This window comes from Bos indicus x Bos taurus, chromosome 13, assembly GCF_003369695.1.
Source record: "Bos indicus x Bos taurus breed Angus x Brahman F1 hybrid chromosome 13, Bos_hybrid_MaternalHap_v2.0, whole genome shotgun sequence".
Taxonomy (NCBI): Eukaryota; Metazoa; Chordata; class Mammalia; order Artiodactyla; family Bovidae; genus Bos; species Bos indicus x Bos taurus.
In genome coordinates, this window is record NC_040088.1 from 1630762 (window position 1) to 1774940 (window position 144179).

The window sequence follows — 144179 nt, forward strand, 5'->3', positions numbered from 1 at the left end:
TGATGTACTCTGCATATAATTTAAATAAGCAGGGTGACAATATACAGCCTTGACGTACTCCTCTTCCTATTTGGAACCAGTCTGTTGTTCCATGTCCAGTTCTAACTGTTGCTTCCTGACCTGCATACAGGTTTCTCAAGAGGCAGATCAGGTGGTCTGGTATTCCCATCTCTTTCAGAATTTCCCACAGCGTATTGTGATCCACAGAGTCAAAGGCTTTGGCATAGTCAATAAAACAGAAATAGATGTTTTTCTGGAACTCTCTTGCTTTTTCCATGATCCAGCGGATGTTGGCAATTTGATCTCTGGCTCCTCTGCCTTTTCTAAAACCAGCTTGGACATCTGGAAGTTCACGGTTCACATATTGCTGAAGCCTGGCTTGGAGAATTTTAAGCATTGCTTTACTAGCATGTGAGATGAGTGCAATTGTGTGGTAGTTTGAGCAATCTTTGGCACTGCCTTTCTTTGGGATTGGAATGAAAACTGACCTTTTCCAGTCCTGGGACCACTGCTGAGTTTTCCAAATTTGCTGGCATATTGAGTGCAGAACTTTCACAGCGTCATCATTCAGGATTTGAAATAGCTCAACTGGAATGCCATCACCTCCACTAGCTTTGTTAGTAGTGATGCTCCCTAAGGCCCACTTGATTTCACATTCCAGGATGTCTGGCTCTACGTGAGTGATCACACCATTGTGATTATCTGGTTCATGAAGATTTTTTTGTACAGTTCTTCTGTGTATTCTTGCCACCTCTTCTTAATATCTTCTGTTTCTGTTGGGTCCCTACCATTTCTGTCCTTTATTGAGCCCATGTTTGCATGAAATGTTCCTTTGGTATCTCTAATTTTCTTGAAGAGATCGCTAGTCTTTCCCATCCTATTGTTTTCCTGTATTTCTTTGCATTGATTGCTGAGGAAGTCTTTCTTATCTCTCCTTGCTATTCTTTGGAATTCTGCATTCAGATGGGTATATCTTTCCTGTTCTCCCTTGCGTTTCGCTTCCCTTCTTTCCACAGCTATTTGTAAGGCCTCCTCAGACAGCCATTTTGCTTTTTTGCATTTCTTTTTCTTGGGGCTGGCCTTGCTCCCTGTCTCCTGTACAATGTCACGAACCTCCATCCATAGTTCATCAGGCACTCTGTCTATCAGATCTAGTCCCTTAAATCTTTTTCTCACTTTCACTGTATAGTCATAAAGGATTTGATTTAGGTCATACCTGAATGGTCTAGTGGTTTTCTCCACTTTCTTCAATTTGGCCTTGGAGTACAGAATGAAGCAGGGCAAAGGCTAATAGATTTTAATTTTAACAACTGATAAAAAGAGAGACAAGTGTTTCCTTGGTGGCTCAGTGATAAAGAATCCACCTGCCAATGCAATGGACATACGTTCAATCCCTGGTCCAGGAAGATCCCACGTGCCGTGGCTCACCTAACTCATGCACCGCAACTCCTGAGCCTGCGCCCTGGAGCCCATGAGTGACAACTACTGAAGCCTGCATACCCTGCGGCCCCTGCTCCACAGCAAGAGAAAGCCCGGCAGCGAGAGGCCCGCGCACCTCAGGGAGAAAGAAGCCCCCACTCCCTCAGCGAGAAAGAGGCCCCTATACCTCAGCTAGAGAGAAGCCCTGCTCTCTGAGCTAGAGAGAAGTTCACGTGCAGCAACAAAGACCCAGCACAGCCATAAATAAATACACAGATATATCTTTAAAAAGAGAGAGATAAATATGAAAACGCTGCTGGCATCTGCAACCAGGTCATTCCAGATATGCTAATGTTCCTGGATCCTTGGTTCTGGGTCAGCCCAAGTCTGGTGTACAAGTTTCCTTTTAATTCTGTGAGTCTTCCAACTCAATGGCTCCACACTGTTCTAGTAAATTCCCTGTGGTTTACATTTGCCATATTTGGTTGCTGGCAATTGTAAAACTCCCACACAGATTGGCTCTAGCACAAATATATAAATTTAATTGCTTCCTGCTCACTAATCCAGTAGAGCTTATTTTTGGCATTAGGGGAACTTTGTTTCCAACACTCACGTTCAAATTAAATATTTTCAGTTCCTCCACAGCTTTCCTTTTACCTGAAGTCTCCCACCTAAAATTCTGGAGATTTATTATCACTAGCTACAGTAATATACACGAGTCAAAACCAGGTTATAGTCAAGCCCTGTGACCCACAGTACATATAGTCTTCCCTTTCCTTTTATTTATTTATTGTTTTGGCCGTGGTCTATAATATGTATTTTTTCCTTTTAACTTTATTTATTTATTTTTTGGTCGCACCCCATGGTATATGAGATCTTAGTTTCCTGATCAGGGATCAAACCCATGCCCCCTGTATTGGAAGTGCAGAATCTTAACCACCAGACCACCAGGGAAGTCCCCGTAGACTCTGTTCTTTTATAGTAAGAATATCTCTGTTCTTATATAGTAACATTGTATAGGAGGTGGTGATCAAAACCATCCCCAAGGAAAAGAAATGCAAAAAAGCAAAATGGTTATCTGAGGAGGCCTTACAAGTAATTGAGGAAAGAAGAGGAGTGAAAGGCAAAGGAGAAAAAGAAAGATACATCCATCTGAATGCAGAGTTCCAAAGAATAGAAGGGGAGATAAGAAAGCCTTCCATCTGAATGCAGAATTCCAAAGAATAGAAGGGGAGATGAGAAAGCCTTCCATCTGAATGCAGAATTCCAAAGAATAGAAGGGGAGATGAGAAAGCCTTCCATCTGAATGCAGAATTCCAAAGAATAGAAGGGGAGATAAGAAAGCCTTCCTATGTGATCTATGCAAAGAAACAGAGGAAAACAATAGAATGGGAAAGATTAGAGATCTCTTCAAGAAAACTAGAGATACCAAGGGAACGTTTCATGCAAAGATGGGCTCAACAAAGGACAGAAATGGTATGGACCTAACGGAAGCAGAAGATATTAAGAAGAGGTGGCAAGAATACACAGAAAAACTACACAAAAAAGATGTTAATGACGCAGATAATCACGATGGTGTGATCACTCACCTGGAGCCAGACAACGAGGAATGCGAAGTCAAGTGGGCCTTAGGAAGCATCAAAGCTAGTGGGTGTGTGGGATTCCAACTGAGCTATTTCAAGTTCTAAAAGATGATGCTGTGAAAGTGCTGCATTCAATATGCCAGCAAATTTGGAAAATTCAGCAGTGGCCACAGAACTGGGAAGGTTAACTTTCATTCCAATCCCAAAGAAAGGCACTGCTAAAGAACATTCAAACTACCACACAATTGCACTCATCTCACACACTAGCAAAGTAATACTCAAAATTCTCCAAGCTAGACTTCAATAGTACGTGAACTGAGAGCTTCCAGATGTTCAAGCTGAATTTAGAAAAGGCAGAAGGAACCAGAGATCAAATTGCCAACATCTGCTGGATCATAGAAAAGGCAAGAGAATTCTAGAAAAACATTAATTCTGCTTCATTGACTACACCAAAGCCTTTGAATGTGTGGATCACAAACTGTGGAAAATTCTGAAAGAGATGGGAATACCAGACCACCTTACCTGCCTCTTGAGAAATCTGTATGCAGGTCAAGAAGCAATAGAACCGGACATGGAACAACAAACTGGTTCCAAATTGGGAAAGGAGTACATCAAGGCTGTGTATTGTCACCCTGCTTGTTTAACTTCTATGCAGAGTACATCATGAGAAATGCTGGGCTGGATGAAGCACAAGGTGGAATCAAGATTTCCAGGAGAAAAGCCATAACCTCAAATATACAGATGACACCACTCTTGTGGCAGAAAGCAAAGAGGAACTAAAGAGCTTCTTGATCACAGTGAAAGAGGAAGGTGAAAAAGCTGGCTTAAAACTCAACATTCAGAAAACAAAGATCATGGCATCCAGTCCCATCACTTCATGGCAAATAGATGGGGAAACAATGAAAACAGTGACAAACTTTATTTTCTTGGGCTCCAAAATCACTGCAGATAGTGATTGCAGCCATGAAATTAAAAGATGCTTGCTCCTTGGAAGAAAAGTTATGACCAACCTAGACAGCATATTAAAAAACAGACATCACTTTGCTGACAAAGCTGCATATAGTTAAAGCTATTTGAAGCTGAAACTCCAATACTTTGGCCACGTGATGCAAAGAACTAACTCATTGGAAAAGACCCTGATGCTGGGAAAAGTTGAAGGTGGGAGGAGAAGGGGATGACAGAGGATGAGATGGTTGGATGGCATCACTGACTCAATGGACATGAGTTTGGGTAAACTCTGGGAGTTGGTGATGGACAGGGAGGCCTGGCGTGCTGCAGTCCATGGGGTCACAAAGAGTCAGACACAACTGAGTTACTGATCTGAACCGACTGTCTTTATAACAATGGTTCTTTTCTTTGGGGTAGTCAAATATATTCTGTGTTGTATAAGAAATAACAGTTTCTTATTTCTACAACGAAAAGTCTAAAGAAAAATACTGGTGTTGCTAGAATTGAGCAGTACTCAACACGTGGTTGCTTTTTGAGTGACTAGGTATCATTTCAAACAAGGATGTTTGAAGGGATATTAAGATCAATGAGATCAGCCTTTTACTTTCAGGTGGACAGAGAGTGGGGGAGTTGCTGATTTGCTTGTCCAGGGACACCCAAAGCCAATTCCACATCTCGCATGACCTCTTGAACTTTATGTTCAGACGTATATGGACACTACACATCATTTAAAAGCTTAGACACTCTATTCCTTCAAATTCATAATGGGCATAACAACATCCATCTCTTTTACGGCACAAAGGTTTAGTAGAGCCAATCCCACAATGAATGCTAAATAAATAGTACCATTATCATGCCACAGTTAAAATTTTGATCCTTCCAATATTTGATACCCCAGCTAAGAGTCCTTCATGCCACTGCTGAACTTTTTCAAAGTGAGAACTTATTATTTCATTATTGATGTTTTAATTAAAGAATTCTTCTTAGGGATGTTGGCAGCTCTTGGAAATATGGAAAGATTGCATGCCAAGGAAAATCAAAGCCAACTTGGCAATTTCAAAATAGTACAACGAGTTGAGTTACTTTAAAAGATGGTATTTGAAGACACAAATATGACAGGCTACTGATGAAATTTAAAAGTAGGTAGAGGGATTTCCCTGGTGATCCAGGGGTTAAGAGTCTGCCTTGTAATGCAGGGGACTCAGGTTCAATCCCTGGTCAGGGAACTAAGATTCCGAATGCCAAGGAGCAACTGAGCCTGCGTGCCACAACTCGAGAATCCACGCATCGCAACTAAGACCTGACAACCAAATAAATAAATAAAAATTTTTAAAAGGAAAGAAACCACTTTCCCACCAAAAAGAAGGTAGCTGTGGAAGGTATACATTTTTCAGGTTGTAGGATGAAACAAACATCTTCTGCTTTGTATGACATACATAAACTAGCTCAGACATCATTTGAGTACATCTATGGACTGAATCTGGCCCAGCACCTGTCATTGTCAATAAAATTTTATTGGAGCACAGTCGTGCCCATCTCCTTTGTGGGGTCTGTGGTTGCTTTCCCACTACAATGGCAGAGAAGGGTAGTTGGAACAGAGATTATGCAACCTCCAAAATACTTCCTAGCTGCCCCTTTCCTGGAAAAGTCTGACCATCTTTGAACTAGATGATTTGAGCCTCCTCTTACTGGTTTAGTGAAATTCCAATAGCTGCAAAATCCCATTTCTGTGAAATATTTCCAGGAGGTCTGACTTAAATGCTTGCCTTTTCCCTTCTGCCTTCTACACAGCAAGTACAGAAGTTCTCTCTCACCTGCAATTAATCTGTTTTCTGACATATTTATCATATACTGACAGTCCCACATGCCTGTTGAAATATCCCATAATGATAGCTGGCGAAAAAGAAGTAGATTTGCAAAAAGAAATAAGTAGAGAATGTGTTTGGTTTCGGGATGCTTCTCTAGTAGAAAATGTTGGTCAAAGTCATCATACACATGTAATACAAAATTCTGAGAGTGGAAAGAGCTGGTCTCAGGAGAACTGGGTGAATCAGATAAGCCAAGCTCATGTCTGTCTCAGGCTGTGTGTGTTTCAAGAGAGCTATGGCCGCTTCAGAGTAGTTGCAAGCACAGAACACTCACTAACGCAATTACTGGGATGCTAATCACAAGGCTATGACAGTTGGAAAGTCTTTTCTGCTTCCATGTTCAACTACTGGACTGGAAGAGAACAGACCTTGAAGGGCACCAGTATTTAGAGAAGAGTTTTAACAAGAGGAGTACTGCCCAGAATGACAGAGGGAATGGTCCATGACAGAGTGGGGAAAGGGGACAGCTTCGGGCCCATACACTGAAAATCAACCTGCAAACATCCAGCTGGCTGAATGACCAGCCTGCGACAAGCTCAACTGTAAATCGCAAAATAATTCTTGTAGCAAATACAGCAGCTCTTTTGACATAGAACCTAGAGTCGGGGGACCAGTGTTCACCCAGCCTGTGGGGGTGAGTTCAGAGTGGGGTGGGGGTTCTCAGGTCTCCTATGGACAGTCCATCCTAAAGGAAATCAACCCTGAACATACATTGGAAGGACTGATGCTGAAGCTGAAACTCCAATACTTTGGCCACCTGAGGCAAACAGCTGACTCATTGGAAAAGACCCTGATGCTGGGAAAGATTGAAGGTGGAAGGAGAAGGGTATGACAGAGGATGAGATGGTTGGATGGCATCACCGACTCAATGTACATGAATTTGAGCAAGCTCCAGGAGACAGTGAAGGACAGGGAAATCCGGTGCGCTGCAGTCCATGGGGTCGCAAAGAGTCAGACATAACTGAGTGACTGAACAATAACATTAAAATTAAAAAGCAAAACAAAATAACTGCGTTCCTGGTGAATTTTCACAGATTAGTAAGAAAAGATGAAAATTCTAATAGAAAACAAGCAATTCATAGAAGAAAACACATGTCCAAGAAAACACAGAGAAATGCAAATGAAAACAAGAAATCATTTTTGCCTAGAGTGATCAAAGTATTTTAAAATTGTTGATAAAAGTCTTAAAAAAGCAATTTTTTTTTTTGGCCCTAAAAGCACTGTATTTGTGGTGTCAAACTGTATGTACCCTTCTGCAACTTTTTTCTCTCCGTTAATGATTTACATGAGTTGACCCTGAGTGTGCGTAATGACACAGGTAGCTCTTGCGGCGTCTTCGCTGCTACATCATATTCCCTTACCCGTGCATGTGTGCTCAGCCGCTTCAGCCGTGTCCAGCTCTTTGTGACCCCCTGGACTGTAGCCCGCCAGGCTTCTCTGTCCATGGGATTCTCCAGGCAAGAACACTGGAGTGGGTTGCCACGCCCTGCTCCAGGGGAGCTTCCCAACCCAGGGATCAAACTCGCGTGTCCTGCATCTCCTGCATTGCAAGTGGATTCTTTTCTTTATTTTCTGCTGAGACACTGGGGAAGCCCACATTCCCTCACACGCTTACCTGAGTTCATTTGTCCTCCTTCTGGCGGACATTACTTTGGGCCCATTTTTCTCTTCTAAAACATGCAACTTTAAAGGAAAATACTAAGAGGTGGTTTAAGAGATGTTTGACACAAATTGCCATGAACGTTAATGACAGAAACACATTTTGGCAGATGAGGACTACTTCCAGGGCAGGACAGCCAAGGCCACTCATTCTCACTGTGTGTGAGACCCCAGTGAAGCCCTGGGACCCCACGTGAGCCATTCTGCAGGTGAGGCTGACCATGAGCACTGAGTTTCTAAAGCTTAGCTACTGCACCCACTGGCTCTGCTTGAAGTTCTACTGTGCACCTTCCCTGAGATGCATTCCTTGGCAGACCACCCTGGAGAGCTTCTTACAGGCCTCCCTCGGTCCAGCCCCGTTTGGCTAAAACACCAGTTTCATCCCACTTCCGGTGGAGGGCCTGTAAGGCCATGCCCACGTCTGTTAGAGTGTGGGCGAATGATTAAGCTCCCTGGCTTCACAGCTCTCCGCAGACAAATGGCCAGCCTAGCTTCAAGGATGTGAGTCAAGGGCTGTTTTGCAGAAGCCCTGAGAGGCTGTTAAGCAGCCACATGAGGCTGCAACATGTTACAGGGTCCTTGAGTGCCTACAGTCAGCCACTGTGGCCTTCACTGCTTTGCATGCCCCCGGATGAATACAGCCCTTTGTAAACCCCTTTGATGAGCTGATAAGGCTCAGAGGATGCTCCTCAACAAGGCAAACAGAACTCACACACAAGCCTCCCCTGTTTCCAAGCCTCCCCGAAGTCCGTGGTCCTCCAGCTAAAGCTGGCTATGCTAGGGGCATGAGAAATGAATCCAGACTGCACACTGCACTCTAAGGAAACAACCCGAACATAACAACTAATTTATTCCAGGAATCAGTGGCTATTTCTTACACTTACTGAGTCTGTACAACAATCTTACAAGTTAGATCTCCGGGGGTCTTCCCTGGTGATCCAGAGGTTAAGAAACCTCCTTGCAATGCCAGGGGCCTGGGGTTTGCTCCCTGGTGGGGAACTAAGATCCCACGTGCCGCAGAGAATCTAGCCTGCTCACCACCACCACGGAGCCTGTGCAGCACAACTAGAGAATGCGCGTGCCACTGCAGAGGCCCCGTGTGAACGCCCAAGACCTGACACAGCCAAATCAATGACTGTTTTCAAAAATGCCCATTTTACAGGTGGGAGGACTGAGGTCAGGCACCTTAAATAACCGACCCAAGGTGCCACGACTACTAGGGAGCAGAACAAGGCGATCATGCTGCTCTGACTCAAAGCTCAGCATTAAAAAAATACTAAGATCCTGGCATCTGTTTTTGTTTTTGGTTTTTTTTTTTTTTTTTTTTGCCATCACTTCATGGCAAATAGATGGGGAAAAAGTAGAAGCAAGGACAGATTTTTTTGTCTTGGGCTCCAAAATCACTGTGGATGTTGACTGCAGCCATGAAATTAAAAATCGTTTGCTCCTTGGAAGGAAAGCTATGACCAGCCTAGACAGCATATTAAAAAGCAGAGATATCTCTTTGCCGACCAAAGTCCATATAGTCAAAACTGCAGTTTTTCGAGGAGTCACATACGGATGTGGGAGTTGGACCATAAAGAAGGCTGAGCACCAAAGAATTGATGCTTTTGAACTGTGGTGTTGGAGAAGACTCTTGAGAGTCCCTTGGACTGCAAGGAGATCCAACCAGTCAATTCTAAAGGAAATCAACCCTGAATATTCATTGGAAGGACTGATGCTGAAGCTGAGGCTCCAAAACTTTGGCCACCTGATGTGAAGGGCTGACTTATTGGGAAAGACCCTGATGCTGGGAAAGATTGAAGGCAGGAGGAGAAAGGGATGACAGAGGATGAGATGGTAGGATGGCATCACCATCTCAATGTACACAAATTTGAGCAAACTCTGGAAGATAGTGAAGGACAGGGAAGCCTGGCGTGCTGCGGTCCATGGGGTCGCAAAGAGTTGGATATGACTAATTGACTGAAGAACAACTCCAGTGCCTGGTTCCTGACACTTAACACTCAGCCACCATAATAGTTTTTGACAAAATGCTAACCAGTGAATGCCACCATCCTGGGATTGGCAAACGATGGCCAAATCTGGGTTTCTAGCTAATACAGCTCAGAGGGTAAGTATGCATATTTTTTACATTTTGAATGGTTGGAGGAAAAAATCAAAAGAAAAATGTGACACATGTAAATTATATAAAACTGAAATTTCAGTAACTGTCAATAAAGCTTTATTGGAACGCATGCCCATTCATTTACTCATTGTCCATCGCTGCTTTTGCAAGGCCGCAGCAGACTGCAGAACTTTTGATAGAGAGCATCTGGGCAGCGACTCGTCAGATATTTACTCTCTGGCTCTTACAAAGTGTGCCGACTCCTGCTCTCATCCGAGCTGTGGGGGACAGTAAGCCTCCGTGGACTGCTTATAACAAACAGAACGTTGTGAAATAAAATGTCAGAAATGATGAAAAAACAACAGGGGTTGGGGGGTGGGGGAGGAGAGAGTGGGACAAACTGGAAGAGGAGCACTGCTATAAAGACACCGCGGTGTGAAACAGGGAGCCAGTGGGGAGCTGTGAGTAACACGAGCTCAGCTCCTGCTCCGGGATGACCTAGAGCGGTGGGAGGGGAGGGCGGGAGAGACTCAAGAGGAGGCGTCTGTGTGTACACAGCTGACTCACACTGTTGTACAGCGGAAGCTAACCCAGCATTGTAACGCAATGACAGTCCAATAAATGATTAATAAATACAAATAAAAGACCCCATGTTCTCTCCTTTTTAGACTCCAACATCGTAACAGCTTTTGATGCCTTTGGTTTGAGGCAGAGCTGGAGTTGTCATTTTCTCACTTTTGGCTTAAAAATATCCCTCGCTTCTGTTCAAAGCCAAGACAGACAGCAAGGCTGCTCTTCCCGGCTCCTCCTCTCCGAGGTCTGCCGGCGAGTAGACGCGATGTTCACGTATCGCTGCTGAATCTCAGTCCAGCCAAGCGATTAGGAAGGGAAAACTTAATGAGCAGATAGGGTCATGAGACACTGACTCATTCCAGCTACAGCAGCCGAAACGATGAATGCAGCTGCTGAGCGTGGTATTGATCATTTCCTATTTGCGAGCATAAAAATAGATCTTAAAGACGGATCTTCAGTCCAGAATTGCAGTTTTCCTTTTTTTCATCTTGTGTTTCCACGGGAAGAATTGCTTAACAAATAATAAAGGCTTAATCTATTAAGACAGCTATCCCTTTGAGAGACTGAGATAAAAGTTAACACATTCCTCCCTACACTCTGTACTTCTGGTCTTTTGTTAACATCATGCCTATTAACAAACTTGCCAGAGTGTGTCTCATTGCCCAGGACTTGGCCCAGTGAATTAACTACTGATAAGTCAAGCAGATTGGAGCTAGGGTTCTAATGAATACGAGTTGGTGGGTGATCTTTTCCAGATAAGTATCCTTTCTGCTGAATTTGCCTTACTTCAGTAACCATTACTCTCTTTTCTTCCTGTTTTATTTTAGGTCCCTCTGAACAGTTTTGTTTTAAAAATGTTTGTTTTTTTTAAACCTGCATTTAAAAAAATGCATTCCCACATGTGTATGTATAGCTGAGTCCCTTCACTGCTGACCGGAAACAATCACAGCATTGTTTATTAATTGACTATAACCTGATACAAAATAAAAAGATAAATAAATAAAATAAAACAAACAAAAATGTATCATCAGGTGTATATATATGTATATGTATATAAATTTATTGCTGTGAATGGAATCTTATATGGCATCATATTTTCTAACTGATGATCTTTTTTTTAGCATGTGGAAAAGCAAAACAATATGTTACTTTGCTTAATAAAGTTATCAATATATTAGTTCTATAAAAAAGATGTGACATTTATGGAAGATTAAAATGGGACTACTGAGGTGACAACATTCAGAATACTATGATCATGGCATCTGGTCCCATCACGTGATGGCAAATACATGGGGAAACAATGGAAACAGTGACAGACTTTATTTTCTTGGGCTCCAAAATCACTGCAGATGATGACTGCAGCCATGAAATTAAAAGACCCTTGCTCCTTGGAAGAAAAGCTATTACCAACCTAGACAGCATATTAAAAAGCAGAGACATTACTTTGCCAACAAAGGTCCATCTAGTCAAGGCTATGGTTTTCCCAGTAGTCATGTATGGATGTGAGAGTTGGACCATAAAGAAAGCTGAGCGCCAAAGAATTGATGCTTTTGAACTGTGGTGTTGGAGAAGACTCTTGAGAACCCCTTGGACTGCAAGGAGATCCAGCCAGTCCATCCTAAAGGAGATCAGTCCTGGGTGTTCATTGGAAGGACTGATGTTGAAGCTGAAACTTCAGTACTTTGGCCACCTCATGCGAAGAGTTAACTCATTGGAAAAGACCCTGATGCTGGGAAAGATTGAAGGCAGGAGGAGAAGGGGATGACAGAGGATGAGACGGTTGGATGGCATCACTGACTCAATGGACACAAGTTTGAGTAAACTCCGGGAGTTGGTGATGGACAAGGAGGCCTGGCGTGCTACAGTCCACGGGGTCGCAAAGAGTCAGAAAGGACTGAGTAACTGAACTGAACTGAGGTGACATCATTTAAATGGTGACATAGGTCATTTCTGACTTCAGTCCCTCTCCTAAGAAGACCAACTAGAACGCTTCATAGACAGGACAACTTTGTGGAAATTCCAGATCCCCGGGAGGAGGTTTAGGTACCTGTTGGACCAAGAGACAGACAAGAGCCCAAACAGGGGCATTCGCCCCCACGTCCCCGCCCCAGGCTGGCATAGTATCGCGCCCCCTAGAGGGCCCCCCGGAGCTACACCCTCTCCGGTAGGAGGAGCGAGACCAACGCGGACTTCCGGCAACCCCGCGGCTGCAGGCCATCTCCCGGGGGGGCCTTCTATGGCCTGCCCTCGCAGGGACCCTGCTTGATCCTGCAGCACAGCCACAGCCCTATCCAACAAGGGAGCTGGGCCAGCAATGCCGCCTACTGGGGAAAGCCTCCTCGAGCCCCGCCCAATCGCAGTTCACAGCCGGAGCCCCTTTTCACTGAAAGCCCAGCAAACTTGCCCAGCAGATCACCGCCAGCCTCTCACCGAGCTGTGAAGCCCAGCTTGTAGTCTTCCTAAGTCTGCAGCCCAGCTGTGAGCCCCTGATCGCAGGCACGGCTGGGCCTGTGCAACCACGGACTCTGTTTCCTGCCTAAGCCTGGAGCCGAGTCCGCAGCACCGTCCAGGTGGGAATAGCCGGAGAGGCCATCCAACCAGCAGAAAACGCGGAGCTAGCTGCTTTGGCTTTTCCAAGTTCTTTGTATTTCCATATAAATTTCCTAATCAAACCATCAATTTCTACCCCCAAAAAAAAAATCTGCTTGGATTTTGATTGGGATTGCATTTACTTCATAGATAAATTTTGGAGAACGTTCCATGAATGTGGCATACCTAGTTCTTATTTAGATGCTCTTCAAGTTTCTCTTGGAGAAGGCGATGGCACCCCACTCCAGTACTCTTGCCTGGAAAATCCCATGGACGGAGGAGCCTGGTAGGCTTGCAGTCCATGGGGTCTAGGAGTCGGACATGACTGAGCGACTTCACTTTCACTTTCCACTTTCTTGCATTGGAGAAGGAAATGGCAACCCACTCCAGTGTTCTTGCCTGGAGAATCCCAGGGACAGCGGAGCCTGGTGGGCTGCTGTCTATGGGGTTGCACAGAGTCGGACACGACTGAAGCGACTTAGCAGTAGCAGCAAGTTTCTCTTAGCACTGCTTTGTGTACAAGTCTTGCATACCTTCCGGACACGAAGGTTACCTATTGTATGATTCTCAATAGAAAGTTCTAGAACAAGCAAGACTCATCTATGGTGATGGGAGTCAGACAGCGGATGCTCTTGGCAGATAAAAGTGGAAGGGGGTGACTGACTGGCAAGGGACACAGAGAAACTTTTGGGGGTGATAGAAATAGTCCCTATTTTTATAAATTGATAGGTTTGTGGGTTATATGAATGTATGTATTGAACTTCACACTTAAAGATCTGTGCATTTTATAATATAGTCCATTAAAATATAACACATGTAGTTGCATCAATGTAACATATTACTTCCTAGGAGTTGGCTACTATTGTTAATTATGGTGCAGTAGCTTGCTAATAAACACATATATATTAATAGATACATAGGATATCTATCATATGCATTATTTATAATATTCATATACTACATTGACAAACTTAAACAGTGTATTAAAAAGAAGAGACATCACTTTGCTGACAAAGGTCTATATAATCAAAGCTGTTTTTCCCAGTAGTCATGTATGAACATGAGAGCTGGACCCTTAAAGAAGGCTAAGCACCGAAAAATTGATGCTTTTGAATTGTGATGCTGGAGAAGACGCTTGAGAGTCCCTTGACAAAAAGGAGATCAGACTAGTCCATCTTAAAGGAAATCAACTCTGAATACCCATCGGGAGGACTGATGCTGAAGCTCCAATACTTTGGCCACCTGATGCAAAGAGCCAATTCATTGGAAAAGACCCTAATGCTGGGAAAGGTTGAAGACAAAAGGAGAAGGGAACAAGAGAGGATGAGATGGTTAGATAGCATCATTGACTCAATGGATGTATGCGAATTTGAGCAAACTCCAGGAGATAGCAGAGGACAGAGGAGCCTAGCGTGCTACAGTCTATGGGGTCTCAAAGAGTTGGACACAACTTAGCAACCGAACAACAAGAAATATACTATGTTAAGTTAATCTCCTTTAGCCCTTTAAAATGGAGAAGGCAATGGCAACCCACTCCAGTACTCTCACCTGGAAAATGCCATGGACGGAGGAGCCTGGTGGGCTGCAATCCATGGAGTCACTGAGAGTCATACATGACTGAGTGACTTCACTTTCACTTTTCACTTTCATGCATTGGAGAGGGAAATGGCAACCCACTCCAGTGTTCTTGCCTGGAGAATCCCAGGAACAGGGGAGCCTGGTAGGCTGCCATCTATGGGGTTGCACAGAGTCAGGCACACTGAATTGACTTAGCAGCAGCAGCAGCCCTTTAAATACATGAATTGTTTCTTTATGTTACTAACATTGCCTAAGTTCACCTGCAGCCTGCATAGTTTTGATCAGTTTTATAAACACTGAGGAAGTAGCTAGTATCATATAAAAGACATATCAATTGAAATGCAATCCATGCAATACAGTTTTGCATAAGATCAACAGAATTCTGTTGATCTAGCCCTGAACTGAATGTTCTTTCTGTGAAATCTTATCGATTAATTTAATGGCAGAAACATGTTATTCCGTATTTTAGCATCAGTGTGGCCCAGGTTTTAGTAGTGGCTTGGATGCTGAAGTCAGATGGAAGCCCCAGAGGAAGGAGCCCTGTCGTCAGTTAAAGATGCTTCCACGGCACCTGCTCAGGGCTGGGGCCCGCAGTGTGCCTGAAGGGAGCAGTTGCCATCCTGCAGTTCAATAGTTAAAACTGATGAACTAACTCAAATACACGTGCAAAATACTAAACATATATATATTCAACAGAATGTAGTCTATCTTTGATGATAGAAAAGAAATGCAAAAATGCTGTAAGACAACAGGCTCATCATTATGAAAATCCGCTGTTGATGCAGGGAGAAGGCAGTTCTGACTCCATGTTGGAGCTGTTTCTTTGACTTGCTTTTCGTTGCTTCTGTTATTACAGCCATACAGAGCGGCCTGTCTCAGAGGCTTGCCCGTCTGCCCGACGGTAAGTGCCTTCGCTTAGCTTACAGGGAGATAATCTGACCCCGCCCACGTGTGCTGTGCTTGTGTGCTGAGTTGCTCAGTTGTGTCTCTTTTGTGACCCCATGGATTTACCAGGTTTCTCTGTCCATGGGATTCTCCAGGCAAGAATATTGGAGTGGGCTGCTATGCCTTCCTCCAGGGGATTTTCCCGACCCAAGGATTGAACCCAAGTTTCTTATGTCTCCTGCATTGGCAGGTGGGTTCTTTACTATTTGGGCCACCTGAGTAACAAGGCTAACTAAAAATTTTTTATTTGGTTGATTCTGGGTAAACAAACATTTACTGTATATCAAATGGCTGTGTGTTTAAATAAAAGTACCTTTAATGGAGAACATATATACAGAGGGAAACATCACCCCTATTTTAGACAGCATCTCATGCTCTTTGATGAGATTTCAGTAGCATGAGGCAAGACTTTCACAAGACAATAGCTATTCTCACAGTCGAACTGAATCCCTGGATATCACTCTAAGCCTTAATGAGCATGACTTTATCTGCCGGGAACAGCAGGATAATAGCTTTCTTGCTCCCTGCATTTGCAGCAGTTTGAATTCCAGATGTTGGGGGCTGCTCAGCAGGATTTTGGCAGCTCCACATACTTTTTAACAGATAGTTTTGCTTTCACTGCCTGGGAAAAAAAATGAGTTGGCAAATTTGTAATGCCATCTTTCCAAAAGCAATAAGAAAGAAAAAATGACCTGCATATTTACTAAGCTGTTGGTTACAATTTCCATCATCTTTGCTGTTTTCGGGACCATGCATCACTGGGGAGAGGAGGCAGGAGGGGGGCTGAGTCCACAAAGCCCCAACGAAAACCTTGCCTTTGGCTTCCTGACTTCGAGCCAGCAGATGCAGAACGGCACTACTGTATGGCTCCTCAGAGAGGAATCGGGGCTCAGCTGTTTACCTGGAGGAGCCACACGTCTACTGTAATAAAGACACATGCCCGCTTTCTCAGAGCGCTATTTCCGTTTTCTTTTCAGAAACTCATCCTCATACACACAGGGCCTTAGTGCGTTCATAAGCCCCACCTCCTCACTCTCTGTTGCTCCCTGGCTCACTATTTGGGAATAAAATTACAGATAGAAAATCTTCTTTTCTTTCTAGTGCAGCTTTGTGCAGCATTAAGAAGCTGCTGGGGGAAAAGTGATCAAGTGTTGCTGTGCCTAACGTCCCTGGATGTGAAGGAGCAAACAGTGGACCTTCTCCACGGGGCGATGGGGGAGGAAACACACAAACTGGCAAGATGAGCCAGCTGACCACAGACTTGGTTCTGACACCGATGCAAAGACAGTCACAGGTTCAATTCGGGCTCGGGGACCAAGAGACCGCGGGGTAACAGCCAGCTCTCACGCCAGCTGCACGGCCGAACGCGCAGTTTCTTCGTCCGTGAATTAGGAATATGCTGTGTCTACTTCAAAGGATTTTCACAAGGATTAAAGATCACACCCAGGGAGCGCTCCCACAGTGCCTGGCCCGGAGTAAAGTGAGTAAATGTTATCCACTATTTCCAGGAATTAAGTGACTTCTCCTGTCAGGACTTCCTTGTGTGTGTGTGTGTGTGTGTGTGTGTGTGTGTGTGTGCACGTGTGTGTTCGCATGTGAATATACACAAACGTCAATATTCTTTTCCAAATGTGTCTTGAAGACGTCTAGGGACCTTGTTAAACTTCTTGATAACTAGCAAGGTTTAGGGTATGGTGCATGGAGATGCGAAACTCCCAAGAGGAAGGGGTAATTCAGATCGAGAGAATTTGGGACAAATCCGCAGTGAAGGTGATGCTACAAGTGCCCGTTATTAATAATAATACATAAAACAGTCATGAAGGTTTACTGCTGTGGCAGACGCTGAGCTCGGTGCTTTACAGGAATTATCCTGTTTGGTCTTCTGAGAATTTACCCATTAACCTCAATGGAAGGGTGAGGGAAAGGGAACACCATCACTCTAAGTGGTGGAGCCAAGGCTTAACAGAGTCCCTGGCTCAGAGGCTGGATCATAGACACTCGGGTACACAGTCTCCCCTGGCCTCCCTGGTGGCTCAGCGGGTAAAGAATCCACCTGCAATGCAGGAGGCCTGGGTTTAATCCCTGGGTTGGGAAGATCCCCTGGAGAAGGGAGTGGCTACCTACTCCACTATTCTGGCCTGGAGAATTCCATAGACAGGAGCCTGGCAGACCACAGACCATGGAGTTGCAGAGTCGGACACAACTGAGTGACTCACTTAAGGCAGCCTGACTTGGATGGGTAAAGACCGGATTTCATTGTTCAAATGCACATTCTCGTTCACATTTTCTGCCTCAGAAACCGGGATGCATCTTACACACAACAGCTTGCCTTAGACTTCTTGGCAGCATTTTTTTCTTTCCTGGTGGCACAAATAATGGTGCATCATAGATATCAAAGGCATTTCAGATTTGATGAAATGGAAAGATATTTTAATAGGAAGCTAGGGAAGTGAGACACCCCAGACAGAGGGCCTGGTACATGTGGAAGGACAGAGGCGGCTTCCCTGGTGGTCCGGTGGTCAAGAGTCTGCCTGCCAGAGCAGGTCCGGTGGAACACAGGCCAGTCCCTGGTCTGGGCAGATTCCACAGGCTGCAACTGCTGGGGCGCGCACGGCAGAGCCGGCATCTGCGACAACGGAAGCCGCGGCCCTCAGCCAGAGAGGAGCCTGCCCGCCGCACCAGAGAAGGCCTGCGAGCAGCAGTGAAGGCCCCGCTCAGCCGGAAGCAGTAACTAAAGCAAAGCAGTTCAGAGGCGTGACTCGACCTGCCACTCTCCAGGAGCAGGGGTGGTTTAGGGAACTGGGGGATGACGGTAAGAGCTGAGCTACATGGGGCTTCCTGCCCAGAGCTGGTGCTTTCCCGGAGGGAACTGTGGAATACATGAGGCATGAGGCCATTCCTCAGAGGGCACGGCCTTCAGGTAATGCAGGTTCCGTAAGCATTGAGTGAGGACGGAGGCGGCCGGCAATGCACAGGACAGTCCTGCCCAAGGAGGAACTGTCTGACCTTCGGCCCTTTTTTTTTTTGGCCTAACTTTCAAATAGCATTTACAAGTGAACCTAAAATTAATCTGCATAGGAACACAATGTATTTTTGTAGAATTCCAATATTTAGTGACTTTCCCAAATATAAAACTACTGTGTCAATCAAGACAAGCCTGCACTCTGTTTTGTTGGAAATTTACTAAATTTTCCTCTTTTGCAAAATCCTATCTACCCCCAGTAATCATTCAGATCGTGGTACCTCAGTTACTGTCCCTCCATCTGAGTCGGCCTGTACTGGAAGCTGCCAAGTCCACGCTGCTTCCCTCTGCGACAAACGTCAGGAGATTCCACTGTGACCTCCAGGGTCACCAAGCTCAAGCATTTATATTTTAAAAGGCATGTTATTTTCATCAAGATTTATTTTACTTTTATTTCTCTCTCATTATAGTTACAGCATTGTGTTTATCTTGCATGTATAGTTATGTTACTGACAAATTTCACTTCATGCTACGTAAGAGGATTTTACAAACATTTACTGTGAGAAGGTGGGAAGGAGCGTGGGTCTGCATGGTTGAGATCAAGGTCTGGACATCTGACAAAGATTCAGATCTGAGAGGTGATGAGAAGAAATCAAAGAAATTTCGACAGATTTTGGAAATCTTGAAAAAAAACACAATTTAGGAATAAAATAGAATCACAATAAGTTAATCATCCTAAAATACATACTGCTAAAATCTTTGTCCCTCTATTCCTACCTACATATGTTTTCTTTTTTTTAAAAAAGCCGGGATTCTATGGTTTGGGGAATTATTTTCCTGTATATGATTCATGTCATTCAGTTCAGTTCAGTTCAGTTGCTCAGTCGTGTCCGACTCTTTGCAACCCTATAAACCGCAGCACACCAGGCCTCCCTGTCCATCACCAACTCCTGGAGTCCACCCAAACCCATGTCCATTGTGTCAGTGATGCCATCCAACCATCTCATTCTCTGTCATCACCTTCTCCTCCTGCCCCCAATCTTTCCCAGCATCAGGGTCTTTTCCAACGAGTCAGCTCTTTGCATCAGGTGGCCAAAATATTGGAGTTTCAGCTTCAACATCAGTCCTTCCAATGAACACCCAGGACTGATCTCCTTTAGGATGGACTGGTTGGATCTCCTTGCAGTCCAAGGGGCTCTCAAGAGTCTTCTCCAACACCACAGTTCAAAAGCATCAATTCTTTGGCGCTCAGCTTTCTTTATAGTCCAACTCTCACATCCATATATGACCACCGGAAAAACCATAGCCTTGACTAGACGAACCTTTGTTGGCAAAGTAACGTCTCTACTTTTTAATATGCTGTCTAGGTTGGTCATAACTTTCCTTCCAAGGAGTAAGCGTCTTTTAATTTCATGGCTGCAATCACCATCTGCAGTGATTCTGGAGCCCAGAAAAATAAAGTCAGCCACTGTTTCCACTGTTTCCCCATCTATTTGCCATGAAGTGATGGGACCAGATGCCATGATCTTCGTTTTCTGAATATTGAGCTTTAAGCCAACTTTTTCACTCTCCTCTTTCACTTTCATCAAGAGGCTCTTTAGTTCTTCTTCACTTTCTGCCATAAGGGTGGTGTCATCTGCATATCTGAGGTTATTGCTATTTCTCCTGGCAATCTTGATTCCAGCTTGTGCTTCTTCCAGCCCAGCGTTTCTCATGATGTACTCTGCATACAAGTTAAGTAATCAGGGTGACAATATACAGCCTTTACGTACTCCTTTTCCTATTTGGAACCAGTCTGTTGTTCCATGTCCAGTTCTAACTGTTGCTTCCTGACCTGCATACAGGTTTCTCAAGAGGCAGGTCACGTGGTCTGGTATTCCCATCTCTTTCAGAATTTTCCAGAGTTTGTTGTGATCCACACAGTCAAAGGCTTTGGCATAGTCAATAAAGCAGATATTCATGTTATTAGTTACTCTTTAAAAATCCCTATTTTAGTGACTGCATAACATCTCATCAAAAAGAATTCCATCTATTGACATTTATTTTTGGATGCATTCAGAAGAGCTGGTTAATCTCCCATACATTCTGTAAATTGTATATGAAAAGGGCTTTAGAATTTGCCAGATTTATCTTCGTATAAAACAGATGAGAAAGTGGAGCAGAGAGAACAAGTCACAGAACGACCCGCTGCACAACAAGAACGAGGACTCTGGCCCCTTTATTCTCAGACGAATACGTTCTTTGTAGTGTCTGAAGCTGTCTCTCCACGTGCCCCCGTTTAATGGTCTGACCCCTGGCTGGCGGTGCCACGCTGTATTAATCACTTGTTCTAACTGCTGACGTGGCTTTCCACCCGAATAAAAGCTGGACCTTCTCAGGGTGTGCCGCTCAAAGGCAAGGCTTGCCGCTCTGGGAGCAGAGCACATAAACAAGCGACCCTCACCCTCTGCACCCAGCCAGCCACAGCAGGAATGCCTCACGGTAGACTGAAGTATTCTATGATTCCAAGAAAGCTTTATTACCAGACACATGGAGGGTGGATGAATTTAATGCCAGATCATTCTGAGCTATAAAAAAGAAGATAACAGCTTGACTTCAGACATGATATGTAAACATATGGCTCTGCAAATTACCGTCGGCTTACGTGTTCAGTGTAATGAATCCCAACGTGCACATGCATTACGCAGGTTCAAAGCCAGCAGTAGGGTGTGTGCTTACAGTCTACTCAACAGGAGCAAATGAGGACCTGGTCTGGAAATGGTCGAAGGGGGCTCTCGGTGAGGGATAAATACACAATCCTAGTCAAATGTTTGTAATTGATTTGCAGGGGGAAAGAGGCAGGAAGTAAGGCCAAAGGAGAAGGGCAATCAGTGTTATCCCAGGCAGAGGTGAGAATGACGTTCCCAGGGCTTCCCAGGGAGTCCAGTGGTTAAGAATCCACCTTCCAACGCAGGGGGCTTGATCCCCAGTCGGGAAACTAGATCCCGCAGGCCACAGCTAAGAGCTTGCACACCCCAACTAAAAACCCCGAACACCACCGTGAAGGATTAGAGCACAAAGAACGGATGCTTCTGAACCGTGGTGCTGGAGAAGACTCCTGAGAGTCCCTTGGGCTGCGAGGAGATCCAACCAGTCCATCCTAAAGGAATTCAACACTGAACATTCATTGGAAGGACTGATGCTGAAGCTGAAGCTCCAATACTTTGGACACCTGATGGGAAGAGCTGACTCATTGGAAAAGACCCTGATGCTGGGAAAGATTGAAGGCAGGAGGAGAAGGGGTGACAGAGGATGCGATGGTTGGATGGCATCACCGACACAATGGACATGAGTTTGAGGAAGCTCCAGGAGGTGGTGATGGACAGGGAGGCCTGGTGTGCTGCGGTCCATGGGGTCACAAAGAGTTGGGCACGACTGAGCGACTGAACTGAGCTGAACTGAACTGAAGCCACAGCGAAGAGGCCATGTGCTCCTAAAACGTGGTGCAGCGAAATAAATAATGTTTTTTTTAAGATATAAATCAACTCTTATATAAAGTCATAGGAAGTCTTGATGAAAAAAATAGTCACATCTCAACAGAAAAGCTGAGTTTATTTTTCAATTTATATTTTGTTCTGTAAGAAGTTAAATGCATTATGTACAATCTGAGGAGCTGAATCCAGTCACTGCATCTCCCCAAACACATCATTCGCCTTGGTGATCTTGTATGTGCTCATTCAAAGTCTCTTTGAAATGCAACTTGAAGGATAAGTGACTTTTCTTTGACTGTTTCATTAAATGCCTTCCCCCTCTAGGAATTCAAAAGCCAATCCAAAGATGCAGGTCTGTGAGATACTTTACTTAATTATTGATGGGTGCAGTTGAGGCCAGGATCTAACAAGTTAGCTCAGCTCTGCTGAGGGAGGAAATAGCTCACTGAAATGCAAAACAGAACCTTCTCTACATGTGGCTTGGCCTTCAGCATCCCTGGGGTGATCTCAACTATAGTGAAAAATGTTGTATTTAGAGATGCTCATGATTAGGGCACTTCCCCTCTGGCTCAGCAGGTAAAGAATCCACCTGCCAAGGCAGGAGACACAGGAGAGGAGGGCTCAATCCCTGGGTCAGAAAGATTCCCTAGAGGAGGAGATGGCAACCCACTCCAGTACTCTTGCCTGAAAAACCCTATGGACAGAGGAGCCTGTCAGGCTTCAGTCCAGAGGGTTGGAAAGAGTCAGACTCAACTGCCCACGAGCAGGAGCCTGTCAGAATAGGGTTAGGGTGGAGCTGCTGACTGAGAAATGGGTCAGGCTTGCATCGGTGAGGACCAAACGGTGGAGTTAAAGATGATGCCAGTTTCAGTTTAGGAAGAAGAGATTTAATAATCATGTAATCACACGAATGAGAGTTTGGCATCTAAGTAAGAGAAACGTCATGTTGAAAAGAAACAGTCTGTGAATATGGAATCTGATCCAGAACAGAAGTGGAGGGTACAGTGGTGTCAGGAAAGATTTCCTCAAGGAAGTGATGCTTGAGCCGAGATGCTTGAGCGATGCTGAAGGGCCAGGAGGGGAGAGCGTTCTGATGTGTGTTGCACAGCGTGTGCTTGTTGCATAGTTTCTACCTGACAGTTTGTGCCTCTTACTCCCCTACCCCTGTCTTGCTCTCCTCCCCTCTGTCTCCCCGCTGGTAACCGCTAATTTGTTCTCTATGAGTCTGCTTTTTTTTTTTTTAATATTTACTAGTTTGTTGCATTTTTTAGATTCCTCATATAAGTGATATCATACAGTATATCTTTCTCCATCTGACTTATTTCACCAAAAACAATGCTCTCCAAGGCCATGCACGCTGTTGCAAATGACAAAATTTCTTTCTTTTTTTTTTTTTTTTTATGGCTGAGGAAGTAGTATTCCAGGTGCCTGGCAGGCTACAGTCCCTGGGGTTGCAAAGAGTCGAACATGACTGAGCGACTAAGGACAGCACAGCACAAGTAGTATCCCAGTGTGTGGGTGCATGTGTGCACGTGCGTGTGTGCCTGTATGTGTGTGTGTGTGCACGTGCATGTGTGCATGTGTGTGTGCGTATGTGTGTGTGTGCGCCCATGTGCTGCTCAGTGTGTCCACCTCTTCGTGACCCCACGGACTGCAGCCCGCCAGGCTTCTCTGTCCATGGGATTTCCCAGGCAAGAAGAGTGGAGTGGGTTGCCATTTCCTCCTCCAGGGGATCTTCCCGAACCAGGGATGGAACCCTTATCTGCTGTGTCTCCTTGAGCCGGTAAAGAGCGTATACATGTGTGCGCCCTAGCTTCTGTGTCCCTTCATCAGCTGATGGACACTCAGGCTGTCTCTGTATCTTGGAAACTGTGAATGATGCTCTGTGGACACTGGGGTGCGTGCACCTGTTTGAATTAGTGTTTGGGGATTTGGGGGGGATATATCCCCAGGAGTGGCGCTGCTGGGTATAGAACAGTAGTTCTATTTTTAGTTTTTTGAGAAATTCCCATACTGTTCTCTATTGTGGCCATAGCAATTTACATGCTTTTAAATTCATGCTTTTAAATGGGATGGTTTTTAAGGTCTTAGTGAGAAGCCATTATCTGAGTAACAGCCTGAAGCAATGAAGGAGAAGAGCCATGTAGATATTTGGAGGGAAAAAGACACTTTTGAGGAGAAGATGGAAGATGGGACGTCCTCGGATGGCATCTGTGGGGAAGATGAGCTCTGGACATCTTGGATGGCTGCTGAAAAGGCTGACGGGCAGACAGTTCACATCTGTGTGTGTGCTGGCCGTGGGATGTAGAGGTTACAGGGCTGGCCAGAGATGACGTGGCCTTAGGAGAGGCAGTATAGTCCAGGGGTTATTGGCAGGGGCTCAGGAAACAGACTCAAGTCTGAGCTGCGACTCTGCCACGCGTGTGCAGGTCACACCAACCCCCAGCCTTGGTTTGCTTGTCTGTAACATGGAGGCAGTATGACGGACCTCACAGTCATTGGCAAGATTAAGGAGATGATGTGGGAAAGGCCAGTGCAGACGCTGCCCAAAGCCCGCTCACATCATCCCGGCTACTCTGCAGGCCAGCAAAGCCTGCAGCATCCACACCTACAGCTGACTGCCTTCTCTTGGCCTGGTGGGCGTCTCCTGCCTGGGCACGTGCTTGGCACGCACATGAGAAGGAGCCAGACTGGGGAAGATCTCCCCAGAAATGACCCTGAAACAAAGCCACCGCTTCCTGGCCTCTTGGGGGACAGCCCTGGCTTGTTATGCATACTCCCCGGCCCCCGCCCCAGGTCGCAAAGGAATTGGGCCCCAGTGGCCCATAGGGGCACCTGCCCTTCAATGCACAGGTTACACCCCCTCCTGCCTTCCTGCTCCAGTCCCCGGCGTCTTGCAGAGCTTCCGGGAAGAGCTTCAAACCCCTGCCTCCTTCAGGAGGGAACATAACTGTGCCTGTGCAGAGAGCCCGCTGCAGTGAGCACTCAAGAAAGGAGGGTGTTTACAGCTACAGTGATAGAGGGCCCGGAGTTGGGGGCGCCGCACTCAGAATCCTGAGGTCAGGGAAAGAGGAGCCCCATTCAGGGCAGGTTCTAGAATTTAGAGACCATCCAGGTGCTTTATCAGGGAACTCCGCCTACACCGGGCTTGAGCCAACAGAAATGATCTAACACTGGGGATGGAAACTGATCTGAGAAGGAGGACGGGAAGCCACCAGAAAGACAGAATCTATAAGGATCATTGGGAAGACAAATTCAGTACCAAAGACAGTCTTCATCATTTAACTCCTCTATGAAGAAAACCAGCTACCAACCCTCTCACCTCCATATCCCCAGGGAACTGGCTCCAGGACCCACCACAGAGCCTAAAACCCACAGGTACTCAAGTTCCTTAAATAAAATGCCTTAGGAGAATTGCCCTCCAAGTTCAACCATACGGAACCTACGGGCTCAACCAGCCAAGGATCAGAAACAGATTCGCTAGCTAGGTGAATGTGCGTGCACCATTCGCGATGCAGTGAGCCGACCGTCAATTTCACAGCGTGGAGCAGCCTTATCAGCGAGAAAGGGAGCTTATCTCTTACTCTGCGCATGTCTTTTATTTCTCTCTTCAAAAGCAATGGCCTTTGGTTGTGTTTTTAATATCATCGTGTTTGCATTTAATTCCAAATCAAAGCTGACAGAAGGCTTCCGATTCGTTGAAACTGCATTCCTGCATTCACCTGGCTTTCTCCCGGCCCCTTCTTGATTCTGGACTTTGTATTGAAAATTGGGAGAACTGTTACAAACACGAATGATCTATAACTGAGTGACTGCAGTCTGAAAACCGAATTTACCGCAGAGCTATAAAAATGGTGCTATTAGGGCAGGCTGTCGAGAAATGATTAATAAGCGGAACCGGCCATCATTTCTTTCCATGTTCCTGCTGCGGTCGGCCATCAATCTGAAATTGCCACCTACCCCCACCACACGTCACCCCCGCGCTTCTCCATAGGGAGCGAGATGTCTTCTTCACAAAGAAGAAAATGGATGAGATTAAGCTTTGGGCTTAGATTTTTGCCTTCCTATACAGGTGATTCTGTGTGTGTGTGTGTGTGTGTGGTGGTCCATGGACGAGCACGGGGCCGTTTCTGGGCAGTTCAGTGATGTAACATTTCATCAGTGCACTGATGCGGCAAATGATTCATATTTCTGTTCCACTGGACCGTGAATTGAAAAATGCCCATAAAAGCTGAGCCTGGGGTCACAAACATTTTTAAATTCACTGTGAGTTAAGGGGAAAAATCAGTCTATCTAGATATGTATGCAACTTCCATTAAGAACTTTATTAGTAAGGACTTATATTAAAAACTTAACCCAAATACAAAGTAAGAAAAGCAAGGACTGCTCTCTCATCCTCCTCACATTCTTAAGTTTTGCAGTGTGACTGCTGCTCTCTTAGGAGTTATGGCTAAAGAACTATCACCATCACGCTGTTTTGATGTCTCAGAAGCATAATCCCCACAGCAGGCACTGTAAGGAGGAATAAATTGGTGAGGATGGGTATGCCCCAAAAGAAATATCAAACTTACAATATTTCTAATCCAAAGTTAAGAAAATTCATAAAGAAAAAAAGTCTAAGGTAAATCCATTTCCTTATTAAAATACGTTAAAATAATAGCAACAATTACTTAGGAGAATTAGGTTCCATGTTGTTTCTACCACTGTGAAATTTGACTTTTAAAAATGTTGGGTATTTGAATGGCGTCTCAGTCATGCAGAGAGGAGTGATTAGGTGACCCAGCATATTCACTGAAAAGAGTCACATCTCAATCAACTCTGCCAACGGAGTGGGAAGAGTCAGCTGAGTCTCAGCTCTGGCCTGACAAGCACACGTTGGACTGAAGTTCAAGAAGGCAGGATGTGGACATCCTGGTGGTGCAGTGGTTGAGACTCCACACCCCGTGCAGGGGCCCAGGTTCGATCCCCGTCAGGGAACTAAGTCCCGCCTGTCCCAACTAAGTCCTGGCACAGCCAAATCAATAAATTTTTTTTTTTTAAAGAGGATGCAAAGAGCACGGTGATCTCACTGCGGTGAGAAGGTGAAGACTGAGGCTCAGGAAGGCGGAGCCTGCTGGAGGATACACAGTGGAGCTCCAGGAAAGAGACAGCTATGGAGAAAGAGCTCCAGACGCGCACGGAGGGCCCCTGCATCCGCTCAGAATGATAAGCCACGTAGGCGTAGAGAAAAACCCCACAAGGCTGAGCAAAGAATGACCGGGAGCTGTAAGATGAGCAGTGCGACAAACCAGTCCAGAGGCCCCAGCACCGCTGCTCGTTCTGGGGCTACTGCCTCCATGGGCTTCCCAGGTGGCGCAGCGGTGAACAGCCCACCCGCCAGTGAAGGAGATGCAAGAGACGCAGGTTCTGTCCCTGGGTCTGGAAGACCCCTTGGAGGAGGAAATGGCAACCCACTCCAGTATTCCTGTCTGGGAAATCCCATGGACAGAGGAGCCTGCTGGGCTACAGTCCTTGGGGTCGCAAAGATTCAGACATGACTGACCAACTAAGTGCACACACACACACACACACACACTGCCTCCAGCATGGGAACAGGCCTGGGTCAGACCCATAGCAGATGAGAGATGACATTGAGGAGAGTCCAACTATTCTGGTCAATGCCATCTGGACCAGCCAACTAAGCCCTATACAACTGAGTCCATCTAACCATCAGAGCCACTGACTTGTTCTGTAGATGACACAGCAATAAGTTCAGCTGAAATCAACCAAATTCTACAAGGATCAAAATTACCCATCCGATCCATAGCCTCATTCATCTCAGTTCAGTTCATTCAGTTGTGTTCAACTCTTTGTGACCCCATGGACTGCAGCATGCCAGGCTTCCCTGTACATCACCAACTCCCGGAGTTTACTCAAACTTGTGTCCATTGAGTTGGTGATGCCATCCAACCTTCTCATCCTCTGTCGTCCCCTTCTCCTCTTGTCTTCAATCTTTCCCACCATCAGGGTCTTTTCCAATGAGTCAGCTCTTTGCATCAGTTGGCCAAAGTGATGGAGTTTCAGCTTCAGCATCAGTCCTTCCAATGAATATTCAGGACTGATTTCCTTTAGGATGGACTGGTTGGATCTCCTTGCAGTCCAAGGGACTCTCAAGAGTCTTCTCCAACACCACAGTTCAAAACCATCAATTCTTCAGCACTCAGCTTTCTTTATAGTCCAACTCTCACATCCATACATGACTACCGGAAAAACCATAGCTTTGACTAGACGGACCTTTGTTGGCAAAGTAATGTCTCTGCTTTTTAATATGCTGTCTAGGTTGGTCATAACTTTTCTTCCAAGCAGCAAGAGTCTTTTAATTTCATGGCTGCAGTCACCATCTGTAGTGATTTTAGAGCCCCCCAATATAAAGTCTCTCACTATTTCCATTGTTTCCCCATCTATTTGCCGTGAAGTGATCGGACTGGATGCCATGATCTTAGTTTTCTGAATGTTGAGCTTTAAGCCAACTTTTTCACTCCCCTCTTTCACTTTCATCAAGAGGCTCTTTAGTTTTTCTTCACTTTCTGCCATAAGAGTGGTGTCATCTGCATATCTGAGGTTATTGATATTTCTCCCAGAAATCTTGATTCCAGCTTGTGCTTCCTCCAGCCCAGCGTTTCTCATGATGTACTCTGCATATAAGATAAATAAGCAGGATGATGATATACAGCCTTGACGTACTCCTTTCCCGATTTGGAGCCAGTCTGTTGTTCCATGTCCAGTTCTAACTGTTGCTTCTTGACCTGCATACACATTTCTCAGGAAGCAGGTCAGGTGGTCTAGTATTCCCATCTCTTGAAGAATTTTCCACAGTTTGTTGTGATCCACACAGTCAAAGGCTTTGGTGTAGTTAATAAAGCAGAAGTAGATGTTTTTCTGAAACTCTCTTGCTTTTTTGATGATCCAATGGATGTTGGCAATTTGATCTCTGGTTCCTCTAGCCTCATAGTCAATAACAAACACTCACTGAGTCACTGTGTTTGGGGGAGGAGAGTTGTTACACAACAGCTAACTAAGAAGCTCATATAACTGATATTTAACGAATTCTAATCACATGATTTTAATATGACATATTTACTTAAATCTTAAAAAATTTCTTAACTACCCAAAAGTAATGAGGGGGGATATGACTATTAGGGTGAATCTTTCCAATTATTTTCTTTGCTATGACCTTTAATAACATTAACAAATGATGCTGGAAAATTACCTTGTGTTTTTCTCCTTCCTGGCTATTTGCATAACATTATAAGCAATCTTCCCTCTCTGTGCCTGGGGAGTGGGATGACTGACATGGTATAAACGCTTTAAAATCTTCCAAGCTTGGGCCTGAAGACTTGGCATCCTGCATCACAAGCAACACTTTCTTAGACCAAGAGGTTTTCTTTCTGAATATCAACTCTGAGAAATGCTTTCTTACTTGGGTGGCGTTACTACGACAACAGTCCCACATGGCTCTTTAGCTCAAGTTCATTCTTTTAATTAGCAGGCTGAGATTCCTCCTCCTCCCCAACCTCTTCCCTGAAGAAAATTCCCAAACATCCCTGGCTCTTCTTTTTCCTTTGGGTGTCTGAATGATGCCACAAGGAATTTGCTAATTAGAATATCTTAGTGTTTGGTGATGGCTTTTGTAATGTTGAAAAAGCTTTTGTAGAGTAGGTTTTTCCTAAGAGATATTTTTCCCCAAAAGGGATAATCCTGTGGTGTATATCTGTACAACTCTCATTTCTTCAAAGAGGGAATTAGGAGTAGGTCTCTGAGAGGGAGTCAGGTATTCATGTCGGATGGGGTTAAGAATATGGAATAACACTGAACTGGAATGCTTCCTTGATTCTGCGTGACCTTTGGTAACTCATCTAACGCTTTTCTGAGAACCTTCAGGTATTAGCGTTATTGTTGTTAGCCGCTAAGTCATGTCCGACTCTTGGTGACCCCATGAACTGTATGTAGTCCGCCCGGCTCTATCCATGGGATTTCCAGGAAAGAATATTGGAATGGGTTGCCACTTCCTCTTCCAGGGGATCTTCCTGACCCAGGGATCGAACCTGGATCTCCTGTATTGGCAGGTGGATTCTTTACCAATGAGCCATCTGAGAAGCCTATTCCAGTATGTCACCAGATAGAATGATGATGAATTATGATGAGCTCTGACGAGACCAAGATGAACAAGGTCCCCTCTTCATGCAGCTTAAGCTGTAAAGTTAGATCGCGATACGGTCCAGGAAGATGGTATAGAGATTTCCTTTTTCTGGCCTCTGGCATGGCTGTAATCTCACCGTATCCGCCTGGATTGCTGACCCTGTCCACGACGCCAGTACTCTGCTGCCCACACCGTCCGCTGAACCCGTGGGAGGCAAGGCACGACCTAAGTAAGAGGCTAGAAGAAAACTCGAAGCGTCCTAGGAACTGCAGACACATTTATTCCCTCCTGCCTGGCAAGCAGCCATAGCAGCAGATACAACATAACACAGCCCCCCAGCGATTTTCCAGGTGAAGCTTATGTAACAACAGCAGCCTGAGTCCGCGCGAGTACCTTGGGTGCGCATGCGCAGTGCTCTAAGCGTGCTCAGCTGTTACGTAATCATTATTTACAAAATGTGGGGCGACAGCGAGAGACGCCCTGGGGCGAAAGAGCCTGACCACGCCATCTTGGCTAATTTGCTCCTTCCCTACACCATCTTTCTGCATTATGTGAGGTTTAGTGAGGAAATGCAGGTAAATGTCATCTGGGATTGCCTTCAGCGATGAGTAGAGAGCCTGAATTGAAGTCTATGGTTCTTATGTAACAAGAAGAATGGAACTAGATGGCTACTGGTCTTATTCCAGTGACTCTACATGAGAAAGTCTCTTGGCTTTTCCCTCAGACTCAAAACGCAGCTGCTGTGGTTCCAGCTATTACCACCGTAGTCACAGCAAGAAGTGAGGAATGGCCAGACTAAGCTACCAGTTTTATTAATAACGCAGCAGCAGTTCCAGAACCCATCCAAATGACCTCAGATACGACCGCCGGCATCGCACGGTCACAGCTGGGTGGAGGGGAAGCTGTACCGTGGTTAGGCAGATTCCCAAAGACGAGCGGGTGGAGATCGGTGCTGGATCCATCAGTCCTGAGTGCTGACCGCAAACACCCAACTCGAGTATGGAGTAGAGTGAGGACTCAGCACCGAGTAGTTATCTGTCTTTTTGTGTTCTGAAGTTCTAGACACAAAAAGTTTCTCTAGATGAAGTGGGCTGATGTAGACAGCCAGGAAATTGAATTTGCTTTGATCCAATCAATTTAGAGTCAACCAGCAGTTCCCTGGGACTGAGAATAACTGTTCAGAGAATTTTAAATAAAAAGGCAACTATATCCAAGTGTCATTGGAAAATGTAATTTATAAAAGAAGGAGCAGGACTTCCCTGGTTGCACAGCGGGTGAGAATCCGCCTGCCAATGGAGGGGACATGGGTTCAGTCCTGGGTCCAGAAAGAGTCCACATACTGAGGTGCAACTGAGCCCACGTACCCCAACTACTGAGCCCCTCCTCTGGAGCCCAAGAGCCACACCTAATAAATCCTGTGAGCCCCCGAGCCCGTGCTCCACGACAAGGGAAAGCACCACCATGAGAAGCCCAGGCTCCACACCCAGAGGGTAGCCCGCTCTCCAAAACTGGAGACGGCAACCAGACCCAGTGCAGCCAAAAATAAGTGTCACAAATAAATAAAAGAGCAGTACTCTAGAGAAAGAATTGTTGTTCAGTCTCTAAGTCGTGTCCACCTCTTTGCAACCCCATGGACTGCAGCACACCGGGCTTCTCTGTCCTTCACTATCTCCCTGAGTTTGCTCAAACTCAAATCCATTGAGTCGGTGATGCCATCCAACCATCTCATTCTCTGCGGCCCCCTTCTCCTCTTGCCCTCAATCTTTCCCAGCATCAGGGCCTTTTCCAAAGATTGAGCTCTTTGCAAAGAAGCCAAAGTATTGGAGCTTCAGTTTCAATATCAGTCCTTCCAATGAACATTCAGGACTGATTTCCTTCAGGATTGACTGGTTTGGTCTCTTTGTAGTCCAAGGGACTCTCAAGAGCTTTCTCCAACACCTCAGCTCAAAAGAATAAATTCTTCAAGCCTTCTTTCTGGTCTAGCTCTCACATCCATACATGACTACTGGAAAAACCACAGCTTTGACTCTACGGACCTTTGTTGGCAAAGTGATGCCTCTACTTTTTAACATGCTGTCTAGGTTGGTCATAGTTTTTCTTCCAAGGAGCAGGTGTCTTTTAATTTTGTGGCACAGTTGCCATCCGTGTTGATTTTGGAACCCAAGAAAATGAAACCTGCCACTGTTTCCCCTTCTGTCTGCCATGAAGTGATGGGACCGGATCCCATGATCTTAGTTTTCTGAATGTTAAGTTTTCAGTCGGCTTTTTTGCACTCTCCTCTTTCACCGTCATTAAGAGGTTCTTCAGTTCCTGTTTACTTTCTGCTGTTAAAGTGGTGTCATTTACATATCTGAGGTTGTTGCTATTTCTCTCAGGAATCTTGATTCCAGTTTGTGATTCATTCAGTCTGGATAGAAGAAATAATAGTTTACAAACTGCAGACTGAGGAACTCTCAGGAAACCTTTAGAATACACTGGAATGCTGAGAATGATCCCACGAGATCTTTTAAATTTCATGCTTTCAGTTAAATAATAACAAAACTCCCTCCAAATTAACATCAGGGCATTCTGGATTACGTGGATGATTTCTGCGTTAGTCAAGTGAGATTAAGCTATGTTTCTATAACAAAAACCTTCTAAACCTCAGTGATGAAGACAATCAGAGGCTACTTCTCACTGCAGGGCCACGGGTGGGCTGAGTGATGGAGGCTGCTTCAGACGGACGGAAATAGCAAAACGTGTCCGCAGTGACTGCAGCTGGAACGAGCGCACGGGATTCTGTTCGTTGGTTCTTACTGCGTCTGCTCGCTTTTCCTTGACCAAGTCACGCCCATCCCTACACTTAGCTTCATGCAGAGGGGAACATGCAATCTTCCTGTATGTTTCAGAAAGGGGGCATAAACTCAGAGTGCAGCAGTAACATCTGTACTCAGCAGCGTACATCTGAGGATTGCCAGTCCTTCTCAGTATGAAATTATGTGTGTATGATTGAGTTGAGGTTGTTCATACCACTATAATTTAATCTCTCCTTTTACAAAGAGAAGACTAGAAGTGAACTTGGCAGGTAAACAATTCACTCATAACAATAGATGGTATAAAAAGCCATAGTCCATCAAACAAATGAGCCGCTCAAATAGATTAAAAATGGTGGGAGAATGGGGTAATTACCTGGCATGAACTATTATAAACACACTTGGCCTGGTTGTTGTTTCGTCGCTAAGTCATGCCCAACTCTTTGTGACCCCATGGACTGTAGCCAATAAGACTCCATAAGATTTCCCAGGCAAGAACACTGGAATGGGTTGCCATTTCCTTCTCCAGGGGATCTTCCCAGCACAGGGATCGAACCCAAGTCTCCTGCCTTGGCAGGTGGGTTCTTTAGCAATTAAACTTAGGAAAACCTTGGTTCTAGCTGTTATCACATTTTCACTTTGCCAGCAGAAATTTGGATTCGGCAAACATAATGACATCTATTATGTTGATGTCTTCCAGTTCAGTTTTATTGGTTTTAGAGTTTCATTTGAAATTAATTTGTAAATCTGTTGTGGTTTTATAGTTGTATATGAGAAATAAAAGTAAGAAGACTGTCATAGTTTGGCTTGTTTATTAAATAACATTATAACAGAAGCAATTTAAGCCAACACAGGGGTTCTGCAAGAATGTTTTTCCTTCAAATGGTTCCTGAACTTTATAAAAGTTGGAGACATATGGTGCAAATTGTTTGAAAATTGCTCAAAATCACCCAACCAAAATCTCCTGGATTATAGTGAAATCCCTAACTGGTTGTACAATATAAGGTCACAGGCGGTGTAGTGTATACCAAGCTCTGAGGTTAAAACCTGTGTTTAAATGCTGGCAACACCATTTATGAACTATAGAAACTGTGGGAAATTTTACACCTCGTCTGAGCACAAATTGTCTCACTCCTAAAAACGAAGTATCAGCATAGTAACTTCCTCAGGTTGGGGCAAAGTTTAGGAGAGATGACACACATAACCGTTGCCACACTGTGAGTGTTGTGTCAGCGGCCACAGGTTTTATGATTATTGTTGTTGTTGCTATTGTTACGAGTCTCAGGGAGAGATAAAGCCTCTCAATGAGCTTTTCCTCAAATGAACCGAAACAGCAGAATCCCAAACCCTCAGCCCCCAGAAACACATCACCTGGTTTTACCCAAATAGATGAATTTGGCCTGAAGTGAATTGGGAACCTGGCGGTTTTTTGAGGCCCTTAATTAAAGGAGTGAATCATGTCAGATAATTAACATGCAACCTTCATAAGCAATAATCATTACAGGAGTGGAAATATTAGCCCCGGGAGTTACATGGAAAGCATAACAACCACTTAGATGTTTCTGAACGTTGGTTCTCAAGTCAGATCTTCACGACGCTGTGCACAGTACATTACTGAGCAAAGCTGTGGTCGCTGAGGTTCCCTGACGGTTCAGCGGTAAAGAATCCGTCTGCAGCGCAGCGGACTCCAGACCCCCGGAGGAGGGCGTGGCAGCCCACTCCAGCATTCTCGCCCAGGAAATCCCGAGGACGGAGGAGCCGGGCGGGCTATAGTGTCTGGGGTTGCAAAAGAGTCAGACACGAATTAGCAACTAAACAAAAGAAATAGTATCAGTAGTTGAAGACTTTGATTTCACTGCTATCTTCACATTTAACTTTGTCTGCTTTTCCCTTACGGGGGTTTTCTGGAGCAAGGAAAACGCTACAAAGCAAAAACCAATTTCGAAGGACTGAATCATGAGCGTGGCTTCTGGTTGGTGGTGGTGGTTTTGTTAAAAACTGATTTCCAAGGACTGAATCATGAGCGTGGCTTCTGGTTGGTGGTGGTGGTTTTGAGTTTGCTGGAAACATTCTTCTTTTCTGTATATCTACCTTACAGAGCCACTAAAAGACATATTTCCACTTGGGTATATAAATATTTATAATCCAATATGCAGAACATGGCAATAATAAAATGTAAGCACATTTTTAAAACATCGATGACTTTAATTTGGTGTTGGCAATTAGAATTTCCAAAACACAGAGGCTATGAATATATGAGTACCTAAATTGATCTCCAATGAACCATCTTTCATAAACATATGCATCTTTTACACTCTGTAAACACCAAAGGCCTTGAAAAGCAATTGCTCAACAAATAATTTTTTAATGCCACTTTCTTACTGCAACAGCCCAAAGCCATAAGGTAAATTGTCAACTAATGAATTTCTTCCGCAGGTTAGAATTTGAAACGAAACATCCCAGGAATTTTGCTCATGACATTGAAATTCAAAGAGTGTTATGCATAAGGACAGGCTTCAAAAAGTAATTGGTAATAAATGGAGCAAATGTCTCGCATTATTCCCAACCTAATTTTCAAATTTGATCTTCTGAATGTAAAACTCAAGGCAAAACAATAACCAATCATGCAGCTAATTGCTGTGAAATACAAAGGCATCTTCCCACCAATTTATTTTGTAATATAGTTTGGTTTTATTTACCTCTGATGCACTCAAAACATTACGATTTGTTTATCTTTATGAAAATTAACAGTAAACAGAGTCTTAATTTGGGAAATGGGAACCGGAGAGTAAGACTTCTTGGGATTATTTACAAAATGATTTGTCTTTCTGTCTTCCTTTTCCAAGCAGGAAATAAAATGCTTGTTCACAGGCTGAAAAAAGGTAGTGACCTCTAAGGTAAGGAGATCTGTTCTTTCCAATTGAGACAGGTAGTCAAGTTTCAATCACAATTGATCTTTAAGAAAAAGGGCAAGATGGATTTAACTTAGGTTTCATATTTCCCTCAAAACTGATGAAAGTTTACCAGCTAGATGTTCTAACTATATTGTGTCTAAATATTTCTGTTTTGCTTGGTCACATTCAAACTCCACATTTCTTTTTCTTTTAATTGGAGGTTTTTTTTTTTTGTTTTATAATTAACCTGGAAAAATCCATTGCTAACACTGAAACACTCATTTCTGCCAGGCTTCCTAAATGCAGACAAGAAAAAAATTTTTGTCAATTTTTCCATCCAAAGTCATTTTTAAGTAGCAAATTCTTAATGAGCTCTGTTGAGAGACTGCCAGTCAAGTCACTCCTTAGCATTTCCCAGTTATCAAGGCCATGTTCGTGTCCAGAGGCACACGGGATTTTAAAAGGTTATAAATCTACCAATCAAGAACATGCTTCTATAAACTCACTCATTTCTACCCAAATGTTGGAAAGTCAGCTTTTAACCAGGATCACTTACATTGTCAGGTAACAGTGGGTTTGTCATTGCAATTACCCCGTTATACGAGATTGTGTGCTGGTTGGAGGTGGTACTCCTCAACAGTTCATGAACTCTTCAGAGAAAGGCTCTTCTTTATGAATCTTGGTCCCCTGGCTCCTCACCAGCATCTGGCATAGAATGGGTAGCAAATTGATTTATTGAATGAATGAGTCAGGAGGCATTTAGGGAATACCTGTTAGGTGTTAGGCATCATCCTAGGTGCTGGAGCTATGGTGGGCAATGCACTTGGAGGAGGAAATGGCAGCCCATTCCAGTATTCTGCCTGGACAATCCCACGGACACAGGAGCCTGGCGAGCTACAGTCCCTGGGGTCACAAAGAGTCACTGAGCACGCACGCAACATGTCAGAGCCGCAGTTCTCAAAGAAATCTCCAGGTCAGCAACAGCAGCACCAGGGAACTTCTTCACATGCTGCTTCTTGGGCCTCATGCCAAAGTGCCTGAATCAGAAATGCTGGGCATGGTGGAGGCTTTAAAAATGTCTCCAGCTGATGGTGACACATGCCCAGGTGCAAGGGCCAGGGTAGCTCCTTTAGAGGGACTTATACAGATGTGTGTGTGTGTGTGTGTGTGTGCACTAAGCCACTTCAGTCGTGTCCAACTCTGCGACCCTATGGATGTAGCCCACCAGTCTCCTCTGTTCATTAGATCCTCCAGGCAAGAATACTGAGTGGGTTGCTGTGCCCTCCTCCAGGGGATCTTCCTGGCACAGGGATCGAACCTGCACCTCTTACGTCTCCTGAATCGCTAGGCAGGCTCTTTACCATTGGCCCCACCTGGGAAGACTGACGATCTCTTTGCTGCTGCTGCCACTGCGTCACTTCAGTCGTGTCCGACTCTGTGTGACCCCAGAGATGGCAGCCCACAAGGCTCCCCCGTCCCTGGGATTCTCCAGGCAAGAACGCTGGAGTGGGTTGCCATTGCCTTCTCCAATGCATGAAAGTGAAAAGTGAAAGTGAAGTCATTCAGTCGTGTCCGACTCTTTGCGACCCCATGGACTGCAGTGTACCAGGCTCCTCTGTCCATGGGATTTTCCAGGCAAGAGTACTGGAGTGGGGTGCCATTGCCTTCTCCAACGATCTCTCTAGTGGATGGTACTTCAGGTGAGAACTGTTTTTTCTATTTTTTTGGCCTGCACCACAGTTTATGGGATCTTAATTCTCCTACCAAGAATCTTCACACTTGTCAACCCTGAAATGGAAATGTGGAGTCCTAACCACTGGCAGCCAGGGAATTACTAAGAGCTAGATTTACAGAAGACTCTTGAGAGTCCCTTGGACTTCAAGGAGGTCCAACCAGTCCATTCTAAAGGAGATCAGTCCTGGGTGTTCTTTGGAAGGACTGATGCTAAAGGTGAAACTCCAATACTTTGGCCACCTCATGTGAAGAGTTGACTCATTGGAAAAGACTCTGATGCTGGGAGGGATTGGGGGCAGGAGGAGAAGGGGATGACAGAGGATGAGATGGCTGGATGGCCATCAACTCGATGGACATGAGTTTGGGTGAACTCCGGGAGTTGGTGATGGACAGGGAGGCCTGGCGTGCTGCAATTTATGGGGTCGCAAAGAGTCAGACACGACTGAGTGACTGAACTGAACTGAACTGAACTGAGATTTACAGAAAAGAAAAGAGCCAGCCATAGAAAGATCATGAGGGCAAGCATTCCAGGCAGAGAAACCTCGTAGTGCAAATACTAAGATAAGAAGTTTGTTGAGTCCAAGGAAAAGGGGAAAAAAATTGAAAAGGTCAGTGTGGTTGAATTAAGAAAAATAACAGCTGGAGTAGAACACTGGATCTGAGAGATGAGGAGGAAAATCTCTTCTCTGGCTTCACAGGCCATGGTGGGGACTTCGAATTTTATTCTCAAAGGGATAAGAGGCCAGAAAGTGTTTTGAGTAGGGGAATGGCATAGGCTGAAAATATTGGACAAAAAACGTAATACAGGAAATGTATATGAAATGTATGCATCATATGTATACTTGCTCCCTGGAAGGAAAGCCGTGGCAAACCTAGACAACATACTAAAAAGCAGAGACATCACTTTGCCGACAAAGGTCTGCATAGACAAAGCTATGGTTTTTCCAGTGGTCATGTATGGATGTGAGAGTTGGACCATAAAGAAAGCTGAGCACCAAAGAATTGATGCTTTTGAACTGTGGTGCTGGAGAAGACTCTTGAGAGTCCCTTGGACTGCAAGGAGATCCAACCAGTCCATCCTAAAGGAAATCAGTCCTGAATATGCATTGGAAGGACTGATGCTGAAGCTGAAGCTCCAAAATTTTGGCCACTTGATGCAGAGAGCCAACTCATTGGAAAAGACCCTGATGCTGGGAAAGATTGAAGGCAAAAGAAGGGGCCACAGCAGGGGATGAGATGGCTAGATAGCATCACCAACTCAATGGACATGAATTTGAGCAAATTCCAGGAGACAGTGGAGGACAGAGGAACATGGCAAGCAAGTCTGAGGTCAGGAAGAGTTGAACATGACTTAATGACTAAGCAACAACGTGTGTGTGTGTGTGTGTGTGTGTGTGTGTGTGTGTGTGTGTGTGCAGTGCCCCTTGTGGTAAAGAACCTGCCTGCCCATGCAGGAGACGCAGGAGACACAGGTTCAATCCCTGGGTCCAAAAGATCCCCTGGAGGAGGAAATGGCAACCCACTCCAGTGTTCTGGCCTGGGAAAGCCCATGCACAGAGGAGTCTGCTGGGCTACAGTCCATGGGGTCCTAAAGAGTCACACACACCTGCACATATATTGCATGTATAAAGCATGCAGATGGCAAAACAGCTTTTCAATGTTCATATATACACTATATACATTGTATACATAATTTACAGATACATTCTTAAGCATGTTTTGCCCAAGTAAGTATTTTGTTTTTCCAAGGAAAAAAATTGATTTGTTAGCTTGAGATAACCAGGTTGGAAATGATTTCAAGGTACAATGTTCCCTGCCATGAGCAGTTAACCTGCTCTGGAGTAAGGGATTTTCAGTGAAAATTCTTCCTGGGTCAGGTGTTTACTCCTTAGCTGTTGCAGACTTTCATAAACACTGCCTGCCAAAATGCTTTTACCCAAACTGACAGCGGAATGTAAAGTTGTCAGCGGATAAGAAGGAAAGAATGAGGCCAAGCTGGGGAAGAATGAAAATGAGGAATTTTTCGGCTGCCCCCACGTGAAGCTGTCTGGTCGCCATAACAAGTGCTGGCTCTTGGCTTTCGGGTGGGCAGGTAGATGGGGACACAGGGATGGGCAGAGTCCATTAACGAAACAGAACAACCCCTGACTGACAAATGTCAAAACCACCAGTTCATCACCACTGCAGTAGGGAGACTTCTAAAAATCCAGCTAAACCAGTAGGCCTGGCCTTCTGTGAGCGTCAAAGCAGTTACATGTGCATCTTAGCTGTTCACCAGACGCAGATTCATAGCATTCAATGCCCCAACGGCCTGATGCCATCTGTAATCATTTGTCTTTAAAGTAATCGTTCTTCTGGAAAAACATGGCATCTCTCACACTACAGAAGACAGAAGCGCGGACAATCTATGAATCTAGATATTCTAAATTTATTCTGAGAGTTCTGTTAATGAAGAATTTACATACAAATGCTAACTGGGTGAATTAATAATTCTTCTCATGTGGCAAGATTACTAAATAGTAATTTAGTGACTATTACTAAAATAGTTCACTCCTGAGCATACTGGCCCGTTTCTTTGCTGTTCTACCAGAAGTGGGTTTGAGAAACGATTGATCTGTGTCTCTTGTCTAGGTCTGCTATCCATTAAAGATAGATTCCTGCTTACATTGTTTTTCCCTCCACACATTTGCATGTAAATGAGAGCTCTCTTTTGGTAGTAGGAAATGTCTTTCTTTTTATTCTAATTTACTGGCCCGTTAATAGGTTTCTGCATATTTGTTTTCTGATTCAAAGCTCCACTCATTAAAAATAAAATCCTTTGACTGTTATTTGGTTAGAGATAACTTGAGCGAAATTTGTAGAAACAGGTTTTGAAGTTTTTAAAAGATCATTTACTTTGATTGGAAGAAACACATGGGAGAATTTCAGAGCATCCTAGCTTTTTTTAAGTAAAAATTCAAGAGTGAAAATCAACGCTCACCTAGTGGCATGCAAGGGATTCAGTTATCGCTGTCATCTACTTTTTCGTGAGGACTCCACCAACTCCCTTAGTATTTCATAATGTCTCATAAAGTAATCCTAGAAAGAGTTCAGGCATTAAGACCCATCCATTTGTCAATCCTTATTTGATAATGAATTACCTTAGATATGCAGGTGATGCCACTCTCATGGCAGAAATTGAAGAGGAACCAAAGAGCCTCTTGATGAGGATGAGAGAGGAGAGTGAAAAAGCAGGCTTAGAACTCAGCATTCAAAAAACTAAGATCATGACATCTGGTCCCATTACTTCATAGCAAATAGTTGGGGAAACAGTGGAAACAGTGACAGATTTTATTTTCTGGGGCTCCAAAATCGCGGTGGATGGTGACTGCAGCCATGAAATTAAAAGATGCTTTCTCCTTGGAAGAAAAGCTATGATACACCCAGACAGCATATTAAAAAGCACAGACATCACTTTCCCGACAGAAGTCCATATAGTCAGAGCTACGGTTTCCCAGTAGTCATGTATGGACATGAGACCATAAAGAAGGCTGAGTACCGAAGAATTGATGCATTTGAACTGTGGTGTTGGAGAAGACTCTTGAGAGCCCCTTGGACAGCAAGGAGATCCAACCAGTCCATCCTAAAGGAAATCAGTCCTGAATATTCATTGGACAGACTGATGCTGAAGTTGAAGTTCCAATGTTTTGGCCACGTGATTTGAAAAGCTGACTCATTGGAAAAGACCCTGAAGCTGGGAAAGATTGAAGGCAGGAGGAGAAGGGGGAGACACAGGATGAGATGGTTGGATGGCATCACTGACTCAGTGGACATGAGTTTGAGCAAACTCCAGAGATGGTGAAGGACAGAGAAGCCTGGTGTGCTGCAGTCCATGGGGGTCACAAAAGTCGGACATGACTTAGCGACTGAACAACAACAAATGATTTTTTGATTACCTACCACAGCAAAATAACAACAATAATCCCTGACTCTGAGTTATTTATAATCAATTTAGGAGGATGAACATTTCATGCAAAGATGGGCTCGATAAAGGACAGAAATGGTATGGACCTAACAGAAGCAGAAGATATTAAGAAGAGGTGGCAAGAATACACAGAAGAACTGTACAAAAAAATCTTCACGACCCAGATAATCACAATGGTATGATCACTCACCTAGAGCCAGACATCCTGGAATGTGAAGTCAAGTGGGCCTTAGAAAACATCATTACAAACAAAGCTAGTAGAGGTGATGGCATTCCAGTTGAGCTATTCCAAATCCTGAAAGATGATGCTGTGAAAGTGCTGCACTCAATATGCCAGCAAATTTGGAAAACTCAGCAGTGGCCACAGGACTGGAAAAGGTCAGTTTTCATTCCAATCCCAAAGAAAGGCAATGCCAAAGAATGCTCAAACTACCGCACAATTGTACTCATCTCACACGCTAGTAAAGTAATGCTCAAAATTCTCCAAGCCAGGCTTCAGCAATACGTGAACCATGAACTTCCTGATGTTCAAGCTGGTTTTAGAAAAGGCAGAGGAACCAGAGATCAAATTGCCAACATCTGCCGGATCATGGAAAAAGCAAGAGAGTTCCAGAAAAACATCTATTTCTGCTTTATTGACTATGCCAAAGCCTTTGACTGTGTGGATCACAATAAACTCTGGAAAATTCTTCAAGAGATGGGAATACCAGACCACCTGACCTGCCTCTTGAGAAACCTATATGCAGGTCAGGAAGCAACAGTTAGAACTGGACATGGAACAACAGACTGGTTCCAAATAGGAAAAGGCTGTACATTGTCAGCCTGCTTATTTAACTTGTATGCAGAGTACATCATGAGAAACGCTGGGCTGGAAGAAGCACAAGCTGGAATCAAGATTGCCTGGAGAAATATCAATAACCTCAGATATGCAGATGACACCACCCTTATGGCAGAAAGTGAAGAGGAACTAAAAAGCCTCTTGATGAAAGTGAAAGTGGAGAGTGAAAAAGTTGGCTTAAAGCTCAACTTTCAGAAAACTAAGATCATGGCATCCGGTCCCATCACTTCATAACAAATAGATGGGGAAACAGTGGAAACAGTGTCAGACTTTATTTTTCTGGGCTCCAAAATCACTGCAGATGGTGATTGAAGCCATGAAATTAAAAGATGCTTACTCCTTGGAAGGAAAGTTATGACCAACCTAGATAGCATATTCAAAAGCAAAGACATTACTTTGCCAACAAAGGTCCATCTAGTCAAGGCTATGGTTTTTCCAGTGGTCATGTATGGATGTGAGAGTTGGACTGTGAAGAAAGCTGAGCGCCGAAGAATTGGTGCTTTTGAACTGTGGTGCTGGAGAAGACTCTTGAGAGTCCCTTGGACTGCAAGGAGATCCAACCAGTCCATTTTAAAGATCAGTCCTGGGATTTCTTTGGAAAGAATGATGCTAAAGCTGAAACTCCAGTACTTTGGCTACCTCATGGGAAGAGTTGACTCATTGGAAAAGACTCTGATGCTGGGAGGAATTGGGGGCAGGAGGAGAAGGGGACGACAGAGGATGAGATGGGTGGATGGCATCACTGACTCGATGGACGTGAGTCTCAGTGAACTCCTGGAGTTGGTGATGGACAGGGAGGCCTGGTGTGCTGCGATTCATGGAGTTGCAAAGACTCAGACACGACTGAGCAACTGAACTGACTGACTAGGAGGATGAGGTAATTACTGAAAAGATAATGAACCCCACCAGGGAGCCTGGGCTAAATATCCAGTAAGCAAGATCTCTGGATGTTTCTGATTTTCTGAGCACAAGTGTCCACTGGAATTAACTGGAGAGCTTTTAGAAATACAGATTCCCAAGCAATGCCCAGTGACTCCCTTCTCTGAACCCACTAAATCAGACTCTAGGGGAAAACCCTGGGAAACATGTTTTTAAAAAACTACGAGCTCATCATGAGACATCCAGACCTGCCCCCATCCATGGGCCACTGCTCTGGAACTTCTAAGGAGGAAGAATGTCACCTCCATGAGAAACAGTCAAGCAGGTCTCTATAGCTGAGGCAGGATCAAGGAGGGCCCTGGGAAATACAGTAAGGCAAAGTTCAGTGAGGGAGACAGTCCAGGGGATTGTGCCCTGCCTGAGAAAGGCCAGGATGGCCGTGGGCACAAGATCGGCAGAACCTGGCAGTGTGGCAGCCCTCAGTTGTCTCGGGCTGTGATGGAAGGGGCAAGCCAGCACGGGACTGAATATTGCCTGGAGCTTATGAACCCTTCAAGGGCAGATAGTGTGTGAGAGGCTAGAAAATATCTTAAAAATACTAAACTCTGTTTCTCTACCCTACTGGAATTTTCATTTTATACCCTGACTCTCCTCCAAATGTAATTACTACATCACTGGTTGCCAAGCCCAACTCACGTTAAATAAGCAATCCACGCACTTCTCTCAGTTAGAACATTTGAGCCATGTTTTAATACACGTATAATTACTTATAATGTATTACATACATGTGACACTACTATATTATACACGGATGTTCTATTACCTGGATTAAAAATAGAACTTGGAAATGGTTTGATAAAGGCTGAAGTAGCAAATATCTTACTAGCTGTAAATTAAATTTCATAGAGTCGTGACAACATGCCTTTTTTGTTCCAACAAAAAAATATTATTAATCCTTTGTAGGAAACAATATGACCGAATAGGCTTTATTATATTTTAAATGCAAGTTCAACTAGTGAGTCACAAGCTTGGGGAAATAAATGATGAGTAAAAGCACTGCTTTCTAACGCATTAGAGTAGAAAATGTTTCTTTAGATTAGAAAAAGAGAGAAGTTGAAGTAGAATCAGGGACTTCCCAGGTGGCTCAGTGGGTAAACAATCCGCCTGCAACACAAGAGATGCAGGCTTGATCCCTGGGTCGGGAAGATCCCCTGGAGGAGGGCACGGCAACCCACTCCAGTATTCTTGCCTGGAGAATCCCATGGACAGAGGAGCCTGGTGGGCTACAGTCCATGGGGTCGCAAAGGGTCGGACACGACTGAAGCGACCGAGCATCCCCACACACAAAGTGGAATCAACAAGAGACGGGACTTCCGGGTCCCTGAGCGAACGCTCCATACCCTGCTGGACAGGTGGGTTTATGTGACCCTGGACAAAACATGATTTTCACCTCAGGTGTAGACTTCAGAACAAACAGCCCAGTGAGATGTAAATCTCAGATGTAAATACATCTCAATACCTGAACATTTAAGAAAATTCATGAAACCTTTTAAAAAGATGAGCTGGAATTTAATGCTTAATCCTTTCCTATACGCCACACCAAATTTCAGGATTTGCAAAGTATGCATTTCAAGAGGTGGTCAAAACATACTTGTTAAATGGTCACCAATGAAACCATGCCTAATTTGAGTCATTTAGCCCCTCTGACAGTCCAGTAGTCAGAAAATCTGTGTCATGGAAAATCCGTAATAAAAATAATCTGTGCACAGAGGATGAAGCATTGAACAAAAAGGACTACCAGTTTACACTGGCTTGGGTTTTATTGTTTTAATTTACAATATAAATGGAAGGTCATCTGTGTTAGACTGAGGTCTTTGGACATTTTTGCTACGAAATAAAAATGGTTACTCTAGTTCAGTCCATGAAACGTATGAACACGTGATGCACCTTCAGTAACTTTGACTTAAAAAAAACCACCTCGGAAGTGCTCTTCACCTCGCAACGTGATGATTTCTTTTTACCAATCTGGCCTATGTAGCTCAGTGTGACTGTCTGTGGACGTGTCTGAATCACGTCCTGTCCCTTGCGGGGTCAGCTACTCAAATGCAGGAGGATGTGGTTACAAAACTGAAAACATCCAACCCAAGAAAAACGAGAGGATGGATATAGACATGAACTCCTTTGGACAAACGTGTTCTGTGTCGACAGGTAAGTTGTGAGACAGACACTTTTTAGATACCTTGCCTCTTGGTTAGAAGATAATTGGAACGACCTAGTTGCAAAGATGTTTTGTAATTGTTGCTACCGAGAAGCTTCTACAAGGTCCAATAATACCCTCTTAAAGCACATCAGAGAGAGAAGAGAAACGCCATCTGGCCTGTTTTCCAGAACAGGTGGTCGTCACAGTAGATGTTAATTCTAACACTCATTTCTTTTGAAATGAGGTGGGGGCTGTATTCAGTGGTTCCTAAAGACGCGCTTAAACTCCAGCACTTGACTCAAAAAAATGTCCTTTTCTGTTGCTGCTAAAGTTTGTTGTTTAAACACAGTAATGACTTTACTGTTTTTCTAACACAAAGTACTTCATAATGCTCATTTAAAAAAAAAAATCAGATAACAAAGCAAAGTAGAAAGAAGTGAGTAAAAATTACCCAGAATCTCAACACTCAGAAAAAAATTACTATTCTTAGTCTGTTTTATATGTATATCTATAGGATACGTTTCAATTTCTAATTTAAATACAAATAAAATTATATTTGCTGTTTTTGACTCATCTTTGCTTACTAAATATTATGGATTTTTTTCATGTCAATAAAATAACTATTTCAGAAATTGTTATGGCTCTAAAATGAGAGAGTATGAATGGACCAGGAGGTATTAACCAATTCATACTAATGAACATTAGATTATTTTTAATATTTTGCTACATCAGGCACTCTTTTCCTTAAAACATAAAAACAGCTCTCTTAAGGTATAAATTACACTTGATAACATCTACTAGTTTTAAGCAGACTTCCTGGTGTCTCAGCAGTAAGGAATCCGCCTGCAATGCAGGAGACCCCATTCTCTGGGTTGGGAAGTCTCTGGAGAAAGTAATGGCAACCCACTCCAGTATTCTTGCCTGGGAAAATCCCATGGACAGAGGAGCCTGGTGGGCCACAGTCCACGGGGTCGCAAGAGTCGAAAACAACTCAGCGACTAACCCGAGACGGCCGACACACTGGTCTTAAGCACAGAATGTAAGGCATTTTAGAAGTGCAAGTGAGCATTCTTACATATCAATTTGTGCACTTGGAAAATTATCTCCTGAGCTTAAATTCCTAGAAATGGAATCCTTGGCCTACAAGTAGGCAAGTGTTTCAGATTTTTTAATGCGAATTGCTAAAATGCTGTCTAGGAATATTGTACTAGGAAATACTTCTTTCTGATTCATGTGTTACTCAAAAAAAAGGTTTTTATTTTTAAAGAAATAGTTGTTCCGGCAACTTTGGAAAGATATTCAATGAATGGCGAATGAACATTCAAACGAATTGCCAAGTTCCCTCCTAAGGAGGCCCTGCCTGCTTCCCTAGCCCAATCCTGCGCCTGCCCCTTATACGGGGTGCTTCTCAAATGTGCAAGTTACTTCCCCACTCGGGGGTTCGCCGGACTCTCTGTTCCACTGGGCCGTCCTTTTTGCACAGTTGCACTTCAGCAACAAGCATGGCAGACCCTGCATCCTTCAAGTTCAGCGAGTCCTGGAATGAACCCACCTGCACTGCTTACTCTTCACGCGCCATGACCGTGTCCCTCAGGGCGCTGCACAGCCTACAAAGCTCCCTGGTTGTCATCTCTTTTTGTCTCATCCTTTTGTCAGGATAAAGGAAACAGCGTGTCTTTTCCCACCTCTGCAACGCCAGACACCTACTACACAACCTGTGTGAGGAATGCCCTGTATCACTTGCATTTAAAAATTAAATAATAAATGAACACATGGAAGATATTTACTAGTATGGTTCCCATATATATGAAATCAGCTGAAAAAAATTTCTGATTCATATAAGTGAAACCATATGGGTTGTGTTCATTCTTATTTAATTATTTATTAGTGTCTCAAATCCGTAAGTGTCAAACGTGAGTGCTATCAGAAAGTCTAGGGTGCCAGCGGGTGCCTTCTGATGCTGCCCACCTGGGTTCCTCATCTGAGACTCCACAGAGCCTGTTTCGTGACGCTCACTGCTGATCCCAGCGCTGCTGAGGTCCCTGGACCTTCCCCGTCCTCCGGTGGTGACTGACGCAGTGCACTCACTCCATCCTTCCTAAGCCTCTGCATTTCTCCACTTCTGTTTTCTTGCTGCCTCTCTGCCCCAGGAATTCATCATCAACCCTCTTCTTTGTTTTCTAGCCAGAAACAGCTCATCCAGGGCATACCCTTAAATACTGCCTGTAAGAAAGGACTTTCAGATTTGTCCCTCCTGTCCGAGTCAGCGCTCTGCACTCCAAATACACCCACACATCCAACTGCTTCCTTGACCCCAGCTGTCATCTGACACTTGGTGTAGCGAAGGAGGAGCTCCTGTGTCCAGTTCTCACTGCGTCCCACATGATACATACTCTCAAGGGGGATTCCTCCCCGGACTTGATCCTCTAATTAAATGAAACTTCCATTCACAAACCAGCTCCAGCTCCACGTTGAGTCATTCTCGATTCCTTCCTGCCACTGACCTTAATGATCTAAATATGTGTCCTTCTCCTTCTTCATCTCTGCTGACCTCTCATTCAAACCACCATCTTCTCTCACGTGGCTTAGAGCGATAACCTTTGAATTCTCAGTGCTGGCCCACATACAGTGCACCTTTCCACAGGGGCATCAGAGGCACCTTTGAAAAACACAGCTAAGGAGTATGTTGTTATTGCTATTCAACTGCTAAGTCGTGTCTTACCCTTTGTGATCCCATGGACCATAGCCTGCCACACTCCTCTGTCCATGGGATTTCCCAGGCTAGAATACTGGAGGGGGTTGCCATTTCCTTCTCCAGGGGATTTTCCCGACCCAGGGATCATCTCCTGAATTTCAGGCAGATTCTTTATCACTCTGCCATCCAGGGAGCCTGCTTAGCAGCATCCACAGTCTCTATTATATTCCAGTAAGACCCCCTCCCAAAATTATGACAAGCAACAATGTCTCTACACATTGCCATGTGTCTCCAGGTGGGGAAAACCGTGCTAGATTGAGAACCACTCATCTAGTTTCTTCTGTGTTCTGGTACCATATACATGAGAATGTCAGTGCGGCTAACGTTTCCTTGGCACTAACTCAGAAGAGCAGTCACCATTTCAATGGAAGGTGAGACTGGAGAACAATGCTCTTTACAATTCAATTTTTTCCAGTCTGAGGCAGCAGATCCACAGGCAGCCCTAGCCTTGCTGATGGCAGACTTCCAAACTCAAAACCCATATGTGGCACTGTGGCCTGTCACTAGCGCCCTTAAGCAAAAGAAAATTTAGACTTGGTGGCATTTTGTGACAGCCTTTAGAATGTCTGATTTCATATGTTTTAAAAAATGATTTGGTCACGGTGGACTCAAAGTTAGCAAATAATTTTATGGTTTCTATTGCTACTCCTGAGAAACATGACAGCTTCCATTATACAGATTATCTTTGACTATTTTAGAACTACCCATAATAGAGATTGTAGCTATTTCTGTCAATTGCACATTCAGAAAAAGTCAAATATAGAGACAAGATTTGAATTTGGACATCACAGATTTCCCTAAAATCATAAAACTCTCTTTATTAGCAAATGCCTATCTTCTTGACTGGGCTTCCCAGGCGGCGCTGGAGGCAAAGCAGCTGCCAACTTCTGCAGGAGACACAGGAGCTGCAGGTTCGATCCCTGGGTCGGGAAGGTCCCCTGGAGCAGGAAATGGCAACCCACTCCAGTATTCTTGCCTGGAGAATTCTGTGGACAGAGAAGCCTGGCGGGCTACAGTCCATGGGGCTGCAAAGAGTAGGACACAGCCAGTCACCAAGATTTTACAGATCTGCCCGGATGAGGCGAGGTTAGGCTTCAACACCACGGCCTCTATTCTCAGTTACATCTCATTAACCGACTGGCGGTGTTATGAGGACCTCTCAGTCCTTGGAAGATGGAATGCATAAACGTGAAGACTTAAATAGACCCGAACAACTGCAGTCTCATTCCACAGGGTCTCCAGTTCACACTAGAAGAGCACTTTCTGAATCGAAGGCCAGTGCCAAGTCCCCGACAGTATTTCCATCTCCACTCTGACAGCTGGCAGCTGAAGCTGTTAGGACTTGCTCCCCTGAAGGCCTAGATTCTGATTGCAAACCAACAATGCCCGATTTTGTTCTCAGTCACCACACAGAAGAGGAAAATCTTGAGTCAGACAAGAAATAAAATATTCTGTTTCCCTCAAAGACTTTACAATTGGCCACAGTGAAAAAACAGTGAACCAAACCTTGGTAACTACCTTTCTGAAAATACATGCCTGCTTTATGGGACATGGGGTTTGTTATAGTCTTTATAAAAATCTCTTTATAATAACCCTTGGAAGGTGAATATATTCCCCTTATCCTTTTATTAAAAAAAAAAAAAAAAACAGTGAAAAGCAATGACCACTGCTTACAAACAGGGGCTTCCTAGGTGGTTCTAGTGGTAAAAAACCTGCCTGCCAATGCAGGAGATGTGGGTTTGATCCCTGGGTTGGGAAGATCTCCTGGAGGAGGGCATGGCAACTCACTTCAGTATTCTTGCATAGAAAATCCGTTGGACAGAGGAGCTTGGTGGGCTACAGTTCATGGGACTGCAAAGAGTTGGACATGCCTGAAGCAACTTAGCAACTTAGCAAAAAACCCTGCAAAAACTAATCAAGATAACATTCAAAATTTCCCTTTCACAACCCAGTTTCAGTTATCCAACTTGGAAGAAACCACTGTTAAAGTTTGCTGTATTCAGATTTTTAAAAAATGGAAATAGCATATTTGTGCACATATATGCATTTTTATAACCTAGGAAATTTACTATCCCATTGCTGTTCACCTTGACGCTTTCATGCAACTATAAAACATAGAAATACTCTTACAGCTCTAATCTCATTATTTTATTGAATGAGTATGCTGTAACTTTTTAAGAATTCCTCTCCTGATAGACATATAGGTACTTTATAAATCCTGTGCTCTCTCCCTGCAGGCGTATCCCACTCTGGCCATCTCTCCCCGCCTCCCCGTCTTCTGTCCTAGCCCAGGCTGCCCTTCTGTCTCTGTGGGGGGTTCACAACGGCCCCTCACCGCTCTCGGCTTTGGCCCTTGTCCCCTCCATGCAGCCCAGTCTCGGCTCAGCAGCCAGTATGGTTTGATTAAAACACAAAACAGGACTTCCCCGGTGGCACAGTGGGTAGGAATCCACCTGCCAGTGCAGCGGACACGGCTTCCACCCCTGGTCGGGGGAGATCCCACCTGCCTTGGAGCCACGAAGCCCGTGCGCCGCAACTACTGAGGCCGCCCCGCAGCGACGGAGCCCGCACGCCCAGAGTGCACGCTCCGCTACGAGAGGCCCCTGCGCCTAGGTGCCGGGCCCGCAGCGAAGAGGAGCTCCCGCTCGCCGCACCTAGAGAGACCTGCGCATGGCAAGGAAGACCCCGTGCGGCCAAGAATAAAAAATAAATAAAAATTAGACACCCACGACACAAGACAGATCCCGTCATACTCCTGCTCAGAACCGTCCCCTCCTCTCCCGTGTCACTCAAGTAAAAGCCAAGGTCACCACAGCAGCCACCTCGTCCCGGCGCTCCCGGGCACTGCAGACATGCCCATCGACTTCTCTCACCTCCCTCTCCTCCATTCCAGCCCCTCAGTACCTCCACCGTCCCTTGAACATGCCAGGCTCTGTCCTACCCCAGGGACTTTGCACGTGCTGTTTCCTCTGCCTCAACCTCTCTTCCCCAGCTGTGCACCTGAGCCCACTCCTCAAGTCCTCCTGGTCTTTACTCGGATGTAAAGACGTCCGAGGAAAGACGTCAACACTCAGGACGGCGTTTCCGGCAGCCACACTGAAAATCACAGGTACACCCCGGGCACACGTCGCACTTCCTTCCCATCAAGGAATATGATCTATTTTAGTGATGTGTTCTGTTTACCATCTTTCCTAACAAGAACATAAGCTCCGTGAGGAAAAGAGATACAAATTTAAATATCCATTTACAGCTGGTTCCCAAAGTCTTGAAGGTAATAAATACTCAAAAAATATCTGCGGGACTTCCCAGATGGCTCATTGGTAAAGAATAACACCAGCCAATGCAGGAGTCATGAGTTCGATCCCTGGTCCAGGAAGACCCCTCATGCTGCAGAACAGCTAAGCCCAGGCACCACAACTGCTGAGCCTGTGCTCCCGAGCCGGGGGCCACAGCTACCGAGCCCACGTGCCGCAGCTACGGAAGCCTGTGAGCGCTGGAGCCCGTGCTTCACAAGAGAAGCCACGGCGGTGAGAAGCCCGAACACCGCAACCAGAGAGGAGACCCTGTTCTCCACAAGTAGAGAAATCTCGCACAGCAATGGAGACCCAGCACAACCCAACAAAAAAAGATAGAGAGATAAAAACAAAACATATGTATGGAATGAACAAATGAGTTACAAATAACGGTGAAGTTGATGTCCTTATGGTCTACCCTACTGTATTTGGGGAGAAAATTTGTAGAATAGGTTTTTAGAAAAGGAATTACTATTTCAAAGGATAGAGAGATGTATGTGTATGGAATATGAAGTCTCCGAGGAATCATCATCAGAGAGATCTAAAATATTTAAACACAGAGGGAACGGGGGAAACATCTTTGGCTTTGGGAGATGTCGAGAACAGCAAAGGACGCACGCTGCCCCCCGTGCCAGGCAGTCACATCAGATGACGCAGAAGGATCCTTGCCACGGTGCAGACATCACTAGGTTAACAACCAGAGTCATTTCTGGTGTCCGGCTTCCCTGGATTCCCCCATCATCACATGTCTGGGCCAAAAAATAAACCAGAAAATCAAATGGTAAAACAGGGGTAGCAATGAAGGAAACAAAGCTCTGTGTGGTCCCGAGTCCAGGGCTCCCAGCCCGTGGAGCAGACCCTGGTCAGTGACCCTGAGGCATCCTGGGAGGTTCCCCCAGGATGTCCCCTTGGCTGCGAGGGAGGCGGCACTCCTCAGATACTGTCTACATCCCAGGCCTGTTGAGTCAGCGAAAAGCACCCTGCAGTTCACCCATTGAGACTTGACTCGGGGGGCAGCTCCGGGGCCAAGCAATGATCAACTCTAAGGGGCTCCAACACCAGACTCACCAAATGCTATTGCTCCTGACAGTGTAATTACACGGCAAAGGTAGCGTCTGGTGTGTGACCAGAACACACACACAGGTGCATTTGCACACACCCACAGAAGGACACACACGTGCCATCACACACAGATACACACACTCGCAGAGAAAACACCCACAGGGGAATTACACACAGGCATGTGAATGCACGCACAGGCCCACAGGGGACACACGCATACCTGATGCACACGCACACAGGGGACACACGCACCTGCACACAGATGCACACAGGGGACACACGCACACCTGCACAGAGACACACACAGGGGGCACACACATACCTGCACGCTCACGCACACAGGCACACATGACGCGCTTCTTCCAGTTTCCCTAGGCAGCCTTTAGATCTGTCTGTCTAACAAGGCCTCTGGCAGGGAATACCTGGAAGAAGCTACAATAATAACATCCCGGCAATGCGATTAGAGCATGATGACCTGTCTTCTGCGAGAATTAGTCCCTGGTGAAAACACTGATACACTTTTTGTTATGCTTCCCTGGGCAATTTTCCCAACGTGACATGAGCAATTTATGTTATTTGAATAATCGAATGCACCCACTGGTGACCTGAGAACCCACTCCTGCGCCGTCAGCCAAGAAATGCAGTGTGTGCGTGAGTGCATGCTCAATCATGTCTGACTCTGTGCGACCCCATGGACTGTGGCCCACCAGGCTCCTCTGTCCGTGGGATTTCCCAGGCAAGAATACTGGAGTGGGCTGCCATTTCCTACTTTAGGGATCTTCCCAACCCAGGGATCAAACTGAGGTCTCCTGCATCTCCTGCACTGGCAGGAGGATTCTTTACCCAGATTAACTTTGTCGGTCTACCTCACAGGGCTGCTTTATCATCTAATGAAAAAATTCTGCATCACTGCAAAGAGCTCTCTTTATTTTTAATGAAATCTGGGTTAATTAGGATCTTGTCACCAGTGAGTGCGTTTGAATTTTTGAAAAGGTCTCATTGAAGACATTCCAAAGCAGGGGGTCATTCGCTCGAAGTGTGTTCATCAGACTGCAGTCTCATCCTGACCCCACAGCCTGGCAGCCGTGCTCCAGGAAGAGGAACGGGGGTGGGGTTCCCCGAGACGCTCGCCTTACCACAGTTCTCACAGCCAGACTGGCCGCTTCACTTAACCCTTCTTCAAACTCTCAAAATAATTTTATAAATTCCTTATCTTTGAAAACGGTTGACTCTGACAAGGGGTCTGGAAACAGTCACATGTTTTTCAAACCACAAATCCAGAGCAGGCTTTCTCAGTTTGGGCTCTGTGGCCCATTCTTCCTTGGGCACTGCCCTGTGCGCTGAGCTGTGTTTACCAGCATCCCGACCTCCAGCCCCTAAAAGTCAGGAGCACACTCAGCTGCCCCACTCCTGCAGTCATGACAACCAAAAATGACTTTAGAAAATAGCTGAATGTCCGCGGGTGGGGAGGGTTGGGGGACACAGGTATCACCTCAAACCAGTCAGAATGGCCATTATCAAAAAACTTAAAACTAATAAATGCTGGAGAGGATGTGGAGAAAAGGGAATCCTCTCGCACTGTTGGTGGGAATGTAGATTGATATGGCTACTATAGAGAACAGTATGGAGTCTGTTTTAAAAACTAGGAATAAAACTACCATACGAGCCAACGACTCCACTGCTGGGCCTATACCCTGAGAAAAGCACAATTCAAAAAGACACGTGTACCCCAGTGTTCACTGCAGCGCTGTTTACAATAGCCAGGACACGGAAGCAATCTGATGTCCATTGACAAACGAGTGGATAAAGAAGTTGTGGTACATACACACAATGGTATAACACTCAGCCATAAACAGGAACACATTTGAGTCAGTTTTAGTGAGATGGATGAACTTACAGCCTGTTATACATAGTAAAGTCAGAAGGAGAAAAAACAAATATTGTACATTAATGCATATGAATATGGAATCTAGAAAAATAGTACCGATGAACTTATTTGCAGGGCAGGAATAAAGATGCAGACATAGAGAACAGACTTGTAGGCACAGCAGGGGAAGGAGAGGGTGGGACGAACTGAGGAAGCCTTGACATGCATGCACCACCAGGTGTGCAATAAATAACCAGTGGGAAGCTGCTGCGTGACACAGGGAGCCCGCCGGTAAGGAGCTAGAAGGTGGATGCGCGGTGGAAGGGACGCGCGGGAGGGAGAGGATCTAGGTACAGTTACGACGACTCAAGCTGCTGTATGGCTGAGACACCAACACAACACTGTAAACCCATTATCCTCCAATTTAAAAAAATTAAAAAAAAAAAGAACCACTGCTCCAGAGCAGCATCTTGAAATAACTATTTATAAAGCGTTCTACGAGATGCGTTATGAACTATCGCCATGCTTGTAGGGGTGGGGCGACGAAGGCTCGGGGTGGTGACTTGACAGTGTAATACGCGCCGCGTTTTCATTTTGGACTCAATGCCTGTGCTTACAATTTTCATAAACAGTTTACCTTCCAGAGCATCCTGCGGCCTACTGTGCTGCTGGGGACTGATCCAACTTGAACCCACTTGATACAGTTTATAGTCATAATATTAATATTTATTGAATGCTTACAGTGGAAGTGAGCAATAGATTTAAGGGACTAGATCTGATAGATAGAGTGCCTGATGAACTATGGACGGAGGTTTGTGACATTGTACAGGAGACAGGGATCAAGACCATCCCCATGGAAAAGAAATGCAAAAAGGCAAAATGGCTGTCTGAGAAGGCCTTACAAATAGCTGTAAAAAGAAGAGAAGTGAAAAGCAAAGGAGAAAAGGAAAGATATAAGCATCTGAATGCAGAGTTCCAAAGAACAGCAAGAAGAGATAAGAAAGCCTTCCTCAGCGATCAATGCAAAGAAATAGAGGAAAACAACAGAATGAGAAAGACTAGAGATCTCTTCAAGAAAATTAGAGATACCAAGGGAACATTTCATGCAAAGATGGGCTCAATAAAGGACAGAAATGGTATGGACCTAACAGAAGCAGAAGATATTAAGAAGAGGTGGCAAGAATACACAGAAGAACTGTACAAAAAAGATCTTCACGACCCAGATAATCACGATGGTGTGATCACTGACCTAGAGCCAGACATCCTGGAATGTGAAGTCAAGTGGGCCTTAGGAAGCATCAGTATGAACAAAGCTAGTGGAGGTGATGGAATTCCAGTTGAGCTATTCCAAATCCTGAAAGATGATGCTGTGAAAGTGCTGCACTCAATATGCCAGCAAATTTGGAAAACTCAGCAGTGGCCACAGGACTGGAAAAGGTCAGTTTTCACTCCAATCCCAAAGAAAGGCAATGCCAAAGAATGCTCAAACTACCGCACAATTGCATTCATCTCACACGCTAGTAAAGTAATGCTCAAAATTCTCCAAGCCAGGCTTCAGCAATACGTGAACCGTGAACTTCCAGATGTTCAAGCTGGTTTTAGAAAAGGCAGAGGAACCAGAGATCAAATTTCCAACATCTGCTGGATCATGGAAAAAGCAAAAGAGTTCCAGAAAAACATCTATTTCTGCTTTATTGACTATGCCAAAGCCTTTGACTGTGTGGATCACAATAAACTCTGGAAAATTCTGAAAGAGATGGGAATACCAGACCACCTGACCTGCCTCTTGAGAATCCTATATGCAGGTCAGGAGGCAACAGTTAGAACTGGACATGGAACAACAGACTGGTTCCAAATAGGAAAAGGAGTACATCAAGGCTGTATATTGTCACCCTGCTTATTTAAGTTATATGCAGAGTACATCATGAGAAACGCTGGGCTGGAAGAAGCACAAGCTGGGGTCAAGATTTCCGGGAGGAATATCAATAACCTCAGATACGCTGATGACACCACCCTTATGGCAGAAAGTGAAGAGGAACTAAAGAGCCTCTTGACGAAAGTGAAAGAGGAGAGTGAAAAAGTTGGCTTAAAGTTCAACATTCAGAAAAAGAAGATCATGGCATCTGGTCCCATCACTTCATGGCAAATAGATGGGGAAACAGTGGAAACAGTGTCAGACTTTATTTTTCTGGGCTCCAAAATCACTGCAGATGGTGACTGTAGCCATGAAATTAAAAGACGCTTACTCCTTGGAAGGAAAGTTATGACCAACCTAGGTAGCATATTGAAAAGCAGAGACATTACTTTGCAACAAAGGTCCGTCTAGTCAAGGCTATGGTTTTTCCAGTAGTCATGTATGAATGTGAGAGTTGGACTGTGAAGAAAGCTGAGCACCAAAGAATTGATGCTTTTGAACTGTGGTGTTGGAGAAGACTCTTGAGAGTCCCTTGGACTGCAAGGAGATCCAACCAGTCCATTCTGAAGGAGATCAGCCCTGGGATTTCTTTGGAAGGAATAATGCTAAAGCTGAAACTGTAGTACTTTGGCCACCTCATGTGAAGAATTAACTCATTGGAAAAGACTCTGATGCTGGGAGGGATTGGGGGCAGGAGGAGAAGGGGACGACAGAGGATGAGATGGCTGGATGGCATCACTGACTCGATGGACATGAGTCTGAGTGAACTCTGGGAGTTGGTGATGGACAGGGAGGCCTGGCATGCTATGGTTCACAGGGTTGCAAAGAGTCAGACACGACTGAGCGACTGAACTGAACTGAATGCTTACTACACGCCAGGTACCATGCAAAGGTATTTCACACACTCTGTCCTCATCGATCATTTCATGAAACCTCTTGAAGCACTCACTGTCCCCACCGCGGTGATGAGGCGAGTCAGGCTTAGAAAAACTCGGTAACTTGCATGAAACCATATAGATGAGACAGAGCTGACCCTGGGCTTACCTCTCACAGCTCTCTGGCCAGTGTTAACAATCACACTACATCACTTAGTCATGGCATAACTGAGACATGACATGCAACTCCATACATAAATACTCGGGTCAAGTGTTCACAGCTGAAGCAACCTCTTTGAAGGCATCTATTTGATCCTTAAACACACAGTAACTGAGCACTCACTACATGCCACCCATTCTCCTAGGCTCTAGAGGTACACAGGTGGGCAACCCAGGGGAGATTTCACACCAGCATGCAGAATTTGCTTTTTCCCATCATCCGCCTTATCTATATTGCACCCTAACCCGGTCTCAATTTTGTGAAGCTCAAATTATTTCCATAAGTGCAAAGACAAGACTATATCCTACTATAATACCCATTGCCAAGAGGATCCTGAAAATATACATATTATCACTTAATATAACGAGTGGACAAGACACTAAAGAAAGTCTTGCCCAAGTCACATGAAGCAAACCCTAGAAAATGGTGCTCTTTGATCTGACGTGCAAGCTTTGAGCAATCTGTTTGATTATTCCCCAAAATTTTTTCTTTCCTGTCCTATCTCCAACGTCAGCTTTGGATGGAAGCATCATTGTACTTCTAAGGACTCACGGATATCTGAAATGTGTTTTCTTTGTCTTTTGCTTAACATTCACTTGGGCACAGAAATCTGGAGAAAACTAGAACACTTCATACATTTAAAAAAAATAGGACTTCAGTATTGTGCAAGCAAAACTCCTTGGAGGTCAATGGTAGGCTAGGAACAAAGGATTAAACTGGGATGAGAGATGTCAACAGCAGAGACTGAGACTGACTCAGTTCTGGACTTGGCAGTCAGTGATTCTATGAGATTCATTGTGTCCATTCAGTGGCAAGACTTCCAAGAAATAAGGCATGGGGAAGAGGAGAGAAAGATGGAACAGGCAAAGAAGGATGGAGGGAGTATGGGAGGGGAAAGAGAAAGAATTAAAGAGAGAGACAGAGACAGAAGAAGGAGGAGAAGGGGGAGGAGGGGAGCGCACACTTGCTCTCCACACAGGTTCCCTGGGAATACGGCTAACAGATTGCTAGTGCACAAAAGAAAAAGTCAGCGAGACGGCTGGAAAAAGCTTTGTCAACAGATTCAAACCTGCTTAGGGCCTCTGAGGTGGTGAAAGAGGGGAAATGATGCCTAGCCATATTTGGAGAAAATGAGTATTTGCATATTTATTGCTGCAGGAATTAAAATTTCCTTTTTATGGCATTTCCTAACATTTACAGACTGAGCAGAAGTGTGAACAGTGGGGAGGCAATTTGTTTCTCCCTCATAGGCTGCAATTCAATTTGGGGGAAAAAAAAAAAGTCCAGCTTTCAAGAGCAACTAGATTAAATTCACAATTCACAGTGGCCGCTCTGGGCAAGCTGGATTCTGTGTTATGACCACACCGTGTGCCTCTTGACAAGTGGGTGGTAAAAGAGCCAGGCCATCACAGCGCTTTTCTGAATAGTCCTGATCCCATGATAATGTGTTTATTGGTCAAAAATAGACCAGTATTAGAAAACACTGCCTACGTGATTTGTCTCTGGAAACTCAACATGCATGCTTGTCTGCTAAAGGCTCTGAAAAGTCCTGTAATAAAGACAGTATATGAAATTTGGTTGATCAAAAATTTCCCAATCCTCTATGAACACAAAACATTTTCCTAATGACTCATTTTATTACACCTATGGCAGGGGTATGCTCCAGAAACATTCTAGGAAATTGTGGGTTACACGGTTTGCTGTGGTTTCAGATCAGAGCCATTGTATTCATATGAACCAAATCCTCTAGACAGATTAAAGAAACAAATCGTTAAGCTGCTTTAAATGTATTATAGAGTATTTGCTGTCAATAGTAGAAATGAGTCAGTCAAGTAAATATGTGAGTTGCCAATAATAGTTAAGTTTATTGAGTACTCAGCATGTGCAGAGAACAGGCACAGCAAGTATCTCATTGGATCTTAACAATCACAATCACAGTCGAAAAATCATTATTTTTGGTTTGGTTTTCTGAATGAAGGTGCTAAAGCGCTGAGAAGTTAAGTCACGTGCAAGTAGCCTCATAGTGAGCATGGGGTAGATTCCAGGTGTGAATTCAAGTCTCAGCCTAAGTCCTTTGCTCACAACTGTCTTGCCTCTGTCTCCTCTACCTGGCACAGTCATGCAAAAAGAAGACAGGGATGGAAGGGAACTATGTTTGTTGAAAGCTTCACACATGCTCTCAACCGGGAGGTCTGCACACACCCTTTCTCATTTGATGCATCTTCCACGCCTGGAATGACAATGGATTTTACACGGATACACAGGTCTGCAGGACTCCAGGAGCTCAGATTCTCTCTACAGAATTATCAAATCTCAACCCAAGTCACTTTTGAGAAACATGATTAAAATATAGACCCAAATTTCAACACTTTGAATTTCTACTTTCATTAACTAAAAATAAAATAGCAATTTCATAACCACAGCCCACATCAATGTACTTTACCATCAGAGATAATGAAATAGTTACATGTACCTTTGAACAACTTAATTTTAAACTTTAAGAACAGTGTTTCTAAAATCTGTCTTATACTAACTGGGTCTGTAAATGCATCAATGAAAGGAAAAGATTCTAAGCCTACCTTTTTTTCCACTGATGAGGGTGTTAGATAGGTTTTCAAATTACTTGAGGAATAAAGTAAGATTTGGCCAATGCAGCAAGGACTGCATTGAAAAAGAAAAGCAATTTTTCAGTAAAAAGCAAAACCAGGAGAAGGGACCCATACAAGTGAAAGGAAAGCTATCCAGGCAAAATGGAACTAAATTTATTTTGCATTTTGACTCTAGGCACCTATTAATCATTTACCATCATGGATGCCATATAAGAGAGCTATCCATCTGCCCCCCAGAGATGATACTATCTGAAAGATCTTCCTAGAGAATACCTCCAGTGGTCAAATAACTTTTACAGTGTGGAATAAACAAATCAATTATCATCCAAGAGAAATCTCATGTTGCTTTTGCTACTTAGGATTCCCTCTGGCAAAAGCACATTGAGTCTGCTTTGCAGTGAGCACCTTCTCTGCTGGAGAGAATATGAGAAAAATAGCAACATTCTGCCCTCCCTGAGTAAGGATGGGCCTATGACCCAACTTAAGCTTATTAGAAACTTTTTCCTTTGAGCATGGAATCTTAAAGGAAATGATTCATTAAAAAAAAGAGCTGGTTTACATCACTGGTGACATCCTAAAGGGGTTGCAAAGAGTCAGGCACAATTAGTTAAGGAACAGCACACCAGTTCTGACCACGACTCCACTCACCCTATAAGCCTTCCCTACTTCTGGCCCTTTTCAAAACCTGATTCTACAGCTTTCTCCTGGAAGCGGTTAGATCCTCGTTTTCTTTGGATGAATTATTTTTCTGCTAACGACCATACAGTGCACTTGCTCTTGCTTGTAACAGAGGATCTGTACATCTATCATTCCAGATCAGGAACTTCATAAAAGTGTAATAACGAAAAGGACATAAGGATAAAGACAGGAATAAAGCAAAGACGACCCTGTAGTTGTCTAATAAACACCAGAGTCTTCCCACAATTAAACAAGAAGGCCAGGAAGTCAACATTCAGATGAGGCAGGGAAGAGCTAGGCCATGAGTTTGCTCTCCCTTCCTAGCTCTGGAGCTCTCAGGGTATCTCTCATCCCGATCAGGTCCCTTCACATGGTGCAAAATTTCAGAGGAGGAAAGTGCTGAAAGAAAGAAGAGGGATACGGGAAGATGAGGGGGGACTCCGAGACCTCATTGTTAACCTTTCCACTTTTTGATGTTTAAACAGAAGGATACATAATAAAGGGGTTTCCCTGAAGACTCAAGCAGGTAAAGAATTCGCCTGCAGTACAGGAGACGCAGGTTCAAGCCCTGAATTGGGAAGACCCCCAGGAAGAGGAAATGGCAACCCACGCCAGTATTCTTGCTGGAACAATCCCATGGACAGAGGAGCCTGGCAGGCTACAGTCCAAAGGGTTGCAAAGAGGACGACACAACGGAGCAACTAAACACACACACACACTGCACACAACACAATTAAAAAGTTTAGAAGAGAAACCTCTCAAATGACAGGCAACAATAGCGGGCATATACCCTGAGAAAACCATAACTGAAGAAGACCTTAAGCCTACCCCTACCCCAGTGATCATCGCAGCACTGTTTACAACAGCCAGGACATGGAAGCGACCTAGGTGTCCACCAGCAGATGAATGGATAAAGAAGCTGTGGTACATTTATACGATGGAATATTACTCAGCCAGAAAAACAAATGCATTCAAGTCAGTTCTAATGAAGTGGATGAACCTAGAGCGTGTTATACAGAGTGAAATAAGTCAGAAAAACAAATATCATATATTAGCACATATATATGGAATGTAGAAAAATGGTGCTGATGACCCTATCTGCAGGGTGGGAGCAGAGATGCGGACAGAGGAGTAGAGACCCGACCTGTGGGGAAGGAGAGGGTAGGCCAACTGAGACAGCAGCACCGGCAGATATACGCTGCCGCACGGGAAAGAGACGGCCAGTGGGGCGCTGCTGCGTGGCACAGGGGGCTCAGCCGGCATTCGGTGACCATCTGGGAGGGCAGGGCGGGGCGGGAGGCCGGGGGAGCAGACATCTGTATCCTCATGGCTGCTTCACACTGGTGTGCTCCACACTGGTGTGCTCCACACTGGTGTGCTCCACACTGGTGTGCTCCACACTGGTGTACAACAGAAGCCAGCACAATGTCGTAAACAATTATCAAATGATGGGTAGGAGTCTGCCTCTCTGGTCAATGACCCCGTGTATTTTGCTGGTGCTGCCTTGACAAAGCATCAAGGACTAGGAGGCTTCAGCCTCAGGTATTTGTTTTCTCGTGGCTCTAGAGGAACCAGAAATCTGAGATGCAGCTCGGTCTCTTCTGAGGGGTGTGAGCAGAGGCTCTGTTCCCAGCCTCTGTCCTGTTTACAGGCAGTCCGCTTCCTGCCGTCACCCGGTCTTCTCTCTGCATGATTCTTTGTCCACATTCCTCTTCCTACAAGGACACCAGTCATACTGGATTAGGGGCCCCTTGAATGACCTCATTTTAATTTAATCGCCTCAGCAAAGACCCCGCCCCCATCTCCAAACACAGCTGCGTTCTCAGATGCGGGTAGGGGACGGTTAGGGCGCCACTACGTGAATCTGGGGAAGGTACACAGTTGAACCCTCAGCGCGCTGGTTGCCCGTCGCCTGCCTGTGTCCTCTAAAGGTCGCCACGGTTCAGCAAGTTGGTTTCTCTCCATTGGGAAGGTGCATGTGAAAGTGAAAGTGTTAGTCACTCAGTCACGTCCAACTCTTTGTGACCCCATGGACTGTAGCCGCCAGGCTCCTCTGTCCACGGAATTCTCCAGGCAAGAGTACTGAAGTGGGCTGCCATTTACATCCCCAGGGGATCTTCCTGATCCATGGATTGAACCTGGGTCTCCTGCATTGCAGGCAGATTCTTTATCATCTGAGCCACCCACGAGGGAAGGACCCCAGAAGTTGTATATACATGCCCACAAATATATATACATGTGTGATTTTGAAAAGATATACAGATATTCTGTGCACTTCCTTCTTTCCCCTCAAAGCTCTATGCTGGAGATTTTTGTCAACTCACCACATGCAGACCTGCGTTACTCCTTTCAAAGGTGTAGTCTCCTTTTTGACTCTGCCCTTAAGAGTAGAACTGTGAAAAGGTCTTGATCTAGCCCAAACCCTCTTTTTTTTCTGTTGGAAAAGGAACATAGCAGCGACAATCCTTTGAATGCAAGTCATCAGAGATCACTCTAGCTACCTAAGCAAAAGGGACTGTATTAGAAGCTGTCGGACGCACACTGACTCAGTCCTCTCAGGAGTTGGACACCTTGGAGAGGACTTTGCAACAGCTGAGGAAGCGCTGAAGGATCAGGAAGCAGAACCTGCTGTTATGACCCTTGTGGAAGGTACCATTTGATCAGGGGCTGCCGAGGAAATGAATGAATTCAGGTCTGCTGTCTTCAATACAACAAGACCACGAACGCGGCGACCGCACACTGAAATGAGGCTCGTCTGGGAAGAGCTGTGCTCTCACTGAGCCAAGAGCCTCCCAGGCGGCACCGGTGGAAAGAATCCACCTGCCAGTGCAGGAGACCGAGACACAGGTTCAATTCCTGGGTCAGGAAGATCCCGGAGCAGGAAATGGCAACCCGCGCCAGTATTCTTGCCTGAGAAATGCCATGGACAGAGGAGCCTGGTGGGCTACAGTCCAGGGGGTCACAAAGAGTTGGTCGTGACCGAGGGGATGAGCACACGGGCTCTGTAAGCGTATCATACACCCCAAAACTCAAAGAATTTGTGCCAGAATAATTTTTATAAAAATTACATGTTGAAATGACGCTATTTTGGACACAGTGAGTCAAATAAAATATATAATTAAGATGAATTACATGGGAATTTGCTGTGTGGCTTAGGGAACTCAAGCAACAGGGGCTCTGTATCAACCTAGAGGGCGGGATGGGGTGGGAGATGGGAGGGGGTTCAAGAGGGAGGGGACACGTGTCCACCTACGGCTGAGTCGTGGTGAGGTCTGACAGGAAACAGCGAAATTCTGTAAAGCAATTATCCTGCTATTAAAAAATAAATAAGTTTTTAAAAATGATTTCTTTGGCCTGTTTTTTTAGTCACTATTGGAAATTTTTAAATTCTATGGATAGTTTGTGTTTGTGACTTGAATTGTATTCCACTGGCCCATGGGCAGTAAATAGCTCATCTCTGCTGGCTGAAAGCCAGAACCTTGGTATTCAGAGTCCAGCTGGCCAAGCTTAGGTCACGCACTTGGTCTCCTGGAAGCACCAAGGTGGACCTGGCTTCCAGGTTTACTCTCCCGGTAGGACTGCACACTCCCAGGAGAAGGAATGCCTGCAGGGAAATCGTGGGGGGTCAGAGAAAAGGAACTGATGCTGGGGGACAGACACACTAAACTCCCCACAGAAGCGGTTCGTGCCCGGCGCAGACTAAGCAGCTAAAACGTCCCTGTTGGACGCCTAAGGGGCTGACGACACACCCGGCCCAGTGCGCCGTCTCTCCTCCCACTGTCACCTCCTTCATCAGGCCCCGCTTCCATCCTGCACCCAGGGACACGGCTTCAGGTTATAAACAGCTCCATCTTGCTGCCTTCCTGAGTGACACATGTGGCTCTTGATCTCAGTTACTTTGTGGAGGAGTGTGCTAACTGCCATCATGACTCATTTGTTTTGTTATCAACTCAGCACACTCCCATCGTTAGTGATCTCATCCCGTCTCATAGCTTTAAATACCACATATCATACGATATTTAGATTTAAATGCCATATATATCAATAACTTCCAAATTTCCATGTGAGTCCAGCACTCTCTCTCAAATTTTAGACTCTGTCAAATACCCAGCTGCCTACTTGGCACCTCCACACAAATGACTAAACACATCTCAAACTCAGCTTGTCCAAAGTGGAAATGAAACCACTCCTTCCTGCAGGCTCCCTCATCTCGGGAGATGGTAGCTTCATCTTTCCATTGCTCAGGCCAAAAGTGCAGCCATCCCTGACTTTCACAGTCCACACATAATCTGCAAGAACCCTGTCAGCTCTGTGTTCAAACATATCTAAAGTCTGCCCACCTCTCACCATCTCCAGTGTCCACCTTGACCCAAACACCCTCATTTCCCCAGGATTGTTGCGAGAGCTCTCCAGTTGGTCTTTCTGTTTCAGCCTTTATCTACTAACAATGTATTTTAAGCTTCCAGAGGATTCCTTTTTTTTTTTTTTTTTTTCAAGTTTTTGTTGTTCAGTCATTCAGTCATGTCCAACTCTTTGTGACCCGATGGACTTCAGCATACCAGGCCCTCCCTGTCCTTCACCATCTCCCGGAGTTTGCTCAAACTCATGTCCATTGAGTCAGTAATGCCATCCAACCATCTCATCCTCTGTCGTCCCCTTCTCCTCCTGCCTTCAATCTTTCCCAGCAAAAGGGTCTTTTCTAAGGGTCAGTTCTTTGCATCAGGTGGTCAAAGTATTGGAGCTTCAGCTTCAGCATCATTCCTTCCATGAATACTCAGGATTGATTTCCTTTAGGATTAACTTGTTTGATCTCCTTGCAGTCCAAGGGACTCTCAAGAGTCTTCTCCAATACCACAGTTCAAAAGCATCAATTCTTTGGTGCTCAGCCTTCTTTATGGTCCAACTCTCACATCCACACATAACCACTGGAAAAACCATAGCTTTGACTAGACAGACCTTTGTTGGCAAAGTAATGTCTCTGCTTTTTAATATGCTGTCTAGGTTGGTCGCTTAGAGGAGCAAGTGTCTTTTAATTTCATGGCTTCAGTCACCATCTGCAGTGATTTTGGAGCCCAAGAAAATAAAGTCTCTCACTGTTTCCATTGTTTCCCCATCTATTTGCCATGAAGTGATGGGACTGGATGCCATGATCTTAGCTTTTTGAATGCTGAGATTTAAGCCAATTTTTTCACTGTCGTCTTTCAGGCTCTTGTTTCTCTTTGCTTTCTCCCATAAGGGTGGTGTCATCTGCATATCTGAGGTTATTGATATTCCTCCCGGCAATCTGATTCCAGCTTGTGCTTCTTCCAGGTTGGCATTCTGCATGATGTGCATTGCGTGTAAGTTAAATAAGCAGGGTGACAACATACAGCCTCGACGCCCTCCTTTCCCGGTTTTGAATTTCCCGCTTTATTGAGATGTGACGGGCACGTAGCGGTGCGTCGGTTCAGGCGCATACGTAATGACGTGACAGCTGCACACACTGGAGAGTGATTAGCACCAGGCTAGTTAACATCCATTATCTCACATAGTTACCAAGGCCATGGCGATGGCCTTCTGTGTCTTCAGTGACCTAGGACCACCTACCCATTTGCTCTCTGTCCCCTCTCCTTCTCTTCTGCTTGCTCTCGCCTCTACAACCATCCCGGCCTCCTTGCACGCGTGCATGCTAAATCCCTTCAGTCGTGTCCAACTCTTTGCAACCCTATGGACTGTTGTCCGATAGGCTCCTCTGTCCATGTGATTCTCAAGGCAAGAGTAGTGGAGTGGGTTGTCATGTCCTCCTCCAGGGGATCTTCCCAACCCAGGAATCAAAGCGATGTCTCTTATGTCTCCTGCACTGGCAGCAGAATCTTTACGACTAGCACCACCGGGGAAACCCCTGGCCTCCTTGTTCCCCCTCAACCATGCCAGGCATGTGCCCATGTCCATGGCTTTGCACTTCCTTCCTGGAATTGTTCTCCCTGGAATTCTCTTTATCCAGGTCAGTCGGTCTATTGTGCATCATCTGCAAGTCATTACTCTAATACCTCCTTTTCCAGGAGGACCTCCTTCACTGCCATGTCCATTTCTCTACATTCTAGAGAAATAGTCATTGACATGGAGCATTTTCATGAGTGCTGAAAGGAAGTGATAATGCTGCATATTTATCAAGAATCTATCATTGTTTAAAACTGTGAAATGGAGATCCACAAAATACATACTAAATAATAGGGATTATTTTGAGGGGACCTCACTCCTTACCTCAGCTCTCTTCCAGTTACATTTAACCTGCTTTACTTTGCTTTTTTCCTATTGCACTTTTCACTTTCAAATATATTATTCTACTTAACACTGATTTGCTTATCTGTTTTATTGTTTTTGCCTGGCTTATCCTACTCCTGTGTAAATTCCATAAAGAAAGATTTCTAAGTATTCTAAGTGTCTAGAGAAATGCCTGGCACACAGCAAGTATTCACTGATTGTTTGATGGATGCTTGAATGAATGAATGACTCTGAAAGACCAAGAATCTGCCTTCAAAGAATTGCAGTCTAAACATATGTCTTCTTGGAACTGATCCTCTGCTGAACATTGTTGCTGGTGTTTAGTCACTAAGTCGTGACTGACTCTTTTGCAACCCCATGGACTGTAGCCCGCCAGGCTCCTCTGTCCATGGGATTACCCAGGCAGGAATACTGGAGGGGGTTGCCATTTCCTTCTCCAAGGGATCTTCTCATCTCAGGGATCAAACATGATCTCCTGCATTGGTAGGTGGATTCTTTACCCTTGAGCCACCAGGAAAGCTCCTTATGAACATTACCTTTTGCTAATCATGAATTCCTATTCTTATCTCAGGTGAAGTGTAACTTACCCACCATAAGAAAGAAAGTGGTCAAGGTCATTTGAAGGAGAGAATAAGAAATATATGTTTATTTTACTAACAGGCCATCTGGCGGTTCTCAACCCTTCTCTTTCTACCAGTGCCAAGTGCAGCACCTGCTCCTGGTAGAAAGTGGGTGATGCCCTAGAGCGTTATCCCGACTGCACGGCTCCATCTCTAACGTGGAGAAAAGGCGTTTTGCATTTTATAATGCTGAATACTCACCCATTTCATGACCTTACCATCTGTTTCCATCTGTGAAATATTTCAAACGACCAAATAACATTAAAATCACCTAAAAGAGTTTCTTTATTAGTGATAAACTTTTACAATTCAATTTAAAAAGTTTATAGCCCTGAACGCTGCGAGGACTGCCATTTTCCAAAGCGCCAGCCTGCCCTTCATCACTGGGTTCTGACAGCAGTCTGACCTTTTCTAACGTCTTCACTGAAAGGAGAAGATGTGAAAAACAGATAATAAATGACCATGGCTTTATGGACATTATAATCTGTAACAGTTAAAACAGGTTATGGTTATTAGACCATGGAAAACGATGCCTTATTACATAATTATCTGTTCCATCGTAGGCTGGTTTCTCTTACCGACAAAACATCTTTTATGAGTTTTAAAACTTGCAAAGCCAATAAAACTCTGCAGGAACAAGCTGGATTGCATTCTGCTCAACACATCACCACCATCATCAGAACTGCCAGCCCAGTTCAAAGGCTAGACCCAACAGGGCTGCAGAAGGGCACTGCTGGGTGCTGCAGTTCCTGGGGTACTTCCGGGGGCAGGGCTCCCTCTCAGGGGAGAAACATCTAAGATGCCAAATAGGTTCATCTCCTACAGAGAGGGAGAAAGGGAAGACAAGCCTCAGGATCTGCCCAAGGCACGTCTTCTGATTCAAAACCAAGAATCATAACTAATGAGGGAAATAGACGGTCTTTCACCTACTCCTCCCAAGTCATAGCAAACCTCTTTGGTATCAAGACCAACTGTCACCACTGACAAGCTTAGGCTCTTCTTATACTTCTGGGAACTAAAGCCAAGGATATAGGAAAAGGTTAACAGGTAGCTCAACTAGGCACTGCCTCTAAATATTTCCTGCTCTAAACATTCTCTCTAATCTTCATACATCTCTTTCTATTCCTTACAGTACCTAAGATAGGACTCAGACAAAAGAACTACTTTGGAAAGTTTTTTAAAAAGCAGAGACATCACTTTCCTGTCAAAGATCCATCTAGTCAAGGCTATGGTTTTTCCAGTGGTCATGTATGGATGTGAGAGTTGGACTATAAAGAAAGCTGAGTGCCGAAGAATTGATCCTTTTGAACTGTGGTGTTGGAGAAGACTCTTGAGAGTCCCTTGGACTGCAAGGAGATCCAACCAATCCATCCAAAAGGAAATTAACCATGAATATGCATTGGAAGGACTGATGCTGAAGCTGAAACTCCAATACTTTGGCCACCTGATGTGAAGAACTGACTCATTGGAAAAGACCCTGATGCTAAGAAAGATTGAAGGTGGGAGGAGAAGGGGACAACAGAGGATGAGAAGGTTGGATGGCATCACCGACTCTATGGACATGAGTTTGAGCAGACTCCGAGAGATAGTGAAAGACAGGGAAGCCTGGCGTGCTGCAGACCATGGGGTAACAAAGAGTTGGACATGACTGAGTGACTGAATCAACTATTTAATTACTACACCTCATAATAACTGTTGATACTAGGTAAGGGAAATGCTTCATTCTTTTTTTGATCTTTCTCCAATTGTTTTGAATCTTTTTTCTTTTCATTTTTCCAAATGAATTCTATGATACATGCTTTAGGTTCACTGAAAAATCCTGTTCAGTGCAATTCCAACTAAATGCCAATTAATAGATTCATCTAGGGGAGTCAGTACCCGTCCAACATTGAGTTTTCTTATCCACAAACATGGCCTCCCACCACTGAATTCAGGTGAATACAGCTATAAATAGCTCACTATATCTGACAGCTAAATTCTGTTATCACAAATCCTAACACATAGTACAGTAAGTCCCCTACACACGAACCTTCAAGTCGCAGACATGTGTTCACATGTCCAAGGTAAGTTAGTTCACACGTGTGGTGTACACTGTCACGGGCACGCACGCTTCTGTGTGTGTAACTCCACAGCCCTGTACAGACTGTGGTAGGACCATAGCTTCATTTCAAGCCCAGGGTGTCCAGAAGCAAGCATAAAAGCTGCAATGATGTAGCTGGTACTGCTGTACTTTCCAAGGCACTGTATTGTAAGATTAGAAATGGTTTCTTTATTTGGTGTTGGTCTTTCATGCATCATTGTGTGACAAGTGTTATACACCTATGACAGTACGGTGCCACGGAGCCCGTGGCGTTAGCTGGGTGCCTAGGCTAACTTTGTGGGACTTAATGAACAAACTGGAGTTATGAATGCACTCTCAGACTGGAACTCATTCATATGCAGGGGACTTACTATATTCAGAAAGATGTACTATACAATGCATTAATAAAGTCAACACAAGAATCATCAACGGAAGTTTTCTACAGGTAGAACTTACTACAGTGATAAGTTTCAGAATGGGATGAGGGCTCTGAGTTGCAATAACTTAACTCCACCTTAAACAAAAGGTTATTAGATAAGATGTCTAGACTTCTTCAACAGTAAAGACACATATAAATATAAGTAAGTATAGTGTTTGTCAACTACTACTTTAAAATACAAGAAAACTGTGGCTACAGGATGATGGTTTTATTGTATTTATTTGAAAATGACTCTACATTCCATCGGAGAAGGCAATGGCACCCCACTCCAGTCCTCTTGCCTGGAAAATCCCATGGACGGAGGAGCCTGGTAGGCTGCAGTCCATGGGGTCGCAAAGAGTCGGACATGACTGAGCGACTTCACTTTCACTTTTCACTTTCATGCATTGGGGAAGGAAATGGCAACCCACTCCAGTGTTCTTGCCTGGAGAATCCCAGGGACGGTGGAGCCTGATGGGCTGCCGTCTATGGGGTCGCACAGAGCTGGACACGACTGAAGCGACTTAGCAACAGCAGCAGCTACATTCTACAAAGGATAAGATTCCGTGTGGTGATGCAAAGTCATTCTTATTATTTTTCTGAGAGGATAACTGTAAATTCATTTGTTAATCTTATTTAACAAATAAGAGAACATACTTTTCTTTTAATCGGCCTGTTTATTTCTTGGAGCACTGAATGTTTTAAATCTGTGGTGAAGAGAAATTTACATATGGCATCTCCAGAAAAAGCTTATTGGAGCAAATAATCTCTGAAATAGACCTCCAATTCCAGTGTCTCGTCAGAGCTGGGACTTACACCTGAAGTTCAGTCAGCAATGACACTTTCACGTTGCCTGTTTATTAGTCTTGTTCATCGAAAAGAGTAAAACGTGAAATTTAATATTGGGCTGATCTAAATGTTTTTAATAAAAAATCTAAATTAATAATATCACCAAATATAAAAGTGCAAGATAAAGCAACATCTGAATAAATTCACAGATATACATGTACTTGTATTTTTAAATCGTTACGTAACATCATAAAAATCAGTAACACAAATACTCTGGTTTGAAAACTAACTTTCCTTGTGCTTTTCTGAATTTCACAAAAACAATGCTAGACATGGTATTCGGAGAAGGCGATGGCACCCCACTCCAGTACTCTTGCCTGGAAAATCCCATGGACGGAGGAGCCTGGGGGGCTGCAGTCCATGGGGTCGCTAGGAGTCGGACACAACTGAGCGACTTCACTTTCACTTTTCACCTTCATGCACTGGAGAAGGAAATGGCAACCCACTCCAGTGTTCTTGCCTGGAGAATCCCAGGGACAGCAGAGCCTGGTGGGCTGCCGTCTATGGGGTCGCACAGAGTCGGACACGACTGAAGCAACTTAGCAGTAGCAGCAGCAGACATGGTATTACAAATGACGACTGGCAAATTATAGACAAAAGATGCCTAAATATACAGAAAGAGAGGAAAACGAGAGAGGAGACAGAAAAAGAATGATTGACAAGGTTTGGGAAATACCTTACTAAAAATTGTTTGGAGAAGTGGATCTATATCTTTAAAAAAACACTGGCCTTTCCTGCTGACTCCATGGTAAAGGATCCTCTTGCCAAAACAGAAGACACGGGTTTGATCTCCAGTCAGGGAAGATCCCACATGCCACGGAGCTACTAAGCCTGTGGGCCACAAGTACCGAAGCCTACACTCCAGAGTCCATGTTCTGTGACAAGACAAAACCACGGCCATGAGAAGCCCTCACACCCCAACTAGGGAGAAGCCCCCGCCCCCCACAACCAGAGGAAAACCTGAGCAGAGACGAAGACCCTGCACAGCCAAAACTGAATAAATATTTTTTAAAACGGATGCTAAAGCCTAATGGTTATTGAAGCTATTTATACAAAACAAATAAAAACGCTGACGGTTATAGAAACTGAATAAAATCAGGTCCCGCTGGCCTCTAGAGAAGAAAGAGTCAAGTGCAGATACCAGAGAACGGGACAGAAGACCCATTGTTTATAGAAAGACTTCTGTGAGCACAGATGCTTCCCCCAGAACACAGACTGGCCGTGAGCTGTCCTGGGCCTGGCCTTTGCTGTATCTTCAAGAACAGTGACTTCTGCCGATTTCTGGGTGGTGCATCATTGCATTTACATGTTTGGAATACATTAATCTTTTGTCCCTTGGACTGCAAGGAGATCCAACCAGTCCATTCTGAAGGAGATCACCCTGGGATTTCTTTGGAAGGAATGATGCTCAAGCTGAAACTCCAGTACTTTGGCCACCTCATGCGAAGAGTTGACTCATTGGAAAAGACTCTGATGTTGGGAGGGATTGGGGGCAGGAGGAGAAGGGGACGATGGAGGATGAGATGGCTGGATGGCATCACCGACTCAATGGACGTGAGTCTGAGTGGACTCTGGGAGTTGGTGATGGACAGGGAGGCCTGGCGTGCTGCGATTCATGGGGTTGCAAAGAGTCGGACACGACTGAGCAAATGAACTAAACTGAACTGAATCTTTTGTGTTCTTTCATCCCCCTCCTAAATTATGCATAATGGTGCTGAAAGGCAGGGGTTCTTAAAGAGTTTTTCTCCATCCAATCTGTACACCCCACACCCTGGAGGAAGTTATCTCATCAGCCCCATCCCAGGAAAGGATTTATGAGGGACTTTTTCACCCCATGAAGCCAACATTGGTATTTGAAATCCTGGCATTAATAAATACTTTATTCTGCTCTTTCCAGATCACTCCTTTATACACACTTGTTTCCTCAATTACATTGCCAGCTCCTTTGAACATGGCAATTACGGGTTGGTCTTTCCTCCCCTCCCTCAGCATGGCCCCGTGTAATCGCAGGGACCCAGGGGCTTTCATTACATCAGTCCTTTCTATGAGTGAGCATGTTTTGCTGCCGATACTCAGCCTACAATTAGAAATGAGATGTGCCTACATTTTCCAAACTTGTTTCCACTGTAAGATCTTCACTCTGGTTACCTGTGCTCAGAGGAACTGTCTCTCCAGGTAATCCAGTGGGTCTTCCCATCACACATGAGGTCTCTACTCCTAAGTCATCTCCTTAAAGAGGTCTTCCCTCACCCCCCACCTCGTATCCAGAGGCACGCTGCCGAGGCTGGCCCCGGGTCCACTCTACCCCTTTTAAGCTGCTTTATTTCCCTCCCTCTGACTCATCACTGCCTGAACTTCCGTCATTTATTCACTTGTTTCCTCGTCCTCCCCCACCTCTGTCAACCTGCTTCCTGGCGGCTCAGGGGTAAAGAACCTGCTGCAGTGCAGGAGACACAGGCTCAGTCCCTGGGTCGGGAAGATCCCCTGGAGGAGGAAATGGTGACCCACTCCAGTATCCTTGCTGGGAAATCCCAAGGGCTACAGTCCATGGGGTCGCAAAAGAATCAGAATTAGCGACTAAAACAACAAACAGAACCACTGCGAGGAAAGCTCTAGAAGAGCAGGGATCTCCTCTGCTCACTCCCCTGGGCCCAGGACTGAACAACGGCTGCAGGAGGCTGGGTGCTCACATCCCCGCAGGCGTCACTCGGCTAGCCTCTCTCAGCAGGTTGTGAGTCTGAGAACAATACCATGCTGCATCCCTTCTCTGTCAGCCTCAAACCTGGGGGATTTACACGCTTTTCTGTGTATTTTCAACCTTCACAGCAACCCCATGACAGAAAAATTGTTGGTCACGTGTCAGAGATGAGGAAAGAGACCAACAGGAACCAGACAGCTTGTTAGAAACAACGTCGGAATTAGGAGCCCAACCTCACTAGCCCTGTATCTGCCTTCTTCACACTAACAATTCTACTTTCCCTGCAAAGCTCCCTCCCTCCCGCAAGAGCAATTCCCTAGGACAAATACCAAAATAATTCTGAACAAATTCCTGGTGGTCCAGGGTTTAAGAATCCACCTTTCGAGGCAGAGGACACAGGTTCAGTCCCTGCTCAGGGAACTAAGATCCCAGACGCCGCAGGGCAACTAAGACCCAACGGACCCAAAGAAATGAATCATTTCTTTAAAGAATTGCTAAGTTGGACATCATTAAAATTAAAAACTTCTACTCTGTGAAAGACAATGTCAAGAGAACAAGAAGACAAGTTACAGTCTTAGGGAAAATATTTGCAAAACACACACCTGATAAAGAACTGTTAATCCAAAATATACAAAGAACTCTTAAAACTCAACATTAAGGGCTTCCCTGGTGGCTCAGTGGTGAAGAATCTGCCTGCCAATGCAGGGCACATGGGTTGGATCTCTGGTCTAGGAAGATCCCGCATGCAGTGGAGCGACTAATTCTGTGTGCCACAACTCCTGAGCCTGCGCCATAGAGCCCGTGCTCTGCAACAAAAGAAGCCCCCCAGCGAGGAGCCCCACAGTGAGGAGCCTGAGCACCATTATAGGGAGCAGCCCCCACAAGTACAGCTACAGAAAAGCCTACTTGCAGTGAAGCAGGAAGACTCAGCACAGCCAAAAATAACTAACTAAATAAATACATACATAAAAATAATTTTAAGTAACTAAAACTGAATAAAAAACAAAACAAAACAACTAAGCGAGTGCCCCTTATAGCAGCCTGCTCTGCGTCCCCCGCTAGCACCGTGTCTGTGCTGGCAAAACCTGGCAGCGGGCTCTGACCCGAGCCTCCTCACGGCAATCTGCTGCCGCTGCTGCTGCTGAGTCGCTTCAGTCGTGTCCGACTCTGTGCGACCCCACAGACGGCAGCCCACCAGGCTCCCCCGTCCCTGGGATTCGCCAGGCAAGAACACTGGAGTGGGTTGCCATTTCCTTCTCCAATGCATGAAAGTGAAAAGTGAAAGTGAAGTCGCTCAGTCCTGTCTGATTCTTAGCGACCCCGTGGACTGCAGCCCACCAGGCTCCTCCGTCCATGGGATTTTCCAGGCAAGAGTACTGGAGTGGGGTGCCATTGCCTTCTCCGCTCACGGTAATCAGGCGCCTTCAAATTCCATCTCCAGTTCATAAGAGGAAGCAGGAGGCTTGGATTTGGGCTCCTTCTCCCGAACCAGGAGGTAAAGTCCCGGACAGGCCGACCCTGGCGCGCGCTCCCGCTCGCGGCTGTGGGAACGCCGCGGCCCGCGGATGCGGATGCAGCTCGAGGCGCGGGGACAGGGACTCCTCGCGCGGGGGAGCCCCGTGGCGTGCCATCCTCTGCCCGCTTCCTGGCGTTTTCTGCCCCGGCCTTGGGCAGCAGCTCAGACGCTTCATCTGCAATCTAGAGGCCCTGGGAACCAGCAGCCCCACTCCAAACTCCACCGCTAAGTTTCCAGCATCTCTGCCTGGGTGGCCCTCAGGGACCCAGCTCCCTCCTGATCTCAGTAAACAACAGGTTCTGCAGAGAAGTCTGTGCGGTAGAACCCTCACCCCAAAGGCCCGCCCCCACTGATGTCTCCACTCATTCATCCAACACCCTGGGTTGGCCAAAACGTTTGTTGGCATTTTTCCATACGATTTCATGGAAAAATCTGAATGAGCTTTTTGGTCAGCCCAATACATGTGTCAAATTTCTATGTGGAATTGTAGTGGTTGAACAGGGTTCCCCTCCTACTTAAAGGTGTGCCCTGAAAACCCGTAAATGGGACCCTATTTGGGGAAAGGGTCTTGGTGGATGTAATTAAAGATCTCAAAATGAGATCTTGAGTGCCAGGGTGAGTGCCAAAAAATAAATAAATAAAAGAAAACGATACACAGACGCACAGAGACGAAGGTCACAAGAGGACAGAGGCAGAGACCGGACTGGTATGGCCGCAAGCCACGAGTGTCTGCCAAGAGCCACCAGAAGCTGGAAGGTCCCAGGGAAGATGCTCTGGAGTCTTAGGACAGACCACGGCCCTGTGGGCATCTTAACGTCAGGGAATAAGATGCTTAACTGTGAGGGAATAAGATCCTACTGTTTCCAACCCCCCGTTTGCAGTAATGTGTTGTGACAACCCTATGAAGCGAATACAGCCCTGTTCTCTCAGGATGACGGCAACAATAAATTAAATAAGCAGATACATATGTTATACAATGTCTGGTTGTATGAAGGGTTGGGAGGAGGACTGTTAAAATTCAGGGCCCCAGTTAAATGGCTTTATGTCAGATAAATAACACATAATTCCACAGTCAGCATGCATGTGTGCAAAGTCGTTCAATCATGTCCAACAGTTTGCGACCCTCTGGACTGTACCCACCAGGCTCCTCAGTCCATGGGAGTCTCCATGGCAAGAACACGAGTGGGTTGCCATGCCCTCCTCCAGGGGATTTTCCTGATCCAGGGATCAAACCCAGCAATCTGACCCGTGTCTCCTCATTGCAGGCAGATTCTTTACCCACTGAGCCATCAGGGAAGGCCCCAAATACGATGGGACATACTTTGACTAAAAAATGATTTTTTCTTTATCTGAAATGGAAAGTTTTCTAGGCATCCTGTATTTCCATCTGCTAAACTATCAAACCTATTTATAAAGATATGATGGGGCCAGGCTCTGGGCAGGCCTGAGTGGGTGGTTCTGGAAGGCTCTCTGATGAGGGATATTCGAGCAGAGACCTGGATGAAATTAAAGGGTGAGTCATGCAGCCATCAGGGCAATGGCGCTTCCGGCCCAGGCAACAGGAAGGGCAAAAGGAGGAGGTAGGATATGGCAGCAAGATAGCAAACCTCATTCTCTCCTGCAATCCAAAATGTTCCTAAATGAAAAACCCGAAACCTGTGTCAAAGTATTCAGCAAGCTATTGATCTCAGCTTTTAATGAGCTGGACTTAGATTATTTAGATGTCAAGCAGGTCTGGTATCCAAGTTTTATGAGCCTCTTAAATAACCATAGGCAATCCAGCAAGTAATAAAATAAACCAAGGCAGCCCAGAGTTGCCATAGGAAGAAACGTTGACATATAATTAAAGCAGAGCCCAATATTTATGTGCCTTTCTCTGCAACAGATTCGTTAACAATAGCTTAAGCTATTTCACTGACTTTCAAATTGCTGGTGCTCCTGGAATCCATTCAGAAAGGGAGGTTTATTTAATTGTTAAAGTTTTTCTTTCTTCCAAATTACAAAAATGCACACACAGACACTTGCATGAAAATGTTCACAGCAGCATTTATTCATGGGAGCCAAGAAGTGGAAACTTCAAATGTAAAGTTGCTTCATTTAGTCAAAAACACAAGATGTTGGGTTACAGTCACATTTCAGATAAACAATGACACATTTTTTTCTAGCGTAAGTATATTCCACATTACTTGGAAGAAATTAAATTGGGCATTCTGTATTTAATCTGGAGACCCTGCCCAAATGTCCATTAATTAGTGAATGGACAAACAAATGTACTGGGATTCAGACAACGGAATGATGCTCTCTGGCCATAGAAAGGCCTGAAGAACTGATACGTGGTTCATCAATGTGGATAAACCTCGAAAACATGCTAAGTGACAGAAGCCAGACACAAAAGACCGCATATTGTATGATCTCACTCATAAGGAATATCCAGAAAAGGCAAATCTGTAGAGACAGAAATTAGATGAGTGGTTGCTTGGGACTGAGGGTAAGGAATGAGGAGTAATTATAATTGAACCCAATGCTTTTTGCTGAATGATGAAATGGCTTAGAAATGCTTTGTAAAGATAGTGGCCCAGTTTGGGAAATTTACTAAATATTGTTTCATTGTACACTCGATGGTTGAGTTTTAGGGTAAATTATATCTCAGAAAGTTTGGCTGCAACAAATCAAAAAGCAGAGACATGTAAAAATATTAAATGCATCCACCTGTCTCCTTCCTCTTTGAGGTAACCAGTGTTACTACACAGTTTGGTGTCTTTCTTTCCACACATTTTTTCAGCTTCTACAAATAATAGTAAATATTTCTACACATCTTATACATTTGTTGTTGCTGTTCAGTAGCTAAGTTGTGTCCAACTCTCTGCAGTCCCGTGGACTGCAGCACGCCAGGCTTCCCTGTCCTTCACTATCTCCCGGAATTCACTCAAATTCAAGTCCTTTGAGTCAGTGATGCTATCTAACCATTTCACCCTCTGCTGCCCTCTTCTCCTTTTGCCTTCAATCTTTCCCAGCATATTACTCTGCAATTTACACTCATATTTTACTATATCATGGACACACCTTCAGGTGAAACTACAGAGATGTATTAAGACATAATTCTTTTAAATCCTTGCCAAATCCATATAAAGCTATCTTACAGTTTATTCAGAGATCTTTTCATTTACTGATGAAGACTCAAACTTTTCCTCTCTTCCCTTCTCCTCCTTCCTTTCTTCCTTCCCCCTTTTGCCCTTTCAAACTCTGCTTCAACAAACGTTTGCGAACATATATCAAAGAGTCACTTAACATTAGCACAAGGTAAGAATGTCAAGATACCGAAGCATCACTAAAGGTCAAACATTTCACCTCATGTTGAAAGTGTGCTCTTAGATTAATGTAGACTTCGTATCAAATGATGAAAAGGTTAAATTATGCATCCACTATCACAAACATTGGTTCTTTATTTTCAACACACAAATATACATTTGTGGCCTAGGTATTAGACAAGGCATATTTCTCAAATACAGCAGGCATCTGTATTGAATCTGTATTGAATCTCTGAGATGAGATTCAAGCTCTAAAATGTGATGTCAGTGGGCTGTGGGACTCTAGTTCTTTTTATCAAGAGCTAGATACAGAGATAAGTAGAAAATATAAAAGTACAGACCTGTTTATCATATCTCTGAGCATACATGTAAGCACCTGGGGAAAGCTAATGAATTATGAATAATGACAGAATTGATTATCAACAAGGCAATTTATGAGCATCATTATATCATTTAAATACATACATGGTAGATACCACTGTGGCATCCATTTTCCCAACAATGGAACTGAGTCCTGTGATGTCTTGTTTGATACCACATAAACAATGGACTCGGGTTTGGGCCACAGCCTCCAAATAGCAAGTTCTTAGCACTGTTCGCCGGGGCCTTCCAGGTGGCCCAGTGGTAAAGGATTCACCTGCCAGAGCAGGAGTCCCAAGAGATGCAGGTTCAATCCCTGGGTCTGGAAGATCCCCTGGAGTAGGAAATGGCACCCCACTCCAGTATTCTTGCCTGGAGAATCCCATGGACAGAGGAGCCTGATGGGCTACAGTCCCTGGGGCTGCAAGAGTTGGACACGACTGAGCCCACAGCACACGCTGTGCTGTTCACTACTGCTCATGGAAGGAATGTTTTGGCTAAACAGTTCTCATAATCTGCTCTGTCCACAGATGTAAGGGGAATCTTGGGACACCAAGTTAAAATAGAACATCATTCCTATCACCATGGAGAGGGGCCAGTGAGAGACACAGGCACACAAGCAGAAAGCCACAGCCAGCTCGGCGAGGAAAAGTGGGGTACAGGGCACTCGGGGAACTCTAGCCCCCCATGAAAGGCTCTCAAGGTGACTCTCAAATTTTCTTTTTTAAAACTTAGAGTATAACTGCTTTATAATGTTGTGTTAGCGTCTGCTGTATAACAGTGTGGATCAGCCATAAGTACACACGTATCCCCTCCATCTGGGGCCTCCCTCTCACCTCTCAGCCCATCACACCTCTGCAGGTCACCACGGAGCACTGAGCTGAGCTCCCCGTGCTACACTGAAGCTTCCCACATGTGCTACACGTGTGTGTCATTGCTCCTCTCTCAGTTCATCCCATCCTCTCCTTGCCCCACCCCACCATCCGCGTGCCCCTCCCCACGTCTGCGTCTCTGCTCCTCTCTCAGTTCATCCCATCCTCTCCTTCCCCCACCCCACCATCCGCGTGCCCTCCCCACATCTGCGTCTCTGCTCCTGCCCTGCAAACAGGTTCATCAGCACCATGTCTCCAGATCCCGTATAGACGGTTCATACACAGTACTTGTCACCTTTCGACTTCCCTCACCCTGGATGAACTCAGTCTGTCACACAGAGTTCCGTTTCCAAAGAGCCTCGTCAGGAGGAAGGAGAGTGGCCCCCCAGAAAGAGGGAGCCATGTGAGTAAGGCTCAGAACTCAGAAACAAGCTGCAGAGCCAAAGGAAGAGCAGCCAGACGGGCTCTTGGAAAGTATACCAGCAAGAAGAGACGGGAGATGAGTGAATCACGGGGATGCTTTTGGCTGCAAGTAAGAGAAAAATCCAGTGGTCATGTATGGATGTGAGAGTTGGACTGTGAAGAAAGCTGAGCACCAAAGAATTGATGCTTTTGAACTGTGGTGTTGGAGAAGACTCTTGAGAGTCCCTTGGACTGCAAGGAGATCCAACCAGTCCATTCTGAAGGAGATCAGCCCTGGGATTTCTTTGGAAGGACTGATGCTAAAGTTGAGACTCCAGTACTTTGGCCACCTCATGCGAAGAGTTGACTCACTGGAAAAGACTCGGATGCTGGGAGGGATTGGGGTCAGGAGGAGAAGGGGACGACAGAGAATGAGATGGCTGGATGGCATCACTGACTCGATGGACGTGAGTCTGAGTGAACTCCAGGAGTTGGTGATGGACAGGGAGGCCTGGCGTGGTGCGATTCATGGGGTCGCAGAGAGTCAGACACGACTGAGCAACTGAACTGAACTGAAGAGAAAAATCTATTTAATACATAAGGGGCAGACTCAGTAGGGAATTTATTATTTCACTGAACAAGAAGTCTGCAGGGAGGGCAGCTACAGGGATGGTTACAGGGATGGTTTTGTGAGTTCCAAAACTGTCTTTAGAGACTGTCTCTTACCGTATTTCAGTATTACCACCCTCAGGATATTGGTCCTCAGACTTTAGAGTTCCAGGTCTTGCGATGGCTGCACAGTTTATGGCATTTCTTCCTTTCATAGCTACATATGGAGGAAAATGAGAGAACTCCTCTAAATTGACAAGAATCATCCAAGTAGACTAACTCCTGTGTCTGTTGGCTAGAATGCAGTCATGTGCGTGGGTGTTCAGTCACTCTGTTTTGTCCACCGCTTTGCAACCCCATGGACTGTAGCCAGCCAGGCCCTTCTGTCCATGGAATTTCTTATGCAAGAATACTGAAGTGGGTTGCCCATCTCCTCCTCCAGGGGATCTTCCCAACTCAGGATCAAACCCATGTCTCCTATGTCTTCTGTGCTGGCAAGTACATTCTTTACCTCTGAGCCGCTTGGAAAGCCTGAATGGGGTTGCATGCTCCTGGAGGGGAGTGGGCGGGGAGTGACATGTTAAACCGAGTCACTCAGCAAGAGAAATGAGATCATCCCATTACAACGGGTTTGGACCAACCAAACTTCACCCCCAACTTCCCCTGATGGGCTTGGATATTTGGTGGAGGGAAAAACGGGTGCTATTACCAAGGAAGAAGGTGGAGGGCAGCTTGGCCACCGTGAAGTTAGGGATAAAACCAAGGGCTAGAAATAAAGGATCTGCACTGTATCGTACAGCTCAGTTTTCCCAAACGTCAGTCCCATGAACACTGTCTTCACAGCTTTTTGCTCTATTCATACAGTCCTATATTTCGTATTTATCTCTATTGCAACTTTTGTCATATTTCTAAACTGCCTGTAACATTGTGCATTTGATATTTCTTTTTAAATTACCACCTTTTATGCATAGCAGGTATGAAATTTTTACATCATTTCCAAAGGAAAGACAATATATAACCTGCCATAAATCTAAGGCAAACATATATACTTTTATTTATAATATAAATAATTTATAATAATTAAATATTGATTTGGGCTTTCTTAGTGACTCAGAGAGTAAAGAATCCATCTGCAATGCAGGAGACCCAGGTTTGATCCCTGGGTCAGGTAGATCCCCTGGAGGAGAATGGTTACCCACTACAGGATTCTTGCCTGGAGAACTCCATGGACAGAGGAGCCTGGTGGGCTACAGTCCATGGGGTCACAAAGAGTCAGACATGACTGAGCAACTAATGCACACATACACAAATATTAATTTTTATTGATAATTATTTAAATAAGAATGTTCATTATCCATCAATTAATATATTAAGATAAATACCACATTGAGTGGCATCACCTACTCGATGGACATGAGTTTGAGCAAACTCGGGGAGTCGGTGATGGACAGGGAAGCCTGGCGTGCTGCAGTCCATGGGGTCGCAAAGAGTCGGACATGACTGAATAAACTGAACTGACTGAAGATAAATACCTAACACAATGCCTATAATGTAAATATATTTTAACACATGATATAACACAAAATGTGATATATATTATATATATATAAATTGTGGTAATCTCTAAGAAAACAGTAGAGCCTATAAATGTACATAGCCAATCTATTACAGCTTTGAGGGCTTTATTTCTTCTGTGCAAATGCCTCTAAAACAATGGTTTCTGCTTTATCCCCAGGGCATAAAAAAATATTAATCACTGGCAGAGAGGCCACGGCATAAAATGTGCACCATCTTCATTCCCGTTTTATATTGGATTTTAATTTCAATCAAGGAAGTAAAGGGGTTCTTTGCTTGTTGATGTGGTCCTTTCAGACAAAAGGAAAACGAAGTGAATGGTTTAATTCCTCAGCAGCTTCAGCCCCATATTTATCTACCAGCACAAAGTGGAGAATTAATGTAATATCGATAGTCTGGGCTTTCTGAAGATTCTGACCCCTACAGCCACCATCATCTTGCAATATACTTTGACCTCTGTATTTTCTGATACCTCACGCTCAATGGGTTCAAAACCAAATGAAGAGTTATCCTTGCAAAAATAGCCCTTCATTTCCTGCTGATACGACTTCTCACTCAATAACAACAATTACAACACAACTAGACTGTTTTTAACAATAACATGCAATTACCTATTCTGTGCAAGATTCCGTAATAAATGTTTGACAGTCAGTGTCTCCATTAACCATAACAGACTCACTGAGAAATGTACCATCGCACAGAACACTACACAGAGAAACCTACAGAGGGAGGGGACATTCGCATGCCTACGGCTGATTCATGCAGAATTTTGTAAAGCAATTTATCCTCCAATTAAAAACAGAAGAGAAACTCTCATTCTACCAAGACCACATATACTAAGGAACAAAATATCTGACTCAAAACTGGAATCTATTGGAATTTGTCTTTTTTTTTCTGCTTTCATTTCTCTGGGGAATATTTCTACCTTATGATTCAGAGCTTTCTTTTCATTATAATAGAAACTGAAAACACTGGATACTTTCTTTCCTCAATGCTACTGCAACTAAGACATCACAGAACACCTGTTCTAAGCTCTGACTTAGACACATCGACTCCAGAATTAGGAGGTATAAGGAAGGAGCTAGTAACAGAAGGAAGGCCAGTAAGCTAAAGAGTCTTAGTAACATCCGTTCTCTGGGGGCCAGCAGACAGTGGTTCTAGCAGCAGCAACTCTTGAGAGTCCCTGGGATTGCAAGAAGATCAGTCAATCCTAAAAGAAGATCAGTCAATCTTAAAAGAAACCAACCCTGAATATCCATTGGAAGGACTGATGCTGAAGCTGAAGCTCCACTGTTTTTGCCACCTGATGTGAAGAGTCGACTCACTGGAAAAGATCCTGACACTGGGAAAGACTGAGGGCAAGAGGAGAAGGAGAAGACAGAGGATGAGATGGTTGGATGATATCACTGACTCGACAGGAGTTTGAGCGAGCTCCAGGAGACAGTGAAGGACAAGGAAGTCTGGCGTGCTGCAGTGTGGAGTCACAAAGAGTTGGACAAGGCTTAGCAACTGCACAGCAACAGCCACCGGGCGTACAGCGGTGACTTTGGTGGTATAAACCACGTATCCCTGCCCAAGGGCTTCCCAGGCGGCTCAGGGGTAAAAACCTGCCTCCAACACAGGAGACACAGGAAATGCGGGTTTGATGCCCAGATCGGGAAAATCCCCTGGAGAAGGAAATGGCAACCCACTTCAGTATTCTTGACTGGAAAATTTCATGGACAAAGGAGGCTGTGGGGCTACAGCCTTAAGGTCAAAGAGAGTCGGATGCTTTTTGAGTGACTGAGCACACACACATCTCTACCCAAACAGCTATGAGAGCTATGTCTCCAAAGGACTGATTTGGGGCGTTGTTTGTGGCTGCATAATCTCCAAGCTTGTCTTTTGCCCCTTCCAGGGAAACTGTGAGCTACCCAGAATCTTCTAGTAAGTCCTTCCCTGCTAAAACAAATAAGTGAAGATTTCGGTTGCTTGCAACTAAAAACCCTCAGTGATAAAAGCTTTTAATGCTTGTTCCAGATCATTTGAGGGGTACCTCTATTAACCACTCCCTAACTTCTAACATCTATTTAAAACGTATTTTTGTGGGAATTCCCTGGTGGTCTAGTGAAGGGACTCAGTGCCATCACTGCCAGGGAACTAAGATTCCTCAAGCTGAGCAGCATGTCCAAATGGAAAAATAAAATGTGTTCTTGAAGAAAAAGAAACAGAAGTGGCAATATGGTCTGCTGTGACTATTCTTTCCCTCTCAAGCTCTTTCAATCATGTTCGAATGATGAAATCAAAAATTATAACACAGATAGGGTTTTCAATGTATGTGAATTCTATACATAAAGCAACTAGAACATAAAATGCGCAGGGCACAGGGACCCACGTGGCTTCTACATTTCATGTGAAGTGGTTAAGAGTTGATTCTGAGTATATTGCTAAACTTTATATACATACATGTGTGCGTGTGTGCATGCTAAGTCGTCTCAGTAGTGTCCTATTGACCACAGCTCACCAGGCCCCTCTGTCCAAGGGATTCTCCAGGCAAGAACACTGGAGTGGGTTGCCACGCCCTCCTCCAGGGAATCTTCCCGAACCAAGGATTGAACTCCTGTCTGTTGTATCTCCTGTATTGGCAGGTGGGTTCTTTACCACAAGTGCCACCTGAAAGGCATATATATATATAAATTCATAGATCAACAACTAAAAATTTGTACAATAATTTTGTCTAGACTTGGGCTTTGCTGATTGAGTTTTATTTTTTTAATCTGATAATTTATTATATATATACACATACACATCTATCTATATAGGCATATCTGTATGTGCACTTAAAGACTTTGTTGTTGTATGTATTACAAGGGGAAACAATTTTATGCTCCTTATCATTCAAATATTTTTTTTCTCAGCAGCTGGTTGAAAGAATTAAGCCATCTGCTATTTTGGGAAAAAAGAATGAAAATAGTTTTCAGTAGTTGGTGATGAATTCATCCTTATTACTACACATTTCCTTGCCTTTCTTACTAATATTTCTAATAACGTACGGAAATATTCATTGAATCATGATCCATAATTATCACTTCTAAAGTATAAGTATGACTCAAATCAAAAGAAGTGCCAAATTGTTGAATAATCTCCATCTCCTGGGCCCACATTCTAAATTTGGGCTAATTGAACAGTATGAGGTATGGTTTGTGCCAGAGGAGAAAATACAAAAATTTAAAAATTGATGGCATCAATTTTTTAGGATAGCCTAAAATAACTAAATCAAGACGTTTGTATATGAAACTACTTCCGGACTCATAAGTAATGATTGCATATGAAAAGACTTTAGGGTAGAACAAATCTAATCGCTAGAGTTAGACTGCATGAGTTTACCCAGGAAAAACATAATTCCTTTAGTTTGACACTTGAAAAATTATCTGATATACAGTTTGGCAATATATTCCCAAAGCTGTAAAAATGAACAAAGCCTTTCAATTTTATTTTGCCCAGCAGGTCTAAACAAATGGGCGATTTTCTTATTATGTGTCTAGAACTATTTGATGGATAGTGGCAGGGAACAAGACAGACAAGGTCCCTGCCTACTTAGTTCCTATGAGAATCTAACACCTAAGACTTTATTCAAAGGAAAATATATGAATATTTAAATCAAATATTTAGCCATGAGAAGATACATGAGCACAATATATTTAATAATGAAAATCTTGGGAAAACCTAGCAGTTCAAAGCCATAATAGGAGACTAATAAATAAAATAGTGTACACCCATAAAAGAAATGAAATAAAAAATAATACTACAGAAGAATATTGAATAACATACAAATATGATTCAAATATTTCAATTAAAATAAATAAAGCTACAAAACACTGTGTGCGTATGTGGATGCACACGCTAAGTCACATCCGACTCTCGGACCCCGTGGACTGTATCTCGCCAGGCTGCTCTGTCCATGGCATTTCCCAGGCAAGAATACTGGAGTGGGTTGCCATTTCCTCCTCCAGAGGATCTTCCCGACCCAGGGATCAAATCCGCATCTCCTGCTGCTCCTGCATGGGCAGGCAGATTCTTTACCGCTCTGCCCCCTGGGAAGCCCTATACAATATAGTCTCATTCTCATTTTTAAAGCCTCTATGTACGGATAATTTCCCGTAGCCGCCATAATGTGCGCATGTTCAGTTGCCTTAGCCGTATCTGACTCTCTGCGACCCCATGGACTGTAGCCCGCCAGGCCCCTCTGTCCATGGGATTCTCCAGGCAAGAACACTGGAGTGGGTTGCCATGCCCTCCTCCAGGGGATCTCCCTGACCAGGGACTGAACCAGGGTTTCCTGCTTTGCAGGCAGATTCTTTACCACTGAGCCCCCATGGAAGCCCGACTGCCATAATAAATTACTGCAAACTGGGGGCTTTAAAACAACAGAAACATATTGGCTCAGATTTCTGGAAGCCAGAATTATGAAGCCAGGTGTCAGCAGGGCTGGTTTCTTCCGGAAGCCCTGAGGAAGAGTCTGTTGCTTCTGTCCCGGCTTCCGGTGGTTGCCTTGGCAACCGCTGCTGGTCCTCAATCTGTAGGTGCACCAGTCCAGTCTCTGCCTCCGTGTTCACACAGCATTCTCTCTGTGTGCCTTCTCCTAACCTTCTAAGCACATCATTCATGGAACCGGGGCTGATCTTCATCAAGAGTGACCTCATCTTAAGTAATGACGTCCTCTGCAAAGCCTATGACCAATTAAGATCACCTCAGAGTGAGGCTCCAGTGGCCGTGAATCTGGTGGCGGACATTATTCAACACGTCACCGATGAATGGATGATAGAAAAAAAACAACTGGACAGGCACACCCTAAAATGCTCAGTCGGATTGCTCTGTGAAGGTGGAAATATGAGTAGTTTTTATTTTTTCTTCTGCTTTTCTACATTTGCTAGTTTTCTAAATAAGCGACATATTCATGTGCAACAAAGACAATGGCATTTTAGGAATTATTCTCATGAGAATATTGCAGGATGGAAGGTCTGGGTTCACTGGAGAAACAGAATCAACAGGAGATCCCTCTTACCTCTCCATCCTAAGGAATTTTGTACATAATATCTACCTTACAAGGAAGTGACTCACACAGTTATGAAGGCTGAGAAGCCCACGCGCTGGAGGCCCCAGGTAGCTGATGGTCAGGTTCCGGCTCCAGTCCTCAGGCCTCATTTGGAGCCGTGGAGGCTGAGGGTGTGCTCTGCAGTCAGTCCAAAGGCAAGCGAAGGCTGGTGCGCCAGCTCCAGAGTCAGACGGTGAGAGAACTCTCTTTTGCTTTTTGTTCTATCCAGGCCTCCGACAGATCGATGGGGTCCACCCATGATGCCGAGGGCCATCTGCTTTACCCAGTACATCAATTCAAATGTCCATCTCCAGCCAAAACACCCTCACAGACACACCAGAATAGCGTTTGGCCAAATATCTGGGCACCCCATGGCCCAGTTAACGTGACCCATAAAATTCACCATCACAGACCATCACGAGTCATTTAAAGTAACTACTGGTTTATTTGTGAGAGAAGTTTTGAATCACTGCTATGAAAGGAAAACAAAAGTCACATCCTAAGAGAAGCTTTTTAAAAAAACTGAAATGAAATAGTTAATGGAAATAAATGTCTGTTGTTCAAGCCACCAGGTTGCAGTACTTTATTACGGCAGCCCTCACTAACTAAGATCCTCGGAGTACAAACCATTCTGAGGAACATCAAGATTTAGAAATGCATTTGCCAGCAGGACGCTGAAGCAGGGGTGAAAAGGGGGGCGAGTGTCAAAAAGAAGTCTGAATTTAAGGACGTCTGCCTCTGACAGGGCCTTCCAACTAAACACAGGAGCGATGAGGGATTTTAGAATCACCAGCTGCTTTTCTTTGTGATTACTCCTAATTTCTAATCCCTGCTGGGCCAGAAATTATTTTTATGGCTGATGTAAAACTCAATAGCTTACAGAGTATTCTTTCATGCTATGACTGCAATTATTATCAAGTTGGTGAGTAAATTGTTCACTTATCTGAAGTTCTGAAATGATGGTCACTGTCAGTCTCCCAATATTCACAAAATTCTCTTGCAAATTTCTGCCCTTTCCTAAAGTTTTAATTATAATCATGTTAAGCATTCAGAAAATAATTTTGCAACACTACACATACTGCCAAGATTTAATCATCGTTAACAGACTTTTATATTTTGTTTAACTCTTTTTATCTTTCTCTTTTAAAGAAAATAAATTGCAAATTTGACTTAAGCCTTTTTTGCTATACCTTCCCTCTACTTCTTTCCTGAAATAATTACTATATATATTTTTTAGACTTTTACATATATATACACATATATGTAACATATATATACACGTAACATATATACATGTAACATATATACACATGTAACATATATACACACGTAACATATACACATGTAACATATATGTATATACACATAACATATATGTACACACACACACACACACACATATGGGGTTCCTTGGTAGTGCAGCAGTAAAGAACCTTCCTGCAATACAGGAGACCCAGGAGACACAGGTTCAATCCCTGGGTCAGGAAGATCCCTGGAGGAGGAAATGGCAACCCGCTCCAGTATTCTTGCCTGAAAATTCCATGGACAAAGGAGCTTGGCAAGCTGCAGTCCGTAAGGTTGCAAAGAGTAGGACATGAATGAGCAACTGAGCACACACATACACATTTATACACTCACTGCTGCTGCTAAGTCACTTCAGTCCTGGCCAACTCTGTGCGACCCCATAGATGGCAGCCCACTAGGCTCCCCTGTCCCTGGGATTCTCCAGGCAAGAACACTGGAGTGGGTTGCCATTTCCTTCTCCAATGCATGAAGGTGAAAAGTGAAAGTGAAGTGGCTCAGTTGTGTCCGACTCTTAGTGACCCCATGGACTGCAGCCCACCAGGCTCCTCGGTCCATGGGATATTCCAGGCAAGAGTACTGGAGTGGGGTGCCATTGCCTTTTCCAAATACATGTATACATGCACACAATATCCATGTATGTCCTTATAATGTATTCTGAAGTGGTATATAATATGGTTTCCTGTTCTTTAAAAATATAGATAAATGGTAGACTTTTTTTTAGCTCAATACTATGTCATCGAAATTTATCCTCATTATAAATGTAGACCTCATGCAGACCTGCTGAGGCATAATCCCCTGCATGAATAAACTGCAGTTTATTTATCAGTCCCCCTGTTGATGGAAAATGAGCTTGTTTCCCTTTTCCAGCTCTGATAAATGCCAGCAATGAACATCTCTGCATTCATCTCCTTATGCACAAGCATGTTCTTCCCTCTCCTCAGCTCAGTTCACAAGTCTCCCCTCTGTCCTCAGCTGGAGATACCTCAGCCTTCCCCGGACCCCCTGACCAGAGGCAGTGTCAGCTCTTCAATGAGTTTGCTGATAAGGGCTAAATAGAGACAATTAAATCCACTTACATTTGTAACTCGGTCTTGGGTTTGAATCCAAGTCTCCAGATGTCAGGCGACATGCATCATTTAGTGGGAAATCATATTAAAAGGATGGTACTGTGTCCTCAGTGAATGGATTGATAATATGAGAAGGCAGTTAAACATTCCATTCATCATTGCATTGCTTGAGGGAGAAAATATTAAACTTTGCTGCCTTCAGATCAGATCAGTCGCTCAGTCGTGTCCAACTCTTTGCAACCCAATGAATCGCAGCACGCCAGGCCTCCCTGTCCATCACCAACTCCTGGAGTTCACTCAGACTCACGTCCATTGAGTCGGTGATGCCATCCAGCCATCTCATCCTCTGTCGTCCCCTTCTCCTCTTGCCCCCAATCCCTCCCAACATCAGAGTCTTTTCCAATGAGTCAACTCTTCCCATGAGGTGGCCAAAGTACTGGAGTTTCAGCTTTAGCATCATTCCTTCCAAAGAAATCCCAGGGCTGATCTCCTTCAGAATGGACTGGTTGGATCTCCTTGCAGTCCAAGGGACTCTCAAGAGTCTTCTCCAACACCACAGTTCAAAAGCATCAATTCTTTGGTGCTCAGCCTTCTTCACAGTCCAACTCTCACATCCATACATGACCACAGGAAAAACCATAGCCTTGACTAGATGAACCTTTGTTGGCAAAGTAATATCTCTGCTTTTGAATATGCTATCTAGGTTGGTCATAACTTTCCTTCCAAGGAGCAAGCGTCTTTTAATTTCATGGCTGCACTTTGCTGCCTTACCTAGTCTCAAAGGGAACCACGAATCCTGATTTCATTAGTGAAGGAAAGCTTGTTCTAAGGAGTGAATTTAGTTGGGGAAGTACCCTGAGATTTCCCATCTAACCCTCCTAAACAGCAATCAGCTTCTATTAAAGAAGTTGATTTATGGGGATAAGAGTTAATGCCTTGATAGTATAACTTTATTATAACCTTTTATGTCCTTTTTTTTAAGCTTTGTGTTAAAATTCAGGACTTTCCACTTTGAAAGCACCCATGCCAGGGCAGCTGTTTCCTTCCCACCTCCAGGGAAGTGGCGCCGTGACGATGTGTGGTTGACATGACCAGGCATTCGCTGAAACGCAGACTGAACACTGATGACAGTTATAGCTGTTATTATTTTGAGTGCTTGTGATATGAGGCAATGGCACTCACTTTATACACATTGACTTAGTACCGAAAGCCATCTGACAAGAGAGGAGTCACTGGGACTTCTTTGGTGGCCCAGTGGCTAAGATTCTGCACACCCAATGCAGGGGGCGCGGATTCGATCCCTGGTCAGGGAACGTGATCCCATATGCCACAGCAACTAAGATCCAATGCAGTTAAATAAATAAGTACATATTAAAAAAGAGCGAGAGAGAGAGAGGAATTGTTATCCGCATTGCAGGGACAAGACAGTGAAGCACGGAGAAGTTCATCAATTCACCAAAGTTCACACGGCAGAGAACGAGACCGGAATCCAGGTCCGTCTGCCTCAGGACCCTGTGCCTTTTGTTGGGGGCTACACTGCATGCTCTAGTGAGAAAAGATGAATGTGGCATGGACTCTCCCCTTAGTAGGCTCACAATCCAGCGGCAAGGAGAGGATGGGCTTCACGAGGAAAGGGGTCAAGGCTCCCCGATCTGCCAGAGTCTTCAACTCCTTCCAGGTCATGGAACGTAGCAGGAGCTTCTGAATGAGTAAGGAAGGGGTGACTCCACCGATCAATGCAAGCTTGGTGGAGGCGTCACTAAAGAGGTGAAGCACAAGGCAGCGTTTACAAAAAGAAGACGATGTGTCGGGGAAAATCATTCTTGGTGGGAAACAGCAGGAGCAAAGGCAGGGCTGACAGAAGGTACAGGCTGACGGCAGCCGTGAGAAGTGGCAGGGACGAGGGAGGGAGGGGCGGTGAGAGAATGGGGCTCAGACGGAGCAGGCTCTTCAGAGACCTGCTCAGACATCTGAAAACAGAAGGGGTCCCGTGAGTCTGGAGCAGAAACGAGAGGGGACACCCGTGTTTTCCCGCCTGCCCAGCACTGTCCCCTCTTCGGCCGCTGACACCCCGATTTGTCCTGAGGAATCAGCTCTCCCGCACTCCCCCGAGGGATTCAAGAGGTGTGAGCGTCCCGCCTCCCACACAGGACAAGGGCCCAGGCCCTGGTCCCCCCGTGCGTTGTTCCACTCTCCTGAACATGTGGATCGGTTAAAGAATGAGTGCACGGCCTAAGCAAGGATCTCAGAGCTGATCCCAGAACGCCTGTTTGAACCGCTGAGAAAGGGAAGTTCTCTTTCTGAGCTACTGAGCTCAGACAACACAAACCTGGAGCTGTCTCTCGAAGAAGACTTCATGAGAATGCAGCCAAAGCATGTGGATAAAACGATGACGCTCCAGTCACATTCTTTGAGCCCTGAATCCAGCCACGCCTGAAGCCAGAGCTGTCCTTGCCCTATCCAGATATATGATTCAACAAATTCTCTTTTGAAACAGTATTTGGAGCCCCTTTAGCAGAGCAGTTCAAAGTCCAACCTCTGGAGTCAGGTGGTTAATTTCAAATCCCGTCTCTGCCATTACTAACTGCGAGACCTTGGGATAAGGTGACGCATACAAGGGTCAGAACACCACCTGCCATGTAACTAACCTCAGTGCATGTTAACCATTGTTATGAAGGTGGTTTTATTAGTTGTCTTGTAACCCACAACCGAAATATCCGTGGTGTTTAGCTTTATGTGTCAATTTGGCCACACGATAGTTCCCAGTTATTCAATGAAAGATTAACCTAACTGTTGCTTGAAGGTATTCTGTAGATGTGATTGACATTTCTAATCAGCTGACTTCCAGTAAAGAACATTATCTTTGATAATTTGGGTGACCTCACCCAGTTGAAAAGTTAAGAGCAAGCTGAAGTTTCTCTGCAGAAGAAATTCTGCCTCAGGGCTCAAGACATCAGCCTAGGATTTCCAGTTTGCTGGCCTGCTGTACAGATTTCAGACTTGACAGGCTTCATAATCCTGAAAGTCAATTTCTTAAAATGAGTCACTACCTGCCTATCTATGATGTGTCCATACATCTTGAGAGTCCCTTAGATTGCAAGGAGATGAAACCAGTCAATCCTAAAGGAAATCAACCCTGAATATTCATTGGAAGGACTGATACTGGAACTCCAGTACTTTGGCCACCTGATGCGAAGAGCCAAGTCACTGGAAAAGACCTTGATGCTGGGAAAGACTGAGGGCTGGAGGAGAAGGGGATGACAGAGGATGAGATGGCATCATCAGCTCAATGGACGTGAGTTTGAGCAAACTCCCAGAGACAGTGAAGGACAGGGAGGCCTGGCATGCTGCAGTCCATGGGTTGCAAAGAGACAGACACGACTGAGCGACTGAACAACAACAATCCATGTATCTATCCATCCACCTATCAGATATCTATAATTTCCCCCACGGATTCTATTTCTCTGGCAAGTGCTCACCAATTACAATACCTTAGTAATGCCGTTTTCTAAATATTTTTTAAGTATTTTAAAAATCACTTTATTTTTCTCATTGCTATTTTATTTACTTTTAGTTTTGCCCGTTCCCCCCAGCACGTGGGGCCCTAGTTCTTGAGCACAGATTGAATTCATGCCGCCATGCACTGGGAGCATGGAGTCTCACCGGGGCCGCCGGGGGAGACCCATCGTCCAAAGCTGGAAAGAGGGACGCCCCTGGCAGCCCCCAGTTAAGACTCCACATGTCCACTGCAGCGGGTGTGAGTCTCCGATCCCTGTCTGGGAACTGAGATCCCATAGGCCACATGGTGTGGCTGAAAAATAAATAAAGTAAAATTCTCACTTCCATTCATTAAATCATTTTTTTAAAGCTAGAAAAGAGAAACTAAATAATTAACATGGAGCTCCAATGATCTACCCTGATAAGCTGGGGTGCTCCACATAAAGACTGGTAGCAAACTATTAATGTCTTGATTAAGACTCCCACTTCTTTCCCTTAAATTTAGCAAGAAACACTGCAGACGGTGAGAGGCGGGGAAGGCAAATCTGCTCTGAAATAAGGCAGTGTGGGGTTGAGCTAACACGCTGAGTAGCGGCAGGGGCTGGATGGCGCAGAGCGTTTTCTGGGCCCTTGAGAGCTTTCTTGGAGCCAGAAAACTTTTCCTGTTTTTGAAACACTGCAAAGTGTCTCCCTTTTCCCTTCAGTGCATTGGAAACGTCATCACATAAATGATCTAACTACATATAACTATACCAGAGAGATGGGGATTCATATTCATGAAGAACCCACAGACATAATTCATGAGCAAGGCTGACATAAGTGAGTAATCAAAGAGCCTCGGTGGACCATACATCAATTCTAAATCTTCGATATATTTAGTGCATCATTGAGTTATTCAGCTCTTCATCTTGGAAATTGTCATCGAGGAGATTGCACTCTGGGCCTGTAACTGCTCGACTATAGGCGTTTCATTTTACGGACGTGCGTGTGTCTGTGTTTCATTATAATCAAAGACTATGTTTTGCTAATAATTCTGCAGTGACCTCAGTGCTTGGGGTTTCATGCTGATTTATGGGCATTCCAGAGTTCAGGAGGAAACTTTCTAATCCCAGAAGAATCGGACTGAATGGACACATAATTTTTGCCGTTAATATGAGTGAGCATAAATCTCCTCTCTCTTGCAGGAAAGCTTATTAGGGTACTATTAAGCTAGTTACTTCCCCCATAGATTCAGTACTGCCAGGTATTTTGAGAGAAGAAAAACAGGTAATTCATGTTTATATCTCTGAGACGACGAGGCCCTCGGTCTCATCACTCTGCAGAATGCCATTGAACGAGCGAAGGATGAAAGCCACATCTAGGCGTAAATAAAGAATAACTTCAAGTAATAGCTTCTTTATTACTAAATCATTCAACGAATCCCCCCAGACTTGCGACTTTGAGGACACACCCCTCCCCCCTCCCCATTCTTTCCACCACCCCCATCTACTTTGTTCCCTACCCCCTGGGGCCCTAGTAAGATACCCACCATAATAGTTTATGTAGGTCTTCAATGCCTTCCTTAATTAAAAGTCAACCGGTGAAAAGTACTATAAACTTCAACAAGCACACACAGGAGGCGACTACCACTGCTCAGGTCTAATTATCCAACCATTAAGCAGTAATTGAGAATTGCTTTCTGATTATTCAATAAAATGGGCAAGAAGTGTGCTTGGTTATTGGAGGAGATCACTGGCTGGACAGTTCCAAATTAGTTTTTGAAAAGAAGCTGGTGAGAGAGTTCTAAATTAGTTTTTGAAAATAAGATTGACATTTAATGTGTATGCTAACTGATGTCAGACATTTCACAGGCATTACTTCCTGCAATAATGTCCAAAAAAGACTTTCCACTAAGATCCTTCCTAGGGGGTATATGTTTGGAGCTAAGAGGGTTAGAGGGCTATTTTAAAATCATCTTTTGGAATATCTGGATGGCATATGTCATATCCCCCCTCTCTGTGAAGACTCATGTAACCAAAGCAGTGAATCACTGTGGCCACATTTATAATGCAAGAGGCTGACCTCAGGGCAACAACAGACTCGTCCCAGAGTAGACCCCACATCAAGGCTGCACTGACCAGATTCTCCCTCTTGAGACTCTCTAATGTGGCACTGGAATGTTGCTCAGTGTCAAAGAAAGAACCAGAAATGATGTCACTCCACGGCAGGGGCAGCCATCTCTCTTGGTGTGAAAAGAAGCAGAGAAAGCGAAAGAAGGAAACGAAGCCAAAATGTGCAGCCATCAGACACTGAATGATGGAAGGAGAATAAGAGACTAATAAGAATAAGCATCCTTTCTACTTCCTGACGGTTTTCTGGTTCCTGATTCTTGTTCCTCAGGAGACATGGCTTTAGCTTCTCCCTGCAAGTCTGAGACAGCTGGGTGTTCTTTGTTGACCTGAAGCAAACAAACTGCCAGATGTTCCTCCAGGAAAGATGGGTTTATTCACGATCCAAAGTGACTTGCAATTCAGGGTCTCCAACCATGACAAGCCATGTGCAAGTTCCTGGAGGGCAAGGAAGGAGGATGTTTCTAAGGCAGGGAGAGGAAGTGGCAGGGCTGTCAACAGAGCCCATTGTTTTCACTGGCTGAGCCCTCGTCAAGGAAGAACAGGGGGACTTCCCTGGTGGTCCAGTGGTGAAGAACCCGCCTTCCAACACAGGTGCGATCCCTGGGTTGGGAAGGTCCCCTGGAGAAGGGAAGGGCCACCCACTCCAGTGTTCTGGCCTGGAGAGTCCCATGGACTGTATAGTCCATGGGGTCGCAAAGAGGCAGACACGACTGAGCGACTTTCACTTTGACTGTCCACTCGGGGGACCAGAGTTCGATCCCTGGTTGTGGACCTAAGATCCCATGTCCCATAGGGCAATTAACTCTACATACCACAAGTAGAGAAGCCTGCTCGCCATAACGAAGAGCCAGTATAGCCCCCCAATCTTTTTATTTAAATTTAAAATGGTAGGGGGGAAAGAAGAGGAATCTTTCTTTTTCCTGCTGGGTTCTGCTATCATCACAGGGATGTGAGAACAGCCCCTCAAGTCCCCCAACTCTATTTAATACAAATATCTGTTTGCTGATTTTTTACAACCTATCATGAGTACATTTTTTCCTTAAACTAATTTTAAAAGGTTTGTTACTTTCAAATGCACAAAACCAAATCAAAACTGAGAAGGATAAGGAATGATTTTTATGCCAAACAAAGAAATCACTGACCACACAAAGAAAAAAATCATACTTTTTTTTAAAGTCAGCAAAGAGATGAGGACACCAAGAACTCTAGAAGTAAAATATCCAGAGGTATAAGCTCTTCCTAGAGGAGCAAGGATGTTTTCACTTCAGAATGGCTAGTATTTTGGAGGTCTACCAGCTTCAGGGTGTAGAGTTCAAGTGGTGCTTGGACTGTGCTCAGCTCAATGCACACTTAGTCGCTCAATCATGTCTGACTCTACAACCCCATGAACTACAGCCAACCAGGCTCCTCTGTCCATAGAATTTTTCAGGCAATACTTACACGGGAGTGGCTTAAATGCAGATTCAAAACATCTGAACCCTGAGGTGAACTGAGTTTAACTGAACTCAGCTTACGAGAAGATCGCAGATGTCAACACTCTGGCTTCCCAGGCAGTTGGGTGTCGTGCTCAAAAGCAAAGGAGTCACCTCACACCTATGAATATGGCTACTATCAAGAAAACAGCAAATGTTAGCAAGGATGTGGGGAAGCTGAGACACTTGTGCATTGATGGGAATGTAAAATGGAGCAGCCACAGTGGAAAGCACTATGGTGGTTCCTCCAAAACTTAAAAATAGAATTTCCATATGCTCCATGATTTCCCTTCCAGGTATATACCCAAAAGAGTGGAAAGCAGGAACTTGACGAGATATTTGTGCTCCCACATTCACAGAAGCATTGTTTACAGAAGCCTGAAAGTGGGAGGAACACAGTGTCCCCCAACAGACGAACGGACGAGCAAAACGGGGATACTATGTACAACGGAGTATGTGTTTTGTTTGCTCTTAGTCACTAAGTCACGTCTGACTCTTTGTGACCCATGACTGTAGGCTATGCCTGCCAGGCTCCTCTCTGGAATTCTCCAGGCAAGAATGCTGGAGTGGGTAGCCATTCCCTTCTCCAAGGGATCTTCCCAACCCAGGGATTGAACCAGGGTCTCCTGCATTATAGGCAGATTCTTTACCGTCTGGGCCACCAGGGAAGCCCTACAATGGAATATTATTCAGCCTTAAAAAGGAAGGAAATTCTAACACATGCTATAACATAGATAAGCTTTGAGGACATTAAGCTAAGTGAAATAAGCCAGTCACCAAAAAAGAGACAAATACTGTATGATTCTATACATACGAAATATCTAAAACAGTCAAATTCTTAGAGACACAGAGTAGAATGATTATTAGAGGCTGGGGGTGGCGTGGGGGAACTGGGGAGTTACTGGTTAACGGGTAGAGTTTCAGTTTTGCAAGATGAAAAGAGTTACGGAGATTGGTTGCACAGCAGTGTGGATGTACTTCACACTTCCAAACTGCACGCGTAAAATGGTTAAACTGGTAACATTTACGTTATTTGTATTCTATCATGTTTTTGTGAAACACCAAAGTACTCTGATTCCAGGGCTTTGACGTCTAAGATGTTGTTAGATGATTAAAGTCAGAAACCTCCAAATCTGCTCAGCCTCTGATCCGATCACACTGATGAAACACTTCGCATCAACTGATGAAGACAGGCAAGGGCATTTCAGCCTCCCCTGGTCTCCTGGGCTCAGGGTCCCAAACACAGTTAAGAAAATTACAGACATGCCAAGAAGTGAGGGGGGCCCTCGTCAAGAGAAAATCAGTCAACAGAAAAAGCCCACAACTCTCAGCCAGAAGCAGGCACCTGGAGGTGCCAGGGCCCTCACTTCTTAGGAGTGATGACATCTTCTGTGTCTGCGAGAAACTGACCTGACAGTTCTATTGCTTGCCGTCTGTGTTTGTCTTCTGATCAGAATTACCTAGATTTACAAACTACAGTGGACTTCCTAGGTGGCCCAGTGGTGAAGAATCTGCCTGCCAATACAGGAGACATAGGTTCGATCCCTGGATCAGGAAGATCCCCTGGAGAAGGAAATGGCGACCCACTCCAGTGTTCTTGCCTGGGAAATCCCAAGGACAGAGGAGCCTGGAGGGCTACAGTCCACGGGGTCGCAAAGAGTCGGACACGACTGAGCACACACGCAGACACAGAGTAACATGCTGAATGCAAAGAAGCCACAGATGGCCCAGGGCAGACTGCTCCTATCTCTAAGCTTTGTCAATCCAACTTATTTCATTGGACACTCGTTATACCTCAGCAAGCCAACAGCTAGAGGTGGAGAGAGTTGACAACATCTGGAATTAGCTCTTGGGAAGCATGTGTGAGCTTCTCATAGGTTTTATAATTCTAATTGGCACCATTTCTTCCACTCATTCTGACAATTATTAGAAAGATACTGAAAGATATCAATTTTCAGTACGTATTACATGTCTACTTCTGGGGTCACATTCCACCTCCACGTCAGTGGAATGAAGGTAGGTGTTAACAGTATTACTCCTTTTTACAGATAAAGAAACTGAGGTTTAAGGAGGGTAAACAACTCTGGCAAAGGTCATTTATGTAGGAATTGAAAGACTTTTGATCCAAACCCTGGTTGGCAAGTACAGTAAATTATGGTCTTCAAGTGCTTCCGTTCCCAACCTTCTACACATTTTTTAAAATCTCTAACTACCTTGATATATTAAGTTGACACCTACATCTTTTCATCTTAAATTGAAAAGGACATACTTTCTGTAAGACCGAAAGTACTGACTCTTAAAAAGTTAGATCACTCTTTTATATTTATTTGAAAAAATATAAATATCATTTCGACTTGACATCTACAGCCATCCATTTCCAATATACAAGAACAAGAGTGTTCCTTCAGCAGTCAGAACTTTTAAATGCCTTGTATTTTCCCTTGAGATTGTTTTGCTATTCTGTATCCCCTAGAGAATTTTATTCTAAAATATTTTTATGCTTAAAAATATAAAAACATTAACCTACTTCTCTGCAACAAAGATATGTTAGGCAAACTAAAATGTTAAAATTTTGTTTATATTTCCTGTAACCCTTGGCATTACAATGTTTCACTCAGCTGGTTTGTAACTATGAGTGTTATTAACTCAGGACCAAGCAAAACAGTATGCATGCCTGGCAAATGCCAGCGGGAAGTTTATTACGAGTGCCTCTCTTTAACGAGATGGATGCCTGGGCACAGGGCACGGGTGCTTTGCCCTGAAGGGTTAGCGGCTGCCTCCTTCACACCCAGTCTCTCACTTTGCCTTCATCTCTTCTGTTCGTTTGCTTTTTGAGAAATGCAGAAATGCAGTCTTTAGCGCAATACACAAGAGTAAGTTTCTAGTTGAGGGAGACCTTTCTTCGGTAAAGTGGAAAGAAGGCGATTTTTAAAAAGACAAGAAAGGAGAATGAACACGATGCTTTAATCCAGGCATTTTCTCAGTTGTAGGAAAGAAGACAAATGAACATGGAGGTTCTGAAAAGTCTCCCTCAGAGCCCGCCGTGCATGCAGATCCCTTGTGGTGCCCCTTTGGGGCTTTTCCTTTAAATGATCTCACCCTTTTGCAAGGCTTCTCAGCACTGTCCGCCCAAATAAACCACAAGGAGAAATTAAAGTCCTCCTGTCTGGCTTCTGTGAGCACCAAAGACCATAATTAATGTGTCAGGAGTAAGGCCCAACCGCTGGTATTATAAAATACTTCCCAGATGAATGTAATATAAATCCAGAAAACCACTGCCTAAGGCCTTCTGTCCTATGAAGCTGAGGTTGGAGCCTAAAGTCTTCAGATAAACTCTCCAAAATGTACCCAGTTGCCACAGAGGGCTACAGAGCCATTGATCAGTGGCCAGGTCAACCTGAGAGATGCTGTAAATGTAAAATACAAAGGATTCTAAAGTCTTTAGTATGGGAAAAAAAAACACATAAACTATTGCATAATTTTTGTATTGATGGCCTGTTGAAATTAAGTTACACTGAATATATTGACTTAGACAAAATAAAAGAAATAAAATTATTTCTGTTTTAGTATATTTAGTTTAAATATTAATATTAAGCATTAACTTTATACATAATATAGTAAAACAGATCATTGAAATTAATTTCACCTGATTATTTTTATTGTTTCTTATTGTCTACTAAAAATGTAAAATTACATAAATCATTTATGTTATATTGGTTTTGGATAGTAGTAATCTGGAATAAAATAAAATAACCTTAAATTACTCCTTAAATCATACATAAAATACAACATTCTTCCTTATATAGTAATTTCTATCCTTTAAGAACAAGAGGAAATGTTACAGATGTCTGGGTATTTACACCATTCTGCTTTTTTTAAACCTATATGTCAAGCATTACGTTTGATATATATTCACTTATCCTTAAACGAGTTTTGGAAAGCCATGTACTCCCATCTGCTATTGACAGGTTTAGATTAGGTAAGATATACAAAATGATCAGTGTGGTCATGTGGACAGAGGAAGGACTCAAAACTATCAAGCAAGACAACAGTCTGCTTGTCAACCAGTGTGCACATTTGGTTTAATATCCAGCTTAATACATATGAATAGTTGGTGAAACTCTTTTGGAAAGACTAGATGAGTACTAGGAGGGGGTTGGGGCAGCAGCCAAATTCACAAGCACATCAGACAGTTTGGGGTTTTTTCACTGCTCTGCTAGGTACAGGGGATTCTAGTTCCCCAGCCAGGGGTCCAACCCGCACCCCCTGCAGCAGAAACGTGGTCTTAACTGCTGGGCCCCCAGGGAAGCCCCTGAGCTGGCTTCCCCTAACAGCGCAGAGCACCGGGTACATTCCGGAGTAGCTGATTTTATGCACTGACCTTGACAAACCAGGTGGACAAGTGAGCGCTCTCTCCAAAAGGCGCCCGGACCGCAAGCATTCCTCCCCGACAGCAACCTCCACACGTCGTCACCATCGTCTGTCCCCTGGGCTAATGCAGGAGTATATTCTTCCATCTACTGACCTGCTCAATTCATCCCTCCTTGATCCTCTATTACACATTTTTCACCCAGAGTCCACAGTGATCCTTTTGAAACCAAGGACAGATGATGTCGCTTCTCTGCTCAGAATCCTCCAGTGGCTTTTCCTATCATTCATACTAAAATTCAAAAATCCTTATGGTGAAAAAGTACACAAAGCCCATGACCTTGCCTCTGGCTTCCTTTTCTCGTCCCTCTTCCGCTGGTCACTCAGTTCAGGTCTCACTGCAGTTCTCCAGCTCCCCAAACATAAGACGGCACCTCCAGGCCCTCTGCCTTAAACACACTTCCTCCGGGTCTCTGCCCACTCCCACATCATCCTTCCTTCAGATCTGCTCGCAACAGGGCAGCGCTGCCTAACTTCTGACCTGAAATGACACATCTGAGCCCTACTGGTCTTTTCTCAGAGCACTTATCACCTGCCATGTGGTGTCTATACATTTATGTGTCCCCCACTAAAATGTAAAGGTCGTGAGAGAAGGGAACCTTGTCTTCTCAGTCAGCCTCTGCATCCCCACCTTCTAGAACAGTAGGAGCCACGCAGGCATCAATAGAGGGCTTCCCAGGTGGCTCAGTGGTAAAGAATCCACCTGCCGAGGCAGGAGACATGGATTCAGTTCCTGGGCTGGGAGGATCTCTGGAGAAGGAAATGGCAACCCACTGCAGTATACTTGCTTGGAAAACCCCATGGGCAAAGGAGCCTGGTGGGCTATAGTCTATGGGGTCACAGAGAGTCAGACACAGCTTAGCGAATCAACAGCAGCAGCAGCAGGCATGCTGAGTCTTGACCCCATGGACTGTAGCCGCCAGGCTCCTCTATTCGTGGGATTCTCCAGGCAAGAACACTGGAGTGGGTGCCTTGCCATCCTCCAGGGGATCTTCCCCACCCAGGGGTTGGACCCAGGTCTCTTACATCTCCTGCACTGGCAGGCAGGTTTTTTAATCACTAGTGCCACCCGGGAAGCCCAGCAGCAGCAGGCATCAATAAATGTTTGTGAATGAACAGCATATACAAGAAAGTAGAGGCTTGAAAATGTTTGAATGATTTGTCCAAGATCTTTTAATTTGAAACAGAGTTGTATGATTCTGAGAATTCCATGGACAGAACAGCCTGGCGGGCTACAGTCCGTGGGGTTGCAAAGAGTCAACACAGCTGAGCACACACACTTATGACTTAATTAATCTAATCTAAGGTACTGGAGGATTTATTACAGTAGCAAATGAAAAGATGCATGGCCCATGAATAACTGCATCTTTTGATCATATCCACACCTATTGGTTCCATGTACAGGTTGCACAAATTACAGATAATTCAACAAATTTCATATTTGATGCTTCAGAAAATGTATTTTCAAATATTAAATGTAGGAAAATTTTGAGATAGTCCAATAACAAACAATAGCAATGATCTACCATCTCTCTAGAAAAATCAAAGAGCTTCTTAGATATGTGCCAATTGAGAATGCAGAAAAGTATACAATTGCCAGCGTATTCCAGAGAAAATAAGACTGATTGTTTTCTGTCTTATTCTCCCTGCCAGAATTACATACTTGAGTTTCTGAGCTAGCACATTATTTATTTATAACTAGTAATGGTTTCTACTCAAGAGTCTTCTCCAGCATCACAGTTTGAAAGCATCAATTCTTTGGTGCTCAGCCTTCTATATGGTTCAACTCTCACATCTGAAGACTCTTGAGAGTCTCTTGAACAGAAAGGAGATCAAACAAGTCAATCCTAAATGAAATCAACCCTGAATATTCATTGGAAGGACTGATGCTGATGCTCCAATACTTTGGCCACCTGATGCAAAGAGATGACTCATTGGAAAAGACTCTGATGCTGGGAAAGATTGAGGGCAGGAGGAGAAGGGGACGACAGGTTGAATGGCATCACTGACTCAATAGATGTGAGTTTGAGCAAACTCTGGGAGATGGTGAGGGACAGGGAAGCCTGGTGTGCTGCAGTCCATGGGGTCCCAAAGAGTCAGATGTGAGTGAGCAACTGAACAACAGTGGTCTCTACTAGGTTGAGGGTTGGAGCATTTCAATAATGATTAAAAGCTATTTGATAGTAACAAGTTTGCTCTTAGATACCTAAACACCGTATTTCTTCTTGATTCTGTTTATTTCAAATTTAAGGATCTCAAAATTGTAATATGCCATACAATTCACTTCACAAGAAACTTGTGGAAGCCAGCCTCCAAGCTGGTCCTCAGTGATTCCCACCCTCTAGAATAGTATCTCCTCTGTCACTGGCCAGGGCGAACCATGATACTGCAGGAAAGACAGAGTGTGACTTCCAAAGTGTGGTCATAGGAAACATGATGACTACTATTCTGCTGTTTTGAATCACTGGATCTAGAGGAAGTTGGCTGTAACATGACAATACTTAAGCAGCTTGCAGAAGGTCCTTGCATTGAGGAACTGAGTCCTCCTGCCAACAACAAGCACCACATAAATGAACCTTCTTGGGAATGGACCTTCCAGCTCCAGCCAAGCCTTCAGATAATGCAATCCCAGCTGGCATCATGAGTACAACTTCAGGAGAGACTCCCAACCAGAACCACCAGCTAAGCTGCTCCAGAATTCCTGACTCAAGAGACCAAGTGAGATAAGAAATGTTCATTTTCAGCCATGTTGGGGTAATCTGTTGAAAGTGAAAGTGTTAGTCCCTCAGTCATGTCCAGCTCTTCGCAACCCCATGGACTGTAGCCACCAGGCTCCTCTCGCCATGGTATTCTCAAGGCAAGAGTACTGGAGTGGGTTGCCATTTCCTTCTCCAGGGGATCTTCCCAACTCAAGGATCAAACCCAGGTCTCCTTCATTACAGGCAGATTCTTTACCATCTGAGCCCCCAGGGAAGCTCAGCATTAAGTAACTAACATACTGTAAGCATGGTAGAAAAGAGAGACATGCCTTCAGTGTGATATGGGCCACATTCTGGTTGCTCACTACAGCATAGCCACAATCTCAAGAATTTAAGAATACTATTTTTCAAGCACCTCAAGATAGTCAAACGAAAAACTATAGCCTTGATTGATACTGAAAAGTTAGGCTTGGCTGCCACGGTGCTTCCCAAGCATGGTGTGGATAAAGTAAATCATTCTCTAGGCTGATTTATTTAATAATCTATAAAAACCCAGGAGCCAAAAGTCAATATTTCACTAAGCTGAAGTATTAACCCACAGCCCACTTTTCATTTATACACATGAATTAGCCCTCTCCTTCCTAGATAATTTTGACCTTCATGGCACGTTCTATTACTGACTTCTGAAAGGAATCGTTTGCTTTGGTGTGGTTTCTTTTTTAAGTCTTCAAATTGCAAGACATTAAAATTATACTTTATTGGAAGTACAAGTGTGGTTAATACCTGATTACATTTTCCTACTGTGAGCTGTGAACAAAGGATAAATGCAAATCTGTCACAGTAGATCCACACTGAGTGGATATATGCATTTTCTCTTGGAGGAAAAAATGTCCCACAGAACTAGAAAATTAATTGGATTAATATGTTCCTCTTGACAAAATTCTTTACTTATATAGTTCTATACAGATGCTAAGAAAAAGAAGCAAAAGAAGTGACTCCATTATGTCATCATTTCTTCTGTCTATAAAAGCAACTTTATGAAAGTTAAAATGAATATTTGCATCCTATCAGATTCAGTTATCATTATGGAGTCGAGTACTTACAAATTGGAAAGAGAATACAATTTAGATATTTCAAGTCCAAAAGTTTATATTTATCTGAATTATTTTCAAAACTTTATATTTGATTTTGGCTTTTAAAGTCAAGAGCCCTAATCCAATCTCTTTCTGTTTTATAATTCCCTGCTATCCTTCCTTTTCCAATCCTTTGTTTAGCCTTGGCCTAAAAATATTATTTCCAAATTTAAATTGCATTTCTTTGTCTCATATCCTCCTTGAGCTGTGTCAACAAAGTGTAACCCCTCTAAAACACCTTCTCCTAACAACCAGGGTGGCCAGCAGCCACAGTCAGGCCAGGAGGCCGTCCACTCCTGGGCATCCTTTAGCACCCATCGGCATCAGCCAACAACTCCAGCAGGACCTCTGCCCAGGCCCCCGGCTGGCACACCAACTGATACCCAGCACCTGGTGAAGGTTCACACACTCAAGAGGACCAGCAGTAGACAACCAGGGCGCCGGGCACGTCCTGCAGCCACGGGGAGCAGCTGAGGCCTGCTTCTGCTAGGCGGGCCTGACCACACGTGCTCCACAGAAGAAGGGAACGGCAAACCACTTCAGTATTCTTGACCTGAGAACCCCATGAACAGTGTGAAAAGGCAAAAAGATAGGACACTGAAAGATGAGCCACCCAGGGAGGTAGGTTTCCATTATGTTGCTGGAGAAGAATGGAGAAATAGCTCCAGAAAGAATGAAGAGATGAAGCCAAAGCCGAAATGACACCCCACTATGGACACGTCTGGTGGTGAAAGTAAAGGCCAATGCTGTAAAGAACGATATGGCATGAGAACCTGGAATGTTAGGTCCATGAATCAAGGCAAATTGGAAGTGGTCAAACAGGAGATAGCAAGAGTGAACATCCACATTTTAGGAATCAGTGAACTAAAATGGACTGGAATGGGTGAATTTAACTCAGATGGCCATTTTATCTACTACTGTGGGCAGGAATCCCTTAGAAGAAATGGAGTAGCCCTCATGGTCAACAAAAGACTCTGAAATGCAGAACTCGGGTCAATCTCAGAAATGAAAGAATGATATCAGTTCGTTTCCAAAGCAAACCATTCAATATCACAGTAATCCAAGTCTATCCCCCCACCACTAAGGTCAAAGAAGCTGAAGTACAATGATTCTATGAAGACCTACAAGATCTTCTAGAACTAACCCCTAAAAAAGACGTCCTTTTCATCACAGGGGACTGGAATGCAAAAGAGAAAGTCAAGAGCTGCCTGGGGTGACTGGCAAGTTTGGCCTTGGAGGACTAAACAAAGCGAGGCAAAGGCTAACAGAGTTCTGCCAACAGAACACACTGGTCATAGCAAACACCTTCTTACAGCAAGAGACAACTCTACACGTGGACATCACCAGATGGTCAATACCAAAATCACACAGATTATATTCTTTGTGGCCAAAGATGGAGAAGCTCTATACAGTCAGCAAAAATAAGACCGGGAGCTGACTATGGCTCAGACCATCAGCCCCTTATTGCAAAATTAGGCTCAAATTGAAGAAGGTAAAGAAAACCACTATGCCATTCAGGAATGACCTAAATCCAATCCCCTGTGATTATACAGTCGAGGTGATGAATAGATTCAAGGGATTAGATCTGGTAGACACAAAGCCTGAAGAACTATAGACAGAGGTTCATAAGACTGTACAGGAGGTGGTAATCAAACCCATCCTAAGAAAAAGAAACGCAAGAAGGCAAAGTGGTTGTCTGAGGAGGCCTTACAAATTGCTGAGAAAACAAGAGAAACAAAAGGCAAAGGAGAAAGGGATAGATACACCCAACTGAATGCAGAGTTCAGAGAACAGCAAGAAGAGATAAGAAAGCCTTCTTAAGTGAACAATGCAAAGAAATAGAAAAAAAAAAAAGAAGAAGAATAGGAAAGACTAGAAACCTCTTTAAGAAAATTGGAGATTCCAAGGGAATATTTCATGCAAAATGGGCTCAATAAAGGACAGAAATGGCAAGGACCTTAAAAGAAGCAGAAGAGATTAAGAAGAGGGGACAGGAATACACAGAACTGTACAAAAAAGTTCTAAATGACCCAGATAACCAAAATGTGGTTACTCACCTAGAGCCAGACATCATAAAGTGTGAACTCAGTGGGCCTTAAGAAGAATTACTACAACAAAGCTACTGGAGGTGATGGAATTCCAGCTGAACTATTTTAAATCCTGAAAGGTGATGCTGTGAAAGTGTTGCACTCAATATGCCAGCAAATTTGGAAAACTCAGCAGTGGCCACAGAACTGGAAAAGGTCAGTTTTCATTCCAATCTCAAAGAAGGGCAATTCCAAAGAATGTTCAAACTATTGCACAATTGCACTCATTTCACATGCTAGCAAGGTAATGCTTAAAATCCTTCAACCTAGGCTTCAACAGTATGTGAACCAAGAACTTCCAGATGTACAAGCTGGATTTCGGAAAGGCAGAGGAACCAAAGATCAAATTGCCAGTATCTGTTGGGTTATAGAAAAAGCTACAGAATTCCAGAAGAACATCTATTTCTGCTTTATTGACTATGCTAAAACCTTTGACTGTGTGGATCACAACAAACTGTGGACAATTCTGAAAGAGATGGGAATACCAGACCACCTGACCTGCCTCCTGAGAAACCTGTATGCAGGTCAAGAAGCAACAGTTAGATCCAGACATGGAACAACAGACTGGTTCCAAATTGGGAAAGGAGTACATCAAGGCTGTATATTGTCACCCTGTTTATTTAACTTACATGCAGAGTACATCATGTGAAATGTCAGGCTGGAAGAAGCACAAGCTGGAATAAAGATTGCCGGGAGAAATATCAATAATCTCAGATATGCAGATGACACCAGCCTTAAGGCAGAAAGCGAAGAGGAACTGAAGAATCTCTTAATGAAGCTGAGAGAGGAGAGTGAAGCTGAGAGAGGAGAGTGGCTTAAAACTCAACATTCAAAAAACTAAGATCATGACATCTGGTCCCATCACTTCATGGCAAGTAGATGGGGAAAAAAGGAAATAGTGACAGACTTTATTTTCTTGGGCTCCAAAATCACTGCAGATGGTGACTGTAGCCATGAAATTTAAAAATGCTTGCTCCTTAGGAAAAAAGCTATAACCAACATAGACAGCATATTAAAAAGCAGAGACATCACTTTGCTGACAAAGGTCCATCTAGTCAAAGCTGTGGTTTTTCCAGTAGTCATGTACAGATGTGAGAGTTGGACCATAAAGAAGCCTGAGCACCAAAAAACTGCTTTCAAACTATGGTGCTGGAGAGAACTCTTGAGAGTCCCCTGGATAACAAGGAGATCAAACCAGTCAATCTTAAAGGAAATCAGCCCTGAATATTCATTGGAAGGACTGATGCTGAAGCTGAAGCTTCACTACTTTGGCCACCGGATGCAAAGAGCCAGCTCACTGGAAAAGACCCTGATGCCGGGAAAGATTGAGGGCATTAGGAGAAGGGGACGACAGAGGATGAGGTGGTTGGATGGCATCACCGACTCAGTGCATATGAGTCTGGCAAACTCAAGGAGACAGTGAAGGACAGGAAACCCTGGAGCGCTGCAGTCCAGGGGGTCGCAAAGAGTCAACACAACTGAGCAGCTGGATGACAACAGCAATGCTCAAAATTGCTGGAATTCCAAAAAATCATCTACTTACAGACGTGTCCTTGCCCCCCAGCACAATGCCTGGCACAGTCAAGAAAAAGAAATAAAAGGCATACAAACTGGAAAGAAAGGAATAAAATGGACTCTGTGTGCAGACAATATAATGTTACATACAGAAAATGCTGAAAACTCCACCAAGAAACTTATTGGAACAAATTCAGTAAAGTTGCAAGATTCAAAATGAACATGCAGAAGTCAACTGTATTTCTATTCACTAAAAAGAAAATATCTGAAAAAGAAATTTAAAATTCCCTTTGTGGCAGCATCAGAAACTTAGAAATAAACTTAACTTAGGAAATACTTAGGAATAAACTTAACCAAGTAGGTTAAAGACCTGTACACTGAAAACTGTAAGAATTTGATTAAAGAAGTTAAAGAAAACAAATGGAGAGATGCCCCATGTTCATAGATCTGAATTAATATTGTTAAAAGATTTACAATACCCAAAGCTATCTATTGATTCAATGCAATTTCCATCAATATTCCAATGGCATGTTTTCGTAGAAATAGAAAAGTCATCCTAAAATTCCTATGAAACCAGAAAAGACCCCAAAGAGCCAAAGCAATTCTGATAAAGAAGAACAAAGCTAGAGGCATCATAATTCCCCATTTCAAAGTACACTACAAAACTATGACAGACCAATGGAGCAGAATTGAGAGCTCAGAAGCAAATCCATGCATATACAGGCAATTTATATTTGACACAGGAGCCAAGAATATTCACTGAGGCAAGACTAGTGTCTTCAATGAGTGAGAAAACAGGATAATCACATACAGAAGAAAAGAAACTGGGCTATTTTACACCACTCACAAAAATTAGCTCAAAATGGATTAAGAGTTAAATATAAGACTTAAAACTGCAAAACGCCTACAAAATAGATAAGGAGAACTCTTCTTGCTGTTCGTTTTGGAAACACCTTTTTTGGATATCACACTGAAAGCGCAAACGACCAAACAAAAATAAACAAGTGGGATATGACAGACTGAAAGGCTTCTGCACAGCAAAAAAGCACACAACAAAACAGAAAGGCAGCATGCAGTGGAGAACATGTTTGCAAGCCATCAATGGGATAAGCAGTTAATATCCAAAATATATAAGGAACTCAACAACTAAATACTACAGCAGAGTAAAACAACAGCAACAGCAACAAAGGGGGAGCGGAACCCCACCCAAGTAAAAGATGGCAGGGCCCCTGAACAGACCTTTTTCCAAAGAAGACATACAAATAGTAACAAATACATGAAAAAAAAAATGCTCAACAGCGCAAATCATCAGGAAAATGCCAATCAAAACCACAGTGAGATATCACCTCACACCTGTTAGAATGGCTGCTACCAAAAAGAGGAGATAACAAGTGCGGGAGAGCGTGTGGAGAGAAGAGAACCTCTGTGCACTCTTGGGGGGATGTCAATTTGTACAGCCCCTATGGAAAACAGTCTAGACCTAGGTATACAGCCTCCCTCTGCACCAAGAACCTGTGGATACAGAGGGCTGACTGCAAGGATCTTAAGCATCTTCAGATGTTGGTATCCTTGAGGGTTCTGGAGCCAATCCCCATGGATACCAATGACTAAACCCACAGGAAACACAGTCAGTATCTCAGAGAGGTCTCTGCATTCCCTTGTTCACTGCAGTATTAATCACAACAGAGACAGGGAAACCGCTAAGTATCCATTAGCAGATAATGGATAATATGTTGCCATTGTTGTTCATTTGCTAAGTTGTGTCCAACTCTGCAACCCCCTGGGCTGCAGCGCAAGGGGCTTTCCTGTCCTTCAGTATCTCCCAGAGATTGCTCAAGTTCATGTCCATCGAGTCGGTGATGCCATCCAACCATCTCATCCTCTGCTGCCCCCTTCTCCTCCTGCCTTCAATCTTTCCCAGCATCACGGTCTTTTCCAATGAGTCGGCTCTTTGCATCAGGTGGCCAAACTATTGGAACTTCAGCATCAGTTCTTCCAATGAATATTCAGGGTTGATTTCCTTTAGGATTGATTGGTCTGATCTTCTTGCAGTCCAAGGGACTCTCAAGAGTGTATATTTATAGAGAGAGAGATGAATATTATTCAGCCATGAGAAAGAGGAAATTCTTCCATTTGCAACAACATGGATGGAACTTGATAGCTTTATGCTGAGTGAAATAAGTGAGACAGAGAAAGAAAAATACTGTGTGATACCACTTATATGCGGAATCTTAAAAAAAAAAAAAAAAACAACCAACACATAGAGTAAAATGCTGCTTGTCGGGGGTTAGAGGCTGGGACAACAGGGAGATGTTGGTCAGAGAGCAGGAACTTCAGTTAGGAGGGTCCTGTAGAAAGTTGTTTACAAACAACTGAGCTTCCTTTCCTCAGCTTTCAGAGAAGAAAAGAAAGGCTGCATCAAATGTGCTAGTGCATTTCAATAACTCGTTCACCTCTCCACTTTGCTGTCACCTAACCGCGCGTCTCTTTGCTCACGGCCTCTCTAAATAACATTGGCAACGTGTAAATTAGCCTGCTGAGGTTGGATTATCTTCAAGTTTTAACCTTTTGAGAGATGACTTCGGAAGCACCTAGACATGCAGCAGATGTTGGTCTAGCCTCCAGGGACATTAAAATCCCCATGAGAACTTTTTAATGGGTTTTAAAACTACAGGGTCTGCTAGAACTTGGGAAGACAGGTTACCCAAAGAGTTTAAGTATAGTCACGGATTTGAGGAAGTGTAGATTACAGCCTGCTACAAACTTCTTTACTAAAAGGTGCCATTTTGTATAAAGGTGGCTCCGAAAGTAAAGAATCTGCCCACAGTGCAGGAGACCCGGGTTAGATCTCTGGGTCGGGAAGATCCCCTGGAGGAGGAAATGGACCACACTCCAGTATTCTTGCCTGGGAAATCCCATGGACAGAGGGGTCTGGTGGGTTACAGTCCATGGGGTCACAAAGGAAGAATGGATTACAGCCTGTTACAAATGTATTTATTAAAAAGCTGCCAAGATAATAATATTCAGCAAAGACACGCGTGAATCCCAGTTTGTCCACCTGTTCTTCAAGGTATTTTCAAGAGGTCAGCAGAAGGGGGCTGTGGGACCGCATCACGTTCCATTAAGAGAATACAGAAAATCTCACTTAAATACCCATGTGCGCTGAACCGGATTTGTGATACCACCTTCTCATCTTCTTGAGAAACAGCATTTAAGTGAAATTTTTGCATCCTCTACTAGAAAAAGACACATAGAAACCCCTGGACACACTGAGTAATCTTTAAACGAAGGCCAGGAATCTGTTTCTGTTTTCTCATTGCCTGCTGGAAGCTCAGAGCCCAACTTGTGCCTCAGCCACAAACTTTGTGAGGGTATAGATCAATAATAATAGTTGAGTAAGCATATAGATCAGTATGTGGTAGGGCTTTTTTTTGCATTTCTTCTGGCTTCATCTTACCACAGGCTTTTAGGTTTTGCTATTTTTCTTCACCCTTGTATCTTAAATGTTTGCTGTAATATGACAGTGTCTTAGGAAAACAGGTAGGGAGAGAAACAGCTAAACTAGTAAGTAAATAGACAAATTCAGCAGCTGTATTAAGTAATAATCTTGGTTCTGTTTGCATTACATAATGCTGAAAGCATACAGCATTATTTTAAGTATTAATGAAAGATATGTGTATTATTTAAAATAAACTCCAGATGGATCTTTTAAGTAATGGAAGGACACATAAGCAACATCTTTTTTCCCCTGGAAATTTCACTTTTTAGACTGAATTAGATAACTTCAGTGTGAAAAATGACAGAAGCAGGTTATGTGTTGGGGAAATACATTAATAAGAGCTCTTGATAGCAAGTAACAGAAATCTGGCTCAAAATTGCCTAAGAAAAAGCTGGAATATATTGGCTCATGTGGTGAGAAATAGTCAGCTTCAGGTATAGCTGTATTCAGAGGCTTAAATTATGTGAGCAAGTACTATCAATCTGCAGGTTCTACTTTGCTAGGATTGGCTTCATTCTCAAGAAGGCTTTTTGTGTCTAAAAATAATGTTTGCTGGCAAATTCAGGTTTGCTACTTATCCATTAGTTTAACAACCCCTCTTTCAAACACCAAATTACTAGCATTAGAACACATTTACAGAATCCTCATAAATTAAAATAACTCTTATTAGAGAAAGCAACGGTCTTATTGTCATTAAACACCATTCTATGATTGTTAAATGAAGATTTAGCAGATCAACAGATGAAAAAGCGCCCATAATACATTTCCAAAATAGAAGTCTCAGTGGAAAAGAAGCTACTTTTAAAACGCAAATTATCTCTGCAGAAGTTCTACACAGATGAGGTCCGACTTCTTTCTTCTTTGGTCGGTTTCACTGAGGCTCTGGGTGTCCGGCCACCTCTGCACAATCAGTGCTTTTGTTTCTCTTGAGCCTTCAGTTTCAAGTCACTGAGCCAAAGCCGATGATGAATGACTAGTCCATGACTTCCTGGCTTCAATGTGCGGGAGATAAACAATAGTAGAATCTATGGTTAGTATATTTAAGATATTATAGGAAAGCACAACAGTGTGAGGAGGGCCAATGAGTCTGACAGGAAGAGACGAAGGAATTTGGTGAGCTCATGGGATCCTGACTAGGAAGCATTTGGCTCTGAGCAGTAATCATACCTGCCAGGCTAAATCAAGACAATTGTAGTGATGCATTTATAACAGCAAGATTAGTTTCAATTCCCAGAACAAAAGCGGGGATAATACGCACTGCCCTTAACACCACCATGTTATAATTTTCACTTTCCCTGGGTGTCTTTGGAGGAAAAAGAAAGATTTGCTTGGGTGCATGTATACACTCATATACAATATTACACCTATACCTATACTGTATATATATCCATATTTATTTCCATTTCCTTTTGGCATTGAAGTAAAAAATAGTAGATTGGAGAGGGGGTGAAAAAGGACCTACAACCATTTATTCTCTGAATTGTATGTGCCCCAGGCTAGGTGGCTTAGATGATGGAGAATCTGCCTGCAAGGCAGGACACCTGGATTTGATCCCTGGGTCGAGAAGATCCTCTGGAGAAGGGCATGGCAACCCATTCCAGTATTCTTGCCTGCAGAATTCCATGGGCAGAGGAGCCTGGTGGGCTACAGTCCACAGGGTTGCAGAGACTCAGACACGACTTAGCAACTAACATTTTCACTTACTCACTTAGGTTATAAGATCTCTGCTCTCGGCCCTGGGATGGGGTGCAAGAAAACAGTGATTGTGATGACAGAGAAAACCGTGCATAATGGACGATGGACAGAAACCTGAGCAAACTCCAGGAGATGGCAGAGGACAGGGAGGCCTGGCATGCTGCAGCCCACGGGGTCGCAAAGAGTTAGACACAACTGAGTGACTGAACAACTAGACAATGTCCCAAGTACTTTTGACCCAAATATTAACTCGTGGAAAATTTTTAACTAATTATTCCTGATGACACATTCTGCTCATCACAAAACTCCTGATTAAACTTAGGCCTGTCCACTCTACTTACTGTTTATGTCTCGTCAGCGTCTGAAGAACTTCATCCAGTATACCACTGAAGGTCACTGAAGGCCAGAGTCTGACGTTACCCCAGTGGATACTCATCTCTGTTGTGGTTTTGGCAAGAGATCTTCAGAGTTAAGGGGCCAGACTACAACAGCATCCCTCAGAATGCCTTTGTTCCCTTGGCACATTTCAAAGATACAGGCAATCTGATCTGTGAGAAGCATCACCTCCCTTTCCCTGAGTTCACAGAGAACAGCTTTCTTTTCACGAAGGTAAAAGAAAGACATCACTTTGCCAACAAAGGTCCGCACCGTCGAAGCTATGGTTGTTCCAGTAGTTATATACAGATGTGAGAGCTGGGCCATAAAGAAGGTGAGTGCCAAAGAGTTGTTGCTTTTGAATCATAGTGCTGGAGAAGACTCTTGAGAGTTCCTTGGACTGCAAGATCAAACCAGTCAATCCTAAAGGAAATCAACCCTGAATATTCTTTGGAAGGACTGATGCTGAAGTCCCAATAATTTGACTGCCTGATTCGAAGAGCCAACTCATTGGAAAACACTCGGGTGCTGGGAAATATTGAAGGCAAAAGGAGAAGGGGCTGGCAGAGGATGAAATGGTTAGATAGCATCACCGACTGATGGACGTGAACTGGCAAAAACTCCAGGAGATAGTGGAGGACAGAGGAGCCGGCATGCTGTAGTCCATGGGGTTGCAAAGAGCTGGACAGGACATAGCAACCGAATAACAACAAATTACTTTCCACACACAAAACCAAACACAGTGCAGAGGAGTCAGGCATTTTTAGAGCACTGATCTCCCAAGATTGGAACAAAAAGATCCAGGAGGGGCTCAACCTTCCCAGACATGGCTGAGTAATATTTCCCATTAAGGATCCCATGGCTGGACACAGTCGTTAGATTCTGTAATGAGTATTTTAAAATGCCTAACTAGGTGACAAATTACCTAGCTCAAACGCTGTTCATTTACAACCTTCATTATCTACTTAGCCACAAACAGATGTCACACAGCTCGAGGGAATCCGCTAACTATTGCCCCTCCCTCCAGGATGTTAGGTGATACTTGTATGGTCCAACTGTAATGAATTAACTTCAATATTGACATTGAAAGTGAGAAATGTCCGCCAACCCAAATGCCAGTTTACACTGTCCTGGAATTTACAAGCTATAACAATCGAGTCGCTAAAACAGAGGACAAAACTTAGTGCATTGTAAGATACAAGTGAAGGGAAATATTGCACGATGCTAGCTCAGGCTAAGGAGACGCAATCAGAGGCTAACGGAGATCTTCTAACTTAGCCGTTGTTTTGATGCATATATTCTTTCTATATAGCAGGTTCCTAGATGGGTGCTTGAGAGGCTGGGTGTAGGGAGTTGTGTAGGAAGTATGGGTGTGTGAATTGGGAGGTGTGAAAGAGAATGTTGCTGATGTTTAGTTGCTAGGTCACGCCCGACTCTGTGACCTCACAGACTACAGCGCACCAGGCTCCTCTGTCCTTCACTATCTCCCAGAGTTTGCTCCAATTCATGTCCACTGAGTTGATGAGCCCATCCAACCATCTCATCCTCCACTGCCCCCTTCTCCTCCTGCCTTCCGTCTTTCCCAGCATTAGAGTCTTTTCCAGTGAGTCAGTTCTTTGTATCAGGTGGCCAAGTATTGGAGTTTCAGCTTCAACACCAGTCCTTCCAATGAATATTCAGGGCTGATTTCCTTTAGGATGGACTGCTTGGATCTCCTTGCAGTCCATGGGACTCTCAGGAGCGAAGGAGAAAACCCTGTACTTCAGTTGCAGAGGCTCCACATGCTTAGTGATATAGTTACACAGATTTTCCACTGCTCAGCTCCTCGGAGCCTTGAAAATGTGGACAGATTGTGCAAATTTCAAAGAATGACCAGGGGATCAAGTATCTCCCAGATAAGATTAGTCATCTGTTGGAACCAATTATGACCTTTTTTCTGGAGTGAGCATCCTTTGGCATACATTTTGGAAAATGACTCCTCAATATGCCCAATTAGAGAAAATTGAAAAAGACTGTTAAAATATGGTAGATGGCTAGATGTCATAGAAATCTCCAAAGCGCTCTCCAAAATAGAGCTGTCAATTTATAGTCCCACTGCCAGGGTATGTAAGAGTATCTGTATCCCAAGCCCTTATCAACATAACGGCTGTGCATCTTCCAAGACAGTAAATTGTGGGCCATGAGAACTCAACCCACCATTTTCACATCACCTTCATTTTTCTCAGCTCATCAGGCAAATCTATTTTTCACTGGAATAAACATGACAATTAAAAATTAACCTGGCCACCTGGTGAGCTGCTGCTCGTGTGTCTTTCTGACAAGAACAGACTAGCAGAACTCATCAGGGAAGAGAGGGGATGTAGTTTATTAGAAATGATAAGTTGTGCTTAGCTGGCTATGAAGAGGATGGAGAATTTATTCCCTGTTTCATGATGGTGGTGTCTAAGAGAACTCTAACTTGGCTTTCAGACAAATATAACTAAACCAAAGTGTGATCAAAACATCATAAAATTTAGCTTCTATTTTATACATAGCTTCCACCAAAATGTTATTAGCTAACAGAATAAAATAGACTATTAGTTGATTAAAAACAGCCACACTGTCTGTTACTTTAATGTTAAAAAGTACTTTACTGGAGTATAATTGCTTTACAATGTTGCACTAGTTCCTTGCCGTACAGCAAACTGAATCAGTCACACACACATGTACATCCACTGCTTTTCAGATTTCCATCCCATACAGGTCACAGTCCCACACCTTCACTGCGTAGAATCCCCTGTGTTATCCGGTAGGTCCTCATTAACTGTGTTTTATACATAATAGTGAATATATGTCAGTAACAATTTCCCATTCACATCCCTCTGTGGAACCATAAGCTTGTTCTCTATGACTGTGACCCTATTTCTGTTTTGCAAATAAGTTCATCTCCACCATTTTTCTAGATTCCACACAAAAGCAGTATTATATGGTATCTGTTTTCTCCTTCTGACTTACTTCACTCTGTGTGACAGTCTCAAGGTCCATCCACGTCCCTGCAAATGGCACCACTTCCTTCCTTTTATGGCTAAGTAACATTCCGTCGTGGGCTTCCCAGATGGTTCAGTGGTAAAGAATCCCTGCCAACACGTGCATTTGATCCCTGGGTCGGGAAAATCCCCTAGAGAAGAAAAGGGCAGCCCACTCCAGTATTCTTGCCTGGGAAATCCCATGGACAGAGGAGCCTGGTGGGCTCCGGTCCAAGAGGTCACAAAGGAGTCAGACACAACTTAGCAACTAAACAAACAGAAAAACTGCATCCCGTGGTGTGTACACACCGCAGCCCCGTTACCGGTTCCTTTGTCGATAGGCATTTAGGCTGTTTCCATGCTTTGCCTGTTGTAAATAGTACTGCAGTACACATCGGGGTTCATGCATCCTTTCAAATCATGGCTCTCTGTGGATAGATGCCCAGGAGTGGGATAAAGCAGCCGCATTTTCTTTGCAGCTCTTCTCATTCAGACGTGGAGCCTACGGCCCCACAGCCTTGTATCTGCCCGGCCTTGTGACTTGCTTCAAACAATAGAAAACGGTTGACATGTAACATGTGAGCAAGTGCTAGATGGCTGTTGGTGAGGCAACGTGCAGGAGAGTGGGGAGCCCCAGCCCCGCACCAGAATGTGAATGAAGCCATCTGGGCACAGGCCACCCCAGGTTCCCTGCAAACTAAACGCATGTGCTCAAAACCAGCCCCACATGGAGCAGAGAAGAGCGTTTCCGCTGAGCCCTGGTTGCCAGTCCACAGGAGAGGGGGAGAGTCCAATCCTGCAGCAGCAGGTCTGCCAGCTGCACCTGAGGCCTGAGCCAGCCAAATAAATACAGATAAATATTTTTAAAATACTAATAGTTGATAAAAAGTAGATTTTAAGGAAATGTCAATGTAATCCCACTAAGGGTTCTCATACCTTAAGTTTCAAATACTTAGTCTATTAGGAAGGAAATGTTTCCAAATTTCTAGTTAATCACTCAACTCACAGCTGTGACTTTTGACTTTGCAACAGATTCTTCTCAATTACTCACAAATGAGAGAAACGCTCATCTCAGTAAAAATGTAAGGCAGAAAACACAGGCAGTGCACTGTGACACACAAGATCCTCTGTGACCCACCTCCCAGAACAATGGCAGTGAAAGCAAAAATAAACAAGTGGGCCTAGCTAAGCTTAAAAGCTTCTGCACAGCAAAGGCAGCTATAAACAAGGGGAAAGACAACCCTCAGAATGAGAGAAAATAGAGCAAATGAAACAACTGACGAGGGATTTATTACCAAAATACATAAGCAGCTCATACAACTCAATGCCAGAGAAACAGACAACCCAATAAAAGGTGGGCAAGAGACCTGAACAGACGTTTCTCCAAAGAGGGTGTATGGATGGCTAATAGACACAGGAAGAGACGCTCAACACCACTCACTAGAGAAATGCACACCAGTACTACAATGGGAAATCACCTCACAGCAGACAGCAAGGCCATCATCAAAAAAATCCACAAACAAGAGCTGGAAAGGACGTGGAGAAAAGGGAACCTTCTTCCACTGCTGGTGGGAATGTACATTGACACAGCCACTATGGAAGACAGTTTGGAGATTCTGAAAGAATCCAGCGACCCCTCTCCTAGGCATATGCCCTGAGGAAACCAAAACTGGAAGAGACACGTGTACCCCAGTGCTCATCGCAGCACTGCTTACAACAGCTCAGACGTGGAGGCAACCTAGGTGTCCATCGACAGACGAGTGGATACAGAAGCTGCGGTGCAGGATACAGATGCTGTGGTACATATACGCAGTGGAATATTACTCAGCCATAGAAAGGAGTGCATTTGAGTCAGTTCTGATGAGGTGGGTGAACCTGGAACCTGTTATACGGAGTGAAGTACGTCAGAAAGAGAAAAACAAGTATCATATTTTAACGCACAGATATGGAACCCAGAAAGATGGTACTGATGCAGCTACCTGCAGGGCAGCCTTGGAGGCACAGACAGAGGACAGACTTATGGACAGGGCAGGGGCGGGGAGGGGTGAGACGCAGAGAGCAGCAGGGACGCACAGACACCAGCAGGCATGACGGGGACAGCCAGAGGGAGGCTGCTGCGTGACTCGGGGAAGCCAATCCAGAGCTTCGGGGCTCAGGGGGCGGGGGGGCACTCGGGGAGTGGAGGGGCTCGGGGGCAGGTGCGAGGGGCCCGAGAGGGTGGGGACACAGGTATGCCTGTGGCCGATTCATGGTGAGGTGCGGCCGAGATCACACCAATATTGCAAAGCAATCATCAATCAATTAAAAATAAATAGAATTATACATAAAAAAACTCAGTCACTGAGTCATGTCGAGGTTGATGACAAACAAAATTCTACCTGCCCCTAAGCTTCAGCTGGGCTATCCACAGAGAAATCTCATTAAATTCCAGCAGCACTAAGATTTCATTTCTTTTAGGAGATTTTGTCTGTTCTCTCAGCTGCTATAACCCCAGCACCTTTGCCTGGTACAAGGTAAGCACTCAGTAAATCTTTACTGAATAAATGTGACAGGTGCTAATGTATTTGAACAACGGACATGACATTACCATTTTCCCAGCAAATCCGGATAGTCAATTTATTTTTTGTCTCTGAAGTAAATGATAAAATGATATTCAGTCTGTTCAAACAAAATAATTCGTTTCATGTGAGAGTGATTATAAGTTCTTCCACAGGTAAGTTATCCTATGTGTAATTAAACTATATCACTCTGGGGAGCGAAGCCAATACCTTTTTCTATCTCTGCCTTTATGTCCTATTCATTAAAAGCCTACAGTCCATGAGCCCATTAATAATCATGGAATGTATGGAAACAATGATGTATGGATGGATTGGCGTTCCATACACCTTCCTGGAGAAAGCATTTAGTCATGAAAGGGACACGAGACATAGCAACTGCAAGAGCAGAAAAAAGAAAGTCAAAAAGTAGGTTTAAGCATTCAAATTAGCAACAATCATCTGGAGTCCCCAAAGGACTATAGACAGAAGGGTGCTCCGATCAGCAAAGGTTTGAGGCCCGCCTCCGGAGGAGCCACGCAGTCAAACGCTACCTAACACGTGGGACCCGCTGCGAAAGGAGGATGGGGGCTTTTGGTCCAAAGTGCCAGGGAAACAGTGCCATTAAAAGTACCAAAACGTTTTCCCTTCTGTGATCTCTCTCACAGTTCATTACAGTTTTTTTTCTGTTTGCTATTTAATGCTGTTCTAGGAAAAAATAAAATTTTAAATTATCACCATTTTTTAAAAAGTAGTCTTAAAGTTAGTAATTGCCGGTATGCTATTGTACTCAGGAAAATCTCGTATATACTCCCATGTTTGGTCGCTCAATTGTGTCTGACTCTTTGAGCCCACGGACTGTAGACCGCCAGGCTCTTCTTTTCAGGCACAAATCCTGGAGTGAGTTGCCACTTCCCGACCATGGATTCGAACTCCTGTCTCCTGCAGCTCCTGCAGTAGCACGTGGATTCTTTACCACTGAGCCCGCTGGGGAGCGCTCAGGAAAACATTAACACATGATTAAAAATGTGACCAAGAACCAAAAAATCATAGTTTCCTTATCTGTTGTTATTATAATAAACACAAAGCTATATAATAAATGCTATAGGATACATTTTTGTATTTGGGGGGATATTTTAAAGGATATTCCAGGAAATACAAATTCTGAACATTCTTACTAATAGTTTTAACAGCTAATGCCAACTGCCATCCCCTGATGGCACTCTGTACTGCAGAATATCACACAACTGCTAAACAGGTCCAGTGAGACCCACAGTTTGTACAAACGCATGCTATCAAGTGAAAAAGGAAACTAGACAGCATTATGAGCAGTATGTTACAATTATTATAAAAAAATTTTAAAGTTAAAGATGAAATGTTAGTCACTCAATCACATCTGACTCTTCCCAACCCCAAAGACTAGCCCATCCATCTCCTCCGTCCATGGGATTCTCCAGGCAAGAATACTATTGTGGGGTGCCATTCCCTTCTCCAGGGGATCTTCCCAACCCAGGGATCAAACCTGGGTCTCCCACACTGCAGGCGGATTCTTTACCATCCGAGCCACCAGGTAAGCTGGTCATAATAAGAGGAAAAAGGAAAAAAAGGCACATCTTCCAAACTATTGATGATGATTTTCCTCGGAAGTTACTCATAGAAAACTGCCATGTTCTGCATAATAAATCGTAACAATATTTGCATTTTGTGTTCCACATACGTATTTTTTGCTTCACTAGCTGTACTTTCTCAGTATTTTTCACCTTTAAAAATATCTGCATCTTCTTATTTAATAGTCCACTTTTTTTAGTTTTGGTGCTTCTGCCCAATAGCAAACGCCCAACCAATGGTTTCTTAGATAAGAAAGAAGCCGTTTTAGCTTTGGGTGTCAGATAAATGTCTAACTTTCCATTCCTCCTCTCCACCTCTCATCAGTTTAAATAACAAGGAGTTTGCAGTGAAGTAGACCCAGGGCTTGTGAAGTCAGAGAGAGAAACACAAATATTGCATATTAATGCACATATATGGAATCTAGAAAAATGCTGCAGATGAACCCACGTGCAGGGCAGGAATGGAGAGACATAGAGAATGATCTCGTGGACACAGCAGGGGAGGAGGGGGTGGCAGGAGCTGGGAGAGGGGCAGTGACGCACATACACGACCCTGTGCGAAACACACAGCAGAGGGGAGCTGCCCCAGAGCACAGGGCACCAGCAGAGCTCTGTGACGGCCCAGGGGCGGGGTGGGAAGGGTAAGAGGGAGGCTGCGCCAGAGCACAGGGAGGCCAGGGTGAGAGGGGAGCTGCGCGAGAGCACAGGGCGCCAGCGGAGCTCTGTGATGGCCCAGGGCAGGATGGGAAGGGTGAAAGGGAGGCTCAGGAGGGAGGCAATACATGTACACACACAGCTGATTCCCCGGCGGTTCAGCGGTAAAGAAGCCACCTATAATGCAGGCGATGAAGGTTCAATCCCTGGGTCAGGAAGACCCCCTGAAGAAGGAAATGGCAACCCACCCCAGCATCCTTGCCTGGAGAATCCCATGGACAGAGGAGCCTGGCAGGATGCAATCCACGGGGTCCAGGAAGAATCGGACGTGACTTAGCTACTAAACAACATCCCACAGCTGATTAGATTGTTGTGAAACCAACAGCAGAAACCAACACAGCACTCTAACGCCATTCTCTCCAATAAAATTTTAAAAAATAATAATCAGCCCTCTGCTTACTTTTGGTGTGTTATGTCCTGGAAGTTTATGACCCAGATGGCTCCCTATTTGTGAAACAAAGACTCTCTGAAAGCTAAGGGGTGGCCATCTGAAATCTCAGCCTTGACATTTCCCATGAAATGTACCTATAGCACAACTCCATTTCCTCCGTCTTTATAGAGAAAAACAACAGTCCTTTTTTGCCAGAGGCAATTAGGTGGATGGCAATACCAATCAGGTCTTCCTGGTAGATTTTAGTAAACGCTGCATTGTTTAATCCACCTGGTGTCATTCTCCAGCTCTGGCTTCCATCGGCAAGCCACCCGTTTGCTCTTCCTGAAGCGATTTCTTCAAACCCTCTGTATGGCTGTAATAGGAACAGCCATCTATACTAACCCATTTTCTGTCCATTGGTCCAGGGGTGGGCTCCTGGTCCAGACTGCACCAGGACGGACCGCCTGGGGAATCCGAGAACCATAAGAAAGAGAAGTCACACACAAGTTCTAGCCTGGAAGCTCTAAAGCCCGGAGAAGCACCTTCAACCAGGTGGAAAAGGCCAAGGTCGCCAGTAAAGGGGAGGCCAAGAGACTAAAGCCGACAAACCAGATGTACAAAGAAAAGCAGGACAGAAGGAAAAACCATGTCTATGGTGTAGGCGGCTTCCCTGGTGGCTCAGTGGTAAAGAATCTGCCTGCAGGTGCAGGAGATGCAGGTTCCATCCCTGGGTCGGGAAGACCCCCTGGAGGAGGCATGGCAACCCACTCCAGTGTTCTTGCCTGGAGAATCCCATGGACAGAGAAGCCTGGCGGGCTACAGTCCATGGGGTTCTCAGAGTCAGACATGGCTTAGCGACTAACCAACCACTAGGTACGAGTCTCTGACTCCAGAAGCGCCTGAGACAGAGCCACGTGCTGTCCTGGGACTGTGGGAGAAACGCCCCAGGGTCCTCACAGCACAGCCCTCTTTTTGCTCAAGCTCAGTTGTGGTAGCTTTCTGTCATTCACAACCCAAAGAGACACCCAGGCTGCTGGAAAGCTCAGCCCCATTATTTCCCATTGAATACATCTGTACATCAGTGGCGTTCCATTTCTCTTTACAGAGGAACAGCAGCACCATCTGCTAGAGGTGATATATTTTAGGCAGGACTTCAGAACTTCATAGCAATACAAATTGATTCTTCTTGGTAGGTATATTTAGCATGAGAGGTATCTTGGTACCATCACGAAAATCAACACCCACAGAAGCCTGTTACTCTCCAAGACACACACTGGTGTTTGGAATGGTTGGATTTAGTACCTGAAAAATTGGAAGACACATAATATGTCTATGTGCGTGCGTGCATGCATGCGTGTGTGTGTATTAGAGGTTGGGGGGGAGTGGTGAGTTCAATGCAAGGCTCATTGATTATTTAGATGATGGTACCAAGGTCAAACATAAAACAACCCTAAGGAAGGTCAAGAGCAAACAGAGGTAGAAAAGTCTAATTTCCCTCATTCACTCAGGACACATTCGTTGAGCTCCTTTCCCATTACAGGCACCATACTGTATCTTGTTGCTGTTGTTCTTTAGCTGCTAAGTTGGGTCCCACTCTCTTGCAACCCCATGAACTGTGGCCCACCAGAGTCCTCTGTTCATGGGATTTCCCAGGTAAGAATATTGGAATGGTTTGCCCTTTCCTTCTCCAGGGGATCTCCCCCACCTGGGGATCCAGCCTGAATCTCCTGCATTGCCAGAGGGATTCTTCACCACCGAGCCACCAGGGAAGTCTGTGCACTATATCTTAAGTACATCCATATCCTCTTTTTCAACAAATGATGTTGACCTCTTTGCTTGAGTAAAATGACCATGGAAGTCACTTTGGAAAATAAGAGCTTTAGAAGGTAGAACCTCAAGGATTTCATGAGGAGGAGGAAGAGAAGGAAAAGATTGTGAAGAATGATAACTAGACTGGCCATATACTGAGCACAGATAAGAGCTCTCCCTCCTTATTGAAAAACTGTAGCAAAGAAACAAACAGTCCCATACAGAAGTCCCCACCAGGGTCTCTCCGTCGCTTTCGTAGAAGGCAGGGTAGCATAACAAGCTAATCACATGGGCTGTTAGTTACCATGACTTACAGTTTACAGTTTACAGTTACGGCCCCTTCTTGGCTCTCTGCAGTCGGACCAGTTACTGGCTCTTCTGTGCCTCAGGTTCCTCATCTGCAAAATGGAGACGTGTGTGTGCATTTAGTCATGTCTGACTCTCTGTGACCCTGTGGACTGCAGCCCACCAGGCTCCTCTGTCCAAAGGATTTCCCAGGCAAGAACACCGGGGTGATTCATTTCCTTCTCCAGGGGATCTTCCCGACCCAGGGTTCCAACCTGTGTCTCCTGTATCAGCAGGCAGATTCTCTACCACTAGCACCACCTGGGAAGCAAAATGGAAACAAAAAGCAATAAAAGTGACCTCTTGGGTAATTGCGAAAATTAAATGAGTTCCTCCATATAAAGCAATTAAAACCTTGCCCAGGGCTTCCCTGGTGGTCCAGTGAATAAGAATCCACCTTGCAATGCAAGGGACACCAGTTCCATCCCTGGTCCAGGAAGATCCCATGCGCCACAGGGCAACTAAGCCCGGGCACCACAACTACTGAAGCCCTCCCACCGAGAGCCTGCGCTCCGCAACAAGAGAGGCCACGGCACAGAGACGCCGGCACCCTGCAACTAGGGAGCGGCCCCCGATCGCTACTAGGGAGCAGCCCCTGACTGCCACAACTAGAGAAAGTCCACGCGAACAAACGAAGACTCAGCGCGGCAAAAAAGATTAATAAATGAATGTGTTTTAACAGTTGCCTGGAATATTGCTGGCCCCTACATCACATATACTAATTATCTTAGCTGTCGTTACTATGACAAATGCTCAGTCAGGGACAGTGCCAGTGACTTCGTGTACACCCTTTCATTTACTCGTAACAATCCGGGGAAGGGGAGGGGCACTGGCCCTTCTCAGAGACACTGACCTGCCTGGCAACACACAGCTGCCAACTGCAGAGCAGAAACACCAACCCAGATCATCCTGACCCCAAAGAACACAGGCGTCTCCATGCAAACACGGGAGCCACAGAGACAACCAGTGTTACCAGACAACAGACAAGAAGCCCATTCACCCGAGAGTCCACGCGGACATCTGAATCACCTACAACGCCTGACTTAGGAGTTCCGAATTCTGAGCCAAACACCAGATTTTGCACACCGTATTGCATGAGCCGCAGAAATGTGTGATTTTAAGGAGCATGCTGGGACTCTCGTCGAAGGCTGTCTACAGTCGGATTGATCAGATTCAGATGTGAGGTTTGAGGTTGGCCTGCCCTTGGGTTTTCTGGAGGTTGTTGCTGTTGTTCAGGAGCTAAGCCATGCCCAACTCTTTGTGTGCCCAGGGACTGAAGCCCACTGGGCTCCTCTGTCCATGGGATTTCCCGGGCAAAAATGCTGGAGTGGGTTGCCATTTCCTTCTCCAGGGGATCTTCCTGACCCAGCAATTGAACCCGTGTCTCCTGCACTGGCAGGAGGATTCTTTACCACTGAGCCACGTGGGAAACTCTTTTTGGAGGTGTGCTGTGTGCTAAGCCGCTTCGGTCGTGTCCAAAGCCTCACGACCCCATGGACTGTAGCCCGCCAGGCTCCTCTGTCCACGGGATTCTCCAAGCAAGAACACTGGAATGGGTTGCCTTGCCTTCCTCCAAGGGATCCTCCCAACCCAGGTTTGGAACCTGCGTCTCTTATGTCTCCTGCACTGCCTGTGGATTCTTCACCACTAGCGCCGCCTGGAGGTAGCAGTACCCAACTCCACCCTGAAGCGGGGACGGAAGCAGATCATGGAGAAAGTGGAAAATTTCAGGCAGAAGCCATACCCTGAGCAGAGGTGAGAAATACAAATGCATGAGGCCACCAAGCAGTCTGAATGATCTTCATCCACTGCAGTGATGAGAAGTCACAGGAAATCAAGCTGGGGGAAAAGGTAGGGGTCATACAGTGTGGGAGCCTCAGGCCATCATACGGTTTATCCAGGGTGAAGATCACGCTCAGTTTCCAGGCAGCTGCCTCCGCACTCAGGGCCCCATTCTCGACCACGGTGATGATGCGTTAGCTTCCAGGGGCTTCCCAGGGGGCGCAAGTGGTGAAGAATCTACCTGCCCACGCGGGAGACGTAAGAGACATGGGTTCGATCCCTGGGTTGGGAAGATCCCCTGGAGGAGGGCATGGCAGCCCCTCCAATGTTCTTGTCTGGAGAATCCCATGGACAGAGGAGCCTGGCAGGCTACTCCATGGTTCACAAAGAGTCAGACACGACTAAACAGACTCAGCACTCACCAGCTTCCTAAATGGTCCAACCACCTTGCCCCCTGAGCCTCTACTCTCTCCCCGAAACAGTAGCACCAACGACAATAGCAACCATCTGAAGCAGACCATAGCCCTCTGCTGTGATGGCCTCCGCTGCCCTCGGAACAAAATCCAAGCCTGCAGTCCGGGCTTCCCTCCCAGACGCCTTGTCATCCAGGCCCCTCCCCTCAGAGCCCGCCCGAGCCTGCCCGCTTCCCTGTCAAGTCCTGCTTCCCCATCAAGTCCTGCATTCCCGAATCACTGGGGGCTCGGTGTACAACCCTCCCCGCCCCGCCTCAGAGAGTGGGTATGCAGCCTTCCAGTCTAAAGAGGATGGTTTAATCATGAAGGTTTAATAAAATGATTGCTTATTCACATACCTCCCGGGCGCCTTCATAACGTTTACCACCCCCCATAATTATCTGGTTTATCAATTTCACTGTATTTTTAGTATTTATCAATTTTTGTTTATTTGGCTGTGCTGCGTCACGCAGGATGTTTTGATGTGTCCAGTGGGCTCAGGAGTTGCGGGTCGCAGGCTCAGTTGCTCCGCAGCGTGTGTGATCTTGGTTCCCCAACCAGGGATCGAACCCACATCCCCTGCATTGCGAGGTGGAGTCTTACCAGGGAAGGTCCATTTATCCGTTTTATATTCCGCCCCCCGCACCGCGATGGAAGTGTCACGTGAGATGAGGCCTTGACCGCTTCACTCGCTGTTCCACCCCAACACCAAGAACAGTGCCTTAACCCGGCACCTGCTTCATAAGTATTTGCTGGGGAGCAAGTGATGACAGCGACCGCAAACGCACCGGAGAAGTGAGGAGGCTGTGAATTAAAAAGAGGCGCTGCAGCACTTCCAGCCGCTATTGCAACCGCCGCGATTCTCCCGGTTAGGATCCTTTTTCAAACAGAAGATGCAAACTCTGTTTTGTTATGTTAATGGAATTTAATTAAACTAATGGTGTTTGACTTCCAACTTTCTCAGGCCAGTCTACTAACCTTTTCCCGGCAGTTAAAACAGCTCTAAAATATGAGAACACATTTAAGATGATTCTAGCAAAAAGAGTTAATTAACTGCATACTTAATCACACTTTTTGAGCTCTAATATATCAGTGTTGGATGTCATTTTCATTAACAGGCTTCAATATTTATATTTCTTTAGACTGCAAGAATGTTGCTAACGGGGAAGAGAGGAAGAGATCCTTTTCTTGCTGAACAACGTCCATATGATTAAGTACTCAGACTGCAGTAAAAAATGAATGCAGCAACCTTTAAGTCCTCTCCACGTGGAAAAATGAATGTATTTTTCACAATAATGTTGCTGCAGTCAAGGCAGCCCAGTGGATCACAGAGATTTCGCCTGTGAATGGAAGATTTACAGGGCAAGGCCTAGGCAAGGAGACACTGGGAGGGGGTTTGGGGGAGGACGGATGCATGTGTACCTGTGGCTGAGACCCTTTACCGTCCTCCTGAAATGGTCGCAACACTGTTTGTAAACGTCATCTTATTGTTAACTGGCTGTATCCCAACACAAAATAAAAAGTGGAAAAAAAGAAAGGAGAGATGCTATGATACACTGATAAACAAGCTAAAATAATATAATTCGTGCTGCTTCCTGTGGACCCTGAAAGCCTACAGATCGCTCTAAAAATTAGCCCCAGGAAGTCCGTTATAAGCCTGAAAGGAGGTGCTGTCAGTACACTGATTTCTGGTTTCACCTGATTTTGGTTAGCAGCATGGAACAGCATTCTCCAGGCTCAACAATGAAAGAGGAAAACGCCATTTCTGATTCTAGTGGGAGGTGCTGACTTTTAAATCTGTCACCAGTGCCACAGTTTCATCGAGTTGCAAATTTTCTTGTAGTTTATTTTACTTAAGTCTTAATTGCATGTTTAATCCTAGGAACTAAACCTAAATCAAACCCCTAATGACTATAGAGTGGAAGTGAGAAATAGATTTAAGGGACTAGATCTGATAGATAGAGTGCCTGGTGAACTATGGACGAAGGTTCGTGACATTGTACAGGAGACAGGGATCAAGGCCATCCCCAAGAAAAAGAAATGCAAAAAAGCAAAATGGCTGTCTGGGGAGGCCTTACAAATAGCTGTGAAAAGAAGAGAAGCAAAAAGCAAAGGAGAAAAGGAAAGATATACCCATTTGAATGCAGAGTTCCAAAGAATAGTGAGGAGAGATAAGAAAGACTTCCTCAGAGATCAATGCAAAGAAATAGAGGAAAACAATAGAATAGGAAAGACTAGAGATCTCTTCGAGAAAATTAGAAATACCAAGGGAACACTTCATGCAAAGATGGGCTCAACAAAAGACAGAAATGGTATGGACCTAACAGAAGCAGAAGATATTAAGAAGAGGTGGCAAGAATACACAGAACTGTACAAAAAATATCTTCATGACCCAGATAATCACGATGTATGATCACTCACCTAGAACCAGACATCCTGGAATGCGAAGTCAAGTGAGCCTTAGGAAGCATCACTACGAGCAAAGCTACTGGAGGTGATGGAATTCCAGCTGAGCTACTTCAAATCCTAAAAGATGATGCTGTGAAAGTGCTTCACTCATTATGCCAGCAAATTTGGAAAATTCAGCAGTGGCCACAGGACTGGAAAAATCAGTTTACATTCCAATCCCTAAGAAAGGCAATGCCAAAGAGTGCTCAAGTTCAGTTCAGTTCAGTCGCTCAGTCGTGTCTGACTCTTTGCGACCCCATGCATCACAGCACACCAGGCCTCCCTGTCCATCACCATCTCCCAGAGTTCACTCAGACTCACATCCATCGAGTCAGTGATGCCATCCAGCCATCTCATCCTCTGTCGTCCCCTTCTCCTCCTGCCTCCAATCCCTCCCAGCATCAGAGTCTTTTCCAATGAGTCAACTCTTCTCATGAAACTACAGCACAATTGCACTCATCTCACATGCTAGTAAAGTAATGCTCAAAATTCTCCAAGCCAGGCTTCAGCAATACGTGAACCATGAACTTCCAGATGTTCAAGCTGGTTTTAGAAAAGACAGAGGAACCAGAAATCAAATTTCCAACATCTGCTGGATCATCAAAAAAGCAAGAGAGTTCCAGAAAAACATCTATTTCTGCTTTATTGACTATGCCAAAGCCTTTGATTATGTGGATCACAATAAACTGTGGAAAATTCTGAAAGAGATGGGAATACCAGACCACCTGACCTGCCTCTTGAGAAACCTATACGCAGGTCAGGAAGCAACAGTTAGAACTGGACATGGAACAATGGACTGGTTCCAAATAGGAAGAGGAGTATGTCAAGGCTGTATATTGTCACCCTGCTTATTTAACTTATCAGAGTACATCATGAGAAACGCTGGGCTGGAAGAAGCACAAGCTGGAATCAAGGTTGCCGGGAGAAATCTCAATAACCTCAGATATGCAGATGACACCACCTTTATGGCAGAAAGTGAAGAGGAACTAAAAAGCCTCTTGATGAAAGTGAAAGAGGAGAGTGAAAAAGTTGGCTTAAAGCTCAACATTCAGAAAACAAAGATCATGGCATGCAGTCCATCACTTCATGGCAAATAGATGGAGAAACAGTGAAAACAGTGTCAGACTTTATTTTTTTGAACTCCAAAATCACTGCAGATGGTGATTGCAGCCATGAAATTAAAAGACACTCCTTGGAAGAAAAGTTATGACCAACCTAGACAGCATATTAAAACGCAGAGACATTACTTTGCCAACAAAGATGGATCTAGTCAAGGCTATGGTTTTTCCAGTGGTCATGTATGGATGTGAGAGTTGGACTATAAAGAAAGCTGAGCACTGAAGAATTGATGTCTTTGAACTGTGGTGGAGAGTCTTTCTTGAGAGTCCCTTGGACTGCTAGGAGATCCAACCAGTCCATCCTAAAGGAAATCAGTCCTGAATATTCATTGGAAGGACTGAGGCTGAAGCTGAAACTCCAATACTTTGGCCACCTGATGCAAAGAGCTTACTCATCTGAAAAGACCCTGATGCTGGGAAAGATTGAGGGCAGGAGGAGAAGGGACGACAGAGGATGAGATGGCTGGATGGCATCACCGACTCGATGGACGTGGGTTTGAATAAACTCTGGGAGTTGGTGATGGACAAGGAGGCCTGGTGTGCTGCAGGCCATGGGGTCGCAAAGAGTAGGATATGGCTGAGCGACTGAACTGAACTGAATCCTAGGAATTGCAAACTACACATCAGGGTGGACAGGACAACTGGAGCACACTCAGTGTGTCTAAGAGGGAGAAACAAAAATTTCAGCGTCTCTTTGGAATGGCAGACAAGATGAAAAGCTGGAATCAATAAGGAAAAAAGAGAAAGACCGAAGCCTTGGGTGCCCCCCACCCCCACCCCCCCCCATACACACATACAGCCCACTGTGATTGCCACCATTTCTTCAGCTTTGCTACTTATCAAAAGAATCCTAAACCAACTTCATACTGAAGCTATGCACAAATGAAATTAAACTCAAGTGAAAGTCATTTAAACAGAAGGCCATTTGTTTCATCCCTATTTCCCCAGCAGGCAAATTTACCAAAATTTATAACCACCTAGAAAAAAGAATCCGATTTTTAATGACATTTTTAAAAAATTCCCTCAAACGGCGGGAATCTTATGTCTTAGCTCTCTGAACCTAAACTTCTAAAATGTTCCAAGTCTAGGGTAGATCTGAGTTGGGACCAAAACTAGATGAAACAAAGCCAAAAACCTGAATATGAAACTCTTCTCTAAACCATAATTAAGCAAGACAATTGCATGCCTCTTGTACTTATTTACTCTTTCAATAGACATTCACTGAGTCCCTCTATACCAGGCACTGAAGCTATAATACTTAACAACACAAATCAAAACCTGGATCTTTGTGAAACTTACCTTTTAGAAGGAGAGAGCTAGACAATAAACACAAGTAATGAACAAAGGAATGCCAAGGGCTATAGAACAAGAAATAAAGAAAGGGAGAGAGAGAAAGAGATGGTAAGAAAAGAGAGCAGAGGCTAGGAATGTCAAAGGCCAAAGCAGGGTTTGCAATGGCCAGTAAAGTATCTATCACTGTGTAACAAATTACCCCCAAGCTCAGCAACTTAAGACAGCAAGCACATATTGCTCTGCACAGTCTCTGAGAGTTAAGAAAACACACAGCTTTGTTGGATGGTTTTGGCTCAGGAACTCATATCATATCACTAATATGATACACTTTATGTGTTATATATTAATAATTACTAATTACACACATACATCAAATCAGCAAAGATTCAAGGAGATGAAACAAGAGACTAAAATATCTGGGGATGTGAGAAGTCCTGCAGCAAGGACTTCCGACTGAAAAGACTCACGCTGAGAGGACGCCGAGCTTGTACTGTGAAAGAGGAGATGAACCTCACAGCGTTTGCAAAGAACACTTCCGGGTTGACAAGCACAATTTAAAGGATCTTATCAATGATAAACTGTTCTTGTTGACAATTAAACCTGCCTTTCTGAATAGTTGGCTGGGACCCGGTACCCGCAGTAGGTACCTGATTCAGTTGTGAAATGTATCTGTGTTCAACGCAGCAAGAGGGGATATCAAATGGACCCAGCTATGGAGACATCCGATTTCTATTCTTTGATACCTCTTCATAAATCACACATCACTCTGCTCAATTGCACCTTTCCTGACTCACGAGAGAATCAATAGCACATGGAGATAAATCATTTCTTAGCACAGCTCACTGTACATCCAACGTTTATGCCACGATGGCTGCAGATAAATAGCCAGGTGTAGTGTCTGAGGCAACTTTTCCTGTAAATCGTTTCTTCAGTAGTAACCAGTCGGAGATATAATGTAAGGAAGTGCAGGGATAACAGAAAGCCTTGAACTCACCAAGACGGCAGTGCTGGGAATCATGCCACACTCGTGTTGGTCAACAGACCACTTGGAACTCTCTAGATCTCAATTATATAACATGCCCTAGACCCGACCCTGGGCTTCCCAGGTGGCACCAGTGGTAAAGAGTCGGACTCCCCATGCAGGAGACTCAAGAGACATGGGTTCAGTTCCTAGGTCGGTAAGACCACTTGAAGTAGGAAATGGCAGCCCACTCCAGTATCTTGCCCAGGAAACGCCATGGACAGAGGAGCCTGGTGGGCTGCAGTCCACGGGGTCACAGAGTCAGACGTGACTGAGCACACGCACACACACACACACGCTCACACCTGATCCTACAAGAAACACCGAGAAGTGGGTCAGCTCGAGTTAGCACCATGAAAAGAGGGCAAGTTTGGTCATCTGAAAGAGCTGGCTTCCAGTCTGGTCCAGCCATGAGCTGGCTGAGTGCAGCTTTATTAAATGACCATACTTCCTTTGGTTTCTTCATATGTAAAGCAGTATTAATACAAACTGCTTTAAAGGATATTGTAGAAAAAGACAAACAGAGCCTGGCCCAGAGCATATGATCCGTAGAGGCGATCAGTCACAGTCGCCATCACACATCTCTGCATCCCACGTGTGGAGGTGCGTTGGATACTCCGGGGGCCAGGCAACAAGCTAGAGATTAGAGAGAGAATCAGGCGAATGACTTCTCATGTTCTAGGTGAGATGCAGCTTACACTCCAGCAAGGCAGCTTTGACTTCCACAAACAGAGATGTCAACTGTGTCCCTTGCCCTCAGCAACCTGACATAGGAGAGCTACTTTTTCTCTAAATCAAGAGAATAATAAGCAAAAAATTCAGAAAGGTAAATAAACTAAGCAGAGGAGACAAGATCAAAGAGAGACATAAAAAAAAAAGAAATCAAAGTGAAGTGTTAGTTGCTCAGTCATATTCAACTCTTTGTGACCCCATGGACTGTAGTCCACCAGGCTCCTCTGCAGATGGAATTCTCCAGGCAAGAATATTGGAGTGATCAGCCATTCCTTCTAGCAGATCTTCCTGAAAGGTTGTTGCTGAATCACGCGAATACACCGGGATTCTTGGCCCCCGGAGGAGAAGAATTCAATCCGGGGCCAGAGACGAGGCTTGATCGCTCAGAGCTTTTGTGTAATAAAGTTTTATTAAAGTAGATAGAGAAAGCTTCTGACATAGGCATCAGAAAGGGGCAGAAAGAGTACCCCCCTGCTAGTCTTCAGCTGGATGTTATATAGTCACTAGCAGTCTGTTAATGAAAGAAAGGAATGTCTTAAAATTCAGAATGGCACCAGGCCCCTCACCCATAAGATGCATTTTGGGATAATCTTGGCGCCAAATGGTTTATCCTGGGCCATAAAATTATTAACTTGAATCTTGAAGAAGGGCAGACCACCATACAAATAGTTTCATTTACATAGATTAGGGGAACAATATCCATACTGGTTTGTCAAGTAGGTTCTGGGCCAAGAGGCGGAACCGACTTGGAGACAGAGTTTGGTGTAAAGACATAGTACATTAACATAGCTTAAGACAAACATTTCCATAAGAAAAAGGCATTGGTTATCTCTAGGCTCAAGAATAGCTAACTTCAGGCGAAACCAGGTGTCATTATGGCAACACAGTATTTTAAGAGAAACCTCCCTTTAAATTTGTATAGAGAAGGAAAAAATATTGCTAGTTTGTTTCCTCCTGCCGCTTAAGAGAGATAAAAATGTCTGACACTTGCAGGCTATTTCCTCCATTTGGAGGCCCCTGGTCTTCCTGCCTGTTACCCTCTCATTCCCGACCAGGGATCGAACCCGGGTTTGCTGCATTGCAGGTAGATTCTTTACCAGCTGGGCCACTACGGAAGCCCAAAGAGAGACATACAAGAACTCTGATGATAAAGGTGATACTTGACTTCTTAAGGTGGGTGCTAAGGTCCGGTTGTCTATTTCATTATCATGCTTCAGAATGCAAATATATTTTACATATATGTTATTTTGTGTATTTGTATTAAAGCAACAGCCGACAGCCAATAAATGATATCACTGTTGTTGAGCAGTAATTGATCTTGACATATATACAGCAATTCACACCGTATGGTGGAGTCAGCTCTTTAAGGTGGGTGTAGACAGGAAACCATTTTCCCACAACCACTCCTTTTCTCTGAGTAGTTGAAACCCTCTTTCTAAATCTCTTAACAGCTTTGTGCAGATTCAAAAACTCTTGGCCACTTTGGCTGCTAAGACTTCGTCCCATACCACTTAAAGTCTCAATCTCATACCAATTCCAAGTTCACCTCCCCTAGCGCATGCTGGACTTGTGGATGGAGCCACCAGGAGTGGGGAGAAGGGCGTGTGGCCCTGTCTGTGCTCCTTGGCTGTCACTCTCTGGGGTTGGGCTGGGACGCATCTCACTACTGAGCTGGGCTCCCCCCTCCATCGGGGGTGATGCTGCTTCTCTGATGTCTTCAGTCAGTCAGTTCAGTCTCTCAGTCGTGTCTGACTCTTTGCGACCCCATGAATCGCAGCATGCCAGGCCTCCCTGTCCATCACCAACTCCGGGAGTTCACTCAGACTGACATCCATCGAGTCAGTGATGCCATCCAGCCATCTCATCCTCTGTTGTCCCCTTTTCCTCCTGCCCCCAATCCCTCCCAGCATCAGAGTCTTTTCCAATGAGTCAACTCTTCACATGAGGTGGCCAAAGTACTGGAGTTTCAACTTTAACATCATTCCTTCCAAAGAACATCCAGGGCTGATCTCCTTTAGAATGGACTGGTTGGATCTCCTTGCAGTCCAAGGGACTCTCAAGAGTCTTCTCCAACACCACAGTTCAGAACCATCAATTCTTCAGTGCTCAGCTTTCTCCACAGTCCAACTCTCACATCCATACATGACCACAGGAAAAACCATAGCCTTGACTAGATGAACCTTTGTTGGCAAAGTAATGTCTCTGCTTTTGAATATGCTATCTAGGTTGGTCATAACTTTCCTTCCAAGGAGTAAGCGTCTTTTAATTTCATGGCTGCAGTCACCATCTGCAGTGACCTTGGAGCCCAAAAAAATAAAGTCTGACACTGTTTCCACTGTTTCCCCATCTATTTCCCATGAAGTGATGGGATCAGATGCCATGATTTTCGTTTTCTGAATGTTGAGCTTTAAGCCAACCTTTTCACTCCCTTCTTTCACTTTCATCAAGAGGCTTTTGAGTTCCTCTTCACTTTCTGCCATAAGGGTGGTGTCATCTGCATATCTGAGGTTATTGATATTTCTCCCAGCAATCTTGATTCCAGCTTGTGCTTCTTCCAGCCCAGCGTTTCTCATGATGTACTCTGCATAGAAGTTACATAAGCAGGGTGACAATATACAGCCTTGACGTACTCCTTTTCTTATTTGGAACCAGTCTGTTGTTCCATGTCCAGTTCTAACTGTTGCTTCCTGACCTGTATATAGGTTTCTCAAGAGGCAGGTCAAGTGGTCTGGTATTCCCATATCTGCTATCTTACTGGCCCTCAATGCCTTCTGCATGGCACCATCTAAATGCCACTTCCCATGGGTCACAGGGAGTTTCCCAGGGTTCTGTGGGGTCTGTCCATGACATGCATTCTATCTATCACTTCCCACAGCTGCTTTGTCCAGCTGGCGGCTGTTGGGGAGAAACACCAGTAAGAAAGAGCCAGCCAGGCTTCCTTCCTGCCCAAGGGGCTTAAGAGAAACTCCCACATCTTTACAGCATCACACAAGAGTGTAGGACCATGCCTGGCTTACTCTGTGAGTTTTCTCCACATCCTTCATGACCCTATTTGGGTGGAGACACAAAACTAAAAGTTTACTGCCTGCGCAGCTTCCAAACAGGAAATAAAACAAAGGATTATCCTTCATATCATGATTTCCTTGAAGAACTCACTTGTTTGGGTTGAGGAAAGACTAGGAGGGCATATGGCAACTCTAGTTCTCACTTAGACACGTTTGCAGGGAAACAGAAAATGAAGGCTTTCTTTGTAAACTGGGAGACAATAAAGTCACCTCCCTCGTGGAAGAGCTCTAAGTAGCAAAAGAGAAACAGTCTAGGAAATCTCTCATGTATGCTGAACTAGAGATGATGAGGAGAAGGAAGAGAAGGGGATTTGTCCAAAAGCCTAAATTCAATTCTGTTCTCTTAAGTAGCTGCAGATCACAGCTCGAAGTGGAGGTGAGGGAAGTACTGGTTTTCATTCCATTCGCTCCGATAACTATAAACCCTAACAGTGCTTCCCCGCCACTTCTTCCCCTCCCATATAATCTCACTGACTACGTATCAGCATTCACTTTAAACTTGGGAATTGCAAGTTGAGTTAGATCAATGGAAAAGGAGATCAATGATGAAAAAAGAAGGTCGAGAAAAGTGGAGGGGAAATACCAGAAGGAGCTGTGTCCAGGCTCTCAGGCGTGTCTGACTCTTGCAACCCCATGGACTGCAGCACACGAGGCTTCCCTGTCCTTCACCATCCCCTAGAGCTTGCTCAGACTTGTCCATGGAGTAGGTGATGCCATCCAACCACCTCCTCTGTCGTCCCCTTTTCTGCCTGCCTTCTGTAGAAGAGAAAGTTTTGTTGACAGGATCTTGCCCTTTATTGGGCTGGGGGGCTTCCCTGGTGGCTCAGTGGTAAAGAATTCTGCCTGCCAATGCAGGAGACGTGGGTTTGATCCCTGGGTCAGAAACATCCCCTGGAGGAGGAAATGGCAAGTCACTTCAGTGTCCTTGCCTGGGAAATCCCATGGACAGAGGAGCCTGGCAGGATACAGTCCATGGGATCGCAAAGAGTCAGACAGCACTCAATAAATTCACAACAAGAAATACCTCAGCTTTAACGATGCCCAAATGATGTGAACCACACAAGATTGGTAAATACTATGTCCAACTGATGGAAAAAGGAGAGAGAAAACACTCTTGATGAGCCTGTATTTAAGATGCCCACATGCAGGGATCTCTCAGCAACGGGCTGCTGGTTTGGACTAAATAAATGAAATGAGGTGAAATAAAAACATGCGTGTCACTTTTTATCCTAAGAGCAATCTTTCCCTTTTTGCATAAGGGCATATTCAATTATCTCGTTTGATAAATAAAAATGATTTCCACCCCGAAAATAAATTTTTGCTTCCAAGGATCCTAGTACTGAAAATCAAATTACAAGCTTGTTTTTATTATTAACAGGAATAAGTCCTAAAGCCCTTTATGCATTGCACCTGTCCGTCCCCATATCCTGCAATCAAATCTCCCTTTAAGTCTCATCAGATAACTCCCAAAGTCATTGGAGAGGCAATGAGCGAGGTTATGACTCAGTGCTCGAAGAGAGTGAAATGTCTCTCATGTGTCTTTAAGTGGTTATTATCTCGGAATTAGTTTAGAATACATTAACCTTCAAGGTAAATTAGATCAATCAGGAGAATGAGTCAGAGCCGCAGGACTGTCTTTTTTGGTGGCGTCGTCTCTCCATCCAGCTTATGCGCCAAAATGAAGCCATGGCCCTGGTGCTCTTGATGCTGTTCGCTCTCTACGCTGTGTCTGACTCCGAGACCCCATGGACTGCAGCCTGCCAGGCTCCTCTGTCCTCCACTACCTCTCAGAGTTTGCTCAAGTTCATGGCCATTGAGTCGGGGATGCTGTCTAACCATCCCGTTCTCTGCTGCCCCCATCTCCTTTTTCTTTCCATCTTTCCCAGCATCAGGATCTTTTCCAATGAGTTTGCTCTTCACATCAAGTGGCCAAAGTATTGGAGCTTCAGCATCAATCCTTCCAGGGAGTATTCAGGGTTGATTTCCTTTCAGATTGATTGGTCCTATTAACCACCATAAACTGCCAAGACTGCCAGACACAGCACAGAGAAGTGGTGTTGCTGTTTGGGGTCTATTTCTTCCTGGGAGACTGGTCACTTGCCCAGGGAGACAGGATGTGAGCAGGCAAACAGAATATCATCGCCTTAGTATAAGCAAGATGCTTTTGACTATTGCTGCTGGAGACTGCTCATCTAGTCCCCTACATCCTTGTTAGGAGCCATTTTACAGTTCTCTGCTCAATAATGGAACAAAGCAAGAAGTAATACCTTTTAAAAAATCAAAGTAATGGCCCTTTTATTCCATTCTATTTTTTTAAATTAAACTATAGCTAATTTTTCCAGTAGTCATATACAGAGGTGAGAACTGGACCACCAAGAAGGCTAAGTGCCAAAGAAGTGATGTTTTCAAATTACAGTGCTGGAGAAGAAGCTGGAGAGTCCCCTGGACTGCAAGGAGATCACACCAGTCCATCCTAAAGGAAATAAACCCTAAATATTCACTGAAAGGACTCAAGCTGAAGCTGAGGCTCCAATACTTTGGCCACCTGATGTGAAGGGTTGACTCATTGGAAAAGAGCCTGATGCTGGGAAAGACTGAAGATGGGAGAAGAAGGGGATGCCAGAAGATGGATGATTAGAAAGCATCCCTGACTCAATGGACATGAATTTGAACAAACTCCAGGAGACAGTGAAGGACACAGAAGCCTGGCATGCTGCAGTCCATTGGGTCAGAAAGAGTCGGACACAACTTTGCAACTGAATAATAATAACTAATAAATTATTACTAATTATATCATTCATTTATTAAAAACAAATTAACAATAATTAGCAACGTTGTGCCAGTCTCAGCTGTACAATAACCTAAATGTCCACCGACAGACAAATGGATGAAGATGCAGTAGACATCGACAGTGGAACATTGCCCAGTCACAAAAAAGAAGGAAATGATGCCATCTGCAACCACACGGATGCAACCAGAGACTGCCTACTCGGTGAAGGCAGTCAGAAAGACGAGCATCGTATGATACCACTTATACGTGGACTCTAACACGGCACAAATGAGTCTATCTACAAAATACTGACTGCTCTTTAAAAGTCCTAAAGAAAGCGAATCTGACATCTTCAAACTTTTGAGAGAGCAAGACAGAGGAAAAGAGAGAGAACCATCTCAAGAAAGTCATTAGAACTGTAGCAAAACAGGAATATCTGCCTGTTACTTTTCGGCACAGTAGGAGCCTAACGAGGATGAAAATCTTTCTGACAGTCATTCGGTCTCCAGTGGACACGGGTGGTTCTCAGGCTTATCATAACTGTGGGTTCTCTGTTACATTGTTCAATGAACAAAAAGACATAGAAGCAAAACTGAGGCTTGGGGAGGGCACCCTCCAAGCTCTTAACCACTTAAATGATGCATTTTGAAGAGACAAGGATCCCCGAGTGTCTGCCTGACATCTTGTTTGTGGTTTGAGATGCTTGGGGTCCTGTAGGCACACACCAGCTTCAGAGCAGATGTAAGTCTAGCAGATATTACTGTCAGGGGCCAGGTATTGCATCAGTACCAACCATCTTGAAAAGAAAATTACAATGTATCCCTCCAAAGATTTTTCTTCTCTCTTCCCTAAACTTCCATAGAGAGAAATAAAATATCAAGGAGACAAAATCTACTGGAAGTTCTTGGAATTTCTGGATGGTTTTTAGGACAGAAAAAAAAAAAAAGTTCTTAAATGATCACATGAGGTTATCAATTAATCCTTCAAAAACATACAAGATGTTGGTAGAATAAGCTTGAGGCTTTTTAAAGTTTCCTGAATTCTGGAAATCTGACTTTTGGAAAGATGACTGTGTCAATATGCATGATAGATCGTCAAATAAAAATGACTACTGAGATTAATTTAGAGCCATTAAAAGAAAGAAACTTTTAAAAGAAAAAGAAAACCATAGTTAGATGAATAAAGTTCAAAAGATATTTGAGAGAACTGGCGCTTCTTACACGCTACACTGATCAGCCTGAAAGAATCATATAATCACAATATTCAACACAAAAAAAGGCGTGGAGGTAAGTCTTAAGTGTAGAGACAGAGGAGTGGGCTTTCTCTTCATCTCTTCAGGAGACTTTTTTTTTCTTTTATAAAAATAAAGCAGCAGTTCACAGAAGTGAGAGAGCAATTCAAATAGTCATATTCTGGATGAACCTCCACTTCTCAGAAATAAAATATCCCATTATTTTCTTTCCTTGCAGCTCCTCTCAAATTGGAAGAAACTGTGGGGCCTGGCCTTATTTAACACTGTATAAGACAAGTAAGGGCGGAGAAGGCAATGGCAGCCACGCCAGTGCTCTTGCCTGGAGAATCCCAGGGACGGGGGAGCCTGGTGGGCTGCCGTCTATGGGGTCGCACAGAGTCGGACACGACTGAAGCGACTTAGCAGCAGCAAGACAAATAAGGGGGGCTTCCCTGGTGGCTCAGACAGTAAAGAATCTTCCTGCAATGAGGGAGACCTGGGTTTGATCCCTGGGTTGGTAAGATCTCCTGGAGAAGGGAACGGCTACCCACTCCAGGATTCTGGCCTGGGAAATCCCATGGTCAGAGGAGCCTGGCAGGTTACAGTCCACGGGGTCGAAAAGAGTTGGACACGACTGAGTAATGCTTCAACTTCAAAGACAAATAATCTTTTTAATAATTTTGTTTTCAATATGAATACACTGATGGATACAGCAAACTGTAATTAAAAACAAATGGGACATTTATTTGAAATAAATCATATTTTAATTGGCATTTCAATTGAAGGAACATTAAATAAAAGGATAGGATGTTACCCCAGATTGTACTCTACAGGCAAAATGTCACACTGTTTAACATTTGAACCAAAGAGAATGTTTTAAAATTTGTTTTTATTCAAAATTTGCAGTATGACACAGGGAGCTCACACCTGGGGCTCTGTGACAAGCTAGAAGGGTGGGAGGGGGAGGGAGGCTCAGGAGGGAGGGGGTGGGAGAGGTGGAGGGGTAGAACCCAAGTCTCCTGTGTCTCCAGCGTTGCAGGCATTCTTTACCCACTGAGCCACTGGGGAAGCCCAGACAGTTTTGCTAGCAGCCCCCCTACACAAGATTTGGGTTCCCTAAGCTTGGGGTTCCTGAGCTACAGTGGAACCCTCCTGAGACAGTGGGGCATCTACCTGGCAGGCTTCCCATCGCTCCTGTAGAACTTGGGGAAGCAGACTTGATGGGAGCGTGACGCCCCTGCTCCTGCGGTGCTGTAATGAAAGCTCTTTGTCTCTCACCCAGCATCTCCTATGTTGTGCCAGCATCTAAGAAGCTGGGGCAGACTAAGTGGTTGGCTTGCAAGCAGAATAAAATCCCAAACTTTGCAGAGTTCTTGAAAGAAATGAAAGACTTCTGCAGAAAATAAAAGGATAAATAAAAAGGAAGACATTGTTGGCTAACCTGAAAAAGTTACTATATCAAAGGTCCAATCTTGGGCATGAGCAGCTAAATCTCCTCAAGGCAGGCAAAAGTTATAGGATCCAATATAATTGTGTTTCTATTTCTTTCTCTGGCACCTGCAGAGCAGAAAATCTAACTCAGCCGTCTCCAGCTGTCAACAGGACTATACACTAAGGCAAAAAGGGCAGCTCTTGGGAGAGGAAACTCTCAACACCTTCAAATGGATGGGCAGTATTTCCTGTTCAGAAACATGCCGGCCAAGATCAAGATGCCCATCCATCACACACCAGTTCTCCGGTCCTACCCTGAAAATCAGCTTGGATGACATCAGTAGCTGAGATTGCAAGCTTGAGGGAGGAAGCTGGAAAGAAGGGGAGGTGTGAATGAACTGATGGCCTGCTAACACACCTCCTGCAGTTGTGGATGAACACGGGGGAGACGCACGGCATGGTCTCCCACTCAGGGAAGGAGACCCCGTGGGCTGCAAGTGTCATGTTTATTTATCAGCGCACCGGATGCTCACTGAGGCCACTGCTCAGATTCACGTGCCTCAAGGTCAGGGAATCCTAAACCAGGAGCAACAGCCCTAAGTGAGTCTCCTCCCACGCAAGACTCTGCCTTTTTTCCAAAAGTGATACACTGTAAATTCTACAGAAGATCAAGGGCAATTCACACAGGGAGAGACAGGGTGCTTCTCTTTGCAAAGCCTTGACCAAGTTACAGAAACAAGCTTCGCCCTTGGCACTGGACTTTGGTTTATGCATTTATGGACTGAAGTATAGGTGATTCACAATACTTCTTTAGTTTCTGCTGTACAGCAAAGTGATTCAGTTGTATTTATGCTACGCTATGCTGTGCTAAGTCACTTCAGTCGTGTCCGACTCTGTGTGACCCCATAGATGGCAGCCCACCAGGCTTCCCCGTCCCTGGGATTCTCCAGGCAAGAACCCTGGAGTGGGTTGCCATTTCCTTCTCCAATGCATGAAAGTGAAAAGGGAAAGTGAAGTCGCTCAGTCGTGTCCGACTCTTAGAGACCCCATGGACTGTAGCCTTCCAGGCTCCTCCGTCCATGGGATTTTCCAGGCAAGAGTACTGGAGTGGGGTGCCATTGCCTTCTCCAGTTATATTTATATATGTACATATACATGTGTGTACATATGTTACATATGTATTCTTTTATATATAAATTATATATATTCTTTTTCATATATATTACTATAAGATACTGTAGTAATAACCTATAATGGAAAAGAATATGAAAAAAATACATATAACTGAATATAAATATAACTGCTATTTATATTTATATAAATATACCTGCTATTTATAAAAAGAATAGAAATATAACTGAATCATTTCCCAGGTGGCTCAGTAAAGAATCTGCCTGCAAAGTGGGAGACCTGGGTTCAATCCCTGGTTTGGGAAGATCCCCTGGAGGAGGGGATGGCAACCCACTCCAGTATTCTTGCCTGGAGAATCCCATGGACAGAGGGGCCTGGCGGGCTGCAGTCCACGGGGTCACAGAGAATCCCACGGACGGAGGGGCCTGGCGGGCTGCGGTCCACGGGGTCACGAGAGTGACTGAGAGGCACGCAGGATGCTGGCTATCGTCCCCGGCGCTGCGAAGTAGGGCCTCGCTGCTACCGTTTCAGATGTAACAGTGCATATCATCCGATGCCAGGCTCCTGCTCTATGCTTCCCTCCTGCCCCCCAGTCGCCTTTGGTAACCACAAGTTTGTCTTCTGTGTCTGTGAGTCTGCTTCTGGTTTGTAAATAAGTTCCTTTTTATACTTTAGACCCCACATGTAAGGGATGTCATATGGACTCACTTCACTTCGCGTGACCATCTCTACGTCCGTCCATGTTGCTACAGACGGCGCGACTTAATCTTTTTCTGGTTGGGTAGTATTCCGTTACGTATTACATATACTGCATCTTCTTCATCCATTTAGGCTCCTCCCACGTCTCGGCTATTGTAAATACTGCTGCTGTGAGTGCTTGGGTGCATGTATGTTTTTAAACTACAGTTTTGTCCAGATATATACCCAGGAGTGGGATTGCTGGATCATATGGCAAATCTATTTTTAGGTTTTTTTAAATTAATTTATTTATTTTAATGGAAGCTAATTACTTTACAGTATTGTGGTGGTTTCTGCAGTGCATGGACATGAATCAGCCACGGGTGTACATGTGTCCCCCATCCTAAAACCTCCCCCACATCCCTCCCCACCCCATCCCTCTGGGTTGTCAGAGCACCGGCTTTGAATGCCCTGCTTTGTGCATCGAACTTGAGTTTTTTAAGGACCCTCCATACTGTTTCCACCGGGGCTGTCCCAGTTTATGGGTTGGCCCAAAAGTTCGTTTGGGTTTTTCTGTAAAATGTTACGGAAAAGCCAATCAAACTTTTGTGGCAACCCATAAATTCCCACTGACAGGTCAGCAGGTTACCCTTTTCTCC